Below are 144,179 nucleotides of genomic sequence, written 5' to 3'. Positions count from 1 at the left end.
TGAAGGAGCGGATCTAGATGCTTCAGTAGCTGGTACTAGATTAGATCCTAGAAGGAGTATGCCTAATGAGATTGTTGGCTATATCACATACACAAGCGAGATTCACCTAATTAGGTTCTTCCATAGAGAAAAACCAACACAGGTCATTTATTTCATAATGGTATTGCCACTAGGGATAGAGTATGACCTCTGCATTCACTCATGGTAACTACGATGGAAAATTTGCAAAACAATTCATTGATAGTAGTGAGAATGCAAGACAAATACTTGTATGAAAACTCAAATTGTATTTTGGATCTCATAGGATATGTGCAAAAGTGTATATAAACGTGTCAAATTTATATTACTAGTCGAATTCAAACTTGTATCAGACTCTTTGATGATAAGAGAAAATGAGATTATAGGCCATAGAGAGATCCATTAACTATAACTAATTCCAAACAAACACCTAAAACAAATTTATATAAATTGATATGCAAACTTCCTATCTTTGAGTACTTAGCAATGCCATAAATCGATATGCAACATTCATGTCATTAAGTACTTACCCATGCCATAAAATAGGAAAGGAAGTATAATGCCAAAGACTAGCTAAAGAAAATGATGTGCAACAAACACTTCGAATGCCAAGACATCAGACTAGTATTTAAACATTGAAGCCTATTTTGGGTGTCACGATGCTTTTAGGTTTTAAATGACACTTTAAAATTAAGGACACGGTGTCAATATAGTCACCAACAATTAGAATAAAGGTCACAAATGAAGTTCAATCATATTTAGTAAGATGTCACTAATGACCATACATATTTATGCATATACAAGTATATATGAAGGGCCATGAATCCATATATATTACATGTGCCAAAGCATAAGCTAATATAGAGTAAGATTTAAGTGTTAACTTTCAACTAAAAAACTTTAAAAAAATGCAACTCTTGAATTTTAAGGGTTCAAATTAAAATACTAAAATATACCCATGCATGGAAACACTAATCTATGGTGCCCCTTCAGTGCCACGCCCCAAGGACATGGGACGTAGACACCATGCATAGTGTAGGCATAAGGAAAGCCTTGTGACTTTGCATGCCAAGCAATCCTGAACACTAACACAAAGCAAAAAGCATAGGCTAGAAACCACTTAAGTCCTATATAGGTTTTTTTTCCTTTTGAGGAGCTACTAGGCTTGCTTCCCATCTAGTTCAACCTACTCTTTGAGCAATATTAAAAGCAACTAAAGTACAAAGTATAGTATATGCACGCTTTTGGTCCATTGAAATGAGTAGTAAGCACTAGCTAGGAAATTTGTGCACATCACAACTACATTGATTATAATTGGACTAAGAGATTTATTTCTACCTAAGTTTAGTTATGGCATCTAGAATTACATCAACAAGATTACAATAGCTTAAAGTAGTAATATTTGCTTGGTAATCTAAATACCAAATCATTAAACATATCAATTACGAGATTATTCATCATCTTTTCCAAGGAAAGCTAATGTATCCACCCTTCAAGTGTTTTCCATTTTCCCTAAATCAAATGTCATCTCCTCTATAATCGTAACCACTCTAATAATTCATATAAGACTTTGGATATGAGTGTAATTAATAAGTCCCAATGCTTCAAGCCTACATGCCATGTTTGCACTTTTCCTCGAATCTAGGATTAAAAAATATGAATGTTTCCAAGGGCTTTTTGCAAGTACCATTTTATCCATGGAAGATTATGAGATGAGAGATGCTTGTTGGAACCTTGGAAAAAGAGATCTATTGAGGTGTGAGGTGATTTCTGAAATTAAAAAGAACATAGAAAAGGAAGGCCTTGAGAATACTTGCTACTGAGAAAGATAGATTTAGATATCAATATGACCGGATGGATTTCTAGCATAATTGGAAATCCTATGGAAACTTGAAGTAAGGACAAATCTAGCTCTCACGAAGAGTTTCCGAGTGAGAAAGTACAAAGGTGGAATGCCTTTTAAGCTGAAGCACAAGTTGCTGAATGCAAATCCAATAACAAAGCTACATCATGGTACAAAAAGATGTGCTCTACGTATGTGCAAAGTCTTGCAGCCACTCTAATTATAGGATCCAAAGCATAAGATCTCCACAATCTTTCTGCTCACATGCCTAATGTGTACACCACCACTTACCTTACTGAAAATTAAATAGTCATGGGAGAATAACTTTTAAGAAAATATACATATAGCATAGTCTTCAAAGTGAAAACTATAGGTGTAGTAGGGTTAGATTGCAATAGAATTTATGTTGAAAGTGTTATAGAGGGAAGAATTATAGAAGATAGACAGAGCAACGTAGGGAGATCATAATGCAAGTTAGACACCAAGTCTTGATGTGTGTCATTACAACCATGTTAAAGAGCCCTTGTGGACCATTACACCATATTTTAATAGCTACAGTGTTTTAGACTTCATGACTCCAACTCCCTTCATCATGTGGACAATTCACACAAATTTATCATTCTTTCAATGGAAAGAGAAGGCATGATGAAGACAATCAATTAACATCAGATATTGCAAATCACTATATTTTGCAAATGTGTCTTGCCTACTATGCATGGGTTGATTTTGAAAATTTGTTGGCTACATAAAGTAAGATTATTGCACACATATCTACATCCTAGCAATGTTGTTTTAGATTTTGTTGGCAATGAGTGTTGTGTGGGGATACTAGACTAGGTTAGGGCTCCAGATTTCTCAGAGCAAAGAAAGGCATTCAGAAAGCCACCCAAAGAGTGGCATGAAACAAGGAAACATATATAAGAAAATTAGACTAATGCAAAGTAGATCACACAGAAGGAAATGGCTAGTCCCAAAGTTGCAAGACACAACATTGAAGAGTTGTTATACACCCTAGACTGATGTCTATGCACTTGGATAGGTATTAAGAGATATTTGTCACTTCTATGAGGATTCATCAAACTACTTTGACTTGACAAAAGCCATTTATCCCTCCTTTCAGATGATTGGACACTTCAAGCAAGGTCTCTTTTGAGGAGATAAATAAGCTTGTTTCTAAGCATCCTAGCATGAATAGGAACTTGGCCATGTGTCTCTTTAAAGGGATGGAATCAACTTCCACATGAATGCTTTGCACACCATATAATTCATACCTAAGTACTTTTGTACCAACGCCTTTACTTCATAGTATCTTAGTGCATCTCTCTTTCCTAGCTTTATCCCTTTTGAACAACAAAATTCCTTGTGTATTTGGCATATATGATTCTAGCACCTCTTTGTATATGTTGATTTGTATCTAGTTTCTTGTTAAAGTAAGCATACACTCGTGGATGTTGAGTAGGCTTTGTTGACAAAACTTGTGTATCCAATATTACATGCATCCTATTGTAATTTTAAATCTTATTAAAGTGACTATATATGTGCTTTTTTAAGTGATGTCTCATAAGAAGATTGCTAGTTTTTGTGAGCACTCTATTTAATAGGTAGTTGACTAGCTACAGTGAGATTTTAGAATATAATAAATAACTTCATGGGGCATGATTCAAAGTCATGATACTATCATTGGGTCTTTTCTTCTTATTATGAACTATTTATATATGAGTGATTTGTACTTTGGTTTCTTAATAAAGCAAATGTTCACTCTTGGATGTTAAGTTGTGTCAACAGCAGTTGTGAATCTAATGTTGTGTACACCTTATCGTGATTCACAGGCTAATTCAAGCTATGTACATATTAGATTTTGGAAACATTGAATTTATTTTGAATTCTTTTTTAAGGCTAGAAACAAAGTTACATAAGCATATCTAGGGAGTGCTATGGTGGCAAGAGAGATCGTCATACTTTTGAACGAGGGTGCAGACCAAAACTTTGTATTAGGGTTTATTTTCTTGAAGGTTGAAGGTACTTATAAAGACTTTTGATGGGAAATCATTCTTGATGAGCTTATATCAATCGACTTTATCATGTTGGGAGGGTCTAGGATGTTCCCAATAAGAGCATCTGAGGAGGATAGATGGAAGGTCCATGATGGCGAAGAAGTAACAATATAAGAAAGAGTTGGAGTTTGTAGTAATGACAAAGATTGGATTTAATGGATCCTATCAACAATCCTTACATTGAGCATTTGAAGGTACTAAATAGAGAATTTGAAATATCTAATGCTAATAAAGAAGGAGAAATCGATGAAGGCATAAAGACAACCATAGGTGTTACAAATACTATACCTAAGAGTATGTTAGCTACCACGAAAGAGCTTAAGAAATGGGAGAGGGATATCAAAATTGCAAAAAAAAAATCCAAGAAAATAATCACCATGATAGGTTTCATTTTATATCCAAGGATAAAGATGGAAAATCCACGTTTCAAATTTAGTGTCTTGAAAGTGAATGCTCTTATGGGGTAAGGAGGGCCTGATACTATATCTAACTTCATATACATCGACGCCAACTTGACATATGTGAGAACTATAATCAATAGGGTAATCAATGCATTGAGCCTTACAAAAGAGATAATTTTTATTTTAAAAAAATAGAAGATTGATATAGGAACAATAAACGTTTCTAGCTTTGGAACATACTACAATGTGATCTTTGATGAGTCTTTGATCTAGTTTCTGAGACTCCTGGGAGACTACACTTGTTCATCAAAGATGTTTGTGAAATGTACTTTGGATGACCTATGGATATCTTTATTTCCAAAGATGAGGTCACTCCATCAATGCATGGTCAAGCATGTGAGATCAAAGCTTCATATCCATTGTCTTTTTTCTTTAAACCAGCCTACTAATACAAGTGAACATAGAATGTTTGTATTCTTTATATCATGATACATAATAGATATTATTATATCTAAATACATTTTACTTTATCTTTATATAGCCTCTTTTGACGAGGCCATTTTGAGGGCATCATAAAATCTACCAAGTATCACGCTACATGCTCTCCATATGATCTTAATCTTATTATGTTTAATTTAGTTAATAAAACTTAAAAGAGAGGTTATAGGCTTGTCGATATGTGTTTACATCTATAAAAGAGAAATTGGTTTGCTTCTCTTTGTTGGGGCATTGGCAAAAAACATATAAAGTTAAAGACACAATGATTGACGTGAAACATTTTCTAAACTATTATAAAAGAGGTGCAAGTTGGAATTGTGAACCAACTACCGTGTCAATATTCAAGTTTGGAGAAGAGGTCATAGCAATTTGTGGAGCATTTTCGCATAAGTATTGCAAGAGATTGAATGCTCATGATGTTCAAAGTGTGCTACCATTCCCAAGGAGCAAGATTTTTGCACGTGTTTGTATCAACAAAACAAGAAGTTGAAAAACAGGGGTTCTCAACATATTGGTGGTGGTCAAAGATTGGGTTTCGTGACCCACTCAAAGATATTGGAAATTTCACAGTCCCCGATTTAGATTGCGATGGCGAAGCGGGTGTGTTTGCACTAGAAAGGTCCTCCATCGGATCCTCCAGTATGGGTTCTACATCTTTAAGGTGTTCTTGGGCCTCCTTGACCCACTCCTTAACCTTGGCTATAGCCTTGAGTTGTTGTCTGGGTGAGGGTATTCCCCTACCTTGGCATTACCTAGTTCTGCCGTCTTGGGAGCTAAGGTCTCTGCCTCGGCATTTGTGACCCCCTTTCCTGCCACTAAGGTTGTAGCTTCCTCAGTCTTAAGGGTGATCCTTGTGTCTGCTCTCTTTCTCCTTCTCCTCTAGCTTTTCTTTCCCAGCGAGGCTACATCCAAGTTACTTGGCCCACGCAACAAGATGCATGTTCGTCTTGTTTGCACTCGCATCATGACATGCAGTGGGATGGGCGTGTCCTTCCCGCCAAAGGTCTCCACCCCAAATAGTCCCAAGGGCACAGAGGGCACGTTGGCATAACTAGCTAATGGTTTCCATCTGGGGCAGTCAGGAAACAGGTGTGTGATCCCACATTCGGTGCATCGAAGGTCAGCCTTGTCCTGGTTTGCATGTTCCCTTTCCAGGCAGTGTGATGAGATATGGCCTGGATGACCGCAAGTCCAACATGAGATTGGATCCTGGCTTGGTCCTCCAAAGCCTCTGCCTCTTCCTCTGTCCAGCGCCATCACTGGTACCGGTCGATAGTCCATCAGGACTGGATTGCCTTCCTCGTCATAGGAGATGTATGGGTTTACGTAGCTTTCTTCTTCACTAGGTTCCTCCACATAGTGAACAGAAGCGTCACTCGGTGGTTGGGTTACGTAGGGTCCTGGTGGTCTGGGTATGCCTGTTGGGTTCATCTCTAGGCTAGGGATGGCTAGTCTCGCGTCATTTGGTGCTGGAAGTGCCAGCTGGGCTCCCCTGCCAAGGAAGTTAGATGGCATGTTGCCTAGGTAAGGAGGGTTGTATTGCTGCGCATATGAAAACCTCCTGGGCAATCTGCAGTGCAACGCGTCATGACCGAACCTACCACACTTCAAACATGGCCTAGATCTAGGATCTTGACACTCGGCTAGGAGATGGTTTCCACCACAATGTATACACTGCATGTGAGTTCGCGTAGGCTTCCTTATTTGTTCTTGCAAACGTGCAAGCTCCATTCTCACCTCAGCCAGGTCCTGGCTTTGGTCAACTCCCTTTCCCTTATCCTATGTGCTAGAGCTCTCTCTCTCTCCCGACGTCATTAATCGCTCTCAAGCCCTCTAGCCTGTACTGTCCCGACTGGTGTTCCTCATGCTTTGCTCCCTAAGCTAATCGTCCACCCTTATTACTTCGTCAAAAACCCTAGCTAGCACATCTTTGTGTAGGGTGGAGTTACTAGCCAAGGCCTTGTAGAGTTCCTCGCTTTGGATTCCATGTATAAACACTGTAGACAACACAGCCTTCTCGTTAGGTCGCTCACTGGCTGGGATCCTCTTGAAGAGGCTACGTACATGTGTGACGTAGTCTCTCACGTCCTCCTTTTCACTTTGACTGACATTCATCAACCGGACGATGAGGTTGTCAAAGTATCCTGCCTCAGAGAATCTCTTGATAAAATGATCTTTAAGATGGGCAAAGTTCATGCGCTCGGCTGCATCTAGACTAGTGTACCAGACCCTCCCCTTATCATCTAAGCATAGCCTAAAAGCTTGGGAGCGTTGTGCAGGGTCTGTGAGGCCATTTGCTTCACAAACTTGTTCGAACTGCTCCTCAAAGCTATAAGGGTCGTTGCTAGGTTCATACTTGTCTAGTTGTTTTGCCACTATAGGGATCCTAGATTGCCCCTTTGTCGATTGTGTGACCCCTAATCCTGAGAGTAAGGCTGTGGCTAAGGCTACTGCACCCTGCTCAGCGGACGTGTTTTCCATGAGCCGCCTGGCTACAAGTTCACTTAATGATAAGTCAACCTCCACTGCCCGCTCTCTCTTCGCATTTGGTCCTGCTTTTGCTGCTCCTGCCAGGGGTAGCACGTGCCGGGCCTCGTACATATCCACATCTTGTTGGAGTTTCCTAGCCTACTTTTTCTGCTCCCGCCAAGGCTAGCACACGCCGGGCCTCGTACATATCCACGTCTTGTTGGAGTTTCCTAGCCTTTTGCTCGTGGTTATAGGCGATCATGCTCTCTAGCGCCCTTCTAATCGCCTTTCTTTCCTCTTCTAGGGTTGCTACCACTTCCTCTACTAGCCTACCATGAACTACCATATTGGCCAACAAGTCATACTCATTGATGACTAACTCCTGCACCATGACTAGGAATTCTCCCAAGTCCAGTCGGGTGGTCCTCTCCTTGTCCGCCTTATGATCCTGACATTGCTCCCACTTCGAGCTCCACAAGGTCATCGATCAACTTGAGTAACTCTGATAGCGTCCGATTCTCTATGTTGTTGCCTTTCGGATCTTCCTGTCCTCTTAGGGCCCTACTGATGGGGTTCTCTAGTAGCCAGCTATGCTTTGGGATCTTCTCCTAGTAGTGGGTTCCTTGATGTTATTATGTTTCTTGTTGAGCTTCTTGTTATTGGAAACCGTCGTCAATCTTATCCACAACTTGTGCTTCGTGCTTTCTAATGCTCAGTGTGAAAGCAAGCTTTTCCTTTCCTTGTAGTGCACCCTAGGTGATGAAAACAAAAGGTGAGGTGAGGATGCACTAAATGCCCAATGCAGACTCCACCCTACTGCTTACGTTTGTAGCCTGATGTGGCTCTAAGCGCAGGTTCTAACCAATCTAAAGTCTTACAAAAAGGCTCTGCTGCATTCTCTATTCTGCTTCAGGGTTGGTTAGTTGGTTGGCTGGTCGCCGAACCTCACATCCAATTCCAAATTTGGTCTGCCCAATGTTTAGCTATTCGGGGTGAATCTTCGGTCAGCCTGTCTGGTCTCCAGCTTCCAAGATTAAACTGGGTTCCCTGGGGGATCAGAGACATGACCAAGGTACCCAGGACTGTGGCCCAGGTAAAGAACCTTCTATTCAAACTCTGGTGAACTCGTTCGATTCTGGGAATCGAACGGGGGGGGTTCAATATTACTCGGGTCCGACTTCCCCTAATCGGATGGGGGTGGTCTGTCTACTGCAATAGGTCGAGTGGTTCAAGTCCGAGGCTAGGACACGTTGCCTAACTTTGATGGGCTGGTCCGATTATAAGAATCGGATCGGACCAATGGTCCGATTTTCAACTGGTCCGATTATAAGAATCGGATCGAACCAATGGTCCGATTTTCTTTTGGCTGGTCCAATTATGGAAGTCGGACTGTCCGAATCTCGAAATCAGACAGTCCTATTCTGGGAATCGAACACACTGGTTTGACAGCATGGATGACGGCCCGCAAGTTGTGCATGGCGCCTCTAGGTCAATGCCTACTCTATCAAATCGTGCCGTGCCTTCCAAATAGATGCAAGCAATAGAGGGAAACGTCTGGCATACCTCGAAGCGATGGGGCACTCGATCGATCAGCACTTCACGATCTCCCGCATCTCTCTCTCTCTCTCTCGCTCTCTCCCTGGCTCTCAGGCTCACAGTCTTCTCAGAAGGCAGGGTGTCAAATGTGGCATCCCCTGGTCCCCTGGGCCCCTTATTACCTCATCTCAGTTTGCTATAGACTCATAGATTAATCTCGTACACTCCTCCAGCCAGATGTCTGAATCTTCATCCCAACTTCCCTGTCTCCAGCAATAGCAAAACCCTTCTATTCCCTTCTTTTTCCCATCCTACACTTAACCTATTGCAACAGAAATCAGAATCAGAAATAAAGACAGATGGTCCTACTCTAACATTCAGCAGCAAATCAATATACTTACTTGCTCTAGGGATTAAAACCTCCTACTTCTCCTAACTATCTCGAGCACCGGTTCAGGCTACAAACCCTACTACCATGCTCAATTTGATGCACGTGGCTCTCAAGGCTCGATTCCCTCTGTCCCAGCAACAGAACCAAAATGTAGGGGAGCTATGGAGCTCTACCCCGAGACCTACGGGCTGCTTATTGATCAAGCGTTTCAAGCCGAGCGGCCATGGCTACCTCTCACATAGCCGACGTGCAATGCCTACCTTGCAGGTGTAGTGAGCTTACCTTGATGCTCGATCGAGTTCCCTCCTCCCTCTCACACTTCGGTAGCTCCACGATCCTTGTGGCAAGTTCAAGCAACCTCAAGCCCCCTCTGTCAAGCTCCATCCTCCATAGCCGTGCGAGACAAGAGAAGAGAAGAAGGGAAGGAAAGATGAAGAGAGAAGATGGGGAGCTTCTTCTCCACAATCCCTCACTCTCATACACTCACTCCCTCAATCCCTCACTCAAGCACAAGCATGAAGGTAAGAAGCAAGAGAAAAGGAAGAAGAAGCTTTAGCCACACCCAAGAATGAGCTTCTCATTCACTTTTGAACTTTATATACATGCCCTACCTTTTGGGTAGTCATCCACACTTTTTTACATGGCCGGCCATTAGCCTAGGCCCTCTTTTCCTATTTCCCACCGTTCCAACTTATCCCGTTCCCACTAATACATACAATTTGCACAGGAGTGAGCCCGGTGCTCTTTTTACAAGGATTCGAGGGCGCCTTCATATTTAATGGCATGCTTTTACTCTTTTCTTTTCTCGAGGTGACACTGTCATTCAAATCATTCAAATTTTCAAGCTTCCATTTTTTCCGCACTTCTACTCCATTTTCTGTTCCTCTGTGCTACGGTAAACAGCTCCCTAGAAATGGCCTCTGTATTTCAGCTTTGCTCCTAGGCTCTTGTGGGTCTCCTTCCTGGAAGCCTAGTAGGTCCACCTCTTTGCCCATTAGCCCTGCCCTTAGCAAATAATCTCTTTGAGCTTATCATCTTAGGCTAGTCCCTTCTCCTTACGGTTGAGCACATAGCCCATGCCTTATGGCTCTGCGGGCGATCTCCAGTTTTTTCTTTAGTGATTCAATGGCCTCCTCCTACCCTGACTGGGTGACATCCAATATAGTGCTGAGGAAGGCACGTTGTTGGGCTTCTAGTCTTGTCTATACAACCTCCGCTCTACTCTCTGCTAACACTCTATTTCCTTGTGCAAGGGTTAGGTGGCTTGCCAGGTCTTTCACTGGTCTCTCATTCTTCGTCACCCATTCATCAGCTTTCCGTTTCATCTCCTCCGGGCTTTTACTCTATCTTTGCGCTAGGGCTACTATGGTCGATTCTGTTCTTTCCACTTTTCTATTATTGTCTCCTTCTCCTTCTTCAAGTATTCGATCTCTCTCTCTAGCACTTCCATTTCCATCATCGGTCTGCCTATCTTTTCATCCATTTTTTTTTTATACTCCTCTCCTTCCAAAGCTTTCGCTGCTTCTATTTGCTGCAAGTCGATCCATGGCTTCTTGGATTTTGTCCATTCGCCCTATTGATTCTTCATTCTGCACTATAAGGAGTTTGTATTGCCTTTGTAGGATGATCAGCTCCTAATGCTCCTCTTAAGCCCCTTCCGCCACTTGTCTTCTTCTCCTTCCTTAGTCTTGAGTTTTGCTTTTAGCTCACTTATTTCTTTTTGGTAGCTCACCACTTGGCATGTTTTATCAAATTGGTAGGCTGCTAGTGTCTCCTTTTCAACCTCCAACTCGGCCCCCACTGTTATCTTCTTATCCTCCTTTACTTTCTCTAATTGCGAGAGAAGCTCTTTGATGTCTTCATTGTAGCCTATAGAAGGTGGCACGGCAGTGGGGATGGAAGTGGTAGAGGCCTCTATCTTTTGCCTCTTAGAGTCCTATCTCGACTAAACGTTTGTGGCCGTTGGTCTCTTGGTTCCGATCAATTGGTTCCTGTGCTTACATCTAGGGTTGTCTCATGTTGCATGTCCACCAAGAACTGCACCCATGCCATGAGATTGCTAGTGTCTATTTTGGGTGTCGTGCTCTAGGTGGTTGTGGCAATTGGGGTGGTAGATGGCATGAATGCAGGGGAGATTGGGTGAAGTAGGCCCTTGCCCTTGCCTTCTACTACTACTAGGGGTGGTATGTTGTTTGGCACTTGGGGCACTAGTTCCTAGGCATTCTTCTCTAGGGCTCATGGCAGCCAACTCCTCCTCCCTAGAGGGCTGCTCTAGTGACATGCTGATGGCCCTGGCTATGTCCTCTTCTTCTCTCCTTCTAAGATCCTTAGCCTCTTCATCTGCCTTTCTCTTTCTCTCCTCTTCGGCCTTCTTAGACTCCCTTTACACCTCGAGGAAGTCAACTTTTTCTTTCTTCTTTCTCTCTTCTTCCACCTTCTTTTGGGGAGTCGTCTCTTTCTTCTTCTTAGCCCCTCCTTAGCTGGATCATGCCTCATGCTCTCCTTCCTCACTCACCATCTCTTGCTAGAGACTACTTGCTCAGGGAAAAGTGACTTTTTGGGTGTCTCCCCAACTTGCTCTTCACTTCGTACCTCTCCTACTACCTCCTCTATTATGGCCATCAACAGCCCACCAAATCCTATGGTTGAGGCCTTGGAGGATGACTTCTTCCTTGCCTTGGAGGCCAAAGACTCTCCTCCTGTTGGACTTCTACCTATGGCTAGTGCTTTTGCTAAAGTTTCTATCGTCTTTCTCACAAAGCCATTCAAGTTCACTTCGTTCAGGGATTTGGCTGCAATGCTTTCCAACATAGGTACGTTGATCCGGCTCATTAATGCATTATACCTATGACTAGAGAACAAGGTGTGCACCATCTTCGCTTGCAGTTGGACTTCTGGAACTAGGATGTCAGTGGCTTTGTGTTTGGCAACAAATAAAAGATCATGGGTATGCTCGTAGGCTCAACAAAGACTAGGACTTTGAAATTTTCCAAAAGCATGTATATTGACTTCGAAATGGGCTGAGTTTAGCATTCATAGATTGTAATTGCAGTTGACCAATTCCAGTCTAATGATAGTGAGTTAGCATATTACAATCGGCTCCCTCATTGATCAAGGCATGGAAAGTATGCATTTGTGGGGCGGTGACTATTATGCGTAGGTAAGCAACTGCTACTGCTTCCTCATCTCTGTCCTCAATCTGTGTGATCATGGCAACTCATACATTCATAGGGGGTTCTAGCATCAGAGGCTCATGCAATGGATGTGTGAGATGGTAATACTTCTTTATACAGTTACCATTGAAGAAGCCTATGCCCTCACTGTCTCGAGTTTCGAGCTCAACATTGCCGATTTGGTTAATGGTGCAGACTCTAAAAGGCCCTAATCCCCTAAACTTCATCTTCTGTTTATGGCCTTTCACTGAGTATAACAACACTAGGTCATCCTGGTCGAAGTCTCATTGCTTGATGTGCTTGTCAAACTAGCTCTGACGTCATGCTTTTTCCACAGATCAATGCATGGGTCGAGTCTCTAACAAGCATTCTAGCTCAATTAGGAAATCCATCCATGCCTCCTTTCCATCCCATCTCTCTTAGATAGCCACTCTCAAGCTAGGGACAAAGAATTCTACTGGTAGAATGGCTTCAGTTCCATAGGTTAGCTTAAAGGGAGTTTGCCCCACAACAATTTTATAGGCTGTTGGAAATGCCCACATAAAGCTGCCATCAGCTTGTTATCCCAATCACTATTGCGAGAAGCAAAGACTACCTTGGTCTCATGATGCTCACTAAGATCTTATTTGTGGATTTAGCATAGCTGTTAGCTTGAGGGTAGTAGGGTGAATATTTCCTATGGATGATTAGGAAGGTAGATAGGAGGTGGGCAATCACTTCATTAATGAAGTGCATACCTTGATCACTGACTAGTTCAATGGGGCAACCAAATCGTGAGATTACTTGCTCCAAAGAAACTTGGTTGTGGTTCAAGCATTATTTTTCCTGACGGCTCATGCTTTTGCCCACTTTGTGAGGTAGTCTCTGGCAACTATGATGTACTTTGCCTGCGAGTATTGTGCTGCATGACTAATCGGTCCAATGAAGTCAATCCCCCATTTTTTGAATGGTTGTCTTGTGATAATTCGGGTGAGTGCCATCTTGTCCTTATGAACTGATACTTTGGTTTGTTGGCACTCATCACTATGCTTCACGAATCATGCTACATCACGAAAAAGCATGGGCCACCATAGTTGGGACTGCAACACCTTGCATGTTGTCGTATCTCCACTGAAGTGTCCTCCTACAATTCCACCGTGTGCCTTTGTGAGTACATAGTGCATCTCATGTTCACACACACATCATCATAGGAAGCCATCTTATCGTAACCTATAGAGTTGACCGACTATCAACTGATAGGGTTGTATCTTGAGGATAAGTCGCCTAAGCCAACACCTTCTCGATAGATAACTCGGGTAGTCCGTGCTTTAGTACTTGGACTATGTTATATGCCCAGTAGGGCATCAAGTTGGCTTTAAACATGCCCTTTTCGCTAGACAAGTTGAAGAGATGTGCATTGGGTAAGTCGTCTACTATGCCCTATCCCCAATGACTTCTCATGTGGGTATGCAAGACATCTGATCAGCCATGTAGTGTTGCTTTCCTTTGTGTACCACCATGGAGAAGTTGAATTCTAAAAGCAGAACCATTGACCAATGTGTGTTGTAGCACAAGGTTTATTTACAAGATAAAGCAAGGCTTGATGGTCAACAAAGAAGGTGAAAGGAGTTACCAAAAGATACTATCGGAATTTCTTTACAACAAAGACCATGGCTAAACCCTCTCTCTCAGTCGTGGAATAGTTTATCTTGGTATCCATGAGCTGTTTGCTAGCAAAACTCACAGGATAGTCCAAGTTGTGTTCTCCAAGCTAACACAAAACAGCTCCCACGACAAACTTTGAGGCGTCAATGTGCACGTGGAAGGTGACGGTCCAGTTTGGGGCTCATAAAATGGGTGCTATCTAGCGATTGATGCATAGTTACACGAAGCACCGATAGTATCACATATGTCCTAGAAAGCATTGAACTCCCTTGTAGTTGGTTGGCGGTGGAAGATAGCAACAATAACCTTTACTTTCGAGAAGTCAGTGGCAACGCCATTCTTGGACACCACATGCCCTAGGATGCATCCATGTTTCACCCAAAACTGGCACTTAAGGGGGTTCAACGAGAGACATATATAATTTGCATCATTCAAAGACTGTACGAGTTTGTCTAGGTGTTTCCTTCAACTCGAGTGAACACACAAATCATCAATGAACACTTCTAACTCTCTTCTAATCGTGTGAAGATGGCACTTGTGAGCCATTGGAATGTGGCTGTTGCATTTGTTAGCCCAAAAGGCATGACTATGTAGATGAAGACGCCCCAGTTGGTAGCGAATGTGGTCTTATGCTTGTCATTGGGGTGGACTTCCACCTGATTATAACTTGAGAAGCCATTTAGGAAATTTTAGGCTTCTTTGCTAGCCACTCTCTTGAGTGTATGGTAGCGGGGTGGATAGTTGTCTCTCTTCATGGCAGTGTTGACCTTTTTATAATTAACATACACTCTAATTTTCCCATTCTTCTTTAGGGCAATCACAATGGGCAAAACCTAGTCTATGTGCTCAATTTCATAGATGAATCCCACTCTTAACAACTTGTCTATCTCCTCCTTGACTACATGAGCATGCTTAGGATTCATAGGGTATGGTCACTACTTGATGTTGGTCATCCTCTACATCAACTAGATTTGCAGATTTTATAGCTATAGTGCCTTGAATGAGAGGCCAACACCCTCTCTCCATCATCTTGTACTTGATAAGTACCTGCCATGGGTGGAAATCTTTGCCATCAAATTTGTGAATTTGAGGGCAGACATCAACATAGGTTGTGGCCATTGGGAAGGTCTTACCACTTGCTAAGACAAGGGCAGTTTCTAGTCCCTTACAAACTTGCCAATGAATGCCGAAAAAAATCAAGAGGACTGTTATAAACAATTGATATTCAAAATTACAATGAAGAGAAAGGCTGAAAATCATTCCTAGTACTTCAAAATATGACTTTGGTGGTCCTTTCTTATGTGCAATCTTCTTCTGAGGTTTAATGGTCTTTTTAGGCTTCAACGGTGTGAACCTAGACTAGACTTTTGGCTCCTCCTTGTGGTATGGTTTAGTCAATGAACCTTGTGTTGGACAAGGACAGTCTATGATTTCAATGCTTGTTGTTAATGATTCCAAGGAGAGTATAAAGACACTCATCTTATTGACCAAGGTATTTGAAAGAAACCACACATGATATGCAGCAAGCAATACAAATTTAGGATAGGATGGTCTATGTGTTTATAATTGTACACATAGCCTTACAAAATGAAGTAGAGCACTTAATGATTTTATTTTCTGATGAAAAACTCAGATTGAGTAAATATGAGCAGCAAAATGATTGAGCAATGTGCTTTAGTGCTTCAAGCACTCATCTCTTAATTTATGCTTCTAGAGATGGTAGATGTCAGTCTTTAATGAGCTTAGTGATGCCCTGCCAAGTGAAACATCCTCTGAAATGGAGTTCCCAGATTAGTAACTGACTCTGGAAGAGATAACTCAGTGATTAAAATCACTGTTAGTGACATCAAAAGATGAAAAAAGAAAGAAGGTCAAGCTTTCAAGCTTGTGGCTATGGCTGCCATGAAACCCATAGTTAGGGTTTGACTTTGTGGGAGCAACAGAAGAAGAATTTCAGGGAACCCTCTTGGGTAGAGATAGCCCACTTGGGGGCTATCAAAGCCCCGTGGTCGTCGCCATCATTGCGCCTGCTATAGGCCGCGCTACTGTACAAACTGCCCACTTGTTCAAAATTGCGCCAATCTGACGATTTCTTCAATCCCATCTTCCACGCTGTCCAATGTTGCTATTTGATGTGCCAGAAATGGTCACTTGTGTCAGGGAAGAAGTTCTTAGTTGAATCCAGGAGCTGAAATGCTCTTCTTTGGCTTCCCCTGGTGCTCCAAGGTCAGGGGGTCAAGTTGGCTATGGAGTTTGAAGGTTCAAGATGAGAGAAATGAAGATTTTATTGTGCACTTAGTGAGGTTGAGGTTTGAGGAAGCTGAAAGGATTAGAGGAGGCTCTCATACCATGTGGAAAACTAGAGTTGCAGTAGGAAAAGTGTGCACAAGAGGGAGATAGGAGCTCAAAGTACAAGAGCAAAATCGTGTGTGTGTGTGTGTGTGTGTGTGTGTGTGTGTGTGTGTGTGTGTGTGTGTGTGAAGGCAAGTAGTTTTCCAATATACATGTGTGTGTATATCATACATCTAGACATTATATGGCATTAGTAGATTGAGGTTGATTACTAGATTATAATGGGGAGACCTATGCATACAATCATATATATATATATATATGCATACATATCAACTAGTATATACATACATATACATCCCAAACGAAACATGGCTGGTTAATGGGAAAAAGATGTGTGTATACATATATATTTATAAATATACAAACTTATACATTTTTAAACTTGTATCTCTTCAGCCCTATATTGCCATATCTATTGAGATTTCTTCAAACTTACACACACACACACACACACACACATTTATATTTATATTTATGTATATCGAAACCTACATAACTCGTGTTTTCTTTTTTAAAATCTTCAAAAACCACAAAAATAGGTTACAAATCTGAAATGTTTAATAACATTACATGTCTACCATATGTTAGAAAGAATACTTGCATTACAAATAAATAGTTAGTTAGAATCATTGGTTATACTCATAAAATCAAATATTTATAAGTCATGGGTAATATAGTGTAGGTTTATTTATGAATGACCCAGTGGAGGTGTCATGCAAATATGGGTTGGTTGGCTACACAGCGTAGGGGGTGTACATCTACGATATCCATTTTCTTACGTGACATTGAGCTGCGATATTGATTATGATTTCAATGTCCAACTAGAGTGGAGACATGCCATCAATGAGAGGGAATGTGCTTACTATGGGAGGCTATGTTGTTGTTACTTGCTAGTTAGGTGGTAATCGTTGGAGATGGTTCGAGATTGTGGGCTATGCTACAACTGGAAGGTGGTCTAGAGGACTTTGTCACAGTGGTTGGTTGAAAGAGGTTTACAGAGTAGGGCCTAGGGCTCTAACAAGGAGTGGGTGAAAGCGAGTAAAGTAGTGGTGAGTTGGCCAAGCCAGCCAAGTGATGAGGGTAGGGTGAGAATTTATATCAACAAAGGAGAATAAGGCACCATAGGAGCTCTTAATATACTACTCAGATCATTCAAGCTCCAAGACTCTTCTTACTATTAAAGCCTTAAAATTTTGGCCAAAGCACCTAGAGCACACTAAAGGATGGGGGTACCCAAGGCTATGATTCTTTAACTAGGTGAAGTTTTTTCTAACTACACAACTATGAAGCCTTTTACCTAAAGCTATTTAGTCAATTTCGAGTGCAACTAAGTGATATATCCAGGGTACTAGTGACCATTAGTGTTTATATATGTTCTAGAATAATGTGGCCTAGATAAGCATATGATCAGGTATTACATTCATGTCCTATTGCATGTAATATCTTAAGCCTACATGATTAAATTAGCTGGTATTTTCATAGTAATTAAATATATTATTAACCTCTCTTTATAAAATAAGTTTGTGTATTTTCTATTGCATCCTTTCCATAAAGAATTAAGGGTGAAAAAGAATGTGGGTTTTTAATCTAGTGCCCACTTAAGCATAGGGTTTATTGGTCATTTATGCAAGGAAGTTATATAGAGAAGAGGGAGGGTTGATAGGGATCTTCATGTGCTTTAGGGGGGAGCATACATTAATATCCAAAGTAAGTGGCCATGTAGTTACGCAATGCCATAAGCTATAAGATCATAGGAGAGAGATTGAACTCTACGATTATGTAGGTCATGGGAGGTTCATTTGGTATGGTGTGGTAAAAATAGATGGGAGATGGGGAAATAGGGGAGTAAGGCAAGGGTTCCTTTTTCATCATGTTAAAACTTTATATCCCATCAAGGAGTAACCCCATGAAGGAAGAGAGGATAGGTAAGATGGGTAGTTCCTATCCCATTTATGGTATTTTTGTGCAAGACATTTCGCCAATGCATATACCCATGTAGGGAAAAAGAGATAAGATTATGAATGTACATTTCCAAGGAGACCAAAAGATCCTTACTTTATAGGTTGTATAAGAAAACAAGGGGAAGTGGTTCTTACCCATAAATGAGTATGCCATCTATTTGTGAGCTATACCATAACACATTTTATGAGGTACATGAATACACTAGCATGTAAGACATATAGAAACCAGTCAAGGTAGGGGGTGTGTATATATACTACCTTGCAAGGGTAATTACACACCTCATAACTCAAAGACCCTTACACCATGGCTTTGTAGAAGCCCTCTAAGAAAGTATGGGATCCATTGGTGAGAACCTACCCTTAACCACACATTTGGGATCCATGATTGGGTGAGTGGTAGCTACAAACCAAGCTTGATATGGGGGTATTCTTTTGTGATTTCCCTCTTGGCAAGTTGCCAAAGACAAGACCTGGTAAATCTATGAAGTTCTTCACAAGTAAGCATACATTTTCATAGGCCATATCCACATGGTTATTAGAGTAGAGGAGAGGCCTAATAAGGGAAATGATTACTATGAGGGACCAATCAAAGTGGTGATTGATTGCCCAATGTAGATATTTGCTACATTGGAGCAAGAATTTTCTTGTTTTCTCATGGGATTTGATAGTGGTAAGGCCATTAGTACAAGAGAGCTCCATATTCAACAAAGTATTAGTTAGGGAGACAAAATGGCCTAATTCGAAGAATACAAAGAAGTTATTGACTCCTTGTATATGTAAAGATGGAATTCATGTTACTGCTAAGAAATATGGTGAAGTAAGCTACATTGATCAGAAGCATAGTGTCATAGTACCTGTAGGTTTGTGAAATGTGCTTAAGGATGTCATATCTATTGAGGGATGCTAAGTTCTTGCATATATTGTATTCATAAAACGCTAAAAAGAGATTACACCACAATAGCGAGTAGCTAAGACTTTGCATTGCCTTCTGATAGTGCCTCCTAAGGTAATGAAGATACTTTGATGATCCAAGCATTGAGGTGTAAGAAATCATAAAGGGGGAGAGAAAGATCCTTCTATGATATTTCATTTGTCCAGACACCATTATCTCTACAAACAAAGAGAATGAAATTTGTTTAATGGAAGACCCATTTGATAATAGTGTTGATAATGATGATGAGGACATATTCCCCATCATGTGTATGTTTTCATAACATTCCTTTATGTCAACTAAAAAGGCACTAAAATTCTTTCTAGCAAGTTGATGAAGACATGCTTGCTAGAGTCAGCAAACCCAAAAGGATTGGCTATTGACTCCAAATAATAGTGAAATTTTTCTATTCAATTATGCACAATGGACCATTAGTTCAATTTTGCAAGAGGAGAGAGCCGAGGCTAGGACCATAATACATTGAGAATAGATACAACAAGATGTGTTAATGATCCATCCTATTACTTCTTTGTGAGCTTTATATATTCCCATCAAGAAGGAAGACTTTCTTTGATAATGCACTGTAGTGAAGGGATATATGTAGCATTTCTAGATAGTGTTTGTCTCCAAGTCACAATGGTCAAAGTCGGTCCCATTTAACCTTTATTTTGAGAAAGGGAGATAACCAACCATCTACAAAAGAAATGAAGAGTTATTAGGGGACTTCTCTATACCAGCTATATATATAAAATTCCCTAAGTAGCATAGAGAAATCATTGGATTGAAATTCATGCTTATGGCTAAAATCAGCAAACAAGATTGTTGGTTTTAATTTTTGGGCTATATAAGGGGTGAATTTTTCTTGGTAGCCATTAGTATCAATATGGAGGGCATGTAGGAATTCCTCAAAAACCTTCACATCTCCTTTGCATTATAGCTTCTACAAGTTATATGATTTAATCCCTTAAAAACCAAGAGCATGACATTTTCATCCATAACAATGTTGAGATTTATAGTACCCACATGACATGTGTCCTTAAAAAAGAATGTACTATTATATAAATTTTAGTAACAAGGGGAGATACCACAAAAAGTATCTGTGTGGGGCTTACAGACAAAGTCCTTAAGAGGTGGTAAAAACTTTCATCCAAGGATGAGGGATTTAAAGAGATTTGGGGGTAGAGGCTGATTAAGTAGGTAGAAGAACTCTTTAAAGCTATTTTTTGGCTTGACCAAGTCTAGCAATCCATTACAAAAAGAGATCTATAGGGTCTTAACATGAGACTTGATAGAAATAATATTATTGCATGCCTGGCTGAGTAATTGTTCTCTACAACATTTAGTCAAATCACAAGCATTTAGTTATTCATCTACAAATCTTTAAGAGAAAAACACAATTCCTTTTTAGGTTATGAGGCATGTTTAGGCTATTGTTAGAACATTGGGCAAAAATTGTGATGCTTATTGAGCCAAAGTTTCTAGGCTTGTAATGGCCTTGTGGACATTGGCTTCCACAAGAGGAAGTTAGAGAACCTCTTTGTATGGAAGGATTGTTTCTAGGGTTAGATGTTGGAGGACAAGCACCTTTCAATGAGTCTATATTCTTCACCTTTAATATTACCTAGGATAATTTGGGAACCATTATTAATCATCAAATTCTTTGATGCAGTCTCAAGACTATTTTGCGAAAATAGGCGAATATCAAGGCTAATTTAACTGCATCATGTGCCTTAGTGGCAAGCCATTTCAAGAACAATATGATGGAGCCTCTAATAGATTTTTCTTGGAATATTGTGTCAGCATTATGCATGACATATGAGATTGAATGATTGAACCATAGTATTGTGTTAGTTTTACATTTAGAAACTTGGAGTAATGCCTTCCTTCATTGGGTTTTTTGTACTTGGTGAAAACACATATACCATGGGTTGATCCACATCTACCAGCTTCAAATAAATCCATAGTCAAAGGGCCATTTAATATTGTAGTCTTAGAGAGAGAGTAGATCCTTTCATTCATGAAGCCAGTGTAATATTTTGATGCATTGGACATATCTCCTTCTCCAAACGACAAAAGCCACATTTCAACAAGTATAGGTATTGCAAGTGTAAAGATGCCATATGCCCAAGTTTGTTGCATGCAAGAGTGTAGATAAAGTCCTGGTAGCCTAAGTAGGATGAAGACATCAATATAGGAGCCTTGATCATAGCCCTTCAACCATTTGGGGATTTCCCACTGGAATTTAGAAACTCAACATCTAACTGAGAGAATTCACAAGGGATCCATGTCCTACCCTTATCTCCTAAGCAAATGCCAAAAGCTTACAAGCATTGGGCAAGATCCATGGGGCGGTTAGCCTCACACACTTTCTCGAACTACTCTACAAGAAGCTGTACGAGTTGTTGCCTAGATGGTATTTGTCTAGTTGCTCTATGACCACGAGGATTTTCGACTCGCTCTTGGAGCCTTGGGTGCCTCCTAGCCCTGCGAGCAGCAAGGTTGCTAAGGCTATTCCACTTTGCTCTGCATATGTATTGTCTATGAGCCGCTTCGCGATAAGCTCACTCAATGTCAAATCTACCTCTAGCACTCTCTCCCTTTTCTTATTAGGCCCCACATGATTCCTATTGGCTAGAGCTAAAATACGCTGGACTTACCACATCTCAATATCTTGTTGTAATGTCCTAGTTCATTGTTCGTGGTTGTAAGCTGCTATCTTCTATAGCATTAGCCGTGCTAATCTCCTCTCCTCCTCAAGGTCTGCTATGATGTCTTCCAATGGCCTCCTATGGTGGTCCAACCTGGTTTGTAAGTCGTATTTGTTCACCATCTATTGGATGTCGACTAGGAAATCTCCTAAGTCGAGCTCGTCATTCTCGCGGTTGAAGCTGGGTCCTGACATTTTCGTAGCTTCTTGCTCCACTAGGCTATCGATGAGGTTGATTAAGTCAGGCAATGTTGCGCCTCTAATGGTGTCAGTCCATCGATGCCTCTAACATTTTGTGTTGGCTCTCTCGTGGTCTTACTGACTAAGGTTCTCGATCATTTGTTTAAGTTTGAGGGCCATCTCCTATTAGTGGGTTCATTCCACTTGTTATATCTGAGTGTGTTCCTTCTTATTACAAACAACCCTCAAGTTACCTCCACTCAATGTGTGCATGATGATCCTTTTGTGCATGGTGTAAAATCAGGCTTTCAAATTTCAAGTGCACTTCCAGTGACAAACAATGTGGGATGCGAATGCAAGGTGATGAATGCTGAATGCAGTTCTTCTCACTCTCCCCTTGTTCCATTTTTGGCCAAATATGGCTCTAAGCGTGATTATTGGCCGCTCCTATGGGTTCTCTAGGGCCTCCACTCCGTCTCTTAGCTTGGTTAAGGAATAATTGAGGTCTATGCATCAATTTGGGGCTCTAAATGGGCGGATCTAATGGATTTTCTAGTTGTCGCTTTTAGGTCATCAAGTCACACTTTTCGTAGTCAAGAGGCTCTATGAGTTGTCAGATGCGTCTAGAAGGCTGTCGAAAGGTTTCCCTACTGCAAGAGGTCCTCCACGTGGCCTGGGATGTGCTGGATCTTACAAATTTCCTATCAGCTTCTAGACTGATTTGTAGTGTCCAATTTGTGATGTTTGATTATCAGAATCGGATTGTCGGATTTGGTTCGAGCGTCTGATTCCCAATCATTCAATTGTCAATGGTCTAACTATCAAATCATTTGATCGTCCAAATCAAACGAGCCACGTGTCTGATCAGATGGGTTGGGTGGTGTCCAAGTGGTTTGTTTTTTCAGAATCTGGTCGTCCGATTATCTAGAATTGGACCATTTGATTACCTGAAATCGAACGTTCGAGCCCAATTCTGGGAATCAAACCCTATCAAGTGCATCTGATTCCAACAGTCGTGGTTCTAGAGAGGTGAAAATCGAATCATTGGCAATGATTCTAGGCATGCCAAGCCACACCAGCTTCTAGAATGCAAGAATAGACAAGGGGCAAGGTTTGTATATGCCTGATGTGGTTGGATGCGATGATCGATCCGTACCTTGCCCCTCTCTCTCCCTCTCTCTCCCTCTCTCTCTCTCTATATATATATATATATATATATATACATCCCCTCTTCCTTGGGTTTTAATCCCTTATTCTAGTGCTCGAGTGTTGCCCCTTGCTCGTGCCCTTGCCTTGTCAATGGATTTCAACCCCTTTTTTTTCCTTGTTTTTGCCATGTTTTGGCATGTTTACAGTAGCAACCCTAAAGCAATTTGCTTTGATCTCTTGCTCCTAGCCTACTTTAAATGCAACAAAAATCAAAGCTCAAGTATTGAAATGATTTATCCTACCTGCCTAATTATTAAAAACTCAAAATACTTACTTGCTTCGAAGATCAAACTCCCAAATCTCCTACCTACATCAAGTACCGGTTCGAGGATGAAACCCTACTTCAACACTCAATTTGCGGCACACAAGTGCTCAAGCTTGAATCCATTGGTCACGACAACGGAACCAAAATGAAGTGGGAGCTCATGTTTGACCGCCAAGACCCACGGACCACTTATTTTTTAAGCATTTCAAGTAATCTCTAATGGCTATCTCTCACATAGCCAATGTGCCTCCAATCCTACGAGTGTAGTGAGCTTACCTTGATGCCCAAATGAGTAGCCTCCTCCCTCAAGCATTTTGGTAGCTCCATGATATGTGATGCGAGCTCAAGAAATCTCAACCCTCCACCGTCAAACTCCATCCACCATAGCCGCACACACGAGACAAGAGGAGAGAAGAAAAGAGGAGAGGAGAGGATAAGAAGGAGAGCTTCTCCACCATGGTGTTGAGATATTTGCTATCACACCTACTTCAATCTCTTTGTAAGGAGCAGTGAGGGCTTAGGACCAGAATCCCATAGGCACAGTAGGAGAAGTGCTACCATTCAATTCCTATAAAGCATTGTACTGGCACTCTTTTCTAATGCAACGATAGTATTATTTTCTTTCCAATAAGGTGTCTATGTCACTTTCCACACACAAGATTGTATTTATGAGTCCAAGTCTCAATCTTGGAACCTAATCACTTGTGTGACAAATTGTCTTTTCAGGGTCAATGTCTTCATGAGTTTTTTCTTTCTTTTTCAACCTCCATAGCTTCCGCATCTGCCATGCTCTAGATCTCACATATTTAACATGGTATCATAGCTTAGTCGGGCATCGCACTGCCTCTCTAGCCTCTCTTGGCCCCTCTCAATCTTTGCCCAGCTCAGATCCATCTCAATATCAGTGTATGACTTCCTTTTTTTTCAACTTTATCTTCAGAGCACCTTGTGGCAGCCATAGCCAGCCTGCACATCCTCGTCTTTGAGCTTCCATAACTTCTTGTAGAGGGCATATCTCTCCAAGCTCTCTTCTGGAGATTTATTCCTTGACTTCCAAGGGTTCTTTGTATCACATAAGATCCTAGAATTGCCCTATTTGGAGCTCAACATTGTCACTTCTATCAATTTGCTTCCATAACCTCAGTTTGTGGCCTACAGGACATACCCACCTTGGAGCTCTTAGATCTCTCAACAGAAGCCATATCTCTCTATACTTTCTTATGTGGACTTATTCCTTGACTCATAAGGCTTCTCTATGGCACATTAAAGACCAACATTACTACTTGATTAGCCCAACATTATGAAAAATTGTGATCGTTATCAAAACTACACCCATTCATGTTTTACGTGACGTGAATCAACATCGATCTGGTTGATTAGCATAGGGCTTTGATAGAGCATGAAGAGAGCTTCATTTTCATAAAAAAAAGTTTTCAAAATGATCCGCTGTAGCTCCCACAATCAACAAAAAACTAGGGTTGCATCAAAACCCTAATCTAGGAAGCCATAGCCAAACTTCACTAAATATCAAAAATCTCATCATTTTCTCTCTCTTACCACCTGGAACAACCCACTGCCACTCTGATCTAATGTCACGCATCAAATCAAGGAGGGGAAGAACCTAGAAAGATTGATGAAAGATTGACCATGCTGAACTAAGAAGATTCGAGTTCGACATCAACTTAGACATAGCCTTTACATAGTGTGTTTTCACACGGTCATTACTTGTGTCTCTTGACACTCCATAATCTGCTCTTCCACTGACAAAATATGAGAATTCTAAAGTTGATTTTCTACTGCTCTAGCCATCTAACATGGGCAAAGACTCTCCATCAACTCGCTTCAAAGGAGTCGGGTTTCACACCTGGCAAACCTACATCAAACTCATCTTGATGAAGAAGGATCTCTGGGCCATTACCACTGGAAAAGAAAAGAAGCCTCGTGATGCGAACCTTGCAGTCACTTGGCAAAAGAACTATGATAAGGCTCATGCCATTATCAAACTAGAGCTAGACAATAGCTATATCCACCATGTGGATAACTATGCTACTTCAGAGAATACATGGAAGAGACTTGAGACTTTGTTTGGTGCACAATCTAAGTCATCAAAGTATGGTCTCTTGATTGAGTTTTTCAGGCTTGAAATGAAGTCCAGCACATCACTTGCCACACATCTAAATTAAATGGAAGTACTTCTAACCCAACTTGCAGGAATCAACATTAAAATGGAAGAAGATGTTTGCATTGGTGTTCTACTTAAAAGTTTACCCTCTGAAAGCAAGAGTACCAAACTTAAAGGATGCTTGATCTATAAGGAGCCAAAGTTACAGTTTTGAGTGTCAAGGTTCAAAGTCTTCAAGAAAGCACAATGGAAGCCATGGAAAGAGGAGACGTGAAAAAGTTTTTCCATGATATTTTTAATGGTCACAAGTTTGGCTCATTTAAATGTAAGAAAGCATGATGAAACTTCTTTACTGACATCTCCCAAAATATTGGAAGGATACATACATGTAATAGACATTCTGAGTCATCAACAAAGAATATCTATGAAGCAGTAAACATTTGGGGAGGTACATGATTGCACAACTTTCTCTCTTTAAATCGTGAGGGCTTGCATTTGTTAACTATAAAGAGAGCCACATGACAAAATCTTTGCTATCACTCAAGTCTTAGAGAAGGCAATATTCAAGCATGTGGAAGAAATCTATACTAATCCCATGATAAAGAATGAGCTTTGTATGGGAGGTATACCAATCATTATTCCAAAAGATGAGATTGTAATAAAAAGGATGATTCAATGGGTGGTTTTTTTAAAAAAAACCTAAAAGGGTCTGGAAGAGTCATCAGCATAAAGATTTATGGTTTAGGCCTCACCCTAAAGAAAATGATCCTTTACAAATTGAAAGGTGAGAAGGATCAAAGCTTGCACGCGAGCTATGGCGGGAGAGCAAGAGCAAGAAAGAGAGAGACAAGAAATGGAAACTCCAACAGTCACAATGTGTGACCTGGCCTTCCTTTATTTACTAGTCACTAAAATGAATGTAAAGAATAAAGTGACGTGACGGGCGCCCGCCACCTGCAGTGTGTAGTGGCGGGTACTGTCAGTGTAGTAATACACAAGGCGGCACGGTGGAGGCGCCTTTACCCCAACAACCTCCCACTTAAAGGCGAATCTGCCCCAGTGAGAGAGAAAAGAAAAGAAAAAGACAGTACAACTGTACATAGGTACAAGGGATGAGGAAAGGCAACATCTCATCCAATGCCCATCAATCTCCTGAGGAAGGCAAAGCGCTCAGTAGTGAGGCTTTTCGTGAGCAGATCTGCAGGATTCTCGTCAATGGAGATCTTGACAAGGTCAACAGACTTGTCCTCCACGACACCACATATGAAGTGATACCTCACCTCAATGTGTTTCGTCTTCGCATGGAAGATAGGATTCTTAGCCAACTAAATGGCACTCATAGAATTCGAATGCAGTGTAGGTATAGCATCAATCCCAAGGTCAACAACTAGACGGCCTAGCCATATGGCCTCCTTGCAAGCCTCAGTGGCTGCAACATACTTGGCCTCAGTGGTAGACAAAGCCGTACACTTCTGAACCCGGGACATCCAAGAGACAGCACCTCCAGCATAGGTGAATACATAGCCAGAAGTGGACTTCCTACTATCTGCATGTCCTACGTAATCGGAGTCAGTGTATCCCATGACCCCTATATCCTGGCTGCCATAGCAAATACACATATCTGTTGTGCCCTTCAGGTACCTCATGATACCCTTCACGACATCCCAATGTTTCCTGCCAGGTGTAGCCATATAGCGTGCCACAACACCAACTGCAAAGGCAATATTTGGACGAGTGGCTATCATGGCATACATCAAACTACCCACGGCTGAAGCATAAGGGATTTGGGCCATCTCGGCCCTCTGCTCATCTGTCTGCGGACAATCGGCCTGTGATACCTTCACATAAGAAGGCAATGGACATTCAATAGGCTTTACGTCCTGCATGCAGAAGCGCTCAAGGACTTTATGAATATACTCCCTCTGTGACAAGTAGAGGAGTCCCTGATGCCTCTCGCATCTAATGCGCATACCAAGTATGTGAGAGGCCTGTCCCAAATCCTTCATCTCAAAGCTCTTCTTTAGCTGAGATTTAAGAGCATCTAGCTCATCATGAGCTTTCCATGCTATCAACATATCATCCACATAGAGTACCAAAATAAGCAATGAACCATCACGGGCTTTCTTCGTGTAAAGAAACGAATCCATAGCACTCCTGTTGTAGCCCTGTGAGACTGCATAAAGCATCAAACTTATGATACCATTCCCTAGGTGTCTGCTTCAAGCCATAAAGACTTTTCTTCAACTTGCACACTAGGTGCTCCCTGCCAGGCTCTGTAAAGCCCTTAGGCTGCTCCATATAGATCTCATAATGCAAGTCCCCATGTAAGAAAGCCGTCTTGACATCCATCTGATATAGATCTAAGTCAAGCTGAGCAACCAAAGCCAAGACCAAGCGCAGGGTGGTCATCTTAACGATAGGAGAAAAGACCTCATCAAAGTCTACACCATGCTCCTGCTTAAAACCCTTTGCTACCAATCTAGCCTTGTATGCCGGCTTAGGGTGTCCAGGGGTACTTTTTAGCTTGTACACCCACTTGCATGGCAAAGCCTTCTTGCCCTTAGGCAAGGCAACCAAATCCCAAGTCTCATTTTTATGCAAGGAGTCAATCTCAGACTGCATAGCCCTCTCCCAGGAGTGACTGTCACCCCTGCGCATAGCCTCATCATAAGTGAAAGGCTCTCCTGCATCTGTAACCAAAACATAATGCATAGAGGGCTGAAATCTATCAGGTGGACGTCTGTCTCTAGTAGACCGTCTCACTGCAGGCTCTGTTGTTTGCCCAGCTGCCTGTCCAACACCCTAACCATGAGCATTTGCTGCAGCTGTAGGCTGTCCAACTGGTTGTGCAGGAGCTCTAGGCTCCTCCTGAAAGATCACTCTGTGGATCTCAACCACCTTCTCAAGCTGCCTATGCATCTTGTCTTCATGGAAGACTACATCATGGATGCGTACTATTTTCCGCGCGTGTGGATCCCATAGGTGATAGCCCATCTCTCCTGAATCACCATAACCAAGAAAGATGCATTTAATGCTCTCTGGATCCAACTTACTCCTCTTGTCCTTGGGCACATGGCAGAATGCCTCACATCCAAAGACACGGAGATGCGCATAAGAGATTGGCTTACCAACCCAAACTTCCTCTGCAACCTGGAAATCCAATCCACTAGAAGGCGATCGGTTTATGACATGCACTGCCGTACTAACTGCCTCAGCCCAAAAGTTCTGTGGTAGGCCTGCATGGCTAAGCATAGAGCGGACACGCTCCTGAATAGTCCTGTTCATGCGCTCAGCCAAACCATTATGGGCGGGGGTGTAAGGGGTAGTCAACTGACGCTTAATACCCCTGTCATCACAAAACTGCTCAAAAGCACATGAAACATATTCTTCCCCATTGTCAGTCCTAAGGCATTTCAGCCTATACCCAGTCTGGTTCTCAACAAGAGCAAGCCAATGCTGAAAGACTGCCAAGACATCGGACTTTTGCTTTATGGGATAAGCCCACACTTTCCTAGAAAAATCATCAATGAAGGTAATAAAGTACTTCGTGCCACCCGTAGACATACACGGCATGGGCCCACAAACATCTGAATGCACCAAAGCCAAGGGCTCACTCATGCATGGCCTACCCGATTTCTTATGCGTAGACCTATTCTGCTTAGCATAAAGACAATGATCACACGAGTCAAAACGTGCATAGTCCAAAGGCGAAAGATACTGCAAACCAGATAACATTTTCATTCCCTTCAAAGACATATGCCCCAAACGGGCATGCCAAAGTGATACATGTGGGATAGAGCCCACTGCCAAAACATGGTCTACAGAAGACCCAAATACAACAAGAGGATAGAGGCTGCCAGCCTTGGCGCCTCTAGCAAGCACAAGTCTGCCTCTGGTAATCTTCCAGGTAGAATCCCCAAAACAGACATGAAACCCTGCATCATCCAACTGTCCTGCAGACATAAGATTGCGCGTAAGCGCAGGTACATGACGTACATCCCTGAGCAAAAAGGAACTAAAAGTGGAAAACTGCAACTGAATATCTCCACAGCCCACAATATCAAGAGACCTGTCATCTCCAAGTCTGACTGATCCAGATACAGTATGATAAGAGTGAAACCACTCACGATAAGGCGTCACATGGAAGGACGCACCTGAATCCAATAACCAGCACTGTGCATACATACTAGGTGTCTCAGTCAAGTGTGAGGCATTAGAAGAACTAGCTGCAAGTATGAACTCATCACTACCATCGGAATCCTCGGTCTGCATGACATTAATTTCTTCAATCTTGACGCTGGACTTCGCAGGTACTATGCTGCGATCAGAGGACTTTTCCTGCACTTTCTCTTTCCCCTTATCCTTGCGCTTCTCATTGCGCAACTCATGACACTATGGTCTGATATGGCCCTTTTTCCCACAATGATGACAAGTGACATTAGTGTTGCGCCCATGCGACTTACTACGCGACTTTCCACGAGATTTAGACCAACCCTTCTGCGAGTCATGGCCACGGCCATGATCACGATCATTCCTGTCATTCTTGTCTCTAACTGTCAAAGCATATGAAACACGAGAGGCATCCAAGTTTTTGCGATTAACCTCTTCCTGCAGAAGAGCACTCTCAACATCATTCAGTTTCAGAGTAGCACTAGAGGCACATAGGGTAGTGCGGAATACATCCCATGACTCATTCAGAGTCCCAAGCAAGAAAAGAGGAGTTACTTCCTCTCCAAAGGTGATATCGTGTGAAGTCAGGTTCTTCAGTATAGCATGGAACTGGCTCAAGTGAGCAGACATAGTCACATTATCCTTCATGCGCAGATCCATAAGCTGCTTCAACCAGTACATCTGACTCACCGGACTTTTCTTATCATAAAGATTCTTGATCTTATTCCATAGATCCCATGCACTCTGTGCTTCCTCAAATACATTATAATGTACCTGTTCAGTGAGAGACAATACAATCGTGGACTTGCATAGCTCATCAAGTTCAAGCCAGTCATCATTGTTCATAGTTTCAGGCTGCTCCCCGCTCAACCAAAGTGGCTTAATCTGAGATTTCTGCACCAAGACCTGCTAAATTTAACTCTTCCAATAAGAGTAGTTAGTACCATCCAGCTTTGTGATGTTAAATATGGCATTATCAGTCGAGGAGGATGCCATAATGCAGGCTGGAAATGCACAGACAATGTAAAACTGCTGGCTGTTTTATTGTAGAAAATGTCCAAAATCCACTAAAATGAGCTCCAAATGACGAGAAAAGTGTGCCAAAAGATGCTGCCCACTTAGTACTAGGTGCGGTACACCAAATCAGGATATTTTAGCATAAAAAATACTGCTCAGTCCACCAATAAATGCTTGTTGTAATAAATTTCAGAACTGCAATAATGAGAGCAAACTGTCCCAAAACTGGATCTAATGTCAACTAAAAAATGCTAGGTCCAAAGCCGGCATAAAGAGGACAAAGCAAAGCCAAATGACAGTGAAAATACATGAGCATAACACTGAGAGATGTCAAATAGCATCTACCAGTAAGAGGCACACCCCCAGCCAATCCAGGCAAAATGTACCTGCAACTGCCAAAACCTAACACAAATAGGTGTCTGCTCAAAGGAAAGCAGATCCAAACCTGAGACTCAGCTCATAAGCATCCTGCGAACCAAGACATATACTCAATGCAACATCCGATTCTCGAAGTATAATCCCAAAGTCTCAATACATCTGTTAACTGCTCAATGACATATACTGCTCCAATACATGTAACTGCTCCAATAGCATGTAATCCTTGCTCAAGGTCAAGTAAGCATGCAAGATGCTCCCACTGGCACAAAAGGTGTACAAACAAGCTCAAGGGCTCAAGCAACCCAAGACAAAGTACCAGTGACAAGTGACTAAGTCTATGCATCATACGCATCCCAAGAGCATGACATACATGAAGCAACTGATGGAAGCAACCAACGAGCAATACATAATCACAAAATAAGATCTCTGTCAACTCAATGACATTTGATAGCAATCAAGTAAATGATCAAATTGAGTCGGAAATGCTCAAATACATCAAAGGCAAAGCTCCCAATGTCGGTAAAGCATAGACAAACCAAGCGGCATATATCACGAACCAAAGCATGTAATGTATGAAGCCTAACTGTCAAGCATAGACATGAGGCATAAGCAGTCCAAAAGCACGCCAAGTCGGTCCAAATGCTAGTGAATACCAACCAAGACGGAGCTTATGCGTAGCTCAAATACATTCCATAGATTCAAACATGAGCTCAAAGTCGTCCCCAAATGTCAAATACATGATGGCAAATCCCAAAGCATACATCCGGTACCAATAGGTAAGTGACAAAGCATCCAAGGTACCTTCAGCCCACTGTTATTACAGCCAAGTTTGACTATCAAAATTGAGAAATTTCAGCCAATATTTCAGGCCAAAATCATGGCATAATCATTTGCATACATTCCCAAGGCACTAGGCATCATGTAGGTTGCATACGGGCATCAAACAAGGTAACCGGAGTAGAGTATAAGCATCAAATGCCAATGCCAAGTGTGGCTGCCCTGTTTCCAGCACTATATAACAGTAAATGACAGTCCCAAATCAGCCAATATTTCAAGCCAAAATCATGGCATAATCATGTGCATACATTCCCAAGGCATTCGGGCATCAAGTAGACCGCATACGGGCATCAAATAGCACAACCGGAATGGAGTGTAAGCAACAAATGCTAATGCCAATGGTGCTGCCCTGTTTTCAGCCTGTTATGACAGTTTATGACAATCCCAAATCTGAAGAAATCAGCCCCGAATGATCAAGACCAATGCCCAAAGCTTGAATGACATTAAACATGAAGTCTAATAGCCCTCTTGATCAAGGTAGAGAGCAAGAAGCAATGGCCAAGTGTGGAGCCGAAGTAGACGAGTGCTAACAACCTGGAAAAAATGGCGCAATCTGCCATGTTGGTGCTGAACTTGCTGCTCCACATGGGCTGAAAGGGGCTAATGGGGGGCTCAAGAAGGGCCTATCAAAGGCCTATGACAAGCCTCTTTGAGCCTTGATCAGTGTAAGGCACAATATAAGGGGAATAAGCTTCAAGGGTTTAAAGCCATGGTTGCCCTTGCTGTTTGCAACCTAAAATAAAACCCTGAAAGAATGATCAAATACCTCAGTACCAATGCCTTGAAGGTGCCTCAATAGGCCGGGAAGGTGCTCGTCGGGAAGCCGGGGAGTGACGGGAGCTCGGGGAGATCGGATATGGCTGCCGGGATGGAGATCCAATGCGTGAAGGGAGTCGATGCGAAGGTAGAGAAGCACCGAGTTGAGCTCGAGCAAGAGGAAGCCAAGCTCTGATACCAGTTGAAAGGTGAGAAGGATCGAAGCTTGCACGCGAGCTATGGTGGGAGAGCACGAGCAAGAAAGAGAGAGACAAGAAATGGGAACTCCAACAGTCACAATGTGTGACCGTGCCTTCCTTTATTTACTAGTCACTAAAATGAATGTAAAGAATAAAGTGACGTGACGGGCGCCCGCCACCTGCAATGTGCAGTGGCGGGTACTGTCAGTGTAGTAATACACAAGGCGGCACGGTGGAGGCGCCTTTACCCCAACACAAATAAGCAATGACATCTATGCCACTGCGAGCTCAAATGAAATACCCAATGATAGGCACTTTTTAGTATTTTGTATTTTATTTATTTAGCAGAGATCTCCTTCAAGCAAAAAACAAGTCTTTGCAAATTCCTTACAAAAGGTAAAGTTAAATATTCTAGGCTTGATTTGCCCATAAGATACCATTAGCTCTATTTGGCCTGCAATCATTTCAAACACATGAGCGCATGCTTCGCTGTCATTTCAGTAACTTATAGTGTTTTGTGGCCCTTTTATAAATGTTCACTATTGCCAGTGAATCTTTTTTTCTGGAACCAAAATGATTATCCCTGTCCAATGGGTTTACATTCATCCCTAGACGTCACTTACTGTCTCTTTTCCTGCCATTTTTGTAGCCATCAACTATAATTTGTGCAAGTGTATCCACACCCAGAAACGATAAGAGATTAATTACGGTAACCTTTTCGGGGTTGGAGCTTAAGAGCACACTTATCCATATGGGCATTCAATAGTATAGATTTGGAAAAGAATATAAGGTTAATTACTTGGGATATCTCTTCAATCCTAGATAGCTCATTAAACGAGTTCACGCTTCATGGCTATGCTTACACACTAGGCTATTTCCTTTTGAAAGCTTTGCGGAATCTATTTGTGTTCAAACCGTCGCCCAAAAGGGTTTACTGCATAAGGCCCTTGCTTGAGAAGATGCTGGCTTTTGCAAAAAGTGAAAGCCTAACGAATGTCAGATGCAAAGCTTCGCACCCCATTAAAATCATATCAGCATATTCTCCTAAAGAAAATAAAACAAACCCCATTAAAGAATATTCCACATTGTAGCCAGATACCGGTTCAGCCTCTGCTTCTGGTGAATCAAATGGGGCTCGATTGATTTCTACTAGACAGGAGATAAAAAACATAATCGATACAGGAAACAAGAGAATACGAAACCATATCTGCTCTTACGCCACAATAATCTCACTTAAATTACAAAAACCTATACAAATTAGTATAGTAATGATAATAGGACCAATAGATACTTCATAAGAAACCATTTAAGTAGCAGATCATAATGCTCATAGAGAAGCATATTTGGGATAAAGAGTTAAACTATTCCACCAATCCGTCGATGTACATTGAGTTCTCTTCAAACCATACAAGCACGCCACCGCACATACGACTCTTTACCCCAACAACTTACTTTAGATTGGTAACAGGGTTTCTTGAAAGGATGGACTAAGCTTTATAGATGCAAGTGCCGCTATCTAGCCTTAACTTTCGCGAAGTAGATCAATCGCTTCACGGCTATGTATTTTTTGTGGAAATCTTGTGATATGTCCTGCCTCAAATAATAAATTCACTAGACGATAATCCACTCCATTTCGCATCAAATGAAATGTGAGAGACCTATAGACTTAGAACCTGCGCATTGCATTGGGTATAATTCGTTGAAATAAAGCAAACATCTGGACTCTTTTTCTACTGCTATAAAAAAACAAAATAGGGTTTTGTTGGTTGTTACTTTTTTTTAAAAAAAATATTGTTAAATATAGCAGATACCATGAGTCTTTCGATCATCCGCAAGAAAAACGTCTAACTAGATTTATCCGGTATCACCTATGGTTCTCATTCCAAAGGATCTGGAATGCTGCCAACTGGTATGTCGTTTAGTATTTTATCTTCGAAGGAATAGGTAATATTTTTTATATGATGGGTGCTTTGATTCAGCAAACAAGCAATCTCATTTGACAGAAAACAAAATAGCATACAATTATTTGTTCTATCAACGAACACAGGAATGTAAAGATAACTGTAGGTTGTCGGCTGCCTAAGGAGACTTTGATTCGTAAAAAAGTTGCCTCGTCTCAATCAATAGACATAACTTTCATATAATATGCTTAATGACTCCTTAACTGGACAGAATTAACCATGTTTCTGTAGCATGCCCTTTTCTAGCTTTTTTGCATGTATTCTTATTTCCAAACTACTTTAGCCCTTGGTATAAAAATCCTTTATCTTTGCCATCAGAATTATCTAAAAAGAAATTGACCCCCCTTTTTTTTTGGATGGGAACTCAGCTAGGGTAGGAATAACTGAGGAGTACCCAATTTGAAATCCCAATCTTGAGCATCTTTTTATCCACTCATATTATGATTATCTAGGACGAAATAATCCTTCTGACAATCTTTTCATTCATTTTTGGATACAAATCAAATAAATGATACTTAATATCTCTTTGTTAAGCTGACTTTGTTTTCTATTCAACCTTTTTCTATATCTCTAACTAAACAAAAAGTTGTTAGTGAACATCGACTGGTAGAAATATGTATGAAAAAAGGTTTATTAAGATATATATATTATTTTTGTATTGAAAAGAAAACTAAGAAGGTTGAGATGGATCCAGAAGCAATCATTCTTTGTGGCGAACGGAATCCCCTTGGTTTAGATTGGAACTTTCTATGCAATTCCATTGTGCTATTAAAATATCGAGCATGGGTTCCCTCAGAAATAACCAATGAGGAGCCGTATGAATACTTGGCTTCATGTATAGTTTTGAATCAAAGACGGTAAAATACAACCAAACTATTGACTATCCTTATCTGGAAGTCTAAGTACAGTTGATATAGTCGACAACCAATCCAAGTATGGTATATTTGGATGCAACGGCGCCAACCTATAGGTTTCATAGCTTTCTTCAAGAATCAGTAGCAGGTTATCAAACCAAATATTCAGGAATAAAATTCGGATTATTTTATGTCGGTTCCTACCCAAATCTCTTGGTTTCGTCGCTATTTGTAACGGTTCTTTACTTAGGCGGGTGGGATCTACCAACTATTATCCATCCCGGAATCAATTAGTTTTTCCTATCTATGAATGTTGACTATGATGTCTACCTTGGTGCGTTTGAAGTAGTAGTGAATATCATTATCACATCAGCCAAATCTTATTTATTTTTGTTTGCGAAATGAAAAATCAAAGAAAAACTCGTGATTCTTTACCTTAAGAAATGATCATTTGGTGGGATTTTGTGGTAGAAATCTAGATCAGCTTTTCTTTTTTGACTTTGTAATGCCTATTGGCAATGGTGAGTAGGGACACAATGCTATTATGGATGCCTTTCATAATAATATGATCATGTATAATGCAAGAGACTTAACAGCCAATCCCTTAATTGAGTGCTTACCTGAGTTAGTGGTTTTGGTTCAGTTAAACTACAACAAATTTGATTCTTCATTTGTCAAAAAGCAATGGGCCCATCTTTTTGTATTGGAATATGTTTGTGAAAAATGTTGTAGGTCCATTACTTGGTCATACTTCTGATGTAGATGGAAGATGAAGCAAGATTATGCTACAAGTTTATACATCAGCAATAGGTGATGGACTTTTAATTTCTTAGAAAAATTATCCTTTCACAGAATCCTTAGAGAATGATGAATGCATTTCAAGTTTTCATGATCAAGACTTTATCCACAATGGAAAAAAGTTGATTAAGCCTTTGGATAATGCATCTAAAAGGCTAGGTCTTGGAAGTGACTTAATCACTTTGAATCATGTAGCATTTGTGTGCCAATATTTCAAGGTGAAGGAACATGTCTTACAAGTTAGAGAAAAAAGCAATTTATAGAAGAGAAAAACTAGAAATGTGTAAAGCAATTCAACATGGAGCAGCTTGAACAAGCTCTCAATAGCATGGTGAAAAACAAGAGAATGTATGGCTACAAATGGATCACATAGTAGGTGTTCCCTTTACGAACTCGGGTGATTATAGTAGTTTAAGTTCTGATGAGCAAATAATTTTGGCTCTAAAATAGGGTTTGTATGAAGTGAACAACACATCTATAAGACTAGCTATGTAACAGAAGGATTGGTGTAATGACGTATGGGTAGAAAAATATATTTTTAAGAATTTTGACACACTTTTTGCTATTTATATAATAGACACTCTAGCTAAGACAAATCATCTTTTGTAGGCTACTCCTTTGACTTCAAGTATACTCCTCTCTCTCCAGTGTTGCTACTATCATGATCATTTCCAACTAGATCTGGTGCCCTCACTGATGCCTCAATCTAAGTGCAAGGACTGATCAATCCTTCCATTTGCATTCAACATTTATTTTAACTAGTGCAAATTTCTTTCTTCCCTCATCTTCCTTCTTCATTCTTCTCTTTGTGTTCGAGTTCCTTCTTCCACTGCGCACTCTCACATTTTCAATTGGGTCACTTCATTTCCACAATAACAACTTTTATGGAAATATTGATAGGAAAAAATGACAATCTAAATAAATCCCTTTGATAATAGAGATGCCCTTTCTTTCCCTTCCACAAAATTTCATTAATCATAATAGGAATAAACCCTCCCACCGGTCTCACAAATTCATATTATCCCAAATTCATGCCCACATCTACTTTACCAATTTGGATTTGGAAGTAGCTCCAATCATATGAAAAACCATTAAGATATTATGTTGTAATGGTTTCAACAATACGGATACTAATAACCACATATCTAGAAAAAGACTTCCCTAGGTTTCAGTTTGACATTGAAAAGCTTAGTAGTCTTCCCCAACAGGGTGTGCATACAAGGGGCTTCATACCAGGAGGGTAGGTCTCTCTATGTGACACCTACCCATGGATATCCCTATTAAGCGAGTACAGGTGGGTAATTCTTTACACATAAGCAATGTTTGCTATGTGTATGAAAAAGTTTGTCATTAAAAAACTCATTGGTGGATAGGAACTCACAAGGATAAGGTACTCTCGATGGTATAAAGCCCCCCTAAATGAAAGGGTTCCTATTACCCTAAACTTAAATTTGCTCTCCCTCCCTTTCCTCCTTTCAACTCATGGTCTCATCATGAAGCTCCTCATCTCTTTGCACGGTGGTGCCTCCCTAACGAATTTGGGCCATTTCTCTCAAGTTATGTGAGCATATGGTGATAAAAAACTGGTAGCAAAGGTATGATTCTCACATGGCTCACACATGTAAATTTTCCCATGAGCTTACTCCTTATGTTTCACTAGAGGTCTTAATTCAATGGTTGTGCCTATTCATCAAGTTGTCTACAAATTGATGGCACCCTAGTTCATCCAGCAATAGCCCATATTACACACCTTATCTCATCCACCATTGTGGCTACAACATACATAAGTAATGTTAAACATTAATGTGATGAGTACATACCTCAACTTGATCTTACTCTAGTCTAATCAACATGCCAATAATACTAGGTAATCCCCAAGAAAATGCTCTCATAATACCTTAAACATGGTGTGCATAGCTCATATGGTATTACCCTCCATATGATGCAACTTGTTCCAACATGCATGCACAATAATCTATCTGATAAACCCATCTCTGCATCCATAAAATCTTTTTTTATAGTGGACAAAAAAACATATGTATGATTAGAATAATAACTTATTTCTCTAACATGCATACCTTTTACTCTTATGCAGATAAATAGCCCGCCCCCATGATGGTGTATGGAGCATTGCAACATACAATAAATCATCCACCTTTAGGATGTATATCCTACTTGCATGTATGTACGAATTACCATAAGGGTGAATGTCACTAAATTGATTACTTATTACGCATTCTCTATTTATTAAATTTATGTCAACAAATTAATGACCCACTTTTCTTTAAATGTTGATGATTATCTAGCATGGCCATGAGACCATTTAGAGACCAGTATTCCTAGTGCATCACTTAATGGGGTGATCAGAGCATTGTGACAGGGATATCTAGTACATGCAGTACAAGTTACGAAGAGGGAAGGAAATGTCTGCCAAGTGTAAGAGTATACACAAGAACCAAGGAGTTACACATAAATGAAGATGGATTGAGTTCTAAGAAGAGGAAGTGCATTAGCATTGTGTATATGTATTTATATGTGCATCTGGGGACGCATGGGAAAGTTTACTTGTATGTAATGAGCACTGCATTCATTTGGGGTCATCCTCCCCCTTACAAGTCAAGGTTTAAGGTATTTTCTCTCTTAATAAATTAAGGAGAGAAGTAATTATTTCGCTAAGAAAAACGAGAGGTAATTCTCTCACTAAGAAAGACAAGAGATGTGATCCTCTAAAAGTGAGGAGAGATGTGATTTTCTCGTTCTAAGGTCTAAGGTGACACAAGCTTTTATGGGAAGTCAATCTTAAGGTTGAGGCTCAATGCAATATAATGAACTCTCCTTATCTATGGCTCAAGGTGGTTGCATGGACCATAAGTTAAGAGTAGAGTTTAAAAAGCTGATTTTCTTAAAATAGACATGGTGAATCTATTTTTAAAATATCACACGATAGAAATCTGATCTCTAAAAATGGCCCATGATTGGTTATCAAAAACGGCGAGATCTACAACTTTTGCGTTGGACGTTTTTCCATCTAAGCAAGGCACAAAGAGATATCTCAAAATTTGTGCTGTAGAGTAGGTCCTAGAATAACCACATCTTGCATGAAGATCAACCTTTCCAATCTTTGCACTCAAGTCTCTCTCCAAGAAGAGAAGCTCTTGGAGCCTATAAAAAGGGAAGCTCTCCTTGGGTGTGGGGGAGGTGAAGGAAGCGTCACTTTGCTTGCATCTAAGAGGAGAAGAGAAGGAGCAAGTGTTGCGGAAGCTCTACTAAAATCAAGCTCCAATAGGAGATCCCTACACATATTGTGTAGGAGAGAAGATGCAAGTGCTGTGGAAGCTCTGCTGAAATCAAGCTCCAATAGGAGATCCCTACATATACTGTGTAGGAGAGAAGGAGAGACTCAAGAAGGATCAAAAGGTGCCACTTCAAAGCTGTGCAAGTGTTAGCCGGTTGTATACCGTGCAAGGAACAGTGATCTTCACAAGTTAAGAACTGGTTTATGTGTAACAAAGGAGCTTGCTCCTTGTCAACAATATAACTCCACAAGCGGGGGGGGGGGGGGGGGTCTGGCCCATCTTCTAGTCCCTAGTGTGTTGTCACTCTCTCTATCTCTCTCTCTTTCTCTCTACATATTTCTTTTCTCTCGTATGTTCTCTCTCTGCACCAGCATAATATTCACCATATATCTTTTAAGTATATAAGAAGGTTGAGCATGTATCTTGGATCTTATAACAACAAACCCTTTTCTTTCTTTCTTTATTAGATAAGCTATCTTATGATGCTCCTCCCCTCACTTAGGGTGGCCATTACCCTCTCTTTGGATGCAACAGAAATTACAATGATGCAAAGAAACTCCCATGGACTATTGTGACTATTTGGGCTCTATATAATGAGCATCATATTCTATTATTCATCCTATCCATTATCTCATACCTGCAATAGAACCAGTGTGGCTACCTACACGTCTCAAAAGATGAACATGTCTTCTTCAGCTTTTACTCAGGTTTTGAAACTAAGTTTGATGGATGGGATGACAATCAATGTTGAAATTTTGATGCTTGCATCCATAGTTATGTGTTTGTTCTCACACTAACCCATTATTATGGATGGTTTGTAGGTACCAGGTTCAACCCTTCATCAAAATAGGTTTTCTTTTACTTGCGTATAGAAACCCTTGTCTACATATATTGCCATTGTACCTCTTGATCACAGTAGCATGGCAACATTGAACAGATGTTGTTTCATCCTCTTGGACATATTGTACTTTGATGTGTTGAAATCATATCTTGCATCATAGTTCCATATGGCATATGGGGTTGTATCCCTCTTTTTGAATAATCTGACTATATATCCAGTGGATAAGTTGTACTTTGTCCTTAAGCATAGTAAATGATGGGGGCATCCAAGGCTATGATTCTTTAACTAGGTGGGGTTTTTTCTAACTACACAACTATGAAGCCTTTTAGCTAAAGCTAAGTAGTCAAGTTGGAGTTCAAATAAGTGATATATATGGGATACAATAGTAACTAGTAGCGTTTATGTATGTTCTAAACTAGCATGGCCTAGAGATATAACGAGGGATTGCATTCAGGTCCTATTGCATGTAATATCTTGAGTCTACGTGATTAAATTAGTTGGTACTGTCATAGTGATTACATATGCTATTAACATCTATTTGTGTAAATTTCTATTGAATCCGATTTAAGGGTGAAAAAGAAGTTAGGTTATTAATCTAGGGTTTATTTGCTATTTAGGAAAGGAAGTTGTATAGAGAAGAGAGAGGGTTGATAAGGATGTTCTTATGCTTTAGGGGGGAGTGCGCATGAATATCCAAAGTAAGTGGCCATGTAGCGATGCAATGACCTAACTATAAGGTCATAGGAGAGAGATTGAGCTCTAAATTTACGTAGGTTATGGGAGTTTCATTGGTATTGTGTGGGAAAAGGGAAGGGGAGATGGGGAAAGGGGGAGTAAGGCAAGGGTTCCTTTTTCATTGTGTTAAAACTTTGTATCCTATCAAGGAGTAACCCCATGAAGGGAGAGAGGATAGGTAAGATAGGTAGTTCCTATCCCATTTATGGATCATGTTAGACATGTATATTATCCTACAAGACATTTCACTAGTGCATATACCCACGTAGGGAGAAATAGATAATCTTATGAATATACATTTTCAAGGACACCAAAAGATCCTTACTTTATTGGTTGTATAATAAAATAAGGGCGAAGGGGTTCTTTGCCATGCATTGGTTATATCCTACCCAGAACTAAGTATGCCATCTATTTGTGAGCTATACCATAACACATATTATAAGGAGGTACATGAGTACACTAGCATGTAAGACATATAAAAACTAGTCAAGGGGGTAGGGGGTGTGTGTATATTGCCTTGTAGGGGTAATTACAAACCTCGTAACTCGAAGACCCTTACCCCATGGCTTTGTAGAAGCCCTTGAAGAAAGTATGCATGTATGCATGCATATATGGATGTGTGTGTGTTTGGCGATGGTAGAAAGCATTTTGTAAGCTTCTATAGGCAATGTTTTAATGTGAACTTTGTGATTAGGGGAGCTTTTGCAATAGTCTCACCTTCACATAAGCTTTTTCCGACCCCACTTGCTCTATGAGGAAGAAGGTCTATTCTAATCATAATTAGTGGTGACATGTTGTGAATATAATTGGCTTGTTTTGTAAGAAGGATAGTTTTGGTCACGTGGGCATGTTGATGGTGCCATCACTGATGTTGCAAACACTTGTGTGCGGCTCAACCTGGTCACAAGTTTAAAAAGGAGGTGGTGCCAATCCCACCTTATTGGTTAAATGGAGTGAGCTCAAGGGGCTTAGTCCATCTTGACATCCCATTTGACAGACGGTTGCAATCACCCCTTATGTCAAATCGTGTTTGAGATTCACCATCCAGCTACATGACCATCAAGGTCGATGGGACATTGCATACTTGAGAAGTCTAGAGCATGGTGACTACGATGGTCACCCTACTTATTAGAGCTCTCAGGTCGATAAACCTAGACGTGTCTTCTAAAGGAGGGGCTTCACGATGGTTATGGCACTAGAGGTTTCCTTGTGCTAGAGCTTCACAATAGTTGTTAGGCTAGGGTAAAGGAGCCCAAAAGAGTGATATCACAATGGATAGGGTTAGATCTCGTAGTAGAGAGCTCCAAATGAGGTGAGATAGTTTGCAACAGTACATGTATATAATGGCATCTCACAAAAAGAAATCATCCCACATGACTGCATATTTGATGCGATAGAGATCAATAGTTGTAGACACAACTCAAAAAACACTCTTAACTAAAAGGATTTCATATAAAGGATCCACTAAGGGACAAATTTGAACCCTTGCCGATGAAGTAGGATGTTCATATAGATCAAGAACTGTAGATATAACTCAAAAAAACTAAAAAATCAACATGGTGAGGGTCGACTAAGGGACATACTCAAATACTTGCAGTGACGAATCGAGAGAAAGTTATGCCATGTTGACCTGGTTGGCAAGCCAAGTATTGATGAAACAAGGCTGTTTTTCTTTAGGGGACTATCACTATAGTGGGCAGATATAACCTAGAGCTCATGATGCAAAGAAGAGAGGGGGAGGCTAGCTCACTTGTGAAAGGGACACATTTGCATTATTATATGTATATATGTGTGTGTGTGTGTGTGTGTGAGAGGTTGGAAGTCAGGGCAATTGAAGCACATGGTCCAATGTCATCGTCTTCATCGTCTTAGATACTTTCTGTTGTTTTATCCCCCCGCCTATCTTTCTCTCCGATTTCTTGGTCCTCTGTCCTTCTGAACCTCTTCATTTTCTCTCTGGCCTCCTCGTCAGTATCGACGACGGCATTGAGTACACTGTAGCCCAGCTGCAATCTCATCATCTCAGAAAAAGTCCCTAATTTCTCTTCCTTTCTCCCTCATTTCGTCCCTTTTCTCCTCGATAGATCACACGCTGCCCGCCCTCATCCCATTCACATACACTTCGCTGCTGCCCTCACCAGTTAGGGTTTCCTGTATTAGGAATTCGAGGCTCATCCGATCTTCAATCCTCCTCTCGCGCACGCTTTCCTGCCTTCATTAACGGTTCTGGATCGGGGCCTTCGTCTCCTTTTGCGACGGCGGTTACGGAGTGATCAGTTTTGTATTCCTGCGGCCTGTGCTTTGCCTGCTCTGCTGGGATTTGGTGTTTCAATGGATAGCGCACCATGATGATTTTTTGTGCTCTTCAAAGGTTAGGTTGATCCGTGAAGGCATCTATTTTTGCCAGCTGCTTCCCTTACATAGCCTGTGTGTGTATCTATGGTTTTCATTCACAATGGATGACGTGCTATGGGTTTTCAATGGCTCCGGGTTAATTCTACGGGGAAGGAAGATTCAAACTTGGCTCTTGCTGTCTATAAGATCTTTTCCCTGAATGCCAATTGCAGGTGACCGGTCTAACCATTAAGTCGATTTTGTTTTTTTATTCACTTTGCATCGAGCCATCGGCTTTCTTCTATAAATTCAGGTCCAGTGCTTACTTGATCTGACAATTTGCCTGCCAGAATTCTTTTATTGTCAATCATGGGCAAGGTAGGCTTTTGAAGTGTAACTATTCTCTGTCTTCAATGATTCGAAATGCAAACAATAAAATCTGATTTTTTATCATTAATTCCATCATTACATCAGCACACACGCAGTTATGCTACGTCTAAGCGTACAGGCTTTCTTATTGGAATGGGGAGTTAATTGTTGCGTTTGAGTGAAACTAGGTTCTTTCAGGAGTTATTGTGGTGCCTATGCAAACCTTGGCCTTCCCTGCTCATCATGGTTTTTGCAGTCTACAAGATCTTCATTGCCTCTATATGGGGCCTTCCTTGAGTCAATGTAAATTGTATGGCCTCGAGAGTGAGTGATGATGCCATGGAGCTGGCTGAGGAAGGAAAATGAAGGAATCACCATTCCAGGATCTAAGAACAGCCTCCACTTTTATCACTCTAGACTTGTATCTCCTCAGTTAGCACTCTCTGAATTCCAATTGACAAGTGGTAGTCTCAGAAAGGATCTAGGCGTGTGTGCTAAACTGGCATTAACAGTACCTATTTGGTATTGATGTGAATGTTCTGATGACCCGAGTTTTTTCAAAGGTGCTTATCACAAGGGAGTGTTGTTCTAGGTATGGGACTATACTCCAAAGTGGAAGATTTGGTCACTTTGTTGCAATGGTGTGGCATTCTTTGCAATCACTCAGGCAGTACTGATCTTTCAATGCAAAAGTTGCTTAAATGCCCGAGGAAAGCTGAAGTTTAGCAACTTTTGCCAGTGACACATGAGTCACTCATCATTATTTGGAGCTTCGGAGAAGGTTGTTTTGGTTCTATTGTGTCGCCCAAACAATAATGCAAAAGCATTACCTATGAGATTTGGAAATCATAGGAAGGTAATGTTTGTGGTTAAGAAGAAAATCAAAAGGTTTTGTGGCCAGGTTTTAAGTCTAGCTAGGACATGTGGCAGTGGTGATGGTTGTTAAAGTGAACGAGGTCTTTTAAAAATAGTCTTAAAACTGATCAAAACATGTTGTTTTGATGGTGGAAATTTGGGTGATTCAAATTTGGCCTGCAATGAGTTTTTCGGGCAAGCTTCCACTTATCTGCATGGCCATTGTTGCTCAGAATCACTCTAGTCCCTGAGCTCCAGCCCCTGGACCATGACTGTTGCATTTTGCATATTTTTAATCGAGAATGATGCTTCACATGCCTAAGCTCTTGTGGCTGTTTAGTTCCTCATTTATTGACTGCTGTTTAACAACTGTATGAGCATCTGGGACGGATTCCAGTAATTGATCTCGCTGTGGGGTTGGCTCCCATTGAACGGGCTCAAAGGCAACTAATGGAGCCTAAGGGCACACAAAGTTGAGAAAAACATTTTTTGATAGGGCCCAAAAGGTAAATCAAGATAAAGTAGGTGAACTTCAATGGTTGTTTTTGAATGTAGCCATATGGTCCTCCTACCTGAGACTGAATGGAGTGCACCTGATGATCCTGTCCTGGGTGATGGATCGTGGCATAGAGGCCGCAAGTTGCCTATGCAGAGATCATGTGAGCAGCAGCGAGGCCATGTGGGAAAAGCAGGATTATTATTTTTTTGTGTGTCGAGGGAATTGATTATGTCAATGAAACTTTGTTGACATGGCAACATTGATGTTGAAGTATTGGCTGTTTAGTTAAAAGTTGAAACTTTTTTGAAGCTGGTCTGGCACGTTTTATGAGACAAATAAAAGCAACTGCTTGCGGGTTTGAAAGACAACATGAAGATTGTGATCATAGATGGTGGATTGTGATTGTGGATCTGATTGTGAGGGTCAGCATCATCTTCCCTCGCCCTCAGCAAGATCTGATTTGGAGTGATCAAGGTGATCTTTAACGAGACTACGGCAAGATCATGAGTGTAGGAATGCATGAGCATGAGTGAGTGAGTTGAGGAGTGCAGACTGTTCATGGCTCCATAATACAATCCAGTCTGTGCAATGCATGACATCAAGTAAAGATTCATTCTGACTGATTGTGATTGATGGTGGGTTGGGTAGGGATGTGCTTTGTGGATATAGAGTGCGCAAGTGTGCTGGATAGTGCCCAACTTAGGCTGTTAGGTAGAGCCTATACCTTGCGCGCACACCTCGAGGATTATTTTTGACTTTGTGTTGTCTCATCTTTCTCGAGTTGTGCAATCAGGACACAATGTCTTAGAATTGGTAATAGAGCTAACTCTCATCAATTTGATGAAAGAGCAATTGGAGTTGGAGGATTCCAAAAATTTCACTTTTTTCTACTAAAGTGGTACATGGGGTTCTACTACCATGGAGGCTTTGTATGAAGAACTTGTGATGCAAGTTGAGGCAGCATGTGTGGTAGCAAAGGATTCCAAGGCTTTTACTTTTTGCTGCAATAGTGATACAAGGTGTTGAGAGTTAAAAGTGCATTGTAAACTAATCCTTTCTTTATTACAGCCCTAGAACTCAATTATTGCCAAACTTTCATTAAAAAGAAATGTGTTCCTAGAGAGTATACGTGTACCATAAGCCAAACCCTAACTCTGGAGGGTCCACTCATCTATAAATAGACAGGCTGTCCACCACTAGCCCATCCTTGTTTGCAAAATTTTGGTGCGTTGCTTCTATTGTCCACACTCGGACTCCTAGAGGATATCTCAGTTTAGCTTCCAGCCAGTCACTAGCCTGCCACGCGATCCTATAGCCTCATGTGTTTACTGTCCAATGGCTGTTGCCAGCCTGCCACATTATTAGATTCAGCTGCATTTACAGTTTTTGCAGCTGCATTTACAGTCATGCCCAGTTCATCGGGACATGTATAGACTCACACATGAATTGAGATATCTACTAGCACCTTCTCTTAGATCATGGGTGATACGGTACAATAAAATACACCATGACAATGACTCATCATAGTACATACAACAATGACCATCAAATAGAACCATGGATACCCAAGCAGTGGGTGTGCAAGCTATTGCCAAGGTGCCTCAAAGAGAATATGATATCAATGTCGATCATACAAGCTCTTGAAAATAGAGAAGAATCATAACAACTCTCTATGTCTGTCAACCATGCTTGTGAAGTAGCATATGTGACCATCTTGTCCCCAATGCCACAATGCATAAATGACCATGAATTCCCCTCCTTTGGCTAGATAGCCAATGTGTCCCTTCATGTGAACTTGGACTAGGGGCCAATCCTGCCTCTCTATCAAACAACTCATCATGAACTTAGATGTCAATCACAACTCTAGGATTTCAAAGCCTGCTAGAGTTTGGTCGACGCGCAAGGGAAGCCCCTCTTTGGATCTTGTGCACTTGTATAAAGTATAGATGAGGTCGAACCACCCCACCTTTCCACTCTCTCACACTCCCTCTTTGGCATTGGAGAGTTGTGAGGGATGACGTACATCACTTATACTATCATGATTGAAGCCTAAACTTAGACATGTAGATGATGAAGACTTGCCAAGAGAGTTGTCATCCTTCATCACTATCCGATCCTTCTTCCACAAAGTTGCTAATGTTCTGCAGTCCTTTCAGAGTTGTTACTTCTTGCCACAATAATAGCATCGAGACCTTTGCTTCTTCCATATGTTACCCCTCTTTGAAATTGGAATCACTGAAGCACCTAGAGAGAACATTCTTGTTGAAACCTAGATTTGAACACAACTAGTCTCCAACATAACACTTGTAGGTGAATAAGCAATGTGTGCATGTTGAGCATTAGGATGAGAAGTCGGAGGAGCCATAAGGTGGGGGATAGAGAGAAGATGAGTAGAGGTAAGGGATCTTGAGGGATAGAGTTGTGCCAACCCAATAGACTCACAACAGTTTCAAGAGTTCGAGTAGTAAAGAAAGCATATAGAGAAAGGATCAATAGTAACTAGAGTGTAGTGAGTAGAATACTGCAATAGATACACTAGAACCTTCTCTAAAGCTGAATACTGTATCACACAAGGGTTGATTAGAAAACAAGACGCCTGTTGTGAAAATGAACCAAATAGGAAAGAACAAAGAAAAATATAGACTATATTGTGCAGAATACAAAGTGTGCAGCCACCAAAGAGTGAAACCAATCTCAAAACACTGTCGTTAGCCTTGCACAGAAAGAGAAGATCGAAAGGTAGGTTTAGCAGGTATTAAATGCTGCTATATGTAAAGAAATACTCTGACATAGAAACACATAACACAATCGTACGACAAAGCACAGACTGATAAAAGAACTCAGTTAGGGTTAGGGTAACTCAGAGCCAATGAACACAGAAAATAACTAAAGTGATATAACTGCTGAATATACAATGCTCACGCAGCAAACACACTATGCAGTGAATGAAAATTGAACCTTGAAATCTTGTATCTTGAAATACCCTGACATAGAAACACAAATAAAAATCGTGCGACAAAGCATAGACTGATAAAAGAACTCAGTTAGGGTTAGGGTAACTCAAAGACAATGAACACAGAAAATAACTGAAGTGATATAATTGTTGAATATACAATGCTCATGTAGCAAACACACTATGTAGTGAATGAATATTGAATCTCGAACTCTTGTATCTCAAGGATCAGGGTAGGGGTAATGAGTTGGAGAGTGTGTCGTACTCTAAATGGACCCCAAATCGCAGCAATGCAGCCTCCGGATGTCGAACACTAGACAACGCAGTAGTGAGAAGCTAGATCTGATGTAGATATGACAATGAGGAGAGAGAAAGACTAAAAATGCAGGCTGCAGGAGAGAGCCTAAAAACGCAGGTTGTAGGAGAGAGACTAAAAAATATAGGCAGGACAGCCTGTAGGAGAGAGAAAGACTAAAAACGCAAGCTGTAGGAGAGAGACTAAAAGCGTAGGCAAGATAGCCTGCAAGAGAGTGAAAGCTGCCATATGTAGGTTGGACAGCCTGGCGACAGCCTGCAGAAGCTGGGCGACAGCTGGAGGAGAGAGAAAACTGTCAAACGTAGGCTACAGATGATGTGGCAGGCAGTACGGCAGCAGGTCTGTGCAATAACAGCAGTCGCTTGGTTGGGATGAGCTCCAAATTGCGAGAAGGGGGACTGGAAATCAGGTGCCAACCTGATGTAGACAGCAATGGACAACTTCGACTGAGATGTCCTCCTCGAACGGGGTGTGGGCAGCAAGTTGAAACATTTGAAATTTGCAAAAACGAGATTGTTGGCTGAATGGAGGGCAATATATGTATTTATAGAAAGTTTGGGCCTTCCCAAGTGGGTTTGTGCTTATGGGACACAGAAACTCTCTAGGATTGCATTTCTTTTAAATAAACTAGGTTTCTTCATTATGTAGGAGTGGAAATTGGTTGCCTTGGCCCACAAGAGCAAGAGGTAGATGGAGTCGTTAAAAACGCAAATGTTGAGGAGTCAGTAACAGCCCCCTACCTTGAAATAGTCCCAAAAAGGATATACGTTCAGGATAGCCTATAAAACGTAGGTTGAAAAACCAAAAAATAGGCTGTTTTGGTTGCAAATAGGGTCACCCTAGTTGTAGATAGATTGCGGTAGTGAAGGAAGTCCAATCAATAGTGGAAAACTTAAAACTCAAATCTACAACTGAAAAAGTAAGCATCAACACACTTCTGATGGTTGGTAGCCTCCTGTTACTCATAGGGATGTGAAAATGTGCAAGGTTGTTTAGCACATGTGATGCACATGGCAGTTTTTTCATAGTAACAAACCAAGGATCGTGAGATTGTAGTGGGTGTCAAAGGCAAAAGTGGTGATAAGTTGTGCCAATTGCGTTTTGGTATTTAGTTGGTGTCAATTTTGACCCTAAAATAGTTGTTTGGTCAATAAGTGTCGATTGTGACACTTGGGACCAGCATTAATTACTTAATGCCAATTTAAGGGTCAACAAAGGTTGGGGATGACTCAAGCTTGCAAATGGTCCAGCCAATTTAATTATGGATGGGCACATTTAATTTTGGGTAGGGTCAGAGGGGTTGAAATTAATTTTCAATATTATTTAATATTGAAAAGTAATTAAATGGTTGGATAATGCTGAAAAATGGATTTAGAAGGCTATCCCTTGGCAAAAATGCCCACGCAAATTGAGAAAACGTTTTTGGGGGTTGGGTCAGCCATTCAGTCAATTTGCAGCCTGGGAGAGAGAGAGAGGGAGCCGTTGGTCCATTTTTTGATTAGAGAACAACAATTTGCTGTAGAAAGTAGCCATTTGGGGGTCTTAGCAAGTAGGGGACGGTGGGACCGTAGGGTGACACCTTCCATGGGTTGGCAACAGCATTGTAGTTTAGTTGACAGCATTTCGAAGGTGCCTAGTAGTAGGTGATTGCATTAAATGCAGGTTGGAGTAGGTAGCAGGCAGATTTTAGAGTTTTCTCGCGAAAAAAATAAGATCTCTCTTTATCTTGGCTTTCTCTCACCACATTCTCAGGGGATCTTAGCATTTCTTAGTCATTTTGAGTAGATCTCAACTAAATTTGGTGGACAATAGAGGGATCTATGCTGTAAATCCTACATTTTTGCAGAAATTAGGGTCTAGTAGTCACCTTGTGATCTATGCCAATAGGATAAGGCATCATACATTGAAATCAACACCTGCAATTTGTTGTATTGTTGAGGACTTTAGATGCTTAGCCATCCATTGTAAATTTGGGGCATCATTTGGCCAGTTGGGGTCCAATTGGAGTAAGTCTTGGGTGAAAATCAAGGGGCAAATTGGCCAATTTGTTTGCTGATTGTTATATCAACAAGGGGCTTTTGGGTCAACCAAGGAGAATGTGGAATCTTGGCTTGTAATACATCCATTGGCAATTGAAGTTAAAGAAATACCGAAAGGGGCGTGAGTTTTGGGGTCAATAGGGTGTCTATTGTCCAAGATTATTAAGGTAAATTGTGTATTTCAAGTTATATTTATTTGTTGATTGTTGTAATTAAGTGCTTGATTAGGGAATTACCACCCTTCCCAAGAAGGAACGCTGATTTCATGGTTCCATTGCTGGGATACCACTCAATTCTTTAATTTGGTGGGCCCAAGGCACCTGATTGCAAGCCAAAGCTTTGTGCTAGTGTTGATTTTTGCTCTAGCTGAGAAATTACAGCAGCGTGTCTTGATACAGTGAGATGGAATCAAGTAGTGATGATGCCACTCAGTATGAACACTCTCATGGAGAGAAGGAAATGCAATGCTTAATCTTGATAAGGCTCAGTGGATAAACCATGGACAACAAGCTGAAAATGTTGTTGTTGGGCAAGATGCAGGGCCCTTCAAGACATATTAAGGTTGGTAACTAGCAAAATGAAGAGGAATTTGATGACCAGTTCAAGAATTGGATGAGGACAATAGCAAATCTCTTTGTTGAATTGACAAAGGATACTCAGTCCATTCGATTTTTGAATGCTCTGAAGAAGGACACCAAGGGTAAGAAGAAGTCATCTTCTACACTTCGGGATAGCAAGGTGCACCAAATGTAATACCAAAGCCTTCACTTGAAGCTTCCAAAGATGCTAATGAAGCAAAACAATTGGTACCTACAAGGCAAGGAATGCTAATGTAAGGCCATAATGGAAGTGCCAATCCAATGAACTTTGGACAGTTGGGCATATATGCTATGATGGGGCAGCCAGGATACCTTGGTGGTAGCATGATTTTTCATGTTATGATTGGACAAGGATCATATACATGAATGTATGGCACAAATCCCTATGGTATCCAATTGTCAATGCATCCTCCAATGGCTGCAAATCAGACCAGTAGCATCTTCTCTTTCTCTCTTGCAGGTTGAATACACTAAAATGTCTCTCTCCAACCTCTAAAGACGTTTTTAGTCTTGCATGGGCATTTTTGACAAGTGGCAGTCTTCCAAATGGTTTTTTAGCATTATCCATAATTAAATATTAAATTTTAATCTTTAAATACTAAAAATTAATCTAATAATTATTTTGGTGCCCAAAAAAAATTTGACTAGCGAATAATTAAATTGACTAGACAACTTTCATTCTCGAGCGTCTCTGCACCATCTTTGACCATAAGATTGGTGTTAGGTACTATTAAACATAACTTCTCTAGTGTCACCAATTGATACTTATGGCCAAATGAATGACCTAGGCCAACAATTGGCACTAGGTACTACCAAGTACTTGTGCGGTATAACTTATAACAACTTTTGCCTTTGACATCCCATGATTTCCTCGAGTCCTAAGCTCGAAAATTTACTCTAATCCCAAGTGCACCTCACATGTGCAACATTTACGCTAACCATGTGATTAAAAATTAATCCACATATTAAGCGAGGTTTCAAAGAAACATGTCCTAATGACTTAATCTCTCTTTGTTCCTTTGTATCTGTGTTTCTGTTCCTTTTCGTTGCGCACTCTTGTAGCAGTCGGTGTCAAAGGCAAAAGTTGTGATAAGTTATACCAATTGGGTTTTGGTGGTCAATTGGTGTTAGTTTTGACCCTAGGACAGTTGTTTGGCCAATAAGTGTTAGTGGTGACACTAGGCACTAACATTAATTAATTAATTAATGCCAGTCTAAGGGTTAACAGAGGTTGCAGACCATTCTAGGTTGCAAATGGCCTAGCTAGTTTAATTTTGGATGGGCATATTTAATTTTGGGTAGGGTCAGAATGGTTGAAATTAATTTTCAAGATTCTTTAATTTTGAAAATTAATTAAATGGTTGGATAATGTTGAAAAATACATTTAGAAGATTGCTCCTTGGTAAAAATGCTCATGCAAACGAGAAAACGTTTTTGGGGGCTGGATGTTAGCCATTTAATTAGTTTGAAAGAGAGAGAGAGTGGGGGGGGGGGGGGGAGTTGTTGGTCCATTTTTTTATCAAAGAACAACAATTTGATGTAGAAGATAGCCACTTGGGAGCCTCAGTAGGTACAGGACAGTAGTGTTGAGAAACCCTTCACCCTTCACTTGCAGTTTGCGTTTTTGCGTTTCTGTGTTTTGTGTTTAGGGTTTGCAGCCCCGAAAAGGAGCGCCATCCTAGGCTGACTGTGTCTATTTACAGGCCACTCTTTCATTCATTCCTAACGGCTAATTCGTTCAGTCGGTTATCTCGTCTCTTCAATCTCTCCACTACCCTCACACCCCTTCAGGAGGACATTGCGGTTCGTGGTTTGTGGTTGTCTTCATCATCTTCCTTGTTCTACGACACCTTTGTTTCCTTGTATCACATTCACTCCATGATTCAGATCTTCATCATTCCATTCATTAGAGTTTCTCCTCTCTTCTCTTCTCTTCTCCATGTTTGCCAAGTTCACTCCATGTTCGTCCTCGCAAACCCTACTGTCTCGCTGGTACGTCATCTTTTGATATGGTATCAGAGCTGGATCTACTCAAATAGCGCCAAAGATTCTCCACTCTAGTGAAGGCAAAGACTGGTGGCGGGTTCGGCTTCCACTTCTCTTCTTCTTCCGTTGCATCAAAATCTCGTTTTTGCAAATTTCAGGTGTTTCAGCTTGCTGTCCACACCCTGTTCGCAGAGGACATCTCAACCGAAGCTGTCCAATTGCTATCTCCATCAGTTGATGCCTGATTTCCAGCCCTCTTCACGTAGTTTGGAGCTGATTCGAGCCAGGCTATCTTGCCTGCGTTTTTAGTCTTTCTCTCTCCTGCAAGCTGTCTTGCTTGCGTTTTTAGTCTCTCTCCTCACATGCGTATTTCTACTGGTTGCAACCTCCTACTCTTGGTCGCATTCTCCTCCCTCTGGGAGCTCAATTCCAGCCCTTCCACTACCCTCCCACCCCTTGAGGCGGACAATGCGGTTCGTGCTGCACACTGTCCTCACACCCCTTGAGGCGGACATTGCGGTTCGTGGTTCACGGTGTCTGATCTCTTCCTTCTTCAGCAAGGCACACTGGTATCTATGGCTTCTTTACCAACAAATGACCAGACTACTAGGTGCTCCTACTGTGGCATTGTCGGACACACGACCTTTGCTTCCCATCCCTTCGGAGTATATGTGTCTTCCACCAGGCACTCCTTGTGCCACCTCTCCTTTTTGGGCCACAGAGATTATTTTGCATCGGCTATCAGAGTACTATGCTCAAGGCAATAAGACACATCCGATGGGCACTAAGTCCTTTCGAGCACATGGAGGATCGATTGGCGCTACGATCTCCTGGAGATTGTCGCAATGCCAGCTGCAGTTTTCTCCCACTTATTTTCAGGTACAGTGGCTTCCACGATCTATGGATCTGTAGTCCGCTCCATCGAGAGACAATGATTGTTTGATACCGTCTCCTCGTCAGTCTACTGAGTACTCCTTCGAGAGACAGCGGCTGCTCGACTCCTTCCTCTTCTTCGGCTACCCAGTCTGCTCCTCTGAGAGAGAGCGATTGTTGCCCACCTCTTGCTCATTCTGAGCCCCACCCTTTCCCACCCTCGACTACTCAAGTTCGAGAGGCTACCTTTGGGAGCTCTTCGGCACCCCCCCAGATACCTTATTTGGCACGACCGGCGGCACTTCCTTCATCATTAGACATTTTGGAGTCCGTGATCCATGAGTTTTTGGATTTCCTATCTACTTCAGAGGGGGATTCAGAGGGGGATGTTATTTCTTTGCCCTCAGAGAGGGCATCTACTTATTTTTTGACTTCAGTGGGGGCCCCTCCACCTCCCACCTCAGAGGGGGAACCTACTCCACATGAAACTCTTCACCTATCCTCTACTTTCTTGGGGTGGCTGTTTTCGACCAATCTTCTCTTCTACTGATACCCAGGATCTCGAGGATCTACCTAGATTGGGGCCCTTGGATCTTCAACACGACTTGGTAAGGCCTTCATATTCCTTCTAGGATGGATGCACGGAGCTAGTGGCTTCTCTCCCGAGGTTGAGTTTCAGGTTCTGCAGCTCATCGTGTCTCCTGATCATCTTCACAGGTCTCCTTTCAGGTGGTATTCTCAGATTATAGGGTGGATCTTCTTCATCCCTTAGTCAGCATAGAGCCATCTCCGGAGATTGAGTACAGGCATATCCTTATGGTGTTCGGCACCACACAAAGTTCGACATTCCTCCTATGCATTGCATGTTTTCTTTATCGTTGTACTAGGGCGCTTGGGCAAGTGAACAATTTCCCCACGAGGGACACTGTCCAAGTGGCACCTGCTGCATAAGCATTGCATCTCCACCTCACTCTTCTCTTGTTCCCCTTTTTGGGCTTGAGAGGGGGTGTTGAGAAACCCTTCACCCTTCACCCGCAGTTTGCGTTTTTGCGTTTTGTGTTTAGGGTTTGCATTTAGGCTTGTAGCCCCAAAAAGGGGTGCCATCCTAGACTGACTGTGCCTATTTATAGGCCACTCTTTCATTCGTTCCTAACGGCTGATTCATTTAGTCCGTTACCTCTTCTCTCCAACCTCTCCACTACCTTCACACCCCTTCAGGAAGACATTGCAGTTCGTGGTTCATGGTTGTCTTCATCATCTTCCTTGTGCTACGGCACCCTTGTTCCCTTGTATCACATTCACTCCATGATTCAGATCTTCATTCCATTCATTACAGTTTCTTCTCTCTTCTCTTTTCTTCTCCATGTTTTACCGAGTTTGCTCCATGTTCCTCCCCACAAACCCTATTGTCTTGCTGGTGCGTCATCTTTTGATAGGAGACACCTTCCAAGGGCTGACAACTTCATTGCAAATTAGATGATAGCATTTTAGAGGTGCTTGGCAGCAGGTGACTGCAGTAAATGCAGGATGGACCAAGCAGTATGCAGATTTTAGGGTTTTGTTGCGAAGAAAGTCATATTTCTCTCTCATCTTGGCTCTCTCTCACCTTCAACCCATTCTCTGGAGATCTTAGTATTCTCAACCATTTGAGCAGATCTCAGCCAAATTTGGTGGACATCAAAGAGCAAGAGGCTTTTGGATCAGCCAAGGAGTTTGTGGAATCTCGGCCTGTAATACATCCATTGGCAATTGAAGTTAAAAAATAAACGAAAGGGGTGTCAGTTTTGGGGCCAAGAGGGTGTCTACTATCCAAGATTATTAAGATAAATTGTGCATTTCAATTTATGTTTATTTGTTGATTGTTGTAATTAAGTGCTTGATCAAGGAATCACCACCCTTTCCAAGGAACGAAGGTTGGTTTCACTCCCAACCAGAAATTTGATACCATGTCAAAAGTGGATGTAACAATGGAAGCGTAGGAAACTGTTGTAATAGACTGTGTAACACGAAAACAGAGAAAAGGGAAGCATTGCAAAGAAAAGAAGAACACTATGAACACTACACCAAAATTCAGTAAGAAAGAGATGTTCGAGAAATGAAATCCATATACCAAGACAGGAGATAATACAAAAACAATGTGAGTCATCAGTTGTGTGGGCATTGGCATTGGCTTCCTCTCTCCACCGGTACCTGCTATGGAAATATGTAGACAAGCAACTGACACAAAAGGACGGAGCTTGAATATATAGGCATGAAATAATGCCAAATATGCATCATTGCGAGCTGAATAAAATATCAGGTTGGCCAGCATAAAAATGACCAAAACCTCATAATTGAGGTACTAGAAAAATGGCTAAAATACTCTATTGTTCCCAGCCCATTGGGACATGTTCAGTCTCGCACACGAGTTGACATATCTGCTAACAAAATGAGGCGCTTGGTGGATGGAGGTTGGGCAGAAGTAGGATAACTTGCAACACAAGGGATGGAGATGAGTGGTTGGGCAGCCTCGTAAGTATAGATGTGGATCTTCTCAAAGTTTGGGTGTTTTGCCTTATGGTACTCTAAAACTTTGGTAAGCTTTGATGTTTTGGGGCTGTCTTTATGAGCTGATGAAGATTTGATGTGTAGGGTAAAGGGGCCAATAAGGTGATGGCCCCCAAAAGGAAAATGCATCCCACCCCAATTGAGTGACACTTGTGCAAAAATGAATCTATTTTGGCTATTTAAAGTTATGATGCAAATTCTTTTGTACTCCATATAAGCTTAATGGAAGTGAAACAATTGTGTTGTGTAAAATTTTTTATATTTTGGATTTTGTAAAACCTTAAAACCATGCACCCTTGAGTGTTGGCCCCTGGTTGTCACTTTTTTGTGAACCCTTCATTTATAACTATGTCTAGTTGATAAAAATATCAAAATACCCTAAATTTTTTTATGAGTATCATATGATGCATATAGTTAGACTATTGAAATTTTTTATGAAACTCATTTGAGAAAAAAAGATACAATGCAGGACCATTAGATGACACTCTATTGGCCTCTTTACCCTAATGCATCCTTTTTAGCTTAACAGTAGTAGACCACAATTTGAACCCTGTTTTCAGGCAGTTTTCTGCGAGTCTTGTTACTAAACTTTTCACTTTCACATTGGACGTGTCTTGGTGATCATCGAGGTAGGTCATAGGAATCATAGCTAAGGCCGATCAGAAAGAGATTGATCAGGTAAAGCACTGGAAGTAGCTTCCGTCAAGCTGGGTTGACCTTGAGTTTTAAGAAAAAGCTAAATAGTTTGGAGAGGCAGAGCCACGACCTTTGACAGACCGATAATTGTGAGCTTGTAAATCCCAGCATCCTTACCCTAGTGCCAGCCTGGCAGAGCTCTAATGCTAGGGCTTCCCAGGATCTCTGAATCAGATTATTTAACTCATGGCTACAGAGCTTTTGTTTTCTTTGTTGCATCTGAAGTTGTAAAGCTGAACTACCAATGTATATTATTTGAAAGTACTTCATGTTCATTGCCAGAGGGGATTTAAAAAATATGTAGTGAGATCACATCCTCACAAGACAAAAGGTTGTTTGTCAGTGGTTTAGAATTATGCATAATGGACAGAAGACCCTAGATAATCTTTGAGATATTGACATGCTATTTAATCTCTCTTTCCTGTTTGGGCACTTTCATGGACTTCATTATATTTTGGCTGAATACAGGATTGTATCTTGAAGAGGAGGTGGTTTGGTCACAGTAGTCCTCTGTTTGTATTTTGCAATGTCAAACAATCTTTCTGAATCTCAAGAGGAAGCATGCAAGACTGTTACTGTAACTTCTGGAAGTGTTGGCAATGTATTGACAACATCATACCAAAATAGAACAAGAACCAGAGGAGCTGAGCAGAATGGATTGAATGGTTTCTCTGAGGTTCAAAATGGTCATGATCACAAAGTGAAAATAAACAATGAAACACTAGATTTGTTGGGTGATACAATTTTGACTGGTCCACTTGCTCCTGACAAAAAGAAGCCTAAAGAAAATGTCAAACGGCCTGAAGTTACTGCCAAGCTTACTTCAAAGGAGTTTTCATGGGCAAATAAGTCTTTAAAGCTAGGAGATATCATATCGGTGAGTGCCAAGGGTCTCTCTCTTGCATTTTAAGTAACAGAGTAATGTCATCACTGAGGACCTTAGAAGCTTTTAAGCACAAGGTTGCTGTTTTATTGTTACAAATTGTGCACTAGAATATAAGGACTCAAATTCAGCTGGAGATTAGCTGTGTGTGCATTTCATAAAATTCAGTTGACCATAGAAGTCTAGTCCACTGAAGAGGTATATTCCGTTCTGACAGCTTAGAGTTCATCGTACTCACTTCAGCTCAAAAAATTCACAGTTAAAATTTTTGAGGTTGCAATGATCATTTACATTGATAAAAAATAATTTGTGGGTGCGAATGCAACTGTGAAAGTGTTCTGAGTGACTTTGAAGCATGCTGAATACGTTTTGATTTTCAATTAAAAGATTCCAAAATAACTTGTAGGTGTCATGCAACAGTGAGAGTGGTCTGAGTTGACTTTCAAGCATGCTGAATATATTTTGATTTTCAGAACTCATGCTGTTATGTTTGACTGCACAGGTATCGTACAACACAGGTACCCGACGGTTCACAGTGCACTCTTTTCCTCTCAAAAAGTCAAGGTGGTGCTGCACCAAGGCACGACGCAAGAGGAAGGATGCACATTTCTTGGCACCAGATCCAGCTGAGGCTTTAAAATGGGTTCATGCTTTTGAATTACAGAAATGTTTTGTCAATTGCTCATCACATCCTCTTTCATCATCGAAACGGCAAGGTTCAATAATTGATGCAAGAGATTCACCACCCGATGTAAAGTCCAGCTTTCAATCTGGCCGTGTTATGCTTGTTGTTCTCAACCCTCGATCAGGGCGTGGTCGGGCTCGGAAAATTTATTACTCCAAAGTGGAGCCCATACTGAAGGTGTGTTTCAAACCCATTGTCCTGAAGAGTGGGAAGAATGTCATTTAACTTTAAAACAATTTGGGTTTGGATACAGCCAATATGTATAATTTAAACCTTGATGTCAGTTTCTTTTTCAAAAGATACATTCTTTTATAATCATAAATGGATCACCTCTCAATGTGATGAAGGAAAGGGGGGAGTGGTGGATTTAGGTTCTAAAATGTCAGGTCACCTTCTCATTATCAGGAATCTCTTAGAGGATGTCATAGGTGTTGGGTAGTGACACATTTTTTGTGGCCACATGGAATTTGTGGTAGTTTGAGTGTATGCATGGGAAACGGGCAAATCTAGACTGCAGCTTTTGGATTCTCTAATGACCTTTATCAATCCTTCTTTTGGGGGGAAGGTGGGGGTACTTCAATATGATGGAAAACTTGTCAAAAAAATTCTTGGAAATGGAGCAGATAATTATGGGACAAGACAGGAAAGCTTGGGAAAAGGCCAAAGTGACCTTCGAACTCAAGGACCCAAGCTACGATGGACAATTCACTTGCTCACATGGAAGAAGCCCTCTCTCATCAGAAAGGCAAGGCCACTATCAGAACTGAATGCCAAAGTGATGATGCAAGAAGCCCGAATTTGACATCTTGATGGTTGAGTTCAACTTGGCCTTGAAAATCTGCAATGTCTTTCATTTGGCTCAATAAGGAGCATGCCATGGATGAACAATGTGAAGATATGCTAGGGTTTGTGCTGAGAAAACACAGAATGTATGAATGCAACTAAAACACAATAACTTAGACAAAAATGCAAAAAAAAAAAGAGAAGAAAATTAACTTTAAAGAAATTGAATGAATGCTATAAATAAATGAAAGTGTTTACATAATGCTCAAAGATGGAGAAGTCAGAATGTGATGTCCACCGGAGTCCAATCATGAGTGTTGTGACCACTAGTTGGAGCTAAGCAGAGTGGGCAGGCAGAAAAAATGCAGCCTGTAGGAGTGTGTTTAAGCAGAAGGCAGTCTCCAAGTGCAGTATGGATGGCTGATCGGTTTGGAAATGCAGCTGCATACAAAGGCTGAATGGGCAGGGTGTCAGAGTGCAGCAAATGCGGAAGCGTATGACCAGACTGAAAGAACATGGAGAGGAGGAGAGAGAAAGAGATAGTAGAACACAGAAATTTGTGGTAAGTGAATGCTGAAATGAAGAAGCCAGATATATACAGTGGGCTGTTGAGTGTATCTTTGCTAGACAATCTCTCTCCACTTGAAAAGACAAGTGAGAATGCCTAAGGCAGGCCAGCAAATAAATAGGCCAAAAAACAGGGAAAAAATGATCAAGTTGGCCATTAAAATAATCGCAAATGATGCTGTGCAAACAATGTACATGCCACGTGGCATCGTATGCAACTAGTGTGGCTTGCGGACTACCTAGAATAGTTGGAAATGACTTGACAAGTGCATGGAAGTTTGGAACTGTCCGATTTGACCTAGGAAATGCGTAAATATGCCAGAGAGTACTAACTAGATAACGGTATATTGTTTGTGCTTGTCTAGGGGATGATTGAATCTCTAATGTCCCCTCCTCAGATCTTGGACACGGCATAAGGCTTGGGGATCTGGAGTGCTATCGAAGAACGGCCTAAGGAAGAGCCTTCATAAACAAATCTGGCAACACATCAATAGTCTCATCTAAGATCTTTTGTTGAATGAAATGGTACTATATCTAAATGTGCTTCAACCTAGCATGGAATATGGGATTTTGTGCCACAGCAATGCAACTCTCATTGTCACAATGAAGTGTAGTAGGACTTGTTTGAGGACAAATCAAGCTCTCTTAACAACCTTTGAAGGCACATTGTTTCACATGTAGTAGAAGATGCCACTATATACTCCACCTGTGCAGATGATAGGGCAATTGTGGGATGCTTCTTACCACTTGAGGAGATAGCACTTGCATCCAAAGTGAAGCAATATCTTGTTGTTGACCACCAGTGGTCAACATCTCTAGCCTACTATCCAGGCTTGTAGAACAAAGGTTGAATCTCTTGCACATGTTGGATGATAAATACCTAGGTTGGAATTTCCCTTCAGGAACTGCAAAATCCTCATTGGAGCCTTCCATGAAATCCACTTTTGGTTGTTGTGCAAATCCCTTGGCAGCAAGCCGCACCTTGTGCTTATCTAGAGTGCCATCACTATGGTACTGGGTCTTAAATATGCACTTGACTTTAATTACCTTCCTATAGATGGGTCGTGGCATGAGATCCCTAGTGCCATTCTACTCAAATGCATCCAACTCTTGTTCCATAGCCTTTTTTCAATGTTTTCATTGCAAAGTCTCCTTGGCACGAGATACCAGATAGTAGTTAGCACAAACAAGCTTAATGAAATGTGCTTGGTTCCTTTGAGATTGTCACGGGCCATCTTGTGGCTGCCACTCATTAGGAGCTCCCTAAATCCTTGCATCGTGGAGTGTATTGCGGACCCAATGAGGAGCAAAACGATGCTCCCCTTGTTGCTTTGCCTTTGATGAAGTCTTTGGAGTATCCATTGGTGCCGACTCAATGGATGAATCTGATAGTGAAGCAATCTTCTCGTCTATTGATAGTGGAGTCTCAAGAGGCATAGGCTCCAAAGGCATTGGCTTAGGTGTCCAATTGTCACTCGGATCTCCAAGGATGGGATGGTCAATAGCTCTCTATGCAGTTGGAAACTCCATGAATTGAATATCTCGACTCATGTAGACCTCTCGTTAAACAAAACGATAAAGCCGATATTCCTGTGACTATGAGCTATAACCCACAAACACTTGTCTTTTGGAGGCTGGCTTATACTTATCCCTTTGTTTCTTCGGGGTGTGAACATAAGCATCACATCCGAACACCCTCAAATGTGAGACATCTAGCTTTTGACCAAAGTACGCCTCAAAAGGTATCATACTAACCATAGTCAATGTAGGAGATCAATTAAGGATTTGGACAGCAATGGCCACCCCTTTAGCCCATAGACCTTGGGGTATCTACCGATTCTCTATCATAGTCCATGCCATCCTAATTACATTGCAATTCTTTTGCTTCAATATGCCATTCTCTCGAGGTGTGTTAGTGTTAGCAAACTATTGGTTAGTGACCAAGGCACACACTTCATCAATGAAGTGATTGCTCGATCGTTATCCTCACAATCCACACAAAACCTAGCTAGCTCGTTAGAGACAAACTCCCCTCCTTTGTTGGAATGCAGGGTTTTAAGTTCCCTACTAGACCTGCTCTCCTCGAAAATCAACCAATCCTTAAAAGTGTGAGAATGCTTTTGACTTTAACTCCAAGAAGTATGACCATGCCATCCTGCTAAAATCATCAACAAAGCATAAGTATAGACTGTCACAAGACTGTGACACCTATTACCTTTTTGTTGATTTCTTTATTACCTATTTTATTTGGTTTTTCTTTTTGGAAGGATCCCTCTTGAAATCTAAACGCCTGAGTTGCATGGCCAGTTTGTGAAACGGACAGGAATGTCTAGTGAGTCAAGACTGGACAGTTAAGGTCCAGTATAAGTCTGGAAGAGACTGATGGCACTGTAGATTGACAAGCCTGGAAGAGACTTGTGAAAGTGTATATGGACAAGTGTGTTGAAGAACTAGCCTGGAAGAGACTAGTTCAAAGTGAAGATGGACAAATCTTCAAGAGATTAGTCCATGTGGGATCATGAGTGGAAATTCACTTTTAGTTGAGCTACATTACAGATTTGGATGTAGCCATAGTCTGCAAAGATGGTCAGAAGACTAGTGGGGATGCAATGGAAGCAACTCCTAAAATTTAGGGAGTTACTATTTTTGGACCCTAGAATCTGTTCGCGTCATTATCTTCGTTTTTGTTCGAGGATTAATCCTCTGGTCTGTGCCGAGGTCAAATTTTGAACCGAGGATAGAGAATTTTAGACCGAAAGGTTTAAACATGAAAATTGTTACATGTATGCCATGTGTCATAATTTGGGCATAAATTCCCAAAAGAGAGAGAGAGGGCAGCACAAAAAAACGAGTTTCAATGCATGGGGGGCTCATTTTTGTGAAAGGGAGATGGATTGCTGCAGATGGAGAGCTCTTGAGAGTTGGTCTACCTTGTCTATGATGCACAGAGGCTTTAGCTTGCTTCCTACTCTCTCTCTTTCTCTCCCTGACAGTATGGTTATGCTGCAGAATCAAGGGCCTTTCTTCTGATTCAGGTACAGCTGTGTGGAATATGCTGTTTTTGTATGAGGCAAGAGCCTCTTTTCTCCAGGAACAGGAGCAGTTGTTTGCTGCCCACAAGTAGGAACAGGCGAGGGTGGTAACCTCACCAAGCAAGTGTCTGAAACAGCATTAAATCAGTTCTGATTCTGGACTGTTCGGAGGTTATTTCAGAGCCCAATTGATGTCAGAATCAAGGGGCACTTGGCCAGATGATGCAAGACAGTGCAGGGAACAATATGAGCTGAGAACAGGTGTCAGAACAGGTCTGAACCAGTAATTACAGTGGGCTGAACAGTATAAGGAACAGTATGAGTTGTAAACAGGTTTCAGAACAGGTCTGAATCAGTAAATACAGCAGGATGAAATGGTCAATTTTGCACTCCAACCAGAAGATTCAGACTTGGGCAGAGTTTCCCCTCCTGGTCAACTTGATTTGGGTCAGTAATTGTACTGTTATGCTATCAAATTTCACCCAAAATAGGTGAAAGACAGCCCATTGTACTTTCTCTTTTTAAAAATAAAGAAATACCGCAAGGGGCGCCTGACTTAGGGGCCAACTGGGTGTATGTGTTGCAACAAGAGCATTCTAGCTTCCTGTATGTCTTCTTGATTCTGTGTCTTTAAGTTCAGGTAAAGTGGGCGACTGTTAAATTGGGTGAAAGCATTTATTTATTTTGGTTGTACACTACCGCCCTTCCCCGTGAACCGAATAACCTTTTTCCTAAAGAGTGAGCCAGGGTTTGTTTGGGTGTAAGACACAGAATTGTGCATTATGGCTGATAGAAAGGAAGACACCAGAGAGGAAGCGTCTGCATCACAGGAGATCCCTGTTGTTCATGAGGTGGGAGAGTCTTCTAGACCTCCACAGTTTGTTACTCCTCCTGTTACGGTTGAGCCACAAGTTCATACGGCTTCTTCTATGGATGAAGACATTTTCAAGACTCAGTTAGTTGCTGCTGTGAGTATGTTTACTCAAGTGATGCAGAATCCAAGGTTTTTGGCATTTTTGCAACCCTCCCTTCCTTTACAGCAAGTTGGGCAATCTGCAAAGATTTCGGATCCAGTAGAGGTCTAGGATAAGGGTAAACATGCTGCAGATTCAGTGGAAACACCAAGGCAGCTTGTAGAGTCAATGGAGACTCCAAGATTGGTTCCGACTGTCTAGGAACAGGTGGCGGAAACACTAGTTACATAGGCATTGCCAATTCAGCTCGCCACTTTACAACAGCCAAATGTTGGCTTAAATGGACAGGGAAACAGTTTTCAGCCTTTACCTCAGGTTTTCCCACCGACCTCTGTACATCCTGGGTACTTTGGAGGTGGATCTGTATTTCAGAGTATGGCTGGTTATGCGCCTGGAAACCAGATTTATGTACCAGGAACAGTGTTTGGGGGTACACAGGGTTTTATGCCAAACCCCATGTATGGCAATATAGGCATGCAGCCTAGATTTCAGGGAGTCAAGGGCAGTTTTGGCATGCCACAAGGCACTTTTGGTATGGCTGGTTATCAAAATCAGCAAGCAAGTATTGTGTCTACAAGCCCTGTAGTCAGTGGTCCGGCAACTTCCATGCCATCTGTTAGTGTTCCTATGTTTCAGACATATCCTACGGACCCTTTGATGGCTCATGAGAAGCCAAAGCCATACAAGGAAGGTGGTGCAGCCGTACAGTTTGATATCTTTCGAGGATTTGAAGATAGGACTAAGGCTCTTTCTTTCTTACAGCAGTTTGATGCCGCATTTGCAGGAGGGAACTTTACAGAGCCTTCTAAGGTTCGGAAAGCTGCCACTTTTCTTAAGGACAATGCTAGTCAGTGGTGGAGTACACTGTTGATGCAAGGACAGGCTCTTGCCACTTGGACTTACTTCAAGCAAGTATTTGCTTCTGCTTGGTTGACCAATGAATTTGAGATTGATGTTATGTCAGCTTGGCACAATTTGGATGCAACTAAATGCAAGGATTTGGAAGACTATAACAAGAAGTTTTGGGAGGCTTTGCTTCCAGTCACTTCTTACAGGGTTGTGCCATTGACCGAGCAGATAGAGAAATATTGCTGTGGTCTGCCCAAGGAACTTCGGAATTATTGTACAAAGACAAAGGTCACCACTTTGACTTAGTTAATTGAGAATGCTACCATAGGAAATGCATTATTTTTGGGACAGTCAAGTGGTTTTGGGGGCAACATTAAACATGACAAATCTGAAAAATTTTCAGCAAAGAAGCCATTTGGTAAACAGGTTTCTCAGATTTCTCAAAGCACAGGTAAATCTTGGCAGTTTAAGAAGAAGCCAGCCAAGTTCTTTGGACAGCAGCCAAAGGACCAGAAGAAACCTTTTGTGCGCAAGTCTCTTGAAGAGAGAAAGGCTTTAATGGCTGAGAGGAAATGCTTTATTTGTGAGCAGACTGGTCATATTGCATCTAACTGTCCGGACAAGAATAAGAGATCAGCTGATGGTGATAAAGAGGACAGGAAAGGAAAGAAGCCCAAACCTTCAGCAGGTTTAGTGTTAGATATGCTGGGAGACAAGCCACACTCGGATGCTAATGAGCTTTGCAGAGCTTGGGGTAAAGTTAGGGATCAACATGTACTTATTTTCTTTGATCCTGGAGCTAAGGCAAACTTTATCTCACCAGAGTTAGCTTTTACTTTGGGCTTCAGAGCAAATGAGATGGGCTACACAGCAGAGGCAGAGTTGGCATGTCCTGGCCACTCAGAGTCTGTGACACCCATTCTTGGGAAGGTGCGTCTTCATATACAGTCTTATGTTGATGCAGAAGAATTTTATATCATGCCACTTGAAGGCTGTGATGTCTTGTTGGGAATGCCATGGATGTTCAGAAAGCATGGTGTGTTGGATGCCTTTAACAAGATACTGACTTTGGAACATAGGGGAAAGACTCATGTGCTTGATGTGAAGCTTAAAGGAGAGTCTGTACCTGTTGTATCAGCTTCTGTCATTACATCTGTAATAAAGAATCATCTTTCTGCGTACTTGATTTTTGCACATGATGTCAAGGATAATGATGAGTCAAATTTTTCTATGTTAGATAGAGACAGGTCTGCTTTCTTGTCTCAGTTCAGTGATTGTTTTCTGACTCATTACCATCACAGTTGCCACTAGAGAGGTCTGAGGATCATGCAATAGATTTGGTGCCAGGTAGTAGCCCGCCAAATAGACCTCTGTATAGGGTTAGTGCAGCCCAATAGAAAGAGATATTGAGCCAGGTGAATGAGTTGTTGGAAAAAGGGCTGATTCAGCCAAGTTCATCTCCTTTTTGCTCACCAGTGCTCTTAGTGCAAAAGAAGGATTGCTCTTGGCGCATGTGCATAGATTATCGAGCGTTGAACAAGAGTACCATCAAGAATAGGTTCCCCATTCCAAGAATTGACGACATCCTTGACCGTTTGGAAGGAGCGTCAATTTTCAGCAGGATAGATTTGAAGAGTGGATACCATCAGAGCAGGATTAAGCGAGAGGATGTGCATAAGACTGCATTTAGGACCACGTTTGGTCTCTATGAGTTCTTGGTAATGCCATTTGGACTTACTAATGCTCCTGCTACGTTTAATCGAATGATGGATAGGATTTTTCGTCCATACAAGCAGTTTGTTGGTACATTCTTTGATGATATGATTGTCTTTTCAAAGAATGAACAGGAGCATAGAGAACACTTGAAAGCAGTCTTTGATGAGCTTTGCAGTAATAGGTTGCTTATCAATGGCAAGAAGAGTGAGTTCTTCTTGGAATAAATCCAATTCTTGGGGCACATAGTGTCAAAGGATGGTGTCCGAATGGATCCTGCTAAGGTTGAAGCAATTAGAACATGGCCAGATTTGAAGACTGTCCATGATGTTAGAAGCTTCTTGGGTTTGTGTTCTTACTACAGGAGGTTCATTCGCAATTTTGCAGAGATTGCTTCACCTTTACATGCTTTACAGAAGAAAGGAGTCTCTTTCAAGTGGACACAGAAAGAGATTTCAGCTTTTAATCTTCTTAAAGAAAAGATGACTTCTAGTCCAGTGATCATTCTGCCAGATCTTAGGAAGTCATTTGTTGTCCAATGTGATGCCTGTGGCAATAGCATTGGTGCAGTGTTAATGCAAGATGGCAGGGTAGTGGCTTATGAAAGCAGAATCTTGCGAGGGCCAGAGAAGACTATGCAGGTCTATGAGAAAGAATTGCTGGCTGTGATTCATGCGCTTTCTTGTTGGAAACACTACCTACTTGGGGCAGATTTTGTTGTCCAGACAGATCATCAGACATTGGGTTATTTCTTAACTTAGACTAAGCTGTCAGAAAAGCATATGCGTTGGGCAAACTTTTTGTCAATGTTCCATTCTCAGATTGTGCATGTGGAAGGCAAAAAGAATGTTGTGGCTGATGCTTTGTCAAGGAAGCCACAAATTTCAGCTGTGTCAATTCCTCATCATCATGAGCTTGATGATATGAAGGAACAGTATGCTGATGATGAAGATTTTGCAAGGATCTTTGATCAGCTTGTTAATGGACAACATCATGAACATTATCTTCTTAAGGATGGTTTCATGTTGATCCATGGTAGACTATGTGTGACTATGCCATTGAGATGGAAAGTTATGACAGAGAGTCATTCTCCACCGTATGCAGGGCATCGTGGTATTGATGCAACAGTCAAAGCAGCAGAGTCATTCTTTTATTGGTCTACTTTGAGAAGAGACGTGGATGCTTTTGTGCGGCAGTGTTTGATTTGCCAGAAGGTCAAGTTTGACAGGCAAAAAGCACTAGGGCTTTTACAGCCATTGCCTATTCCGGATAAACCATGGGAAAGCATAGCTATGGATTTTATCTTTGATCTTCCAAGGACACAGACAGGAGATGATGGGATATGGACTATTATTTGCAGGTTCAGCAAACAGGCTTATTTCATTCCTGTCAGGAAGAAGATAAAACCAGATTAGATGGCACGTTTGTTTATGTGCAATGTCTTCAAGTATCATGGTATGCCACAGTCTATTGTCAATGACCGTGATCCAGGATGCCAAGTCTATTCTGGAGAGGCATATTTGAGAACATGGGCACAACGCTTAAGTTCTTATTGTCATTTCATTCACAGACTGATGGATAGTCAGAAGAGGCAAATTCTACTGTCTTGGATTTGCTTAAGTGCTATGTGTCAGAGTACAAGTCAAAGTGGGAGCAGTATTTGCCTTTGGTCGAGTATGCATACAATAATACTGTGCATTCGTCAACAGGCAAAGCCCCTTTTGAAATTGTTGAAGGTGGTAAAAAGGTTCCTCCCATTTTGCATACAAAGGATAAGATCTTTCAGGCAGATCAGTATGTGCAGAGCATGGGGGAAATGTATCAGAAAGTTAAGCATGCCCTTGAAAGGACTCAGGCAAAGCAAAAGAAAGCTGCTGATCATCACCGTCGTGAATTGATATTTTCACTTGGTGATTGGGTACTGTTGCGGTTTGAAAAGGCACGCTTAAAGAAGTGGAAAGGCAAGGAAAGTCTTTTCACTAAGCTTAGTATGCGATACTATGGGCCTTTTCAAGTAACAGAGAAGATTAGTGATGTTAGCTATAGGTTGAAATTGCTTGACAATTGGAAGATTCATAATGCTTTCCATATAAGTCTTCTTAGACCCTATGTGGGTGATGTGCCAGAAGATATGCCAGTTGAGGAATATCCTGAAGTTGAGGAACTTGATGAAATTCTTGTTCCAGAACAAGTATTGGCACACTAGGAAAGGAAAGTGAAAGGCAAAGTTGCTAGAAGGTATTTGGTTAAGTTCAAGAACTATCCAGCTATAGATGCTAAGTGGATGGACGAAGGTGAACTTGCAGAGTCACCTAATGTGTTGGAACTTTACCTTGAAGCATTTCGCTTGCAACCTACCTTGACCCCTTGTATCTCTAAGCTGAAATAGATTGTCAAAGTGACAATTGCTTAAGAAAGAAATTATGTACAGAAACAGATTTTGTATAGGTTAACACTTAGTGTCCATATGGTTTTCTCAGTGCTAAAGAAGTGAGTATTGCTTGCAAGAATACAGTTTTTACTTCTATTGAATTGAATACATGTTGTAACAATGGTTACTCGATCGGGCATGTATTTTGTGAATTGACTCAGTGGGGATATCATTTTGATGTACCGGCCACTAGATCTCTAGTCAGGGTGATGTGGAGTCATCAAATGAGAATCTGCCACTATGGGGATATCATTGTGGTGTACCGGCCACTATATCTGGAAACAGTGATGTGGAGTCACATGATGATAGTTTGCCATGTTTCACAGTTAGAACATACATGTGTTAACAGTGTGTTCAGTTCACAATGTTGACTGATAGCATGTATGTGTTGCACATGTGCTGCCAAGTGTAAGTTCACTGGGTTAGTTGGAAGCATGTATGACATTCATGCAAACGAGGACGTTTGCGATTTCGAGAGGGAGGTATGTCACAAGACTGTGACAACTATTACCTTTTTGCTGATTTCTTTATTACATATTTTATTTGGTTTTTCTTTTTGGAAGGATCCCTCTTGAAATCTAAATGCCTGAGTTGCATGGCCAGTTTGTGAAACGGACAGGAATATCTAGTGAGTCAAGACTAGACAGTTAAGGTCCAGTATAAGTCTGGAAGAGACTGATGGCACTGTAGATTGACAAGCCTGGAAGAGACTGATGGCACTGTAGATTGACAAGCCTGGAAGAGACTTGTGAAAGTGTATATGGACAAGTGTGTTGAAGAACTAGCCTGGAAGAGACTAGTTCAAAGTGAAGATGGACAAATCTTCAAGAGATTAGTCCATATGGGGTCATCAGTGGAAATTCACTTTCAGTTGAGCTACATTACAGATTTTGATGTAGCCATAGTTTGGAAAGATGGTCAGAAGACTAGTGGGGATTCAATGGAAGCAACTCCTAAAATTTAGGGAGTTACTATTTTTGGACCCCAGAATCTGTTCGCGTCATTATCTTCGGTTTTGTACGAGGATTAATCCTCTGGTCTGTGCCGAGGTCAAATTTTGAACCAAGGATGGAGAATTTTAGACCGAAAGGTTTAAACAGGAAAATTGTTACATGTATGCCATGTGTCACAATTTGGGCATAAATTCCCAAAAGAGAGAGAGAGGGCAGCACAAAAAAACGAGTTTCAATGCATGGGGGGCTCATTTTTGTGAAAGGGAGATGGATTGTTGCAGATGGAGAGCTCTTGAGAGCTGGTCTACCTTGTCTATGATGCACAGAGGCTTGAGCTTGCTTCCTACTCTCTCTCTTTCTCTCCCTGACAGTATGGTTATGCTGCAGAATCAAGGGCCTTTCTTCTGATTCAAGTACAGCTGTGTGGAATATGCTGTATTTGCATGAGGCAAGAGCCTCTTTTCTCCAGGAACAGGAGCAGTTGTTTGCTGCCCACAAGTAGGAACAGGAGAGGGTGGTAACCTCACCAAGCAAGTGTCTGAAACAGCATTAAATCAGTTCTGATTCTGGACTGTTCAGAGGTTATTTCAGAGCCCAATTGATGTCAGAATCAAGGGGCACTTGGCGCAGATGATGCAAGACAGCGCAGGGAACAATATGAGCTGAGAACAGGTGTCAGAACAGGTCTGAACCAGTAATTACAGTGGGCTGAACAGTACAGGGAACAATATGAGTTGTAAACAGGTTTCAGAACAGGTCTGAACCAGTAAATACAGCAGGATGAAATGGTCAATTTTGCACTCCAACCAGAAGATTCAGACTTGGGCAGAGTTTCCCCTCCTGGTCAACTTGATTTGGGTCAGTAATTGTATTGTTATGCTGTCAAATTTCACCCAAAATAGGTGAAAGACAGCCCATTGTACTTTCTCTTTTTAAAAATAAAGAAATATTGCAAGGGGCGCCTGACTTAGGGGCCAACAGGGTGTATGTGTTGCAACAAGAGCATTCTAGCTTCTTGTATGTCTTCTTGATTCTGTGTCTTTAAGTTCAGGTAAAGTGGGCGACTGTTAAATTGGGTGAAAGCATTTAATTATTTTGGTTGTACACTACTGCCCTTCCCAGTGAACAGGCCGGTTACATAGACTCCTCTTCAGGGACTGTGTCCTCGTTGGTGCATATAAGTTTGTTGAAGCAAGCTCCAAGGACTCGTTTGCCCTACATGAAGCCTTGTTGGGAATTGCATCTCTACGTTGCAACTTGCTTGCCATTAAGTATGCTCATGTCATCTTGGTAAAATTATCAACAATGAGCATAAAGTATAGACTCTCTTTAAGGGACTCCATCCTCATTGGTCCACATGAGTTTGTTGAATGGAAGAACACAGCTGAAACATAACCTACTGATAGTGAACATTGAAGAATGAATAATGAATGAATACGATTCTCAATGCTGTAAACATACTATGCAAGAGTTAATACAAAACTTCTGTGGACATGTTAGTTTGAGATACTTTATTAAGTTCAAGAACTTGTCTAAGATGGGATTTGAGTGGTTCGATGAGGCATATAGCATTTGTATTGCAGCCTACCTTGAGTCTCTTCAAGTGAGGTAAAGTGATCAGAAGTTGGGAAATGTTGCAAGGTTCCTTTTTTTATAGTGCAAGAAATGGGTAATTTGTGAACAATATATGCAATATGTTTTACTTTGTATGGACTAGGATTTCACATATATGTTGTACTGGATTAGGAACCCTAATCCTAAACCGATAGCCCTAACTATATTGTGATACAACACATGTTATGTGTGAAATGCCCTGCATTATGATGTGACATAGGATGCCTCATATGAAGCAGCTTTTGTAAGGGATATATATGATTGACTAATTTGTATCACATGCGAAGGTCACAGTGCGATGGTACATGTTAGTCAAAAAATTGATTTGATGTGATAATGTATGAAAGAGTGTTGGTAGATGAAGAAGTAATGGTTTGCATGCTATTAGTTTCCTTGTGTGAGTTATGACAAGATGTTTCCTTGCTGTTTCGACTATATGACAAAGCAAGAAAGCCGAACAAGAGTTGTGACACATAAACTCCATGCCACATGGAGTCATCATCAAGCCTACATTCAAGGCACGCTGACCAACTTTATTTTGATTTTGTGAGATGCAACACATGATAGCTCATTAGTACCCCAATAACTACTGGCATATGCATGATTAGTTTACTGGTGTGAGCTCTGACAAGATGCGTTCTTGAAATACGACAAAGCAAGAAAGCTCAATTTAACAAGATTTCTTAGAAGCTTTTGTGAGCTTTTTATAGGTATGCTTTTGAATAATGATGGTTTGTCTGTTTTCATACAGCTTGCAGGTATAAAGCTTCAGGTGGTAGAAACAGAAGGTCCACATCATGCTCAGAAGTTGGCTGTAACAATGGATCTTTCAACTTGCATGGATGGTGTGTTTTCGTGCTGTCCTATTGTCACTATCATAGTGAGAACTGTGTTTTGTGATAATACCTGTGATTCAGATTGTTTTTTTATATCCCCCCCTAGTAAGGTTGAAAGTCTGTTTGAAATATATTAAATGCTTGGGTCGGCTTTGGCTGTCCTCTCAAGTGGCACATAGCATATCGTGTATCAAGCTTTTTCTAATGATAAAGTTGCAGCAATCTAATCTTCTCCCTCTAAAATAAGTGACACTTAGTTTTCTTGCCAGCAGAATCTCCAGCTGCTTGGGGCTTGACTGTAGAACATGCAATCTGCTTGCTTTTGGTTGTCATATGAGGTGTTACCATTCACATTTATATGTTCATGTGTGCAAATATAGTTTCTTTTAACTCTCTTGACATGCATTAGCTAAGTAGAGCTAGTCTTTCTCAATTTTAGTTATCCAATTATAAGAGGAAAACGTTTGAATGGCAACAACTTGATACTGGTGCGCTCCCCTTCCAAATATGCTCCTTTGGTTTGATGAAATCTTCTAGATGTTCTTGTCGCTATTAAGTGAAGACAATCATTACATGCTTTAATGTAGGTAAAAAAATACATTTTTTTCGCAATTTTAATGAAGCACAAGCAGTACAACTTATCCTTGTGAACCCAAAAGTGGTCTAATGATCCCAATTTTATAACCTTCAACAGGGAGGAGTCTTCTTTGTGCTCTTTATGAGGCAGATCCCACTGCATAGGATCAACTTTGGGTATCCATAGTTCGTGCATGTAGATGTTCTTGTTGCATCATTGGTACCTCTAGTGGGCTCTTCATGTAGTGTCGAGAGGAGAGTTTGAAATATGTATGCTGCCCAATAAATGTACATGGGGTGGGTGCTCTAGGGCTTAGGAAGTATGGAGGAGAGCCTGGGCACAACAGAGTCTATGATTGTGACATGTTGAATGGTTGTATGGGTCACAGATAGAGGCCCAAGTTGTGTACATGAGGTTCTAAAGGCAATCAATTGCAGTAAGTATATACACCTTTTTCCTTACTGTGATGAGTAAGGTTCAATAGCAACACTTGATTTTCACATACAATATGTGCTTAGGGGCATTGTCATACATGGGAGCTCATAGCTAGCATCATTGCTTGGTATATTTTGATTGCTAGATGTAGCCATACTATAGATGTAGTCATACTGTAGATATGCTCTTTAGGATTTTGATAGAGTGTGTCCATACTCTCAATGGGAGATGGGAGAGGATAGGAATGGTTGAGAGATTAAGAGGGACAAGGGATGCTTTTCTTAGCATGTGGATTTGGGCACTTTTTTTCATCGTTAGCCACACATGGTTTGACTCTATAGATCTCTTGATTGGTTATTCATGTAGGTGGAGTTTTTTTATAGATATTTTCTTTCTTGTATATATTTTGTTTTGGAAGTCCCCTACAGGGCCGATTTTGTACTTTTTCTCGAGGGGATCTATAAATAGAAGCTTTGTTTTCTTTGAAGAAAATTGTATGGGGTGGGGATCTTGTCTATATGTCATTTTAAGCACCCTGTACAACAGAGCATGCTTAACAATTAGTTCCTCATAAATTGGAGAGGAGGAGGGAGGAAAGATTTGTCATGAATCGCGTGTTGGGAGGACTTGCTTAAGCTGTGCACCAAACACACACCATATATACGAGAGGAAGCTCACTCAACAATACAAAAAGAGGAATGGAGGCCAAAACGTTTTCTTGTTGGTTTTTTCTTCTTCTACACATAATATAATGTGCACAAAGTATAGATAAGATACAATATAAAGGAAAGTGGCCTACTAAGTCAAACAGTGCATAATTGACTATACTAATTGATTGACACTATAACTATGCTAGCTATAGGTAGATGCAACAAACTAAATATAATAAGTGATAAGTCAGTGGCCATGTGAAGATCATAATGACCACCGACATGCTAAGTGTAGACATGCGGATCCATCTAGCCAGGCGGTCCATCATCAATGTCCGCATGTGTTGAGCTTTGCCCTTAAGCTCAACTGTATCTTTGCACCCAATATCTTTGTAAAAATGTCAGCTATCCGATCTTGTGTGTTGACATATACCAAGTCAATCTCTCTTGCAAGTACCTTCTCTCTCACAAAGTGGTAATGTACCTCTATATTTTGCCCTCGCATGGACACTAGGTTTCTAGCTAATTTTATGCTGCTCATGTTGTCATAGTGAATGACAACTAGACCATCTCCTTGCACATCCAAATCGCCCAATAACTTCTGCAACCATACCACCTCACATACTTCTATAGCAACACCTCATACTCGATAGAACAATTGTGGGTTGCTTTTTGTTGCTCCATGTAACTGTTGCACTACCAAGAGAAAACATGAATCCGTTGGTAGATCTTCTATCAAGCATGCTACTAGTCCAATGTGCATCTGTGTATCTAAATACCTGTATATTCTTACTTGCTTCATAAAAAAAATCATAATGCAAAGTGGACTTTACTACCTCAATATGTGTCTAATTGTATCTAAATGAGGCTTTCTAGGCATCTGCAGAAATTGACCGATAAGGCTAACAACATAACTTAAGTGTGGCCTTGTGATAGTCATGTAAATGAGACTCCCTTCTATTCTCCTGAACATTGTAGGATCCACTGTCTCATCTTTAACATCAGCACTCAACTTTACATTTTACTTCAATGACATTGAAAGAGGCTTACATACTGTCATACCATACTTGGACAACATATCCAAGCCATATTGCCTTTGGGACAGCCATATACCATTATCACATCTGATTACCTTAATATCAAGAAAGTATCTCAGCTCACCCAAATTCTTCGTTTCAAACTTATTCTTCAAAAGGTCCTTAACATTAGCAATCCCATTGTCACTATCACTTGTAATAATTAGGTCATCCACATAGATGACTATGATGACCAAGCTTACATCTCCGTTTCTCACATAAAGTGAGTGATCAACATCAGAAACATAAAAGCGATACTCTCCGATCTTGTCAGACCATGCTCTAGGTGCTTGCTTGAGTCCATAGAGGGCCTTTTGCACACATATGTGGGATACTCTAAATCCTCATAACCGGTCAATTGCTCTTACAACTCACCATGCAAGAAGACATTCTTGACATCCATTTGTTGCAAACTCAAACCTTTGGCTGCCACCAAAGCAATCACACATCTAACAATTGCCATTCTAGCAACTAGACTGAATTGTTCTTCATAATCTATGCCATATGTTTGAGTATAGCCTTTTGTAACCAGCCTAATCTTATATATGCTAACATAACCATTTGCATTATGCTTGATTTTATAAACTCACTTACAATCAATAGCTTTCTTGCCCTTAGGCAATGGTACTAGATCCCAAGTCCTATTGGCATATCAACTGCTCATCTTATCAAAAATAATATTCCTACTCACTCTGAACTAACTTGTGGCAGGGTTATAACAACGATACCCTTTCTGCTCTAAAGAGTATCCAATAAAAATACACTTTTTAGCCTTCTGATTAAACCTCTTTTGCAACTCATCTGACAAATTGAACATGCGAGGGTGCACAACGGAAGAAGGAACACACACACACACACACACACACAGAGCAGAAAATGAAGGAAAAAATACTGCATTAATTGAAATGAATGTTGAATACAAAGATGTGGGCTGATCAGTCCTTGCACGTAGCTCGAAGCATCAATGAGGGCACCAGGTCAGGCTGAAATGTGTGGTAGCATCAATGTCGGAGAGGAGCGGGAGGAGTGTGTGTTGAATCTGTAGGAAGGATTGAGAGAGAGTTACCAAGAGGACTGCTATAAATAGCCCTCTTCTCCTAAACCTGACCGACCAGCTGCAGCCTCCCAAAAACTGGCTGATTGCCCTAAAATGGGCCGACTAGGAAAATGCACCCTAAAATGGGCCAATAGTCACTCAAGAGTGAAATGCACAAACACATAAATGCTGAACAAACTGATAGGGCTCCTTTGTCTCCTGCCAGACTCTGACAGGAGCTCACAACCAGGAGGAGAGTACGATATGATTTGGGTGTACCAACAATGTGTTGGTACACAAAGAATAATATGTATTTATACTTAGGGCATGTAAGGGTGCATTCACATGTACAACATAATAATACACATGTACGATACACGGAGCTGAATAAAGGGCCTTTACATCCCAACATGTTTCTCATTTTCTTAAATAGTATAAGAGCCACGTGCTCTTGATTTACATGTGAGTCTTGACTTGCAAAGCTTGGTGTTATATCCTTGGACATCTAGGATGGGTGCCTTTGTGGTTGGGCTCAGCCCTCAATGCAAGTGCATGAATGAAGCGTGCAAGTCTATGAACACAAAGGCTCTAGGAAGCTGTAACTTATTGTACAAGAGCAGCTCATGTCATAATGTTATTGCTCTATCTTGTGGCCATCCCAAAGCTATGCTTTGTGCACACATGCATCTGCCAATAACACAAATAGAAGGAATAGCATCAGCTGTATTCCAAAAAGCATAGCAATGGTCCATGAGCGAAGATACCTCATACGACAACAATGTTTGCATCCTTTGCTTGTTCTTCAAGAATGAAGGAAAATACCATGCATGAATCCACATGGCACACTCTTAATACTTTCGCAAACACTATGCTCCACTAGATGCCTCAGTCACCCATACTAATTGCTTTACAAGACTCATCCCCATAGCCATGGCTGCTTCGCGAGGCTTATGCCAATAGCTATCCCTAGAACAGGGTTTTACTTATATAGATACTCTCTAGGAACATGTTTCTTTTTAATGAAAGTTGGGTAACATATGAGTTTTGGGGCCGTTTAAAAGGGCTAATCAGTTTATAATTGCATTTTTGGCTTAGCACAAGGCTTCCCACATGTCCATACAAGCTTGCTTGCAACCTTGGCTGCATGCCAATATTTCCATATATGCCATATTACATTCTTGGTTGTGTACCACAAAAAGCATTACCTTGTAATTGTTGCAAACCAGGCTGTAAACCAGCATGATAAGTTCCTTGCATAGGACCATGTGATGCATTGCCATTGATGGCAGTGTTCGTGCATTGCCATTGATGGTGTGGAACATTGAACCACCTTCAAAATAGCCTAGATGTAAAAATGGTTGCCGCATAGTTGGCTGCCCAAATGAACAGTGAAAATTATTCCCTTGTGTATGCATACTAGCACCATGTCCATGTACAAACTATTGAAGAGGAGCCCCGCGTGCATTGGGCTGCTCCCCGTTAAATGGCATAGATTGAGGTTGCTACCCATGCGGTCTTCTAACTTATCTAGAATGTGAATGCCTCTTCTTGTGCATTGACTTTTGAAATTTAAGCTTACATCAGAAAATTTTGGGTGTTGAGCAATCTATGTCAATGCATTTACTGCATCATCAATTGCACCGGAAGCATTGCATTTGTGTCATCTTTCTTTTGTGACTAAGAAGTTCCATTGGAAGGAGATATGTTCACATGTGTTGCTGTCCAGCTTTGACATAACTTTCAACTAAACCTGCACTATGCAATGATTGCTCCTCTGCAGAGGACAATGAGTTGTTGTCACTTGCATCTTGTCTCATGTGAGACATCTTTTTTGAATTTCCAGAAATTCACTGCTGTACATTGAATTACAGCAAGCCAAAACTTGTATGTGCATCTTGACACAACCGGAGCTCACCCCCTTAGGAAAGATGGTGATGTCCTGGCAATGGAACCATGAAACAAGCTTGTAGATATGATCGATAGGGCAGTGAATATAAACTTACAGTGCACACACTATTTCATTTAGAAGGGGGAAAAAAAAAACACAAAAAACCTAAGAGCTAGAATACTTATCCATAGCAGACAACACTGGATTAGCCCTTAAGTTGAGCGTCCCTTACGGTATTTCTTGAATATTGAGTATGACTCTTTCTCTTTGTCAAACTACTTGTGACCTACTCATGCCGTCAATTCAGTAGACTAGCACTCTTTTGCTAATGATTCCTCGTGTGGTTGGCTCTTCAATGAACCAAATTTGTCCCAATTGCTATGTCCTTAGCTGGTCTCACCAACCTTTGCCAATGAGCTTTGCATTTGTCAGAAATAGGCATTCAAACCAATGTATCTTCAAGCATACAGAGTTGGAGTCACTCAACGTTGACCAACATGATGTTGTAAAATTCATTCGTGGTCTCTCATTGCTACCACACTATAATCAATGAGGAATTTGAATTTTGCACACATCTCAATTTCAAACCAATCCGATTTGGCAAAGCCCTCGTCCTTGATTGTCTAACAATCTTAGAGCTTTGCCCTAACCAATGCACCTTCAATTCACTATCAAATTGAAATAATTCAGACTTGCAAACTTATTATCTATAAACCGTAATCTTTGGCATGCATTTTCCTTGAGATTGGATGCTGAATTAAATGCTTTCAAAGGTTGGAAAATCAAACATGCATGTTTGAATATGTGCCTTGAATCTTCAATGATTTGGTGACCTAAAACAAGATGCAAATTGGGGGTTTTGGTTGGAATGTCTCCGGCAAGATATCCACTTCCAAAAGGATTGATTTTTGCAAACTTTAGCTAGTGTTGTGTTGTAAACAGCAACCCTTAATTTTGATTTTGCTATAAAACAAAAGCTTGCATAATGAGAGAGAGAGAGAGAGAGAGAGAGAGAGAGAGAGAGAGAGAGAGAGAGATTGATTCTTGGTTGTCCAGCCTTGGGATGGTGGGAAAATACTCTCCTCTTGTTGTTCATCATGAAAAAAATTCAGCAAGCATGCATCTTATTTTACAACTATAACTCTCCAAACTTGGGTTGTTGCAAAAATAGGGGAGACAAAGAGGCCCAAATAGTCCAGACGAGTAACCAGTTGCTCCTTATTTAGATCACATTTTTTATTAAGGGCTACTTAATGGCTTGATCAATAATCATAAGTGAGTTGCTTAGTGGGCCAAACTTAAGGTCGGGGCCTACTTAATAACTTCAGTGCTTTAAGTAAGCTACTTGTTGGGTGAAACTTTTAATATAAGTTAATTCTAAGGTGCAAACTTTCAAGTTAATGAAAGTTTCATGTTGCATCTCATTTCTTTTGCCTTGTCTTTGTACTAAATAGCATGTTCACTTTCCACTGCATGCTTGGTGTGGAATCTTTCACTAGTGCAATGGTCACCATGCCATAAGCTTGCAGGAAGGAGACACGCGCAGACCACAGTAATCGTGGGTCGGGAGGAGTGGCAATGTTATTTAGGGAGGAGCTACAACAGATGATCGAGGTAGTCCGCAGAAATGAGTAGGCCAGATACATGTGGGTGAGAGTGCGTGGTGAGGAATGCACTTTCTATGTTGCCATATGCCATTTTCCCCCTACGACGTCCCGATACGCTCCACCCAAGGGGCAATCACCATATGTGGCTTTGGATGAGGATATTTGGGAGTTCTCGAAGGAGGGAGAGGTTATCTTACTAGGAGACTTTAATGCCAGGACAGCCTCCCATGAGGTGTCTTTCTTTGATGCATCTGAGGAGATGCTACAGGAGCAGGATGTGTTAGAGCTATGGCTGGAGAGGACATCTCAGGATATGGGGGAAGTCACTGAATATGGGAGATACCTTGTGGAGATGGGCACAACACACATGTTGGCCATTCTCAATGGCATGGCTAGATACCCCCTATCCGGTGCCTTCACATGTTATCCTTACCGATACGGTGGCAGCACGTTAGACTATGTTTTTGCCCCACCGATGCTGATATCTCACATCCAGGACCTCTCAGTATCCCCACGCCTTCTCGGAGTTGCAGTGGATCATGCCTACCTATCATTCACCATTGGCCTCCAATTCACTGATACACAGACCCATCATGCAGCTCACCGACATGCGAGATACCTCTTTTCTAGAGAGACAGAGGATATCTATGAGGCGGAGATCCTCAGATTGTTACATGATGCAGACCTCGACGTTCCATTACAGGAGCTGACTCAGCAGTTCAGTGAGGCCCTACACATCACTGCAAGTGTAGCCTTCCCACACTCACGACCCACACAGAGAGCCTCCACCGAGGTGACTCCTCGGAATAACTGGTATGATAATGAGTGCCGTGAGACCAGAGCATGGCTACAGAGAGAGATAGCACTGGGGTGCACTACCCACAGATAGGCACAGATACTCTTTAGATGCCTCACACGGTGGAAGAAGAGAACATTCTTGGCCCAGCTGGAGAGAGACCTATATCAGTTATTCTTGAGCCAGGACTCTAGAGAGGCTTGGAGGCTTTTCAGAGAGCATTGCCCGACCACACCTATTACGTCCACCGTTGTATGGGAAGAGTATGCAGCTAGTCTTTATACTGTGGAGGGTCAGCCACCTCTTCCTGACCCATTTGAGCCTTGTCCAAAGACCACCACTTTCTTTACAAAAAGTAGGGTCCGAGAGGCCATTGACAGACTTAGTAGAGGAAAGGCGCAAGATCATGATGGACTAGTAGTTGAGCACTTGATCCATGCTAGGGATTTGGTGGCAGGATTCCTAGCTTACATGTTTAACAGAGCCATGTGTGAAGGCCTACCAGAAAGCTAGAGCATGAACACTATTGTGCCTATCCTCAAGTCAGGGGACCCTACTCTACCCAGTAGCTATCGAACTATCATGGTTGGGCATACATTGGCTTAAGTTATATGCTTCCATCCTTGAGCATGAGTTAAGCAGGTGGGCAGAGATGTGGGGTCTTAGAGCACAGGGACGGGCTGGCTTTAGGAGAGGCTTCTCCACATTGGATCACATCCTCACACTTCGAGCGATCATTGAGGAGGAAAGGGCCCATGGTCGACGGACCTACTGTTGCTTTGTGGACTTCCGCAAAGCCTTTGACACAGTACTGAGAGATAGGCTGATACATAGATTACATGACATGGGAGTACCAAAAGCGCTCAGTTGGGGTATTTTGGCACTGTATGGGAGAGTTGTGGGTAGAGTCCGGACACCTGGCCTTTCAGCACCTGTTTACTCCACTATTGGGGTGAAGCAGGGATGCCCCCTCTCTCCGACATTATTTGGCCTGCACATTGATGGGATTGCTGATTATATTTCACAGCAAGGAGATAGAGGAGCTCCACTAGCTGGCACTTGGATACCTCTCCTATTGTATGCAAATGACATTGTATTGATAGCTGACTCTCCAGAGGGTCTACAGAGAGACTTGGATGCATTACACTTCTATACTTTGGACAGTGGGCTTTCAGTGAACCTTGGTAAAACCAAGGTGATGGTATTTAATACTACACCACAGTGGGTTAGGAGATTAGCACCTAAATTCACATATGGATTTGAGGAGTTGGAGTATGTGGATTCTTATACATACATGGGAGTCTTATTCACAGGGCCCACCGTTTCTATGCGAGAGGCAACAGACACTAGAGTGACTCGCGGATACACAACAGTAGGTGGTCTGGAGAGAATGTATTCATAGGTGCAATTCCAAGAACCCTGCACCAAGCTATGGCTCTTCGATACACTGGTCACATCCACACTACTTTATGGAGTATAGATATGGGGGCCCAGTCTTGATCACCGTAGCAGATCGAGGCGCACTTATGACGGATGGATGTCGATGGAGAAACCCCTAGTGTCCATGATATCCAGGATGATCAGATGTAAGGCCTTAGTGCCACATGAGATCATCAGAGCCAAGCTAGCAGCTACACCGATTGTGGTAGAGGCTCTCACCCAATCGATCGCATACATACATAGCCTATGGGACTTACCTAGACACAAATATTGCACGGTTGGCCCTTGAGTCCTCCAGGCAGCTTGCCAGAGAGGGTGATGCTTCATGCTGGTATGCACAAATGTCGGCCTGGTTTGAGCTGCGTAGCTTTAGCAAGGACAAGTTACCCCCCTTCCAGTACTCCCTTGATGCACCATCTCTTGATCTGAGTAAGTTAGAGATTCGCAAGATCATCAGGATGGATCTCACCCAATTGGATATCATACGGACATGGTTGATGTGAGAGCAAGAGCTAGGGACAAAGATGGCTTTCTACCGCGAGCATTACCTTCATACCGCAGATGATGGATTTATTGTTCGCCTGAGACACATGGATACCCACCTTTCCCATGGGATTAGATGTACTATTGGCCAGTTGTGCACCTCCTCACATCAGCTAGAAATTGAGACTGACAGATATAGATCCATCCCACCAGAGGAGCGCGTATGCCAGATATGCCAATTAGAGCCAGAGACAGAGGAGCATTATATTTGCCGTTGCCCTTTTATGAGGTTCGTGGTTGTTTTCACTGTCTCTTTAGAGACAGATTTGGACCACTATCCAGAGTCATGGATTTTATCGATCAGCGATGCCTTGGCCTCTTTCTTCTCAAGATACAACGGGTTCGTGACATGCGCCTCAGGAGTACAGCTTCTCCAGGACACCAAGGCCCTTCACAGAGACAGCTCACAGACTTCTTTGCAAAGGAGACTCGGAAGACTTCAATACAGTTACAGCCATAGTCCACACACTGACAAGGAGTACTGAGTGATCGAGCCGTTCAGCTTGGCTGATCCAGACGTCCTCGGCCTCGACACAGACACTGATGACATCTTCATAGGTAGATACAGGGGATTATTGCTCGGGCTAGAGCTAGGCCCTCCATACCCACATGAGATTGTACCATTTTGGAGCTCATTGTTTGTCACGAGGACGTGAAAATTTGATGCTTTGCTTATGTTTAATTGACATTTGATTAAAGGATTAATCAAATGTGCAATTAAAAGATGCACATGTGTTGCACATGTTAGGTGCAAGCTACTTTTTCACAGTTGAAGGCCGAAGGACCCTGTGAAAAAGATGGGTGTCAAAGGCAAAAGTTGTAACAAGTTACACTTGTTAGATTCTAGGTGAATTTTGGTGTCAGTTTGCCCCTAGGACCTTAATTGGCCATTAAGTGTCAGTGGTGACACTAGGGACTAGGCATTAATTAATGGATTAATGCTTGTCCAAGGGTCAATTAATGCATGGGATCACTTTGGGTTACAAATGGCCTAGCCAATTAATTTTTGGATGGGCAAGGTCAATTTTTTGGGCATGGATTAAGAGCTGAATTAATTTTCAGAATTAATTAATTCGAAAAATTAGTTGAATGGCTGGAAATTGCTGAAAATGGATTAAGAAAGCTGCCACTTGGCAAAACTTTCCCATGCAAGTGGGGGAAAGGCTAAATAGGGCTGAAGGGAGAGGGAAATCTCGTTTTTTCATTTTGGAGCTGTTGGGAAGAGGTGTTGGACTGTTGTTGCTAGCTTTTGGGGCCATTTCCCAGCCATTGGAGACCATTTTGGTGATGGAGATTGCATATTCTTGACCTTGGGAAGCTGGCAATTGCTGCTGATGCACTTTCTCTTGAAGATCACAGTCTCTGATGCTCCTATTGTTGTTGGTGCATCCGTTTGGGGTTGGTACAGCAGGGCAGCAGCAGATTTTGATCAGTTCTTTGCGACAAATCTCAGAATTTTGTCTCTCTACAACATTCTCTCATCTCCTTCAGCCTATTCTCAGCCATTCTCAGCAATTCTTAGCCATTCGGAGGAGATCTCAGCCATTTTTGGTGGGCTGATCTGTAATTTCTGCAGTAAACCCTAATTTACAGCATAAATTAGGGTTTAGCAGCCAGCTTGGGATTCGTGCCAGAGATTGAAGGCTCAAGGGACTGAAATCAGCAGCTGATAATTGAAGATTATCGAGGGATTTCAGGAGCCATTCCATCCCGAATTGATTTGGGGCAGCATTTGGCCAGCCAAGGGTCAAATTGGAGAAGAAGTCTTGGGTGAATCAAGGGGCAAATGACCCAAAAGGCTTGCTGGTCATTTATGATAGCAAGAGCAATTGCTTAGCAGGAGGAGATTGAAGAATCTCAAGTTGTACTCCTTCCAATTGAATGAAAGCTAAAGAAATACGGCAAGGGGCGCCAATTTTGGGGCCAACAAGGTGTCTACTGTCCAAGAATGTTATGGTAAAGTGTGTATTACATTTTATGTGCATTTATTTATTGCTGTAATTAACTCTTAAATTAGGTTATCACCACCCATTCCAAGGAAGGCTGGTTTCATTGTTACTAGATAGAGCTCTATGTTTTACACATAGCCATAGTTAGTTTCCTTTCTTACTTTGCTTGTGCTACATATTTTGCCCAGATAGTTGTACCATCATACACATGATTGTAACTCATGGTCTCATAAGTCATTTTGGCCTTTTGTAGATGTTAATATATCATTTCATTTCATCTCTCTCTCTCTCTCTCTCTCTTTTCGTAATAGTTAGTTGTATTAATTACAAAAGAAGTACAAGATTACATGACGTAGGACGACTCTAGGCCATTGTATGTAAACTCAACTGTCTTTTACAAGTAACATGGGAAGGAACACCAAGAGAGTACAAAAATTAGGGTAGGCTCACTGTAGAGAGCACCTGACGCGAAGGCCCTAAATCCTCTGCAGACAAAGTGTCAGCATGCTGAATAAGATCAAGCTGTCACTGAGGAAGCCCTTTAAGCTTGGCTACATAATTCTAGATACTTGAGGTAGCATTGAAAGGGAACGTATTGTGCGTGACCCAAATATGCCAGCAGCCCCAGAATCTGTTGGCATCTCTCTCTCTCTCTCTCTCTCTCTCTCTTTCTCTCTCTCTCGGTGATGGAGCTGGCGTGATGTTAGACGTGTCGTGAGGACTTGACCTGAAGTACCTGGCGTGATGTCAGACCTGCTGTGGTGTCAAACCTGTTGGGAGGGACTTGTCGTGAGGTAGTATCCCTGTGACGTGAGGCAGACAACTCTTTGGCGTGAGGCAGACCTGTCGTTAGCACTATAGTGATGCAGAGATGTATACTAAATACATTGACGCAAGCGTACTGTATGCAGTAATGTACTGACACAGCAAGGTACTGACACAGACCCAGATGCCAATGTACTGAGATTGTAGACGTAATTAGATTGATATGATACGAATGTACTCAGAACGACATGAATGCAGACTTGGGTGAATGTATTGATGCACTGGCTTGTGGACTAGGCAATGATGCATTGACTTTGATTTAGATCATGTCCTGGAGTATGCAGTAATGCACTGATTGGGGCTGCAATTTGTATTTTTGTAGTGATTGTAAACAATGTGAAGGCATTTGGGCTCGTAAAAGACTACAGGGCTTGCAAAAATTTAGTGAGGGGTTAGGGAACCCTGGAAATTTGCAAGAATCACAGAAATTGCTTTGATTTGATAGTACAAAGTACAAGCTGAGTGGCTTTGCACACAGTGTGTGAGAGATGGATAATGCAGACAAATGCAAGCATCAAACCGTGGAAAATGAATATCTGGGAGATGAATCTGATCAAGAACTAACACAACCATGCATGGAAGCAATGTTCATCACCCCTTCTAAGAACACACGGCACAAGACGTATGGCCATAGGGTCCGTGATTGGACTGTCTCTCCGCATCTGACAGGCATGGAAAGACCTCACACACCATGAATAAAAAGAAATAAAAAGAAATTCATCTCATGATTCACTTTGAACTACGAATTATGAGACAAGAATTGGGGAAAGAAATACGAGAGCAGGTCAAAGCCGAACTGATAGTAAATCAGAGGGCAAAAATGCAAGACATGCAGATAAAGATTAAGAATGACTTACATGCACAAATGCAGTTGAAAATGCACACGTTGAAAACTGAAATGCTGAAAGTTGTAGATGCCTACAAATCTGAAATCTTAGAATTGGGGGAAGAGTCGAATACATTTAAGAAAAAAGAAATGAACGTGCAAGAAGAATTACAAAAAGAGAAAGAGGCTTTGAATGCATGTGAAAGGGAGGTTCACTCATGGGCAGAAGTGGCAAAGACAACACAGAAGCAGATAGAGCCAACCCATGGATTAAGGTAGTAAAAAAGAATAAGGGAACATCAATGAACAAGACTGAAGTAATGAATGCTACCTTGAAAGAAGAGGCTAGGAGACGGGCTAGGTTTTACATGTACGGGTAGTAGGATGGGAGGAGAAGAGTAGCCCACAGGAAGATGCTAAGACACTTGTTGACAATTGGGGCTTCAGATGTACCTATCGTCAGAGCTTGGAGAGTGGGAAAAGAGGACTCTAAGTCCAAGGCTCTAATTCTTCGCTTTGGAAACATAGAGAGAAAAAAAAAAGGCCTTCCTCTCCAAGAGGAGAGCCCTCAAGGGTAAGAAGATCTATTTGGATGAGGACCTTACCTAGCACAAATAACGCATCGCAGAGAATACATGCCTAAGGTATTGGAGGCTTGCAAAGAGGGAAAGTGGACTATTTGCAGGATGGACGAGTCATCATCATTGACAAAAGAACTTCATGACGGTACGAGGCCTATGAGACACTTCAGATATCAATATGGAATTGTAATGGAGCCCTACGCTTGGATGTTGGTTACTTTGAAGATAGCTTCCGAAACATAGATATAGCAATGCACATAGAAATACACCAATGTAAAGGTAGTCGACTACCAGACATGTGAGGATACAGGTGGGAAAGTGCAGTTTATCCAACAGCTAGAAAACCAGGAAGCACTAGGGGTTCTAGAGGTGTGCCCATACTATACCGGGAAGACCTCAAAGGGATAGTGCAAGTAATGAAAAGAGATGATGATGCACGATATTTATGGATTGGGATACATGCAGGAAGACCACGGGATATATTCATCGCAATATGCTACTTTTCTCCCTATGAGGATATCATGAGATATGCTAGCATTGGGGACATATCATCAGTAGGAGATTTCAATGTACGCATTGGAGATAGACAGAGTGACTTTTATATGCATGATAATGCCATGTTCAAAGAGATCGACATAGATGAAATAGATCTACGCAGGAGAGTCCAAGATAAAGAAGTGAGTATCTATGGGACACACCTATTGACTTTGGGAAGTGCACATAGACTAGCCATCTTTAATGGTCTGCGACAATGGCGAGGATCTGACAATTTGACATGTTGGAATCACAAAGGAGGGGCAAGTACTGTGGACTACTTGATAGGCTTACCAGCATTGATACCAGACATCCAAAACTTTAAGATATCTAAGAGACCAATTGGCATAGCAACAGATCATGCTATTTTGACACTCATGCTCTCTTGTGTACATATGAAACATGAAACACCATGCCTCCCTAAACATCCCAAATACTACTTTACAAAAGATACCTCACACATCTGCAGTGGTTCTTTGCAAACCAGTTTACATACATTGGACTTTAGTAGATCGTTGGAAGAATGTACAAGGGATTTAGTAGAGGCCATACATGGATCAGCCATGTATGCATTCCCACATGCCTTGCCCCGATATAGACCCACGCGATCTACTACTTTCCAAAATAGCTGGTATGATGATGAGTGTAGTCACTCGTGCTCTCTCATAGAGAGAAGTAGAGCTAGGCACTTAGACACATCGCCAAGCAAAGGCGTTCTTCAAATGCCTTGTGCGGAAGAAGAAACAAGACTACTTAGCGAAAGAAAAAGCAGAGATATATCAACTATTTTTGGGGTGGGATAGCAAGAGCGCATGGAAGATGCTTCATGAAAGATAGCCCCCCATACAGATTACATCACTAGATGCTTGGCTTGGCTATGGGAGACAGCTGTATAACTTGCCAGGACAGCCACCTATGCAGCCCCCACAAGCTTGTAGGCCAACACAATGGTCTTTCTTCACATGGAAAATGGTTAGGGATGCAATTTATAGATTATAAAATGGGAGGGCACAGGGTGAAGATGAACTAGTAGCAGAACATTTCTCACATGCTTGTGACATATTAGCACCCATATTAGCACATATGTTCAATAGAGCAGTATGTGAAGGTTTTCCTATGAGTTGGTTAGACAATACTATAATTCTGCTATTTAAAAGTGGTGATCCCTTGATTTCTTGCAACTACAGGACTATCATGATCGGTCATACTTTGGCCAAGATATATGGATCTATATTGGAGCATGAACTTAGTGAGTGGGCTGAAATGCAAGGCAAGAGAGCACATACTTTGGCCAAGATATATGGATCTATATTGGAGCATGAACTCAGTGAGTGGGCTGAAATGCAAGGCAAGAGAGCACAAGGACATGCAGGTTTTAGACGAGGATATACCACGCTAGACCATATTCTCACACTTAGAGCCATTATTGAGGAGGATCGAGCCTGAGACAAGAGGATCTATTGTTGCTTTGTAGACTTTTGCAAAGCTTTTGATACAGTGCCTCATACACGCATCATGCAGAGATTGTAGGACATTGGAGTACCAGAGGGTATATGATGGGGTGTCTATGCATTATATGAGGTAGTGACAGGTCATGTACGAGCACCTGGGGGGCTATCAGAGAGGATTGACAATACGAGTGAAACAAGGATGTCCACTTTCACCCACATTGTTTGGTCTATACATAGATAAAGTGTCTGATTGCATAGACTGAGGAGGAGGAGCTAGAGCCAGCCTGGTAGGGGTGCTGATACCGATATTATTGTATACAGATGATATTGTTCTCATTTCTCAGATTCACCGGATGGATTGCAGTGCCATCTAGATGCTTTGCACATCTTCTGTAGAGATAAAGACCTCATAGTGAACCTTGGGAAGACTAAAACAATGGTTTTCAATACTTCAGCAACATGGGTGACTAGATCTATGTACCAGTTCACATTTGGGGGAGACATACTGGAGAGCATGTGAGGGAATATGTCTACTTGGGAGTCACCTTCTCTCGCCCACGTTTTTCGTTGAGAGGGGCATTAGAGGCACGTCTAGCACGTGGATACGCAACTCTCTGGGCACTCGAGAGTCAACGTGCTCACATACAGCTCCAGGAGCCCTGTACCAAACTTTGGTTGTTTGACACCCTAGTCACACCTACATTACTATATGGAGCAGAGGTATGGGGTTGCAGCTTGTACCACAAGCGTCTTAGTCCAGTCATTGATCAAATTGGAGTAGAGAGGGATTATTATGATGGTTGGGATGGCATGGAAAGGCCATTGATCATGATGATAGCACGTATGATTAGGAGTAAGCCCTCCACCCCACATCCCATTCTCAGAGCAGAGCTAGGGGCAACACCTATAGTTACGGAGGCACTCTTCAGGGCAGTGATTTTTTGGCATAGACTATGGGAACTTCCACACCATAGATACTCTAGATTGGCACTAACCTCATCTAGACAACTAGCAGCAAGAGGTGAGAAGAACTGTTGGTTTTCACAGATGGCTATTTAAATGAGCCTACATGGTTTGGATATTGACTGTGGATATTGACGGTCTTCCACCTTTGGATTATAGCCTTGACTGCCCTACACTTTCTCTCAGCCAATCAGAGTTGAACTAGGTGATTAGAGCTAATATCTTGAGGATTAGGACAGCAAGGACATGGATCCATCCACCACTCTCTCTAGGATCGAGGATGGAGTTCTACAAGAGTCATTTCTTGTGTCTCTTTGATGATGGTTTCATTATTCGGCCAACATATATGGACACCCATCTCTCCCATAGCGTACGGGTTGCTATCGGGCAGATTCGCACCTCCTCACATTGGCTTCAAATGGAGACAGGCTGATGGATAAATACCCTAGCAGAGGATAGGACTTGCCAGCTTTGTGGTCGAGAGCTTGAGACGGAGGAGCACTACATATGCAGATGCACAGTATACTATGACATACGAGGACGGTACCATTGCCTCTTCTGTGATGGTTTTGGACCCCTTCGTCGCGTCATGGAGTACGAGGGCCATAGATGCCTAGGTCTTTTCCTCCTAGAGCTTGAGAGGCATCGAATCGCACTACTGTGAGATAGGAGGCCAACTCACCCAGAGGGACACACACAGAGAGCAGTGATAGACTTCTTGTGCAGATCCGACCCTACTGACACTACGAGCCTAGCAGAGACAGAGCCACCCCGCCAGACACTTTACAGGCCACAATGTGGAGTCACATTGGATAGAGCCATTTCCCTTCTTCAAGCACGACGACCCGTCTACCAAGACCACGTTCGAGGAGGCCACCTCATAGTTGGATTAGAGCCATTATCACGAGACACCGTAGACTCACCACTAGGCATATCAGTGAAGCAGCTAGGGATTGCATCATAGCTGAGATCATGTGCAGATCTTGAGATCAGCTACAGCCCATAGTCTCCACCACACTTTTGTAGATGGTTCTATCAGATCTGGTTCTCCTTTCCTTTCCTTTTCTATTGATGGAACAACACTACACATGGTTCAACCCTAGTATAGTCCCATTGTATAGTTATTTTCAGTATTGTTTCATAGGCCACCCACTTATTTGTAATGTTATCTTTACCTTACTGATGAGATGGCATTAGACATGGATGAACTCTGGATTTTGTCTCATAGGCCACATTGGCCTTATGTAGACGTTAATATATCTTTCTTTCTTTCTTTCTTCTCTCTCTCTCTCTCTCTCTCTCTCTCTCTTTTCGTAATAGTTAGTTGTATTAATTACAAAAAAAGTACAAGATTACATGACGTAGAACGACTCTAGGCCATTGTATGTAAACTTAACTGTCTTTTACAAGTAACATGGGAAGGAACACCAAGAGAGTACAAAAATTAGGGTAGGCTTACTGTAGAGAGCACCTGACGCCGAGGCCCTAAATCCTATGCAGACAAAGTGTCAGCATGCTGAATAAGATCAAGTTGTTACTGAGGAAGCCCTTTAAGCTTGGCAACATAATTCTGGATACTTGAGGTAGCATTGAAAGGGAACGTGTTGTGCGTGACCCAAATATGCCAGCAGCCCCAGAATCTGAGAAAATGAAATGGAATCTCTCTTTCTCTCTCGCTCTGTGTGTGCGCGTGCCCTTACTCGTACTTCTTGCATGGAACCAGCAATCAGGCATCGTTAATCTTTTCAGAGATTCAGCTCTGATCTGATCCAAGGCAGCAATCATGTATCCAAACACTGCTCCAGAAGATGATGCCTGCTGTGAATGGCTGCAGTGGTGCTGATTCATAGGTCATTTTGGTGTCTTACAGATGTTAGTGCATCATTTCATTTCATTTCATCCCTCTCATTGCCCCTCCTCTATGGAAAGAGTATACGTACAGCTCTCTTGCAAAGGTGCCCTTATGTTGAAGTTATTGAAACTTTTGATGTATGACGACTTCCCTTGTCTATCCTGCTGAAGCAGGACTATAGCATGGTTAAGGTTTTATAGACCAAGTTTTGAAAGCCACTTTGGATGGTACATACCTAATATTAAGCTTTTCTAGTCTTTCAAAACGCTTTTCCAGGTTTGAAATGAATTTGGTGTTCCAAGCATGTAAAAGGTGAAGTGCAATTATCTCCTCTTTCATATAAAGATCAAAACAAGTCTATCGAAAGCTCACAACAAACATCTCCTCTTGCATATACAGGTCTCAAATTGTTTTCAGTTTCATTCACTTATTTGTTGCTCTTACATGTGGGGTTCTTTTGGGCCTTTTCCAAAAGCTTGTGATGTTGGTCTGTTGGCTTGAAATTCTTTCAATGTAGTAGTCGTTCATAATAAGAAATGTTATGAGACTAGGTATTGAGACACTCATGTGTACTCCAAATTACAAATTCTCAGTTTGTTCTCAGCGTGCAATAGATTATTAGATAGTGCTTTCACATTGTTGTTGTTCTGTCTTTTGGTTGAGAAAGAGAAAGAGTATTGTTGAATGTTTTGCTAAAGAAATTGCGGCCTCCAATGGTATTCCTATAAATTTTGTATGTTTTTGAGGTCTGGATTAATGCTTGATGCTTTTTTGCTTTTGTAGGCATCATATGTGTGGGAGGCGATGGCATCATCAATGAGGTGTGTTGATTTTGGCATTGGTTGTTACGCATTGATATTAATAATTAAAATGCCTTTTTAAAAAGGGCCCTTTTCAAAACAGAGAGTGGATCTAAAGAGGAATGGGCACTTTGTGAAATGGCAACTCAATTAAAAAATGGGCTGCTATTTTGTGGAGAGTAAAACGTAATGACACAACCATGTTCTGTTCCTGTGCATTACCTAATTATGTGTTAGAATGTGGGTTCATATTTGATCTGCCTTCTTGATTAACTTTGAGGGTGCTTAATGACCTATTCCATGTTTCTTTCATGCCTTCACGACGTAATATCTAGCTGGGTTCAACATCTATGTGGGACTTTTGTTCCTTGTCCTTCAAGTCGAAGAGGAGTAAAGAGGGGACTGCATTGTCTTTGTGTTTTTTTGGGTGAGGATGTGGTCCACAATTGTTCAAGTTGCATAAGGCATTTTGGGATAAAGTTTCTAGGATCTATTCTTACTTGCTTACCAGCCTAGTATTTGCATTGATAATTGGTAACGATCTTCAATTGATTCACTAGTTTTACTTTGCTGTTATATTTATCATGGCACTTATGTACTTTGTATAAAGAAATGCTATGCATCGCATGGGTGATTTTGAGTTATAGTTCCCTGAAGCTTCAAACGTGTGCCATTTTCCTTTCATTTCCACTGGTGTTTGCATTCCATTCTTGTACAGTTTACATTTACATTTCTATTACCCCATTTCTGATCATTATGTTCTGAGTGTACCAGCATACTGAGGTCAATTCTTACCGTTGGGGTGCTGGCGCTCATTGTTTATGTTGGACCGCTGGTTTCAAATGCCGTGTGCAAGTAATTTTGGTTCTTTAGCTAGTCGATGGCCCAGGGTTTTATGGTCATTAATTAGGGATCCTTGGTTTTTATCGGGCTTGTTACTCTCATTACTGTGATGAAAGTAATAAGTTTTGAGCTCTTGATACTACTGTTAGGGACAATCTGGATTGCTTGAGAGCACGAATACCCAGTACAGTTGTTAGCTCATCACTGAATTTATCCTCTATGAGCCTGGGATTGGCACTTGTATTAGGTACTCGTCTCGAGCTTGTATCAAATCCTCCTTCAGTGAGCCTAAGAAATTTCTAGGAAAGTCTTCCTGATCAAGCATTAGCTTGGGACCAGTTCAGAAGCTAGCGACTAGCAATGTCCAATGAATACAACTGGAGTGAAGGCATCTGCAAACCCACATCACAGCCAAAATCATATCAATACACTGTGAAATGTTTTCTGTAGTGTTAGACAAACACCCTAAAGTGCATGATAGAGTCCTTGCAGCCAATCAAAACCAACAAGTTCGCGTCAGTTTAACAGGCCTAGAAGGCTGCATAATATAACTCAGCACTCATCGGCTAGGTGGTCCAATTTGAGATTTTTTCATCAACTTGAGATCCTCCATGAAGATCTGCAATTTGCCATCTCAAATATTTACAAACTAGGGCTTTGATGTGTGTCCATCAGTTCATGGATGCCAACTTCCATAAAATGGCCATTTGCTTATACGAGACACATGATTGCTCTCCACATTACTTATCCTCGGCTTTAGTCCAAGAGCCTGTGTAAGCCATTTTGGTCAAGTAGTCAGAGATAGCCTGCTTTTACTCTTTTCCATGAAGGCTGTTTTGGCTAGCAAATGAAAGCCTCAACATATGATAGCCTTATAGACACCTAAGAAAACATGATAATATCCCACACAGTAATTGGCAATAAGAAGACAAAACATTCAAGTCTATTATAATCTCTATCCATGGAGTGATGACATCTTGGAGAATGACATGTTCACAAACCATAGAACCTACCTGCCACAATAATTATATTGTACTTAACAATATGACCATGGATGCTTGTAGTTGAATAAAGTATTTCATAATGATAGAAAAGTCATTTTATATTTGGGCGTTTCATAAACACATCAAACGACTAGTTTAAACTTCAAAAGAAAAAGCCCTACCCTAAAAAAGTTTTTGAACTTTTGTAATTAACGTTTATGATGGCTTCATTTGATACATTGACATGGATTATTATTAATCGTTGGTATTGATAGCAAGGATTTTGTTTGAGTTGTTGTCCATCTATGTGTTTTCTATATTTAACGTAATGTTGATGATGGATAATGGACTAGAATGCATTTAAATATCAATGTATTTTAAATGTTCATTTGTATAGGGTAGAATTATGAATTATCATTCATCTCTGTTAGCTATGTCACATAAGTCATATTGTATATGTTTATGTTGTTACGTAGTTATTTACCACCTCAAATGATATGTGTTTCTAATGTTTCAGAAACTCACATGAAACCTATAAAATCTATTTCATACCTCCCATTTCAGAAAACCCTGGCAACTGTGATTCCATGTTCTCCAGATATGTCAAAGGTCAGTCCATCATATGGATAATGTCATGAGAACATGTATTTTTGAAATCTCACTTAACATGTGGATTAATTTTTAATTACATGATTAAGTAAATGATGCACATGTGAGGTGCAACTGAGGTTAAAGTAAATTTACGAGCCCGAGACCCGAAAAAATCACGGGATGTCAAAGACAAAAGTTGCTATAAGTTATGCCACACAGGTACTTGGTGGTATTTAGTGTCAGTTGTTGGCCTAGGTTATCCATTTGGCCATAAGTGTCAGTTGGTGACACTAGAGAAGTGGCGTTTAATGGTACCTAAGGCCAATCCGTCAAAGATGACGCAGAGACACTCAAGAATGGAAGTTGCCTAGCCAATTTAATTATTGGCCAATCAGATTATTTCAGGGCATTGAAATAATTATTAGATTAATTTTCAGTATTTTAAGACTGAAAATTAATATTTAATTATGAAAAATGTTGGAAAAACCATTTGGAAAGGTTGTCACTTGTGAAAAATGCCCATGCAAGACTGAAAAACTTCTTTAGAGGCGGGAGAGAGGCATTTCTATAAATTTAGCCTGCAAGAGAGAGAGGAAGGAGAGGCTATGGTCTGATTAGCAGCCATTGGAGGACCTTTGAGGCAACCAGGGGCAAAAGAAGATCAATCAACAGCAGGAGACAGCATCTACAGGCTGTTGAGGCAGGGCAGCAGCAGTAAATGACTGATTTTCTTCAGTTCTTTGCATCTACATGCTGTTGTGGTAGGGTAGTAGCTGCACTTGATTGATTTTCAGTCATTCTTCGCAACCAAACTCTGAATTTTCTCTTTCTACAGCTTTCCCTCTCATCTCCCAGCCATTTCACAACCTTGCTCCGAAGATCTCAGCATTTGGACCCTTGGAGGCTGAGAAATTGCAAATTTCTCTTCTATAAACCCTAATTTACAGCACAAAATTAGGGTTTAGCAATAGCCTTCGGAAGCGTGCCAAAAATTGGAAGCTCCAAGACTTGGATTCAACAAGGCTGAAGATGAATTTCAGTTGAATTCAGGTGGAGGACTAGCCAACCATTGAATTTTGGGAATTTCCATCGTCTATGAAGTGGGTGAAGGCCAATTAAGTGCCCGAATAAAGGGGAAAAATAGATTGAAGATTTCCTGGTCACTTTGGACAGCAAGGGGAGTTGAAATACCGAAAGGGATTGGGAGAATCCCAAGCTAGCCACTGTTAGGAACAATGTTTGTTGACAGTCTAATCTGGAGTAAGCCTAGTGCTCATATGCTAACCAATGGTTTTGTTTACGACTGTGGTGCTGTTTTTTCAACTGTATTTTTCAACTGTGGTGCTGTTTTTCAACTGTGGTGCTGTTTTTTGCATCGTTTCTTGGAAAAATAAAATACATGATCCAGATAACTGATGCCAAAACTTATATGGTGAGAAGTTTAAGAATGCCATCAATACCATGTCAAGTTGGTAATGGTAATGGATGTATGGCACTTTGCAAACAGATATTGAGAATTTGAGTGAGATTATCAGTTCTGAATGTAATTTCCATTTAAAGTGATGGGAGCTTCAGCAAAACAGTGACTTGTCAGGGAGGGGGGTTAGATGTTGGCAAATAACCTGGAGCTATTGTAGGTTTCCAAGATTCTCAAAGATCAATCAGGAGCTGAACTACTGATCAAAGATGGCTCTAATGGTTTTATTTAAACATTTATAGGGAGATTTGCATTGAATGCTTGCAAGGATAAGAATGATGCAAAAAGAGAACAGGATTATTGATCTACAAACTGTCCTGCTAATTTTCTGTTTTGCTTACTTGTTGGCAGGTTGCCAGTATATTTAATAGCTTGGCTTCTGTAAAATTTGATGGCATTGATTATGTTTTATACAGGTTTTAAATGGGCTTTTAAGCAGAGAAAATACCAAGCAGTCAAGGGCAATACCTATTGGTATTATTCCAGCAGGCTCTGATAACTCTCTGATTTGGACAGTTTTTGGGATTCGAGATCCTGCTTCAGCTGCTGTTGCAATAGTTAAGGTATTCATGTGTGCGTGTGGACAAATTTGTTGGTGTTGATCATGTGCAAATGTTTGCATGCCATGCGCAAAATTGTGTGTGTATATGTGTGGGACTGACCTTCAAATAATTTCCTTTCATTGTTCTTGGATACAACGGTTGTGGGTTTTAATTCCTCGAAAACTTTCTACTGCTATACATGGGCATTTTTTAAAGTGTATGTATGTGTACTCCCACTGTTTCTAGTGTCTGTATCTAAGTTATATTTGTATTCTTTCACAAACACACAGTAGTTGTAATGGGGACGTGAAATTTTTATGCTTTGCTTAGCATTTGATTTACTTGTTAGTCAAATGTGCAAATGTGAGGTGCATGTGTTCTTCAAGGCAGTTATTTCATAATGTTGAGCCAAGGACTGAGATGCCAGTGCGTGTCAATGGCAAAATTACTGAAAAATGGATTAGGAAGGCTGCCACTTTGCAAAACTTTCCCATGCAAGTAGAGAAAAGGCTGTTGGAGGCTAGAGGGAGCTCATTCTAGCTTGGTGGAGGCTGAGAGAGAGAGAGAGAGAGAGAGAGAGAGAGAGAGAGTGTGTGTGTGTGTGTGTGTGTGAGTGAGCGAGTGCGTGCGTGTGTGCGCGTGCGCGCACGCTTTTCAGCAAGTTCCAGTCGATTGGAGACTTTGTAGCCAACAAGGAGCAGCCTAGTAGAAGGTGACTAACACCAAGAGGTTGTTTGGTTGCAGGCAACAGCCATCTTGGCTAGCGACAACAATTATTGGGGTCCTTGACATTGGGCGATAGCATTAGAAGCGTTCTCTTTTTAGGCCAATAACAGAATTAGTTAGTTTTTAGTGATGAAATTGTAAAATTTCTCTCTCCTCACATTTTGTCTCATCCTTGCTCATGTAAAACCTAATTTACAGCAAAAATTAGGGTTTACTGGCCACCTAGCACTTGGAACGATTGCTGGGAATTGTGCAACTTTAGTGTTTCCAAGAGATCAGCCCATCGCAATTTAATTTGGGGCTAAATTTGACCAGCCAATGACCAATTAAAGGCCAATCCCTAGATGAATCAAGGGGCAAACAGAAAAGAAGGTTTGTTGGTCATTTATGATAGCAAAGAGTCATTGAAAAGCGAAGGAGATTGGAGCGATCTCAATTTACTTCTTCCAAATGCAATTCAAGCTTAAAAAACACTGCAAGGGGCCAATTGGGTGTCTACTATCCAAGATTAAGTGGTAACATATATATTTCAGTTTATAAAGGAACATGATGGCCAATGAACCCCACTAGCCAAGATGTCCATTGGAGGAAGCAGCACCAAGTATCAAAGGAGCGAGACTTGCTTAGGCATGCCATAGATGTAGTCATCCCTCTCTACCATGGAGGTCACCACGACAGCTCGAGGAGTCAAAAGGGTCGGTGTAGCATGCATTTGTTTGCTGATACAACAGACCTAGTCATGCCACTAAGGAACATGGCGTTTGTCACAAGTTGTATCTATCACCACCATTAATATGTTTGCACAACCACCACCTAGAAAACGTAACACCAGCTCATATGTGAAGCATAGGTAGGTCGCCATCGAAGAGCAAGAATCAAGGAACCTTGATGACCAAGAATGCTAGAAACCACCATCCTTTGGGGAAGCCTCTAGAAACAGCACAGAGCATGTCCACAAGGCTGGGAACATAGTCCAAGCATAAGGCAAATAACATGCAGCTGAGGTGGTCAACCCTATCCCAAGTATACTCAGTCCAAAGAGTGTGCATGAGAGAAATAATGTTAGGCCAAGGTGAGAGAGACACAGGCTCATCAAATAGAAATTCCAAGATAGAGATGGTGATATGCAAGAACATAATGGAGAAAGAGGAGTAGAGGACATGTTATTAAAGTGAGCATAAGAGGAAGGCTTAAATTCCTAAATTTTTGAACCTGAAAGCATTGACTTGTGCATTATCTAGAATCATTCAGACCGTGAGGATGGATAACACCTATAAAGAGCTTCAAGAGAAGAAGTCTCTCCTAAAGCAGAACACATTGCTGAAGTTCAACATAGAAGGAACCAAAGTTGAACAAGATGTGAAAGCCTAGATTGAAGCCACATATGATTACTTTGATGCTACCTTAAAACAATGCATCCTTCAGTGCCACTTTATTGGCTCCTCATTGTCACTCTTTTGTAAACCATTTATAACTAGATCTACTTGATAAAACTATCAAAGGAGCCCAAAAATTTTAAAGTTAATATGTCATAGGATATGTGTAGTTCATTGTCAAAGTTATATAGAGTTACCAGAGCCACTGAATGTTTCACCACATAATAACAAGCTCACAACAGTTCAAACAGCTATAAAGCATGTGAACAACAGTTGCTCAGCGTTAAATCAGTTTATTCACACAGCCAACAGCCAAAACACAAGTATCTAAGAGGAATAAAGACAGGCAGGTTGATGAAACAGTGAGAGATAGACCAGATTACTGCAATGAGTCCATTAAGAGGTAGAACAGTCAAATGCAAAGCAGGCACTCAAAACACTGCATCAAACAGTCAAAACAGAGATTGGGACTGACATAATTACTGCGGGACAGATCTGATACAGGCACCAGACAGAGGAGATAGACAGTCCACATGGCAGGGCGGCATCAAATTTGTGGGCAGCAGTCCAAACACAGGTATGTAGGGCACAAAACACGTTTTTCCAGGGGATGGAGGCATGAAATGCAGGTATGTAGCAACAGCTTGCTACAGCAGTGCCTTATTGTCCTGCATGTCAGCTGGCTGACACCACATGAGAGGACAGGAGCTCAGCCTCAAAAAGCAAGAAACAGGACACAGCAGAGCAGTAAACAGCACCTGCACAAACATTAAACAGAGAATCAGTACAACAGTTTGACCATGAACCTCTGAGCTCACAGCACTTTCTGTCAGTCTCCACCAATCAATTTGAATGATAAGTAACAAAGGGTGGAGCACTATATATAGCACAGAGAAAAATATCCCAACCATAGTCGGCCATTGGATGGTCAATAAAGGAACAGGGTGGCCATCGAATAGGCCAAGTGAGTGCACAACTCACACATTCTACAGGCCATAAATAGGACACACACTCACAGAGCCACCAGCTGAGAAAACTTTGGTCATACAAGACTTTTGAGTGACTTATTGAAACTCTCTACATAGTCTCTTATTTTGGACCTTGACATGTGTGGTTTGTATCGATAGCTTATACAGAATTATACTAATTCTTGTCGATTTGTTATTGTGTGGGATTGTGGCTAATTTGCTAAGGATTGGGAAACTTGAGTTTAAGAAACTTGAATTTATTCCTTGAGTCTTGGAGTGAGGGAGCTTGGATGTATTCCTTTTTCATGGCATGGGCCTCCAATCTCTTGGAGCTTCACTCTATTCCATTTGTAAAAAAACTTCTAAAACTAAAAGAAATACTGCAAGGGGCGTGGACATTTTTTGGGTCTGATTAGTGTTGGCTGATCTCAATTTCTTGAGGGCAATTCAGTCCAAAATGATAGAAGTGCTGACTTTTCAATTTCTTAGTTGCTTTTTGGATTGGAATAATCAGTGTTATTCAAGGTTCCACCACACTAATGCAAAAAGGAAGACTGGTTTCATGGTTCCAGTGCTGAGATACATAAACTCCTTTGAGTAGATGGGCTTGTGCATGTGATTGCAAGCCAAAATTACCTGGTTGCATGCTAGAATTGCAAATGATTTGCCAAAATTGTTCTCAGCTGTCCACATGAGTCAGCAAACATATCTTGAAGCAGTGAAGAATCTACCTAGGATAATGCCTCACCCTTTGAAGAAATTGAATACAATGGAATAATGCATTGCTCGATTATGGAATGGGCCTTCCGCATGGGCATTATATTGAAAATGTTGGATTTGTTCACGAAACTGGAACTTTTGTGCCTCACGATATTAGAAATTTGCGAGAAGAAGAAGATTGCGGTGCTCAATTCAAGGCACAATTGATTGCAGGCATGGGTACTTTGTCAAAGCTCATAAAAGACCTAGTCATCTACAAAGACCAGCAATGATAAAAAAAGGAAGTCATCTTTTAAGCTTCATGATAGTATGTATTCCCAAAGGTAGAGGTTGCATACCGAACAAGGAGCCATGGAAGAAGTTATTGCTATGGGGATTCTAGACTATAAATCCTAGTAATGGTAGGCTATGGGGCCTAGCATTCACTAGATTTTTCAACACACCTGTTGTATAGGGCTTGGGAATGGTTTTGAGGTCAGATTTGCTGCTATTATTTGGGCTTGGTGATCAATTTACAAGAGTTCACTAGATTGACCAAGCCATTATTGAGGAGATGATGAGACAGCCTGCTCTCTTTAACAAGCTCCTAGAGATGTAAAGAGACCACACCATCAAAGAGAGCACATGCTACTTTCCACTCCTTATTTTAGAACATTAAATCTTTTAAATTTGTAGCCCCCATGACACCAAAAGTCATTTTCCAAGGGGAATTGGATATCTTTGACCAAGATTTGACTTTGGTACCCCATTGGTACTTGTCCATCACTACTTTTGCCAATGTTCCCTATTGCCGAAGCTAGGGTTATCTATCACCATGACACACATTTAACTAACCTGGCATCATTCATTCCAATAATAAGCTGATTATCAATATATGAGATATCTATGACTAAATCTTAAATATGTTGCCTTGAACTGAATTGAGAGTGCCGGTCAATTCAATGGAAGAAAATACCAAATCATCACAAGATGCATACTATGGAGCATCAAAAATCACTCATAAGCTAGAAGTTGCAATGCCTGAGAAGGAATAAGGTTCTTCTTGATGTGTGGCACATAAAGCATATCTTGCAATGCCATGAAAGTGTTAGAAATAATAGTATCTTGCACATGGCCAATGACTTTAGCTACAGAAGGGACATTGTTAGCATACATAATTGTGTCCCCCTCTGGTGCATGAGAAATAGAAGTGAATAATTCTCAAGAAGAAGTAATGTGCTCATAGGCACCACTGTCAAAAACCAAGTAGAAACACCATTAGAGATAGAGAAACATTGATCATGAATAGATGGTTTATATTGACATTGGGTCAAGTATAAATTGTGTATTGGGTGAAGTTGAGAGTCTTATTGGTGATACCAACATCAATTTACTTTTTCTTTTTTGAAGCAATATGCTTCAAAGTTTCCATACTCAATGATGTCATGCCCCGTCTTTCTAAAATAAGTACACCTCTTTGGCTTTGAAGAAGTACCTTTTTCGAGGGTTTGACAAGGATGTACTAGCATGGGAAGAACTGGATTTTGGAGCATTATATGTGAAAGAAGAGGAATGACTAGCATGAGTAGCTGCTGATTTTTTTACCAGAATGCTTGTTTATAGTTTGAGATGTGGCCTTCCGTAATGTTACATGGGAAAGGCTTGATCTAACGTCATAGTAGCATTGCAATTGAGATGGCTTTGTCCTTCTTGCAAGGAAAAGAGGCACAAGCTGGCCAAAGGTGTGACATGGTTTCCCATAGTTACCAACTTCAAAGTAGTGTCAAAGGCCTAATATGACTTAGGAGGTAATCTAAAAGATTGTTGGAAACAATCTAATTATTTGATACCACTTCGTCGATATTAAATAACTACTCTCGAAGATCTTTAATACTAGTAATATAAGCATCCATGTGACCTTGTTCATCCATGCAAAGGTCTTCTAGTTGCTTGCCGGGATAAGCAACGTGAGCTTCATTGTGCACTTCATGAAAAGAGGCAAGTTGGTCCCGTGCTTACTTGGTTGACTTGCATGACATGATATGGGGAAAGATGCCTCTTCACCAATAGAGCTATAAGGACATGTATGTGGGCGTCATGACCACCCTATCAAATTTGTTCTAGAGCGGAAGCCACGATAGAAGATGAGGATGATTTGACATCGTGAGAGTTACCTCTTGATGTGGAGCTAGAAGGTGGTGTTGGTGTATCTGAAGCTGGCATTCGCTTGATGCCGCAAACTATATTTCATAGATTTTTAGCTATAAGAACATGTCACATTCTAAGTCTGCATCAAATAGCTGCTGTGTTCGAGCTTGCCATCAGCACCAAATAAATTATTGTTGTGGTCGTGATGAATGATCATGAAAATAATATGCTCGGAATCAATGAAGAGAGAGAATATGGTACCTTGAGAGAGGGGGATGCCAAAACATTGGTGAAAAAAGTCGCTGGCTGCTCTTGAAGCTAGACAAAATAGAAGCAGTAACCCTTTTCTGGCTGGTTTGAAGAATAGATGCGTAGGTAGATATAATTATAACCGGTGTTGTTGGCACAATGAGATTGAAGGCTAGAAATTCCTTGATAAAGTAGACAACAGTAGGTGTAGATGAAAACTGCCCAATAACTTTGCCGGAAATAAGCAACTTTTCTTCAATGTTGAATAGGGTCAGCACAATGTAGCCTGAGAGTGATGTCATCAGTGCACAATGGTGATGCTGGCAGCACAGGAGACACCCTAGGTGGCCTAGAAACACAGATGGGTGGCACATAGGTTGTTGAGGGTGGCAGCACATGGGGCGATTGCAGCTAGCAGTGGCAATGGTCAGCTTTGCAGGAGTAAGTGGCCAAGACCAAAGTAGCAACCACCATCATCAGGTCACGGCCTTGGTAACATGTCAGATTTCCATAGGAAGTTGCTGCTGATGCGGCAATACTTGGTCAAGATGGCATGCTGATGTGGAAAGGCAAGTGGGCATCAGATCATTGTCTTGTTAATGCACCGACGCAACCTGGTGGTTTTGTTTGCTGATGTGGCAGCATGGTCTCGGCGGTTGAGATGCAAGACATGGTGCAATGAGTTGCACTGTAGGAAGCGAACTGGTTGTGGCGTAGAGGGTGGCAAACTTACTGATAAGGTTGCTCTTTTTTATTGGGTGGCCACATGTACTGGGCAGCAAGCGCGATGACTAGAGGTTTGATGTGGCAGGGTATGCTGGCAAGTTGACAAGTTGGAGTGTCTATTGGAGAAGCTAGAGGGTGGGATTTTCGAGGTGAGATGCAAGGACCTAGGTGATGCTGTTGGTGGTAGCGATGGATGGCAAGGCTGAAGACAGCGGTGCTTAAACAGCTGATATGTGTGTTTGAGTTGAATTTACATGAAACATTTGCCAATTTGCATCTAGATCCTCTTTGCTATATGTTAAGTACCTCTTACCTTCAAACCCGCAATCTCTTAACTGCCTCAAAATGCAAGTTGCCTTTGAAGAAAAAATGATATTTTCAATGTTTTTTGGTAGGTGTTTTGCTTGTTGACCTGCCCATGCAAGTTACCTGCTGCTCTTCACCACCGTGATGGTTCAAGAAGTGACAAAATGCCTAGTTTGGCGGCATCAAGAAAGTGCCTGTCAAATAAATCTCAAACACTTCCTTTAGGAGACAACATAGCTCTTTGTTAGATTCCCATGGTGTTAAGTCAGATGCGTGTCTAGATGGACAAATTGTTGGACCCTATCATCCTTTCCTTTTCTATAGCAATCATATATGATTGGATTGCTGTTGGGCATGATGATGAATCCATTTTCTGTGTTTTATCAATGCTTATGGTTTGTGATGTTGACCAAACTGACATCATTACCCCTTGCACATTTACTTAATCAGAACATACGATGAGAGAGAGAGAGAGAGAGAGAGAGAGAGAGAGAGAGAGAGAGAGAATCACATACTTTTAAGGTACCGTTATCACAACAGTAGTTGCACATGTGGATTTATGTGCTTGTGCTTGCAAATGAGACACATCACTTTCTGGATTTTCTCTTTGTAAGGTTCCAGTTTGGAATGAATTTTCATTACTTTCTATTTTGACAGGGGGATTTAGTATCTTTGGACATTTTTGCAGTAGAGTGGATGAAAACTGGTGATGTTCATATGGGACTCTCAGTTGCCTATTATGGCTTTATGAGTGACGGTAAGCATGTCTATTCATTATTGGTAGCTTGATTTACAGATGACCATGCAGTTTGATTAAGGCAGGCTTGCCTGTTTGTCGTTTATGTTATGAATCCATCACTTTTCTTATCTTTGTGTATGCCTCATCTAGGATTTGCTTCTTGTTGGTCCTGCCATAGTCTCCTCTGTTACTTTTGCCCCTGCTCGTGTATGGATTTCCTAATTGTCCCTCAATATGAACATTCAGTAGTGGCCTTGAAATTTTCTTAGAGTCATGTTCAAGAGCTCAAAGTGTATTCTGTTCAAGGCATCAGCTTTTTTGTATTTACATTAATTATTTGCATGAGTCCTTCACTTTGTAGAGACTGAAGGCCATATTTTCCTGTTAATAGTGTTCATGAAATTCCATGCTTTTCTTGAGCATAAAAGAGTGTTACCACCTCAAGAATGATAAATTGTGCTTGGTCTATTGCCCTATTTTGTTGTAGCCAGTTGACATTTTTTTTTCCCAAGACAAACCAGTTAACATTTTCGTGGCAGTTCACCTTCATTGAGGGACTATGTTGATTACATGGTATTTCTTTAACTTTGAAAGAGGCCTTCCTCATTGAAGCCTGCTAGATGTCTGTATTATCTGAAGGGTAACTAACCACACTTGGAGCAGAGAGAAAGAAAGGCTGACATAGTGACCATCCAGGCCTCATTCAATGCCCAAGAGAGGAGCAGCACCAGGAGAAAGGAAGGGGTAAGGGAGGAAAGCAGATGTTGTGCAAAGAAACCTGGAAACAGAGTTGTTTCACACAGAGAAGTTCAAGTGCGGAATTTGATGTTTTTGCTGCTAGTCAAAAAATGAGATTTTACAGAGTCGTAACTCTGCATGTCTAAAGGGTTAAGGCTAAGCAGAAAACCAAGTTAGGGACAGCTGCCAAGATCTTTGTAGCAGGGAGAACTCTGGTGGTTAATGAATGCTGTTGGCCATTGCTTGGTTTCTTGCCTCCCATAGGTTTGATTTTCTTTCAATGATATTGGAACTTAAAGAAGATGTTTTGAATTTTGGGGCATAGAATATCTATTCTCAATGTTACGGAAGTTTGATGGCACATGGGACAGTGGTCCTGCCTAACAGAATGGACTACAGATCCAAAATCCAAAGGTAGAGAAGCTGATAGTCAGTGGCCCAACCTGCCCTAGGGAGCAGGTGGCCTGTTGGACTGATGCTGACAGTAGGGTAGTCGATGAGAGAATCTAGAGTTTTAGATTTGACAGCCCTTTTTCAGGCAATGGGTGGGTATAAAGGTGTGATATTCCCAAGTGTGCCGAAATGGACTGAGTGATTTTGCAGAGACCCTGAGAGCCTGATACACAATGTGGTTGGCCCAATCTACCAAAATTGGAGGACCCCATCAAATCAAGGACCCTGTGGAAGGAGCAGACCATTGAGATCCATTCCACCTGTATTTGCAGGTCACCTTGTTGCAGGGAGAATGGCTATTTGGTGCAATAGACATGTGACTGGTCCATACTTCAGATGGTGGATGCCAAGTAGACCCTGTTGAGTTCCTTTAAGTAGCATTGATGAGTCTTAGGGAGGATGGCTTGTATAAGATTATTGGCATGTCCAGACTTAAGATGGTAGAGGCCAAGTAGAGGACACAGATCCTTGAACTAACAGTGGTTAATGGTAGGGAGGATTGATTGTGGAAGATCATTGGTGTGATAGAGATGTCTATGATTCACGTGGTCGAGGCCAAGCAGGAAAAAAACACAGAATCTTGGACATTCCTTCACAGGAGTGAGGGTGGTGGGTGTTAGGAGTTGCAGATGGTTTTGGGAGAAGTTTGGAGGTAAAAAAGAGACATACGGTGCATTTTGGGTCTCAGTGGGACCCAGCAGTGGGTCAGTTTGCACAGCCAAAATTTTGCACTTCTGTGATGGATTGGCTGATCCACGTAGAAGCAGAGATGGAGGCCATCAAGGGAAGTTTGGAAATAATGAAGATACATGTAGTGTGAGTTTTAGAGCAGCTGGCAATCTTACAGAATTTCTTACTTCTTTAGGGTCCTGACAGTTGTCATTTGGCTTTCTCAGATGGGTGAGAATGGAAGCAGTCATGCCAGCCATGCAAATCAGACAGCATTGTCTGTGAAGGTGCAACCAAAGTAATCTGGCAAGTGGCTCTGCAGATCATTCACAGGCTAGAGCCTAGCGCCACGTTTTGGATGCAGAACATTGTGGTCAGTTTGTTGGTGCTTCCATGCTCATGTTCTCACGTCCAGTTGAGAGGCTTTAGGCCCTAGGTATCAGATTCTCTAAGGTAAGGTTTCAGCATCATCCTGTCAGTTGAGTTGTCTTCAAGGATTACACAGCTATCTTCTGGCAGCTCTGCCAGGCAACATGCTGGAGGGACATGGGAGGAGAGGATGTCTTCACTCTGGCTAGAGAAAGCATTTAGTGAGTTATTTCTTTTCAAAAAAGGGTCAAACATTACATGGATGACTTCACTATACATCGATCAGGTAACTAGCACATTTCTGCAAAACATGAATAAGAAATTCATAATGTCTGTATGACATATGTATTTTGTTTGGTACATACAGTGCAACACATGGCACTGTATTTTTTGGTAGGCGGTGCAGGTAATGCTTGTGCCTTAGGTAGATATGGGCATTGCAAGGATGTGGACAGCCAGTAATGATAAGCAGCTGTAATAACTGAACTTCCACATTTAAGAGAGAACTACAGTCATTTGAAGTGAAACCTGCTTTGTTAGATCCAATAGAGTTTGTAGCTTCACCACTTTTAGTTCTGCAAAAAATGAGTGTGTGTATGGAATGTGTTGTTTGGCTTCCCTTTGTGCAAATCAGGAGAAAAGACTTAACTTTCTGTGGTGGTGGTTTGTTTTACAGTTCTGGAACTCTCACAAAAGTATCAGAGGAGGTTTGGACCATTACGATACTTTGTAGCTGGTGTCCTGAAGTTCCTCTGCTTGCCAAGCTATGATTGTGAGGTCGAGTATCTCCCAGCTCCAGGTCAAAGTCACCAGGAACATCCAGATAGTAGAGTAGTTCATATTGATCTTGGTGTGAACAATTTTGATGACACCACTGAAAAATATGATCGGAAGGCTGACATTGAATCAGGAACTAGAATGGCAAGTACTGGCTTGCCGATTTCAGAAGTGGTATTGATGGGATCAGGTAAGATGTCTGAACATGATGTGTCAACTGGCAACTCTGATGCCAATAGTGAGCCATCTGGATATGTCAGAGGCTTAGACACAAAGTCAAAGCGCATTTCCTCTATGCGAGCATCTATGCAAGCTGGAGCAGAAGAAGCGATAGCAGTAAATCACTCTATTGTCGGTCCAACAACTCCCTCTCCACGGCCAAGGACACGATCAAAGTCGAGAATAGATCGTGGCTGGTCAGGAGTCAGCTCAGGGAATGGAAGCTCAAGAGGCTCTTGGGACTACTCAATGGTTGATTGTCCTGGGGAATCACACCCAGTTTCAGGAGATGACATATCCATGTCTCTAGGGAATAAGTGGGATTCACAAGAAAATGGATTGGACTCCAAAGGGAATACCGAAGCTGATGGTCAGCTTCACTTTAAGCATGGTAGGCTGGTTTCTGAGGATGAAAAATGGGTAGTGAAGCAAGGTCCTTTTCTGGGAGTCATGGTATGTAATCATCAATGCAAGACTGTTCAATGCCTGCCATCGCAAGAACTGGCCCCTGCTGCAGAGCATGATGACAGGACTTTGGATCTCTTAATGGTTCGAAAAGTTGGCCGCTTCCAGTTGCTTCGGTTCTTGATTCTGTTGCAGTTTGGTCGTCATCTGTCATTGCCTTTTGTTGAGTACACCAAGGTGAAATACCTTTGCATCACGTTTCCAGCTTTGCTTGAAATGATCTGTTTAGAGAAATGATGGGTATATCTTATATGTTTCACAAAGAACAAAGGTCTGGGTGCAAGCAAATAATTTGTTTAGAGAAATGATGTATATATTTTATATATGTCACAACGAACCAAGGCCTGGGTGAAATAAGGCTCTATGAAAAAGTCAGAGGAAAGAGCCTGGAAGGAATGTTGTATAAACAAGATGATGAGTATACGATGGATGCAAGGTCCATAGGGTTAAGGATTGCCTCTTTTGGACCTTCTGGTATCATCATGTCTCATGAGCCATGGCCTTATGACATCTGTTGGGTTCTTAGATTGTGTGCTCGATGAGGTTCTTCAACCAAATTTAAAAGACCTTGGCGAATGTTTCACAGATGAATTTTTAGACAGAATGAGAGTTTTCTCCTCACTCCTACTTCCACACTTGAAAGGCCAAAATCTTTCTTGCAAGCTTCTCATTTCTTGCTTAACTGGAATCTAGAGGTTAATTTTACATAAAACATAACAATTATTATCTAAAGGGGACTGAACATCCTTTGTGAAATGGTACCACTAACTCAGTACTACCACTTTTATAGGTACAATCAGTAAAGCTTACCCCTGGGGATAGCAGTCATAAAGGATGTGGAGTCGATGGAGAGCTGTTGGATCTGAATGGCCCAATATCGACTTCCTTACTTGAAGATCAGTGCCATCTCATTGGAAACCCTGTTCGGAAATAGGAGTATGGGATTTGTGTCCTGTGTATAATCTGTAATTGCAGGAGAATTTGTGTATTTTTTTGTTTCTTATTTATTACCTTTCTTCTGAAGAGGTACAAGAACCGTCCCTTTGATTTGGGTGGAAGATGTTGTGTATCATAATGTAGATTGTGAATCTCCCCAAAGTTTTCAGTTCAAGGTTTCATTATATGCCAGTGAAGCCAAGTTGTTGGCTACAGACCAGGTATATTTCTTTATAATAATTCATGTTTACTAAGCCAGAGGCAAGTAAAATGTTATTTGGCAGCTGGTTCAGCTGTTTACAAAGGCATTTGAAGATGATGCATTTTATAGAGTTCTATTTAGATCTTGTGCTCTATTCTGCCAGGGATCCAATATGTAGTTTTATGTGATTTGGAAAGTGTTGTGATGCTATGTGAGTGTTAGTGTCTGCTTCACAACCAGACAACACACAGCTGCTCTTGGAGTTGAACATTCTGTTACCTGTGGGGAAAGTGCTCGATGAAAGCCTGAAGTTGGACCAGATGATCAATCATACAGAAGGCAAATTATCATCTCTAAAGTTGGAGCTAAGGGGCTGCTTTAATTAACAACCCCAAACATCCCAATGTATATTTGGCTTGGAAACTGATGTTTAAATCAATGTGTGAACTCAATATGCATGACGTATCATTGTGAATTAAAACTAAACAACTGAAGAGCAGCATGATTTGCATAATCGAGTGTCTGGTCCAAATCCATACAGCCCTAATAATTCTATATAAAACTAGTTGTTGAAGCAAATGTGTGTACATGTGTGCATATGTGTGTTCTTATTCAGCATCACCAAGAACCCAAAATAAGTAGTTGCATGATTGTCACTAAAGGCTTTACATTTTGATGGAACTCCTTAATACCAGCAACATGCCTTGATTTTTAATAGTCTGTTCAGAACAGAGATAATGTGGACCCCTTAGATGTCAGTAAATTGGTCCCTTTACCATGCTTAAGTCTGTTCAGGTGCTCGTGTTGATCCATGTGTGCACTCTCCTGTCTAATGGCACTATGGTGGAAAAATATTTAGCATTTGGCGTCAAGTCCAAATCCAGGGTGGGTGTGCTGTGATTTGAGCTTTGTAGTATTTATCATTGGAACTCTTTTGGAGGAAACTAGAAAAGACCATATCTTGGAAGCTTGAAACAATATTACAATCTCACTTGGGAATCACACAAATGGATGAGCACAATTCATGTTGCTAGAGAGAACAGGAACTATATTGTAGCAAGATTCGTGCAATTTGTGCTGTACTGGTTTATGGCATTGCATCCATCAAGTTGTTCACTATAATTGGTAGATGATAAGAGAATAATGATTGTTCAGTTGTGGGATTTTCTTGATTGGTTGTAGGCTAATGTCAATGTCATCTTGAATTCAAAGGTTGGTTTGAAACCTATTTGCTGCAGAGAGAAGGAATTCAAAGTATCATGTAGGTGCTAAGTATCACATTTATTAGTGTTAATGATATGATTAGTGTCAATGATATCTATAGGTAATATGTCAAACAGACTTAATTCAGAGTATCGTGTAGGTGTCAAGTTTGTTAGTGCTAAGGATATCTATGCTTGGTTTGAAACCAATTTGCTATAGAAAAACTTAGCTCAGAGTAGAGTATCATCTAGGTGCCAAGCATCAAGTGTGTTAGTTTTAAGAACAATCTATTGGTTGGTTTGAAACATACGATATAAAAATTGAAGTATGATGTAGGTGTGAAACATGAAGTGTGTAAATGTTAAGGGTATCTATACTATCCAGTAAGCTTATGTCATAGCTAGATAAGCATTGCACACTATGCCTTCCTTTTTTAGAGTTTAAGATGGAATCTTGCTTTTCGACTCCACATAAGTCCTTTCTCCACCTTGTCTTTGGGCTTAGTTAAGTGCCAAAGGATGTTGGCATAACTATGGTCACAATGGAGTACTACACAAAAGCTTGAAATTTATACATGTCTTATGAGCATAACAACATACCTACATTAAAGTTGATTGTACACTTTTTTTCCAAAAGGATTTTCAATGTGTGAAACTCTAAGCATCCTATAATTAAGATATATTAATTCATTTACCATAGTGTAGCATTTGTAATCTTGTGGATAAAACTTGTGGAAAGTATCCAAGGAAGCAATATTCAATGTTGTAAAGTGTAATCAAATTCATGGATGTTGGATGCCCATGATCATTTCTAGGCATTGTGGAACCCTAGTGGTTGATATGGCTTTTGAAACCACTGTTATAATTTTTGTAAATACTATGCAAGTCAGATGTTTACATAGGAACCTTAGCACCTCGCCAAAACCTAGAGCTTGTTTAATGAGTCAATTATTGATTGCACAAGTTGTCAATTTTACATGCAAAGGCCATATTTAAGTGTGGGTGAGCTATAAGGAGATGGGAAAGAGAATTGTCAAGCAAAAGAGTTTGGGACAAGTGATAACCTCCATTGGGTCAATGAAGATAGTTGTAGAAGTTGATTGACAATAGAAATCTAGATTGATTCATAGTTAATCACACAATGCAAATTTGTACAAGATAAAATGATGGGACCACTCGTATTATGAAACGACAAAACTTAAGTGCACTTAGTGAGAGAAGTAATTATTACAAGTTTGGAATTTATGAGAGTTTGCGACCTAATATGTTTAGAGATAACATTGAACATCATGTTGAGGGTTGAGTGATTGTGTGGTTTTTTCGTTGTGATCATTAGTATTATGTGCATGTGTGCACATACTTCTATTACTTGGAGATGTATGATGCATGTAGGACTAGTGTAAAAAGTATATTGCATAATCTTAATTCTTGCTATTGATCATAGATTGGTTTCTTCACATTGTAAATAAAATGTCAAATCCGCATAATTAAAGGTGAAAGTAGAGGATCCACCCTTTGTCATATGTTTAATAAATAAGGAAACCACTCATTGAATAGAGTATTACCAAAAGTTTTGCTAATCTTGCTAGTCATGTATTATCACAATTACATTATTGAGAGTCTTTAGGCCTTCACAAATTATGACATGTTGTCATGTCCTACTAGTAGCATGTTTTAAATCCATGATAAGAAAATATAACCTTGAGACATTGTCACTGTCACACATACATGTCAATGGGTTTCATGTTTTACTATCATACAAAAAGAAGTCCTCGTGTGGTTGTGGTTGATCTTAAATAGTGTTACCTAGAAAGTCATTGTTGGTTGCATATTGTTTTTGACTAATGCCTTGACATTGACAATTTAACCCCAATTAAATTTTAACGAGTGCTTGGAATCACATTCATGGCACACTACTACAAACCCCTAGGGATCCCCTTTAGAAAAGTTGCTATCATAAGTGGAATATTGTGGCTTGTGTACAATTATTCTTGCAAATGTATGTCAATGCAAAAGTCCATGGAATCTCTTAGAGACTTGGAGGTTTTTTTCTACGAGCTTGTGGATCTAATTCGACATTGTTCACAATCCCCAAGGCCAATCCAAAGTCTATGGCATGTACTTATGTCCTACTAGTATGCTCTAAATTTATGGTAGGAAAATACAACCTTTGGACGTCATTCCCATCACACATTATTGATGAGTTTCAAGTCTTATTGCCATGCAAAAAGTTGATCTCGTATGGTTATGGTTGATCTTAAAAGTTCATATGTTCCTTAGAAAGTCGTATTTGTGTATCTCTTATTAACAACGTTGATGCTTGCATATCAATTTTGGCTAATGCCTAGACATTGATATTGATACCTAGTTTTGAGTATCCACATGTTGTTAGTCTAGTCCTCCTTTAGAGTAATTTGCATTTCCTTTCATAATTGGGATCGTGTTCATGGCATGACTATTGCAATTTCATAATGATCTTGAAAAAATACCATAGTTGGAATATTTTGGCTTGTGCACAATCTTTATTGCAATTGTGCCTTAGTGCAAATTAGTGAACCAAAGTGACAAGTCCTTGGAATCTCTTAGAGACTAACGGCACTTTGTATGGTGTATACTCTTGGGGAAACTCATCAACTTGGAGGACTATGGTGTCTTATGAAAAGAGAGGACATTGAGAACCAACTCTTTTTTATCGGTGTTTTCCTTGCACTTTAATATAACATTATATATGCACATTTTCATCGAGTTTTTCCTTATAAGGTGCAAGCTTGTAACATCACATGCTTTCACTATTGGGAAGCTACGAGATCTATCACGCTCATGTGTTCAAAGGTAGAACCCCCATAGAGATTTGCTTGACAAGGATCCATTGGAGGATCCAATTCTTAGTCAATGGGTCACCCCTCCAATGTGGAGTTCTACTAGCAACATGAAGACACTTTGTAGTTCACATGGTCAAACAAGGGACTATTGGGAAGTGCTTGAGAGGGGAGTGTCCAATATACCCTTCAAGAGTGCTTGCATTAGATGCTCTTATGTATTTCAACTATTTTTTAAACTTGGATACTAATGCTTAATAAATGGTAAATTGAGTCTTAGTCACATTTAGTTGCTTGGGGCATGATTATGCTTCTTTGGCACTTTTTGGCAATAGCTTGCCGTCACATCTAGTCAAATACTAGAGGATTGCTTTTTTGGAAAGAGCTTGTGCATGGTTGTCTCCTTTATGGAGTATCCTAGATATTGGTGATCTATTGCTACTCATGAGAGTGTGATTTTGTCCATGTTTTCATCTTTGAAAAGTGTTCTTCATGCTACTTCAGGGCATATCCATTTATTGGCCAAGTCTAGGCATCCACAACTCATTTGTGTAGTTGTAACCTTTTATTCCTCATCGAGCATTTAGAGGTGGTGATATGTATGTTTCCCAAAAAGTGGGGAATCTTGTATGTTAAGCTTTGAGAGTTGTTGGAAGGTAAAGGAGAGGGATTTTCCAACGTATGGTTGAACTTATATAGATAATTTAAATTCCTTGTTGGAATTGCATGTGGCTTATCTAGAGACTCTCTCCATGTGGCATTAAAATAGGTACCTTCTGATACTCCAAATTTTCATATTTGTTGCCATATAATTATTCCACATTCGTGTATTTGTTGGTGCATAATAAAGATTGGGCACAACTTTGTGCCTTCCTCTTGTGTGAGTACATTAGTGGTGAAATTTGTGGTACTTCTTGAATTCGCATGTTCATATAATAGGAGTGTTTTCTATGCTCATATATGCTACATATGTGCATACACCTATGTGCAATGAAGACAATCACCACACTATCTTCATAGCACTTCTAGCAACAAGTTTAGAGAAGGTAGCAAGCTCTTGTGGTGCTTTGAGCACATTACACAATTAGAAAAAGTTAACATCTTTACATGGTGATTTCCCAAATATGACTTTATGACACGTGTGTGTGTGTGTGTGTGTGTGTGTGTGTGTGTGTGTGTGTGTGTGTGTGTGTGTGTGTGTGTGTGTGTGTGTGTGTGTGTGTGTGTGTGTGTGTGTGTGTGTGTGTGTGTGTGTGTGTGTGTGTGTGTGTGTGTGTGTGTGTGTGTTCATTTTAACTGCTATATAGACACAATGTTCTTCCATGATAGGAATCAATAATGCTTGAGAGAGAGTGGAGAAAGGGAATGCATACTTTAATAGCATAGTTCAAGTTCAATACAAGCCCAGGTACTTAAAAACTTAAGAGTCTTTAGACTCGAGGTAAATCATGGTAGGCTCAAGGTAACACATGATTGGTTTGAGGTATTATATGATTGGCTAAAGATATTATGTAGAAATCAAAACTTAGGACAAAGGTAAAAGAAAATAAGATATTGCACCCATATGTACCCATGAACAACATAATCAAGCATTGTCACATTTCTTTAACCAACAAAAGGTCAACATCTATCTATACTCAACATCTAAATATTCAATTTCAATATCCCTCAAAACTCTCCTAGCAATGACTTTAGATATGAAGGTAGCATATTCTTGTGGTTCTAGAAATGCACTTAAACCATGACTTTACATATAGAAAACTACATAAAACTTAAGCACTCGAGTTTTTGTGAAAAATGTGAGACATATTCAAATACCATAGTTTGGTATGTGTGCATGAAAGCACTATTGCAAAAAGAAGTAGAGAATTAGATATTGCACTCATGTTTACCAAGGACCACCATGATCAAACATTGTTGAGTTTCTCTAACCAACTAACAAGGTCAACTTCCAACCATACTCAATATCTACATGTGCTAATGCCAAATTTTGGGTATAAGAGGCTAGTCGATGTTGATGCCAAGAAACCTAGTCTTCATCTGAAAGCAACAAACCTCTAACTTGAAGCTAATAATTTACATTGCCATGCACAACTTTGATACCACACAGCTCTTGCCATGTCACAGATTGTGTGTAGTCACTACTTTTGGAAATATTTAGTATTGTCATTATAGATCTTATATGACTTTTTCTTTTTTGGAAGTGCTTGAAGTGCCGAATTTACCTTAGAAGTTACAAAACAGTAAGACAAAATTATTTTTACACAAACTTAAGGTTGAGGGGGGCATTAGGGTAACACTTCTAATAAAATCTAGGTGGTGAAAAGTTATCTTTGGTCTAATCGATTCCTCATCACATCTAGAAAATGGTGGTTTATGCATGGTGGGTTACGAGGAATTAACAAGTGTGCTAAGCAAACAAGATAGCAACTAAAACATTGATGATTGATTGCATTGCATGCTCTAGATTAGATAAATCTTGATTTCACATTATTAATAATATTGCAAGACATCAAGATGCATGCTTAAATACTCTTTAAGGCTTATTTACCTTTGAGACTCCCTTATAATGACCATGTCTTTGTGACAAGATTTGTTTTTATGGTAATTGGACTAAAATTTTGAGCTTGAAATCGCAAAATTTATGCCATACATATACAAAACATTGGATATTATAACAATTTTAGTTTTAAAACATTTTAAATATAAGTTTTGGTGTTTGATTAATAAATCATTCATTATTGATTTGCAATCAAGAAATCATGGGGGTCCCTTTTTACCTTGAAAATTGAAGCTAGAAAAGTTTCAAACCTATTAGCCTAAATAGCAATGTACTCTCACTACATTCACTGGTGATACCTCCATGGACATCTTTTGTATGCTAGGAAGCATATCTTAGGCCTATCACAAGTTTTTCTTATGTCAATAATAGGGTATCTATAATTAGCCATTTAAATCACAATGAGCAATTAGCTAAGGAATTGCATGAGCATTTTGGGCCTTTTAAGCAAAAATCATTCAAGTAGGTCTATAAATTAATTATTATCAAGCTAGGGAGATCCATGTAACTCGACAAAAGTAGGACAATGTGAAAGTAAGACTTTAAAATTTAAAAGCTTTTTTATACGAGATTAGAGAAAGCCTAACTTCTTAGGTAGCTCCCTGCTAGCATGGATGTATGCCCAAGTATTGTTAATAAGGTGTTGTCAACATGTTGCAATCACTAGAAAGTCATGCACATATGAAACTTTTCACAAAATTTACTTAAGGATGATGATGGTTTGATGTGGTGAATAAAATAGGTGAGAGTCCTTTGACTAGCACATGTAATCCATGTCTCTAAAATTCCCATGATTAAATTTTCCACTTTGATCTATAAATCCAACATGTTTTGTGTTAAGCACACTAAAGTCGTGGCTTCACCTTCTACACAAACTTTTTCATTAATGTTGAATCAAAGGGTATAAGTAAGGATGTGCAAATAGATAACGTAAAGGCAAGATTTCGCTATCATAAGTTGTTGGAATATTTATACATATTACATTTGGGTATAAAGTATGCCCACATTTGTTGCATCTTTTGTGATTATCACCAATTAATGATGATAAGGTACATAAACATGTAGAGCTTTCGATCTCCTCCACTCCTCCATAAGATTGCTCAATAATCGTATGCCTAGAAAGCTTTATGAAGTGTCCCATTCTCGTATTGTAACTTTGTAGTGTACCTTGCCACCCTTTCCTTCTTCTCAATTGCAACCAATTTCTCCTTCCTCTTACATTTGCTCCAATCCTTTTCCTTGGCCTTCACATGTTTGTTGCTTGTGAAAAATTCAATGTTAAATGCCTTGCCATCAAGTTGTTGATTCTTCTAAAGTGAACTTGCACTACTAATGGCAATCTACTACAATTGTTTGATTGGGTAGTACAATTTGAGAAAATCGGGATTTATTAGGAAAATGAATGGTTTGATGATTTTCTTTAAATATGTGTATCCATGTTAGATGTGTTACATTATTTGGTGAATCACGCGATTCAAGTATTTTTAGAAAAGGAAAAGCATACACCTCACTAAGGCATACATGTTTCACAATTGAGGTCGGCTTGTACTACCAACTTCTTCTATAAGGGTTAAAATTTATACCCCTTGCTAGCCAAGTTTCAATCCCATTGCATGCTTTTTCATTGTAGTGTGGAAACCTTCAGAAGGTCCAAGTCCCAAATGTGCATGGAGCTTGATGGATAGAAAAGGATGATTATTGTTGACAAGGACTATAGACTACGATGCAATCTAGGGTGACACATCTACCAAGCAAGCCTAGGATGTCCTACCCTTGAGGTAATTTGTACAACAAGGGAAGATTAGGGATGGCGTGCTAGCTTGTTGATCGAAGCCACCAATCACTTGTAACTTGACGACCCCAAGGGGCAATGGTTATGAGTACGCCTAGTCTAAGTTGGAGTTTTTACTTCCTTTTGTCTCTTTTTTTCCTTTTATTTATATATTTTCTTTTTACTCATCAATTTTTAAATAAACAAAACTAAAATTTACATCCAAAGGAGTGGTAAAAAAGTTCTAGGCAATACAATTTGAATAGGAGTGCTCGAAGATGGAGTTGTGCCATTGTAACTCAATTGATCTCGATGGTGACATCAAAGAAGAGTGGTGGTAATCTGTCTTTAAACATGATTGGCTTTTTCTTCAAAAACTTCATTAAGAGCCTCAAGCAATTGAAGGTGATGATGAATACTAGATCTAGGCAACTAGTAAACTTTATGATGAAGGTGGAGGACTCCTTTAGATCCCTTGGTTGGAATAGATATACCATTTCAAGTTCTATAACACACATACATTGGGAATCTTTGGGAAGTCGTATCTCTCAAGCTCCTATGGATTGCAATCAAAATGGTGCCTTCTTGGACACAGACAATGAGTTTTATCGACTTTCTATTGGAGAAGAGTACTAAAATGTGAACCAAGCATGCTTTTCTACCTCTAGGACAAAGTAGCGCCATTTTGGTTTCATCTTCCAAGCTTCTCTAGGCTTCATATTGAGGCAAGTTGATAAGAGTCTCGATAGTGCTGATAGGGTGAACCCTTCTAAACCATGGCTTTTGTGAGACATTGAAGTCAAACACTATGGAAACATTTGACTTGTGACAGTCTTAGAGTTGTTGATGGGCTTCTTCAATGCCTTCTCCTTGTCCCTCTAGTGTTGGGGGTCTATCAAGGTCAAGATATCTAACACCCTCTATGTTTGCACATTCATAATCTTGATCATCTATACACAGAAGTCTCTAGTTCTTCATGTAGCTCCTATAAGTCTTCACTCATCATTTTTCGCTATGGGTGAATCCCATGGGTCTACATAGTCTAATGGTGGTGGCACTGCTCTTTGTGGTTCCATGGCTTCTCTAGCATCCTCCTCATATGGACTAGAACAAATGGTTGAGAGGTGTCTAAGATATTGTCACAATTCCCATTTTCCTAAACTTGGTTGACATGGCCTATGTGTTTAAGATATTCCACAAAGTTTTCTTTACCCTTCTCATGGGTTGATACCTTAACCTCTTGGCCAATGTCATGTTGTAGAGAGGATGTAGCCAATAAAAGCTCAAATTTTGATTCCACATCTTCTATAGACAACAATATGATGAGCAGAATGGCCTTCCTATAAAACTCTTCGTTCATAGGAATGATCTGTTTGCACACTACAGTGTTTGTTCTTTCTAATAGATTTCTCTTTGCAATGCACTTGGTAAAGAAGTGGTCATCCTCCTAATGAGATTGTCCTTAGCCCTTACACTTTTTCATGCCTCCTCTTCTACACTCTTTTCCATTCTTATCAAGGTTGTGTCTATGGCATTCCGTGAAGGCTATTTTGTGGTTCATGAGCTCGGTAGGCTTCCTCTAATTCTTTGTTTAAGGTGGTTGCATCGGGCTTTTCTTGTTGCATTGATATTGTGAGTTTGGCCATTGAATTCCTAGCTTCTTCATTTCTCTTTTTTAGATGTTTCATTTTCTCCATTATCATTCTCATTTCCTCCATGTTTTTAGTCATTGACTCTAGCTTCACCGATGTTGTCAAGAGTTCTTGAGTAAAGGCTTGAACATACTCACAATGCATTGCCTTTTCCTCATCCAGCTAAAACTAGAGATCTTGCCACCCTTTGATGACCCTTGTTTTATCTCTTTGAGCTCTTCACTTTCAAGAGTGGTCACACTCCTCAAAGGTACAGCTTATCCTGCTAGGTCAATTTGAAGAATTAGTAGTTGATTGATCAATCACCTAATTAGAGTTGTGGTTGTTGCATCCTCACTTGTTTTATTCTTCATCTAGACCATTTGTCTTTGAAGCTCATATATGGTTGTTGATACTCTTTGGAGATCACTTAAGCCATTTCTCTTTGTAGCTCCTATATGGTTATTAGTATCTGGTTGCTAGTACTCTTTGGAGATCACTAGATGTGATTGCTAATGTGCTTCCTCCACTACCTTTTTCTTCTTCAAAACACATTCTCATGGCAATATGTGTCCACATGCTCCTTAGCACAAGCTACCTCTTTGGCCTCAAATTCTCTCTTTGAGTGTTCTCCAGTGGCTCTAAACTCTACTTTTTGTCATGAGTCACTCCAAGAGGTTGATTTTTTTGTCACTCTTTCTTTTCTTGGAATGCTTCTTCTTTCTCTCCTTTGCAAGCTTGGTTGCCTCATTTCTCTTCCTTTTCTCAACTGATCACTTTTGCCTCATTTCCTCCTACTCTCTAGATCTACCTTCCTCAAAAGAGGTGGCACCAATGTCCTCTATAGATGAGAGCTCCCTTGGTGGACTTGGATCCCTCTGGATTGCTTGATTTATTAGGCTTGTCTCTTGATAGGTTAGAGGGCATTTGGTCTTGCCAAGGTTGTATCAATGGACACTGCCACATACACTATGGCCACATCTACACTTGTTAGCTTGTCATCTAGGTTCTTGTGCTAAACCTTTTCGGCCCTTACAATGGCTTCATGAGAAAATTCTACTCATAAGTCATTTAATCTTTGTCTAACAATGCCTCCAACAAGTATATCTTCCATGAGTCTCTTTGGTATCCTAGTGGTGCATGAACTAGATCTTATGTAGGTGAACACTATGTAAGGACTTAGGCAATTACGTGCAAACCTTCTTAAACTATGGCCCTAAGTATCATTGCATGTTGGCATATGTCTAGCTTGTTCCATTGCTTTGTTACAATCTTAGCCTTCTTGGTCCTATTAGCCTCACCTTGCCCAATCCTTAGTGCTTTTTTCACAAGACCAGGTATGATTGTGATGCCATAAGTTGTGACTGCACTATTGATGTGGAGCATGACAAACCCAATTTTTACATGTGATTGGTGAGATATAATGAACTCCTTACACCGAACATAACTAATGGGTCCACATATTGCTCTTGCAAAGATTCTTAGACCACATTTTTCTATCACTCTCTTTATCATGTCTTTGCTCTCAATCACATTGTCTACGTAGCTCATTGTTCTTTGCATTTTAGCTCTCTAATGTCATAGAGCCATTGTTTTAAGTTGAACTTCATACATTGATCCATAGTGAAGATGATCATGTCTTCACTCTTGGTGTCTTTAATAGGGGCTAGGACTATTAGATTTGTCCCTTGTGTCATGTCATCTACATAAAAGTAACAAATATTAACTTACAAAACTTTTTGTACAAGGAATTAAACTTCATCATTTAAAATTTTTTGAGATAATTGAGCTATGTTATCTCTATCTTGTACTACTTACCTCTCCTACCTCAAGAAAAGTTGCAATCTTTTCTAACATTATAGTTATATGGCATGGTTGATGGCTCAATTGCTCCTTTATGGTGTGCAACATGTTTTGTAATATTGAAAATTTATTCATTTAAAATGGAAAAGAGTGATTTATTTATGTCTAGTAAAGGATATTGTTGAAGTTTTGTTATAGTGTTGAAGTTTTGTGATGTGAAGCTCTTCTTCCAGTCAAATCTTGTCTAGTAAAGGATACTGTTGAAGTTTTGTTACAAAGTCCACATTGTGAGCAAAGATAATCAATCGTAGAGAAGTGGCTGTATACTATGTGGGGTCATATCGGAGCATCTTAATAGCCCTTTGTTGCCCAACATTATGTTGGGGGCAAAGGCACTTGTGCCTAACCGCCCATGTATTAGTTACACTAACAGTACATGCACACTTGTACACCAACTGCCATCACTGTCACTTCATTCTTTATTCTTTCAATGACATTTGAATAAGGGGAAGGCTAGTCACACATTATAGATGTTGGAGTTTCCACATCTAGTCTCTCTCGCTCTTACTCTCTTGCTCCTTCCACCATAGCTCTTACTTCTACTTGTGGGCTTCCACTTGAGGCTTCCACCCTTCAACTGGTATCCAAGATGAGATCGAGGAGCTCTTCCCTTCAATTTACTTCAGTTTGGACTTGGAAGCTTTAGCTCTTCATCAAAAATGATCGCCATGGCTTCACCTTCGATGGTATGCATCTTATCTACCTCGCGTCTTCGCTTGTTCCCTCCACTTGAGACTTGTCCCAAGGCTACATTGGACCCTACCCGGCATTGAGGAGCCACCCTTGAGGCTAGTAGTAGTAGCAAGTCCAACAAGAATAGCCAACGTGATTTGCACCTAGTTGTCCTACCCTCCCTATTGCTCCATCTCACCTCAATCTCGATTTGTGACATTGCGTCCAACACTTGGGCAACCTCTTGGAAACTTCTCGGCATTGGCCACTTGAGTCTTGGAGCACCCCAAACTCTATTATTGTTGTATATGAATATTAGACCTATTGTAAGAGACCTAAAATGGTGTCTACTCAAAGATTATGGTTCCTGTATTGCTCTACTAATGCTCATTTGATGCTAGCACATTGGTAAATGTTCATCATTTATTGCTTGGAGATGCTTTGGGGGCCACATTGACTCATTTGGATCAATTTGCAAAGGTTTTTTCATTGCTGGAATAATAGGGCAACACACTATTCTATCAATGATCTTGTATGCCTATTACCATTGGATGATTCCCAAGCACTTTGGATGCTATGTTTGTGTATACCATTGATGTTACATGCTTGGTTGTGCTTATAGCATGCTCTTGAGCTGGGATTGGAGCTCAATTTTATTAACATTGATTAAGATCCATTGTTATGGATGCTACTTGGATGCCACAATAAGACCTTTGTAGACTACTTGGGTCCCAAGCTTTCAAATGTCTGTCACATGGATGTTGGATGTCTAGATGCCACACACATGATGTGTTGAACTTCTTATGCCTCTGTCTAGCATTCAACCTTTATTCTAGTGGGAGTCACTACTTGACACTTGGATGTTACATAGAGCACTTGATATTTGCAGTTGAGCTTGAGTGTATTATAGTGAGACAATGGGACTCATTGTGACATGTACATGCTCTCTTAATATGTATGGAATGAAGTTACCCTATTGTGGATTGATTTCATCTCTTGACTTGGACCTAGCACTTATGTCAGTCAAGGTGTTGTTAGTGCTATTTATATGCTTCTGGGTTATGTATTGAGCTTTGCTCGGTGGATTATGCATCTAGCAGTTCTCTTCATTCACCCCTCAGACCTACCCTATGCATGATGTCTATGCCTATTGCATGTATGGTTACTAACACACTATAGTTGTGACAGTCTTCAGTGCCAGTTGCTCCTGGCTTTTTCATCTTGATTGCTCATAATGGGTTGTTGATCTATTGCTACAATTTATTATAGCAACCTGTCATTTTTTATCTATGCATTCTTTATGAGGGCAATCACTTGTACTTGATATTTTCTTGATTGTAGTTTGTGGGTAAATCATTACCTTGGTAGTCATTCTTATTTATAGCTTGATTTGGTAGTGGTTTTGGGGCTACCCTAGAAGGGGCAAATTTAAGGGAGGAGAGAGGGTATGTTGATGCTCTTTCATTATTAGTGGATTTGATATGTGTCATTGAGTTCACATCTTCTAGCAATCCAAAAGTAGGACTCATGTGTCTAATGACAAGTGCTAGGATGAGTGACATGATGTGTTTGTGTGGTCTAACATTAATGCCAAGGATTGGGTTAAAATAGATGAGCTATACATGTCTACAATCATTTTATCACTCTCCAAGTAGGTTCACTACAATGTTGTGGCTAACAATCAGACTGCATTATCAGCTTTGGACACATATTAAGAATCTTTATGACAAGCAGAGTCATGTATCTCAAATGTATTGGCTAAAATAGTTGATGGACCTTCACATGAAGGAAGGGACTTCTATGTCTACACATTTGAATGAGTTTCACTCAATGGCAACCCAATGTTTGGTACTAGCATTAGTTTCTTGGACCTTTATCAAATGGATGTAAAGACGGCTTTTCTCCGTAGGGACTTACGTGATGAGATTTATACGTAGCAACCTCATCTAAGGGCTCTGAGAAAAGGCAGGAAACACTTAGTCTACAAGTTGAGAAAGAGCCTTTATGGTCTTAAGCGCGCACCTAGGGAATGGTACCACATGTTTGATGCCTTTATGCATTCATAGGACTATAGCTATAGTGTTATAGATTTGTGTTTATACACGAAGAAGGCTCATAATGGCAGCCTTATGATTTTTGCACTCTATTTGGATGATATACTTATTGCCGGGAGGACTCATGATGAGCTAGATGCCTTGAAAACTTAACTCAAAAAAAGATTTGAGATGAAGAACATGGAATAGATCTTGCATATTCTTGGAATGCACATCATGCACGATCACTCTAAGGGGATCCTTTATTTGTCTCACAGAAGGAGTACATCCAAAAAGTCCTTGAGCGATTTCATATGCAAAATGGTAAGCCTATTGTTATCCTCTACCTTCTCATGTGAAGATTGATCATGCCGATTGACTTCAGTCAATAAACTGCAGTCAAATGAGTTGAGGGCCCAAATGGCCAAGATCCCTTATGCATCCACAATGGACAGTTTGATATATGCCATGATAGCCACTCACCTTGACATAGCATTTGCAGTGGGAGTCATGGCACCCTATATGGCTATACCTAGCAAGAAACATCAGGATGCCATCATGAAGGGTATCATGAGGTACTTAAAGGGCATAACAAATATGTGCATATGTTATGGTGGCTAGGATATAGGAGTTTTGGGGTACACTAACTTTGATTATGCAAGACATGCACTGTAGAAAGTCCGCCTTTGGCTATGTCTTCACCTTTGTTGGAGGTGTTGTTTCTTGGATGTCCAAGGTGCAAAAATTCATAGCCTTATCTACTACAGAGACAAAGTACATTGCAACCACTCAATCTTGCAAAGAGGCTCTTTGGTTAGGCAGTCCGAAGGCAGAATTTGGTATTATTGATGTGGTCTCTACACACTGCATTTGGATTCTATGAGTGCTATTTAGTTGGCCAACAATCTGGTCTTTCATGTGAAGACAAAGCACATTGAGGTGTATTACCACTTTATTAGAGAGGTTGTCTCAAGGACAAGTCTGAGCTTGTCAAGATATCAACTAACCAAAATCCTACAGATCTGCTCAGTAAAAGTCTCTCAGCATAGCATTTTGCCTTCGTTGGGATGTTGATGGGCATTGGATGAAATGCCATTTTTCCTTATCCTACCGTACTTTATATACACTTGTACTTTGTCACTTTTTTATTGTTCTCTCCTTATTAGGGACACATTCACCTTTAAGTGCAAGGTTGTTGGGGATAAAGGTGCCTATGCCTAGCCGCTCGTGTACTAATTACACTAACAATACCCGCATACTTGGTACACTACATGTGGTGGGTGCCCATCATTGTCACTTCATTCTTTATTCTTTCAGTGACATTTGAATAAGGAAGGATGGTCACACATTGTAACTGTTAGAGTTCCCACCTGATCTCTCTTGCTCCTTCCACTGTAGCTCTTGCTTTTGCTTGCGAGCTTCCACTCGAGACTTTCACCCTTCAACACTTAGGTCATCAATAAACACTTTGAGCCATTTCCTTAGTATGTTTTTGAACATTATACACATTAAGCATAGAAAGGTGCCTAGTGCATTAATTAGCCTAGAAGACATGACTATGTATGCAAACACCCTCCATTATGTGGTGAAGCACATCTATCATTAGGTGGACTTGTATTTGATTGTAGTCCAAAAACCATTGAGAAAGTTATAGTAGTGCGATGGTAGGAAAGAATCTCTTATAGTAGCCATATTTACTTTCTTGTTATTTACACACACTTTGACCTTACCATTCTTCTTGAGTACCACTATGATGGGTTATACCCATTTGATATGATTGATTTCATAGATGGGTCCAACTTTGAGTAGTTTTTCCCACTCTTCTCTAGCATGGTACACATATCTTGGATTCATAGGTTATGGTCTTGTTTTGTTGGTTTGGCACTAGGGTTCATTGTCCTTCTATAGCACGATACACATATATTTGATTCATAGGGTACAGTTTTTGTTTTGTTGCTTTGGCATCACAGTTCATTGGGATAATAAAAATATATAACATGGTATGTAACTCTCTTCATGTCAATATAATTTCAATTGAACATATATTGGAGCTCTTTCAACAAACGAATGAGTGAGCTCGTGCTTGTCTTCTATAGTGAAACATATATACAAGCACACGCACACATGTGTGTGGGTTTAGGTGTTTCTCCCTCTCTTGCAAGGTTCACCTCTTCAACTTTTGCCAGTTCCTCACATGGTTCACTTTGTCTCTTTGAAACAAGCATTAGAATGATAGGATATCCTTTGTTAAACTTCATGAAACACTTTAAGAGATATTTGGGTTTCTTCTTGCTTCCTGCATCAAATTCTATATCTCTCTTAACATTCTTCGATTGCTTCTTTTGCAAGTGGATAGGTATATCTTTGTTTTTCCTTCTCTCACTAAAGAGTTGAGGAATCTTGAGGCTACTATTAGTACGAATGTCCAACTCCAAGCTCAAACCCTCTAACTTCCTTGGGATTTAGGGTCTAAATTCTCTTCCTTTTCTATTGCAAGGAATTCAATGGTGGGTACGAGGTCTGTGGACTTATACCCTATCATTTTGTCATCTAGGACCTCAAGGTGCTCTTACCTGAGGTTCTACATATTAATTTTTTGTGTCTAGTCATTATACTCTTCAAGATAAATCTAAAACAATGCAAGATGGTATGGTTATTAGGTGGTTGACACTTGTAAAACCATGACCAAAGTCTTTTGCATGAGATAGGTGTGCTAAGATCTTATTACTTTTATATTTTAAGCTAGAGGACTTGTTTCAAAAGTCTAGAAGATATATAAAATTATTTCAAAATAATAACAAAAAAGAAAAGAGAGGCTGAAGGAGTCATGTGATTTGGTGGAAATGTGGTTGGGGGAGTTGCAACTTGCTCTCTTCTCCTTTATCTACATTTTCACGCTTCATTTTTATCTCTCTTATTTTTAGGCACAACTCTCATATATGTCTTTCAGTGTGTCTTTCTTGCTAATCACTACAAAAGATGAAGAAGAGTGTGGATGAAATTGATGGAGTTATTTTTTTGCATGCCAGTCTCTTTGTGTTTCTATTTTCCATGATGAGACAAAGAGTGTAGAGAGAGAGAGAGAGAGAGAGAGAGAGAGAGAGAGAATGTGTGTGTGTGTGTGTGTGCTTGCATCATCTTTGCAAGTTTTTCAAGACACGGCAATGTTTTGTCCACTCCAAGGCTTGTTTACCAAATTGTACCTTGGAAAGGTGCTCTTCAAATTCTTCAAACACTAATAAATTTTCTTTAGGATTTTCTTGTAAGTACCATTACCATTGAGCAAGTACCTTGTGAAGCTCTATCTTGTTGGAGGGGATTTGAAATCATCTTACCCTTTGTTGTATTTAAGGTTTAGGGTTGATCACTTGCACTAAGATTGATTTTTTATATAGTTTGAGCAAGTGCATAGTTGGCTCTTCTATTCCCTTTTGACTTGTTCTTTCATAGGCTTCATAGTACCTTCCCTCTTCCATGAATGGTACATCAAGGTAGCAAGGATGTTCATCCACTCATGTCCATCCTCTAAACAAGAGATGTACTTATTGAGTGGCCTATGCATAAGAACACAATCTGTATCTCCCCTAAGCATGTTCTAGGTCCATAAGGGTTGTCTTCCAACTTTGCACTTCAACCCTTACTACATAATTTATGTTGGTTGAGAAGACCAATCCATTAACCTAGTCCTCAATCAATCTTGAATTTTGCATCCAAGGATGTCGAAGCAATAGGTCATAGTCTACTCCTTTCATAGCTACAAAATTTACAAAGAATGTGACACCAAGAATCTTAAAGGGCCAATCTTTTAGGATAGCCAATGGATGGACTTTAAAACTAGTTGCACAATTGGATCGAAAAGCACACTCTCAATAGGTGGATTTCCCAAGCTTTAAGAATAACTTGATTGATAAAGTTAACTCCAACTCCTATATCAATAATTCCTTGTCTTATCAAGTCACATAGAGCTTAGAAGGGTGGCAATGATAGTTGGATCCCTCCTAGATTGTATCCACTCATAGTGTGCCTAAGGCTTGTATTGGAGTTAGGTTGGGGATTACCCTTTTCCAAGGTTGTTGCAAGCTTTCTTTGAAAATTCCTACTTAAAATCCTTCCACCCATGCCTTGAAGGTTTTCCAGGAGATAGGATTCCTATCAAAAATGTTCCTAATGGAGCTCTTAGATTAGTTGAGGCTAGGGTTGCAAATGATGCTTGGATATGTTTTCTTGAACTAAAAATTATTAGACATATTGTAGTTATGTTGTTGTGAGGGCATTGTTTGCCATCCCTCTTGGTCAAGTTGATTAGAGACACATCCCCCAAATGTATTAAACATATGGGGGTTGATACTAGTATAGTGTAGACAAACCAATTGCAGTCATGCCTCCAACTAACTCTTGCTCTTGAGCCTACTCAACTTGTGCTTTTTTAACCTAATCCTTGACCTTCTCAGTGACTTTTGATTGACACTCTAGGTTAGGATACTCACCTATTTTGGCAATGGTTTACTTTTTGGTATTTGGTGTAGTCATAATACTTTCTATACAACTAGAAGGGGCTACACTTCTATAAATTGTTGTAACTTTGTCACGTATATTGACTCCTCCTTTCTTACTTTGAGCTCTTATAATAGCATTTAGATGGATCAATATTATGTATTTGTTATTGATAATCTAAATTTCAAAAATACTTAATGGTATTGAAGGGAAAATTGTCTTATTTGTGCCTACTTTTCACTTAGGGCAATCTTTGTATATATGTGGTATGCCACACTTAGCACATCTTCAATTAGCCCTAATTGTCCCTAGGAGGTTTTTGTTTCTAAAGTCACTTTATTGATGCATGCCCAAGAAGTTGACTATAGTTCTAAGACTTGACATTATCATGTGCTTAGATCATGCCTCTCCCTTGGCCATGTCCTAACATTATTATTACATTGGCTGGTAGTCCATAAGGGATTGTGTTTCCCTCTTCATTGTATGTGATTAAGGGATACGTGTATTCATCATCCTCCAATGGTTCTTCTATGGAGTGCATAGGAGCATCACTTGGAGGGTGAGTTATGAGATCAAATCGATATGTCTTGGCATCCATGAAGGATTGATTTTTGCTCTTGGTGCAACTACTCATCGATCATGTGGGCACGTAAGGATAATTGTTGAGGTCTTTGAAGAAAGGTCCCTTATTTTTCTATTGATATCCAACATTAGCATATGGTGCAAGATAGGAAATCCTTCTTAGGTCTCTATTGCAATAACTTGATCAATGGCAAAAGTGACTATAGTTCATGTATAGCTAAGTAGGTCTTGGCTACTTTGATGGTAGTAATCTCCACGACAATATATGTAACGGGTGTTTTATCTATATGACCTTCGTTGCTTAATTGTTTCCATGAATTTACAGAGATATTGACATTATTTTTAAAGGCAACTAGGATGTCTTGAGTTGTATTGAGTTCTACATTACTTCTACTAGTTGGGGATCTTGAGATCCCACCCCATTTTGCCTCTACTCCTCTCCCTATGAAGGTCTTCTATTTTTATGGCTTCTCCACAAACCACATGATAAAGATGTCTCTAGGAAAGGTATTGTCTCTATACTATCCAAGCTCGTAAACCACATCATTCTTCTTTCACCTAACACAACCTAAAATATTGTGTAATAAAGATATTTTTGAGAGTTGGGAAAGGTGTAAACCACATCATTCCTCTTTCATCTAACACAACCTAAAATCTTGTGCTTTCTTTAAGTTTTTTGTAAAGTTTCTAGCTCACAAACCTTCTTGAGATGATTTATAAAGTTGTAGAGTTCATTTTTTGGTCTCAGGTCTAATGCCCAATCGCATTAGTAGGATATTAGCCATTTGAGATCCAACCTCAAGCGTGCTAGAATTGTCAAGAAACCATCTTTGTACTAGGGCCAATAATAATTCATATGATGACCTTACTAGATCATCTATTTCTCTTTACATATTTGCCCTCTACCTTTGCATAGCTATGGTCTAATCCAATAACTTACTATAGGTGCCTTTCTCTTGATCCATAGGGATTTGTAGCTTTAGTTTATCCTTTCTATCGACAAAGGGATGGGGGTGTTTTTGATTTGTGGCCACTCTAAAGTTTGTTCAAGCCTAGGAGCTATACTCCCCCTAGGAATTGGGATCTCTAGCCCACTACATAATCACATGCACGAGCTTTCTTGGATCTTATTAGCCTGATTGATCACTACAACTCTTTTGCAAGGATGGGTCCTTCTAGCTTAGGGATTTTATATGTTGTAGTAAGTACTTTAAGATTCTTTGAGAACTTGTTAAGGTCCTTGTCTTGATGTTTTTGGTGTTTCTCATTCACCCTTACTTATGGTGGTTTAAATTGGTTTAGCTCCTTGACTTGTTTGCATATGAGTTCAAAAAAACCTAGAGCAAAAAGTCTATCCCTTTTTAGTGTGTAAGTCTCAATCTTCATTATGACAATTTTAAGTTTAAGGCTCTTGATCTATGAAGTTTTTTTAATTAAACTTCATTCTTCTTGTGGACTTTTGCTCCCTTGAGTCTCTTATGTTTGAGTAGATTCATTTAGGTTTATGGTTTAGTCTCAATGTTCTTTAACTAAGCATTTATCACTCAAATTTATGTTTGTGTTAGCCCTTATAAGTTTATGAGTGTGATTTCTTCTTAATCCTTAATGTGAATTTTGATTGTACTACTCCTTATTCCCATGCCATATGCTCAGGGAAAGACTAATGAGTGGTGCTACAAGATTGCTTCTTATGCTTAACCAATTCTCAACTTACTTCATGTTTAAATCAAGTGTCAAATATGTCCTTTCATGTGCATGCACAAGATGTGGCTATGGATCACCAGTGTTGGGATCTCTTTTCTTGTTTAAGAGTTCACCCTTGCTACTTGAGGCAAAGCCTAGGTCCAGTCTTGGGTAATCAGAATACCTAAGTCACTGACTAATGTTAGTCATGGGCTGAATTGGACGAGTTTCTTAGTTTGGTTCTCAAGAAGGCATGCTACTTAGCCAAGCCTATCTAATCGGGTTGATCTTAGCCAAGCCTATCTAATCGGGTTGATCTTAGCCAAGCCTATCTAGTCAGGTGATCTTAACCAGCCTATCAAGTCAGAGTTACTCTTGGGCCTGGAAATTCAATACAATTTGAGTGTTAAACAAGATATGCAAGTAGATACGTAGATAGGCATGCTAAGATTCAAGTAGTCTAATGATGAGGTATTAGGGTGGCACTAGCTTGTAAGCATGCATGAAATCATGGGTAACTATTACAGATTCAAGTAGGGAAGGAGGCTATTAATGATGTGGCAAGTAGTTAAAGGAAGTATGTAGAATTTTTGTTGATATGGTAGTCTAAGGAGACAAACAGGCTTGGCAACAAGGGTCGTGGGTTCAATTACCTTAATTATAGTAGTGCATTGTTGGCCTAGCGTTTAAATGTCAAAATAACATAATTTCACATTGTGGTCCCTTTTTTACTGGCATAGACTCTTCTCCCTCTCTGTGTCTAGTTATGGTTGTCTCTTCTACTTCTCTTTCTCCTTAAGGTTATCCATTAAGCAAGGCTTGGATTTGAGAGTGGATGGCTCAAGACTAAAGTGAATGGTTTCTTGACGGCAAGAGAAGAGGATAGGGCACGAGATGATGACGTAGAGTGAAGAATCTTTCAAAAACCCATAGCTATTCAAATAGAAGGAAGACTATGGAGCATACTTTTTGTTGATGAAATAAGTTCAACGCTAATGCTAATAGCAATGCCAATTCTAATCCAATCTTCCTTCTCTTGTCCTCCATGGCTTCCAAGGTGTAATAAATCACTCTCTCAAATCATGTCTCTTCTCTCTTCCTTTCTTAGACTTGATGCAATTGAAACAATCATAGGTAGCTTGAGGCAATTGTGGGCACACTAAGTACAATTGTGTTTGTCGAGTTAGATTGTGGAATCTTATAATGGTGTGATTAATGGGGTAGACTAGGGATCAACCATTCATACACACAAGCAAAAAAAACAATTGACCCTAATTAGTTCATAGGCTAGTAAGCTAACTTGAGCTAGTCTCCTGATGTGGGGTGATAATTATGCTAGACTCTGCTACAAGTTATGAGGTAGTCTAAATATCAATGCAAACAAGTAAAGTAACTAGTTGACTCATTGTCACAAAGTTGTGGGCTCAACAACAACCTTATCTACTTCTAACACCCAATCAAGGCAAACAAGTAAACTAACTAATTAAATGTTTGTCACAAAGTTGTGGGCTTAACAACAACCTTATCCACTTCTAACACTCAATCAAGGTCTCAAGCATAGCGATCATGAAGCTCAACCAATCTTGTGCAAGCTACCAATGAATCAATAATGCACAGCATTCCTCACACGTGATTGAATGAGGAAAATTTTTAAAGATACATATTTTTTTTCTCACTTTTTTTAAATCTACAGTAATCTACTCTAATCTATTTCCAATCTCCACACCGATTTCTCACTGATTTAGTCTGCAAGCTATGATTGTTATGGAGCAAAAGCAAGGCATACAAGTGAGAGATCAATTCATCAAGATTCCACACCTAGCAAGTATAAAAGGCCTCATGTTCTACCACACATTCAGAACATAAGCACCTTAAGTGAATTGATTCCATCCTTGGTCTCAACAAACTAGAATCAAAATATTAAGCTCTATGAGGGCTCAATAATGAGACTTTCAAGAGCTTAATATGCGGTTGAACTAGCTCTCAAATAGTTAGCTCGTACAATAGCTCTAAACCATCTAAGCTTCCTCTCTCACTCCTCATGAGCAAAGAAAAATGGAGATCCAAAGGTGTAGAAGAATCACCTACTTACCTTCACCATGTTATAGTTTGAAAAGCATGGAAGGCTCATTGGTGATCTCATGATTCATGCATAGCTCCTCAAGTTGTTGCCTCTCCTCTTTGTGTCTACTCTATCCTAGCCCCGATGCTAAACAAAAAGATAGAGAATAAGTAGTAGAAGGAGAGAATGGAGAGCTTCTCCCAATCAATCCCTTACTCTCTCTATTAACCGTTAGAGGAACAAGGTGGAAAATCGGGAAAAGCTAAAGCAAAAGACAAAGGCCAAGGCAAAGTGAAACAGAAGACGAAGGCATGCCAAGAAAAATCTAGAAACACAAGAAGCGCAAAAAATCCTAAATAATGGAAAAGGTACACAAGGAAAAGCGCAAGTCAATACTTTTGTAAAAGAGCACAAGCGCATCATGATTTAATTTAAGAAGCGTCGGGCTCTCACCTGTGCAATTTGTAAATGTAGACGGGCGGTGGAAAGGAAGCTAGGAAGATAGAAGGAGAATGGGAAAAAGGGCCTAGCGGTCATGTAAAAAAGGGGATAAGGGGATGACCGCCCAAACGGGATTTAGGGTTTTGTATATAAAGTTGAAAAGTGAATGAGAAGCTCATTCTTGTGTGTGGCCAAAAGTGGCTCTCTTCTTCTTCTTCGTCTTCTTGCTTGCTTGAGCTTGTGCTTGAGAGAGGGAGTGTGAGTGTGAGGGTGAGGGACCGAGGAGGAGAAGCTCTCCATCTTCTTCTCTGTTCTTCTCTTCTCTTCTCTTCTCTTCTCTTCTCTTCTCTTCTCTTGCTCTTGCTCTTGTGGCAATGGAGCTTGGAGCTTGGAGCTTGGAGCTTGGAGCTTGAGGATGGAGCTTGCCTGAAGCTTGCACTTGGATCGTGGAGCTACCGGAGTACACGGGAGAGGAGGCAAATCATATCGGCATGGAGGTAAGCTCACTACACGTAGATATGGATGGCATGCCAGCTATGTGAGAGGTAGCCATTAGTGCTCGGCTTGGAACGCTTGAAGCAATAAGCGGTCCGTGGGTCTTAGTGGTTGAGCGAAAGCTCCCACATTTTGGTTCCGTTTGCCAGGACAAACAGATTCAAGCCTCGAGCACTTGCACGCTTCGAATCGAGCATTGAAGTAGGGTTTTCTTAGCATATGTAGGAAGCGAGGGAGTTTGAAGAGGTATTCGATCTCCTTAGCAAGTAGTTTTTGTTGTTTTGGACTTGGGAAAGTATGATGGAGTAGTGTAGGTATTTTCCTTATGATATTTTCTTGCATTTAGGAAGAATAGGAGCAAAACATTAGAGCAAACAATAGGGTTTTCTGTTGTTGTATAACAGGCTGAAACAGGGAAAAGAAGGGCTAAAAATGAAATTTTGGGTTAAACGTTAGTAAGGAAGGCAAGACTAAGGTGAGTACAGGCTTGGGCACAGTGATAAGGAGCCAAGAGTGGCAAGAAAGGCCACATTGTGCATTGCAGGGTTTCAGGAGAGCAAGAGAGAGAGAGAGAAAGCTTCATCACATAGATCCGCTTCGATCTGGCCATCCAGGAGTTATTTGCCCAGCCCAAATAATTCCACACCTTCCTCTACATGAGTAGGTTGGATCTGGAGGTGCTCAGCATGTAGGAAGCCCTCGATCACTTAACGCGACAAATTCTTTGAAGTTCGGCAAAAATTATGTCACGCTCGGCCCGTCCAAGTGACGACGATTCTGGGCCGAGTCCCAAAATCAACCCTCGGCCCACTAACGCTCGGATCACTCGACTCGAACACGTCGAAATTCAGCCCTCGGCCCACTCGACTCGAACGCCCACCATTCGGCCCATCTAAGCGACCCAATTTGGCCCTCGGCCCTACGCAAAACTCGACCCTCGAACAAACCTGATTCGGCCCTCGGCCCGTGGGCCTCAGCCCGTTCGAGTGAACCTTTTCGGCTCGTCCGAGTCACCACCTCGGCCCGTCCGAGTCCACCCTATCCGAGCCATCCGACTCAGCACGTCGGCCCGTCCGAGTCCACCCTGTCCGAGTCATCCATTCGGCCCTCGGCCCCTGTGCTTTAGCTCGTCCGAGTTACCCACTCGGCCCCTGCAATTTAGACAAGTTGGGCCGAGTGTGGACTTTTCCAAAATTTCCAGATATTTGACCAGACCCAGCTAGAGCTCAGCTATACAACCTGTCGCGAGTCCTCCTATCACTCAGAACTCGATTCTAGCGCAAGGAATAGGCAAAATCGTAAGGCGCAACCGCTTAGCAGCTTGCGTAGACTATCGCGAGACCTAGAGTCCTAGAGACAATCCGTTGAGCCATAAACCCCCCGGACCCCCGTAGAGGGGGCTTTGCCCCTCCGCACCTCCCCCAAGTAGATTGGAGAGAAAACACATGCCATGATAGGTCCTCCAAATTGGACCCTAGTGTAGTAATGGCTCTACATGAGCATGGATTCTCACTTGCAGAAGAGCAATGAAAAGCCCATACCCGAACAGAGGCAAACAAAGACCCTAGAACCTCAATGGGAAAATCTAGCCAACAAGGGCAAAAAGGCCACACTGCAAAAACACATACGTGTTGCATTGGAACTGCATCTAGTCAAAGCGAAAAGCAACAACATCAAGCTACAATAGTGAGAATGACTAGATATGACAGTCCTGATGATAGATGCTCCTTGAATAGCACTACACTGATGATCCAAGACATCAGTGGAGAATCCACATCCGATCGTGCAGTTGGGGACTCAAGGGCATTTGTCAGAAGGCTTCAATTCACAAGCCAAGACCCGGAAGACAAAGACATAGTACCACATGCTTATCTTAGGGTAAACTCACCGCGAAAAGAGAGCATACTATCGATGCTCTGATTGATGAAGGAGCAGATTTTAATATCTTGACCTATGAATCATGGACCCTACTAGGCCAACCAGAGCTCACACCGACGAATGCAACTCTTAGCCCTTACGGGGGACACCCACAAGCACTCATAGGGAAGTGCAAAATCCTTGCGATAATTGAAATTGAAAGCTTGCATATCCTATTTCATGTTCCTCCAAATAGTGCTAATTACGGTAAGAAAACCCTCCTAGGAAGACCCTTCAAAAGGGCGACCACGACTATGTAGCACAGAGGATACACCTAACACTACCGGGTGTGAGGATAGTCACAACCTTTAGCAAGGGTGACCTCATTGAACCTCGAGGGAAAGGCAAGGAAGGTGTTGACATAACAATCAAGCCTGCTAACGAGAGTAAGGACTTGTTGGAAGAGTTGATACAAGCACAAGTCGAACAACGAGAACCAGTGAGTGAGAACGCTGCTTGTAAGAAGGCTGATTGCTCAGCAAAGTAGATGGCACAATCGTCTAACAGCCTCGAGCAAATCTTCCAGCTAGTGCCAAAGCCACTTAGGAGTCCCAAGTCTCCTACACCATCTTTCCCTAAACGGACATAGGAAGCACAAAGCAGTCATCAAGTGTAGCTACTCAATCCCAATCTCTATCTCCATCTAAGCTTCCAAATGTCCAAGAGGTGGGACATGACACCATCCGTAGCTCTCGGCCCAAGGATATGCCTGTGCAACCTAACGTGACTAAATCATCTCATGCTCGATCTACACAAGTGAATGCTCAAAGGGCAACAAAAGACACGACCACTTCTGATCGCCCTAGGGACTTGACACTGCAATCCACCAAGAGTAGCCAGCCTACTGGACTAGCCGCTACTACTTCCAATCACGGATCACAGCAGCAGTCACAGCCCTTGGCCGTGACAACGCCCCTTGTGGAATGTGTCCGTAGCAGTTTACCTGCGGAGAAGGTGCCGCAACCAGCATCCTTGACAACTCTAGTACTTTCAAAGTACCTAAAGCTTAGGCTTGAGGAGAAACCTCTCAAAGATGTGGTCAAGGAGATGGCGCATCTGACCAATCAACCTAGCGAGGCTATCCAGTAGGATGTAGCTACGTCCCATGAGGACACACCAAAGAAGGGGAAAGTTGAGGCCCAACCAAGCACATCAACGACTGACCTAGTTCAGGGTCTTGAGTCGTTAAGTAATGCACCTTCACTGAACAAGAAAAAGAGGAGAAAACAACAAAACAACAGCAGTTATAGGTGGTTGTGGACCCTAAGAACATTGAGACCAAGAGTGCTGGAGAGCTGAGGAATAAAGCATCGAGTCCATCCACCAATAAACCCATTGAATTCTCTCCTAATAGCAAGTGAGACCTCAGACACATCCGTGTGCTCTGAAAAATCAAAGCAGCCATTACATCAATGGCTGCTTGCAACACTCAATCCATCGATAACAGAACTCGCATTGACCAATCAAGAGTGGATACAATGCTATCACAACACGGTGAAAAATTTATACCAGTCACATCCAAGGAGAACCATGACGCAATAACAAAGCCTCAGGAGAAACATGGAAACCCCGAGAGCATAAGCAATCCTAGCGTTGACCAATCTTGCTCATTTAGGCCTGAGCCCCCAGCTATGCTAAAGCCTAGGCAAACTCCTAGAACCTTGCATGAGATAGCAACCGAGCAAGCCCTCGTTGAACATAAAAGTGTCACAAAATGCTTAACTGAGTTGGATGCTAAGCTCAAAGTGTTCGCACGTGTCTATGTCCTAGCAGACATGGTCGCATTCCTTAAAGAGCAGCTTGAAGAATACTTGCCATTTTCCCTATCCTCGAAAGAGCAACAACACCTTGACAAGCACTATAATAGGCTCCTGCATGAACACATGCGACTCACCTCTGACGAGGAAGCCGACGAACTATGCTTAACTGTAACATTCAATGATGTGCCTTGCCAACCAAACCTCTTAGAGATAGAGCAACTAAAGCGACAATCAGAGGGTCGAAGTCAATTTGAAAAACGTTGGTTTGAAAACCGCATTGCAATGGCCAAACTAGGAGCCCAGATTATGACAGACTCAAAGGAGTGATTGGCCAAATGGCGGTCTCTAAGAGACCCAACCTATGTGGTACCAACTTCCTTTCGAGTGTTGACTGCCATTCGAGGTACGGACTTAGCTAAAACTAGCCAAGAGAACTCTCTGTCTGATAAGGTTCTCACTGAGGAGGAGTTACATGTTGCCAGTAGACTAGGACAAGGTTCCATGCTACTCGATGTTGCAAAATATCTATCGTTATTGAGTAAGATGCCACGAGTACTAGATGCGTGTGCCACACTCCAGTACAATCTGGAGTTCTACAATTGGCTTTTATCCTCGTGAAGTGATATGGATTCGTAAATATGTATATAAATAAACAATGAATTTTGTGACCCTGTATAGACAATATCAACACACACAAGCAATGATAGTCAAGCGCAGGGAGAAGAGTTGGGTTTGACAAGCTAGGCTCCTTAGGTCCTCCTCTCACCACACATTTAGAAGTTGTGTGACCATTCCCGCCTCTAGGTGGCGGGCATGTAACCCTCATTACCGCCATAGAAAGCCCTGACCAACATCTCTGATGGTGTAGACAGGGTACCATTCCTTTATATACACATTTCCCCCTTTCCGGTCTATCCTTTCGAGGATGAGCCCTTTCTATACACCTTTCTCCCTTTCCAGTCTATCCTTCCAAGGATGAGCCCTGCCCTACTCCATGACAACAAGTCCACGCAACTTAGCATAAGCCAAGATCTGCTAATGGCTAGAGGCAAAACAAACATCATCATGGGGGCCATCCCTCTACAACAAACACTGCATGCCTCACCTCTCCCCTCCTCGTCATATGCGCTTGTATAATCCCTTCCATGCGAACAATTTTATCCTGTCTCAGGGCCTAATCCTTGGTTTGCATTTTGCAGGTCCCCCTACGATAGCAACCATGGACCACATAGTGCAGTTGGCATGCAATGAAGCTCTCTGCCGTCAAAAAGAGCATAAGGCACTAGTGCCCCCACCAGAACGCTACGTGCTTACTCTAAAGAGGTACATGCCGAAAAGAGGCCCTAAACGACACCGCCCAGGATGCAGGCCAAAAACCCCCCAAGCCAAGAGGACAAGGGCTCAAGGGAGCACACGGGGTGTGGCAACACCGGTCGTGATGCCAGGAGGCATATTTCACGGTGGATTCCGTGAGGTTTTACGGTGGATTCCGTAAACTTTGATGACCGGGGCTCATACACAAAGTGGATTCTTTGTGCGAGAAGTTGATGGGAACACCTGTCCTTTTCAGGCGTTTCATTAATTTAGTGTGTACATGGGTGATTCCATAGCGGGTGATTCCGCAAAATATATATTAAATTAATAAACGTTTATGAGTTTAGAGTGCGCACTCGTAATAAATTAAGGTTAGGATTTATTTCTAACCAGTTGATTTATTTATGTAGCTGAAGACTGCTAGGTATTCACTTTTGTCGGTTTAATTGTATTATTTTACTAAGATTGTGAATGCTTCAGTTGATGTGTAGAGATAGCAGCAGTGGCGGAGGAAAGCATTGGAGTTTAGCAAGTATTCGACCTATGGATTATATTTTGATAGGCGCCACGCCTATATTTTGTTATGTCTATTGAGGCATCGATTATTTATTATTATTTTGTATGCGCCTATGCGCACGGATATGTTATTTCTATTTGGACATTATGTTGGGCATGCCAGACTCTTTGGGCACCGTCCATTAGCTTTATCTCCTATTTTTATAAAAGCAAACTCAAAAGCTAAAAACTTGTTGTATTTTTGTAAATTGGGCTATTATTGAGTATGAAGATGGAAATACACATAAAATACATGCTTTGTGAAGCGCTCACACAAGACATGGGGGGAGATTGAACCCAATTGATCTCTTGCTCTTGTCGTTCATGCTTTTTACATTGTAATTTGTGCAAAAAGGTAGAGTTCATTGTTCTTGGGGACCTTCCGGGATTCACTACGTGAGCATACAGCGACCGATCTGCGCACCAGGTCATGCAGGCTCCCACCAGACGCTCGGGCACTAGGTGCTCGAAAGAGGAGAGGGTAGCTCGAGACAAGCAGGAATTTGATGCATTATTTAAAAGCATTCTGGAAACAGTTGCGGCCAGGGACTACACCATCCGGGTCCTAGCCGACATCTTCCCCGCCCAGCCTCACAGGAGCCCCTCACCGGCACAGCCTCAGTTACCTGACCACCCGGACTCACCCCACCTCGTGCAAATAGAGTAGCCCCTATGATATATAAGCAGCTTAACAAAGGCCATCCTGCCATAACTTTTTGTCTTTAAATGTTTAAAGGGGCAGGCTCCCCACCTGTATACACTTTCCTTACCTATTGCTCATATATGCCACATCTTTAACAAGCACCTGAATATGCATCGCAATCAGTATCATAGAATTTTGATAAAGTAATATCTTGACATGATTGCATCTGTTCGTTGTACTTTATGCATACGAGTTGCATATACTCTCATCAAGTGACAAGTGGATGCAGGACAACACAGGTCTTCGTGCGAACGTGTTCAATGCCCAAGTCACCGCAAGACTACCAACCTCAAAAAGAGCCACGACAAAGCCACACTGCCGAAAGCAAAAATCACCCTTGCGAGTGCCCACGTCGCATGGCCCAAAGCATGATCTTAACCACTTCCTCTTTTTGGGTTACACTCTACGCTGGGCACTCACGGCAGCTGTTACCCCAATTGTACCAACATCGCACGTTCCAAAGAGGGTTGCAATATCTCAAGTGTATCTCTCCCATCTCAACAACATCTTCTCTAACAACGAGGCTAGGGTACAATCATCACTATAATATCCATTTCCTGAGCCTTCGAAGCTTGACATTTCCCAACCCATTGAAAGGCTGATAGCCTCAACATATTGCAATGGTTGTACTCAGGCAAGTCCACAAAAAAAAAAGAACAAGAAAAAGAAACGAAAAAGAAAACAGAAAAGGAAAAAAGAAAAGAAAAGAACGAAAACATAAAAAGCACCCCCGATCACAGCACAGCACCTACGGATTCTCAAATTAGGTACATCCAGTGACCTTGGTCGGCTGGCTCCATCCCTAGTCCCCTCGCCCTTTCGCATCACCCATATTTATTCAAGCCACATCAAGGGCAGGACATACCCTGGGAGCTTGTCTCTCCTATGGTTAGACCTGTTACCCTAACCCATTCGCACGATTCCCTCTTGCACTCTGCCTTAATACCATTGCAATCAATTGTGGTAAGCACCGCACGAATGGCCATGAAAAGTACACCGTCCTCATCAAGCAAGTTCAATAACTCCCAGCTACCGAAAGTGCGATGTCCCTATGTTCAATTATGCTACGTCGTGCAGTCACAATGCAAAGGATGTCTCATACACCTTCACGTGTACTTCTTCTCAACATGGACAACTTTGTTTCATCCACACATTGTTACGAGAAACCAGCCCGCGGTCTTCTAACTACGTAATATCTAAGTATGCACAAGCACTCACATAATATCTACACCGAAGTATATACACAGTTTGGGTCCTCAAGTGCAGGACAATACTCTGAGCTTGCTTAGAGTTCGACCTGTCTCCCAAACTAATTGAACTATGTCTTGTGCACAATAGAGAAGACTAGCACTACCCCTAGGGAGAGACCACCTATGAGAGGTTTTCAATTGCAGGTATTGAAGACTCCAACGAAAGTGTAATTTTCTCTTCATCGACACCCAACTCTGAATTCTTATCCTTTATCGTCCTGCAAGCCCGCCAAGAATCGTCATGTGCAGAATCCCCAACAAACCAACACTTGTATTGGCCATTAGTGCAATCCCCAACAAAGAACAGCCCTACCACCAACTCCAACAACCCTACCGCTAGCCACCTAGGCCACCAACGTGCCCCCAACGACCTTCCTCCACACCACCACCAACACTCCTCCATGGCAACCACCAATGTCCCTTCCACCCACGTCTTCAGTGCATCCCAAAGCCTACTACATACAACGGTGAGTGCCATGGGACTGGCAGTCATCTAGGAGGGGGGTGATGTTAACCGTTAGACGAACAAGGTGGAAATTTTGAAAAAGCTAAAGCAGAAGACAAAGGCCAAGGCAAAGTGAAACGGAAGACGAAGGCGCGCCAAGAGAAATCTAGAAATACAAGAAGCGTAGAAAAGTCCTAAATAAGGAAAAAAGGCACACAAGGAAAAGCGCAAGTCAATACTTTTGTAAAAGAGTGCAAGTACATCATGATTTAATTCAAGGAGCATCGGGCTCTCACCCAATTTGTAAATGTAGACGAGCGGTGGAAAGGACGCTAGGAAGATAGAAGGACAATGGGAAAAAGGGCCTAAAGGCCATGTAAAGAACGGGATAAGGGGATGACCGCCCAAAAGGGATTTAGGGTTTTGTATATAAAGTTAAAAAATGAATGAGAAGCTCATTCTTGTGTGTGGACAAAAGTGGCTCTCTTCTTCTTCTTCTTGCTTGAGCTTGTGCTTGAGAGAGGGAGTGTGAGAGTGTGAGGGAGTGAGTGTGTGAGGGTAAGGGACCAAGGAGGAGAAGCTCTCCATCTTCTCCTCTCTTCTTCTCTTCTCTTCTCTTCTCTTCTCTTCTCTTGCTCGCGGCAATAGAGCTTAGAGCTTGGAGCTTGAGGATGGAGCTTGCTTGAAGCTTGCACTTGGATTATGGAGCTACTGGAGTGCGCAAGAGAGGAGGCAACTCATATCGGCATGGAGATAAGCTCACTATACCCGTAGATATGGATGGCACATCGCTATGTGAGAGGTAGCCATTAGTGCTCGGCTTGGAACACTTGAAGCAATAAGCGATCCGTGGGTCTTAGCGGTTGAGTGAGAGCTCCCATACTCTCACACTCTCTTCCTTACATAGTACCTATCACTCAACCTCTTACCCTTCAAAATATGGAAGCAAGAATGGAAAAAGGAATGGATGTAAGAAATGAAGATGAGCATTGCTCTCACTTGGTCTCTCACTCAATTCATTCTCACACTCACCCTCACTCTCAAGCAATGGTGAACATAAGATAGTAAACAAAAAGAAAGAAGAGTGGAAACTCAAAAGTTTCACACCCAAGGATGAGCTCTCTCTTCTCATTTATATATTATATATATTTGGGTTAGGGTCTCCATAACTTTACACACCCTATACCCTTTTCCACATCTTTCAATCAGTCCTAATTTTTGCATGCACTTTGGCCTTTGTGGAAATTTTTTTGGTAAAAGTGAATAGAGTACCCACAACCCTCATATCCATTGCAATTCTTCTAATGTAACATTGGGAATTCTTAAAATTTCCAGGGGAGTGGTCCCTTAATTTTTACAAATATAAAATCTTGTTTCACCCATAAGTGGTAGACTATAAAATATTACATGTTATTTCATGGATGAGTGCTACTTTAAATAATATATTATGCTGTATACACTTTACACAATTTGGCAAAATAATGATTGTCACCTTTGATTAGTATTCTTGTACTTTGATTTTGGCCTCAACTTGTCTTCAATAGCTCCTTTTTAGAAGGGTTAACATTAGATGTTTGCAATAGGACTTAACTTTAGTATGTATTTTTAGCTATGGTGCCTAACCAATGTAAGTAACTGACCAAATCTTGTTGTACATAAATAAACTCAATTCACCTTTTTTACATCAATAAAGTTGTGAGATATAAGAGAATGCATTAATAACAATCTTGATGAAACCACTCAAAATTCACCAAAATGTAGTTTTACAAATAGTGTAAGCCTTGAAGATCCTAAGATGTTTAAATTTACCTTGACATTAGGGTAAATTGGGGTCTAAACTCATGGAACAAAATACAATTTAAGGCCTAACCCCATAATTTAATAATCTATCTCTCTTGTCATTTAATAACC

The 144,179-nt window shown here is 41.0% G+C and overlaps 1 protein-coding gene and 2 pseudogenes across 2 annotated transcripts; all 3 read left to right on the top strand.

The window, feature by feature from the left end:
- Positions 1-43,431: 43,431 nt before the first annotated feature.
- LOC148027489 (sphingoid long-chain bases kinase 1-like) lies at positions 43,432-110,483 on the top strand. Of its 2 annotated transcripts, none has more exons than XM_087689210.1 (9): positions 43,432-43,971; positions 58,135-58,543; positions 59,052-59,411; positions 72,902-72,995; positions 92,799-92,836; positions 97,126-97,272; positions 105,107-105,206; positions 108,094-109,055; positions 109,669-110,483. In XM_087689210.1, exons 2-9 carry the CDS (start codon positions 58,193-58,195, stop codon positions 109,810-109,812), a joined length of 2,196 nt encoding a protein of 731 aa, XP_087545336.1. In that variant the 5' UTR covers positions 43,432-43,971; positions 58,135-58,192; the 3' UTR covers positions 109,813-110,483. The 2 variants fall into 2 exon arrangements, with proteins under 2 accessions (XP_087545336.1, XP_087545335.1); XM_087689209.1 differs by having other exon boundaries at positions 43,433-44,167; positions 109,669-110,482.
- LOC148027491 (uncharacterized) lies at positions 64,919-68,567 on the top strand (annotated as a pseudogene).
- Positions 79,688-86,099, top strand: LOC148027490 (uncharacterized; annotated as a pseudogene).
- Positions 110,484-144,179: the final 33,696 nt, after the last annotated feature.

Source organism: Lygodium microphyllum, chromosome 12, assembly GCF_053477565.2.
Source record: "Lygodium microphyllum isolate KBCC chromosome 12, Lygodium_microphyllum_v1.1.10, whole genome shotgun sequence".
In the NCBI taxonomy this organism is placed as follows: domain Eukaryota; kingdom Viridiplantae; phylum Streptophyta; class Polypodiopsida; order Schizaeales; family Lygodiaceae; genus Lygodium; species Lygodium microphyllum.
The sequence above is the reverse complement of the archived record's forward strand: the minus strand, read 5'-3'. Positions and strand labels throughout refer to the sequence as shown.

Bases quoted from the DNA above. Each gene is read 5' to 3' on its own strand.
- LOC148027489 (XM_087689210.1), top strand. From the start codon at position 58,193: ATGTCAAACAATCTTTCTGAATCTCAAGAGGAAGCATGCAAGACTGTT. The intron at 59,412-72,901 runs GTGTGTTTCAAA...GTTTTCATACAG, and splicing joins AAGTGGAGCCCATACTGAAG to CTTGCAGGTATAAAGCTTCA. The intron at 72,996-92,798 runs GTGTGTTTTCGT...TTGCTTTTGTAG, and splicing joins TCTTTCAACTTGCATGGATG to GCATCATATGTGTGGGAGGC.